At 41.8% G+C, this 144179-nt stretch overlaps 6 protein-coding genes across 10 annotated transcripts; 2 read left to right on the top strand and 4 right to left on the bottom strand.

Annotated features, from left to right (window-relative positions):
* Positions 1–37617: 37617 nt before the first annotated feature.
* Positions 37618–48195, top strand: LOC311270149 (lutropin-choriogonadotropic hormone receptor-like). The gene is made up of 11 exons (XM_084374878.1): positions 37618–37971; positions 38284–38355; positions 41208–41282; positions 41544–41618; positions 43413–43487; positions 43764–43841; positions 44033–44101; positions 44522–44596; positions 45822–46010; positions 46176–46229; positions 46344–48195. Exons 1-11 carry the CDS (start codon positions 37802–37804, stop codon positions 47485–47487), a joined length of 2076 nt encoding a protein of 691 aa, XP_084231004.1. The 5' UTR covers positions 37618–37801; the 3' UTR covers positions 47488–48195.
* Positions 48196–49103: 908 nt separating this feature from the next.
* Positions 49104–65790, bottom strand: ston1 (stonin 1). Its single transcript, XM_084374957.1, has 12 exons — positions 65610–65790; positions 57768–59682; positions 57410–57612; positions 54041–54115; positions 53077–53178; positions 52791–52914; positions 52515–52567; positions 51864–51957; positions 51183–51760; positions 50014–50253; positions 49798–49887; positions 49104–49707 (listed from the first exon to the last, which is right to left on the bottom strand). Exons 2-12 carry the CDS (start codon positions 59602–59604, stop codon positions 49600–49602), a joined length of 3504 nt encoding a protein of 1167 aa, XP_084231083.1. The 5' UTR covers positions 59605–59682; positions 65610–65790; the 3' UTR covers positions 49104–49599.
* A 1577-nt stretch (positions 65791–67367) lies between these two features.
* ppp1r21 (protein phosphatase 1, regulatory subunit 21) lies at positions 67368–80858 on the bottom strand. Of its 2 annotated transcripts, none has more exons than XM_084376257.1 (22): positions 80153–80858; positions 79143–79211; positions 78873–79019; positions 78546–78647; positions 78277–78441; positions 78127–78185; positions 77855–77949; positions 77614–77666; positions 76770–76919; positions 76424–76525; positions 76239–76327; positions 76023–76159; positions 75772–75864; positions 75212–75339; positions 74435–74584; positions 74158–74250; positions 73021–73278; positions 72586–72621; positions 71343–71459; positions 70599–70697; positions 70387–70515; positions 67368–68940 (listed from the first exon to the last, which is right to left on the bottom strand). In XM_084376257.1, exons 1-22 carry the CDS (start codon positions 80210–80212, stop codon positions 68911–68913), a joined length of 2361 nt encoding a protein of 786 aa, XP_084232383.1. In that variant the 5' UTR covers positions 80213–80858; the 3' UTR covers positions 67368–68910. The 2 variants fall into 2 exon arrangements, with proteins under 2 accessions (XP_084232383.1, XP_084232384.1); XM_084376258.1 differs by having other exon boundaries at positions 78903–79019.
* Positions 80859–82656: 1798 nt separating this feature from the next.
* foxn2a (forkhead box N2a) lies at positions 82657–103515 on the bottom strand. 2 transcript variants are annotated; one of them, XM_084374882.1, is made up of 6 exons: positions 103354–103515; positions 92641–93218; positions 89040–89164; positions 88717–88766; positions 88026–88094; positions 82657–86374 (listed from the first exon to the last, which is right to left on the bottom strand). In XM_084374882.1, exons 2-6 carry the CDS (start codon positions 93202–93204, stop codon positions 85950–85952), a joined length of 1233 nt encoding a protein of 410 aa, XP_084231008.1. In that variant the 5' UTR covers positions 93205–93218; positions 103354–103515; the 3' UTR covers positions 82657–85949. The 2 variants fall into 2 exon arrangements, with proteins under 2 accessions (XP_084231008.1, XP_084231009.1); XM_084374883.1 differs by lacking the exon at positions 88026–88094.
* An 11539-nt stretch (positions 103516–115054) lies between these two features.
* On the top strand, positions 115055–127659 carry fbxo11a (F-box protein 11a). Of its 3 annotated transcripts, none has more exons than XR_014624353.1 (22): positions 115055–115393; positions 117426–117550; positions 117652–117733; positions 119275–119419; positions 120742–120871; positions 121556–121639; positions 121728–121860; positions 121943–122049; positions 122170–122281; positions 122562–122668; positions 122925–123062; positions 123424–123641; positions 123761–123941; positions 124092–124214; positions 124402–124487; positions 124681–124757; positions 124962–125105; positions 125382–125492; positions 125619–125726; positions 125809–125859; positions 126016–126114; positions 126861–127000. XR_014624353.1 is itself a non-coding variant. In XM_084376545.1 (22 exons), exons 1-22 carry the CDS (start codon positions 115300–115302, stop codon positions 126988–126990), a joined length of 2640 nt encoding a protein of 879 aa, XP_084232671.1. In that variant the 5' UTR covers positions 115055–115299; the 3' UTR covers positions 126991–127659. The 3 variants fall into 3 exon arrangements, 2 of the variants coding, with proteins under 2 accessions (XP_084232671.1, XP_084232670.1); XM_084376545.1 differs by having other exon boundaries at positions 119278–119419; positions 125809–125917; positions 126861–127659; XM_084376544.1 differs by having other exon boundaries at positions 125809–125917; positions 126861–127659.
* A 935-nt stretch (positions 127660–128594) lies between these two features.
* Positions 128595–136266, bottom strand: msh6 (mutS homolog 6 (E. coli)). Its single transcript, XM_084376543.1, has 10 exons — positions 135869–136266; positions 134744–134946; positions 134456–134631; positions 131733–134307; positions 130837–131120; positions 130323–130440; positions 130142–130231; positions 129855–130009; positions 128897–129096; positions 128595–128809 (listed from the first exon to the last, which is right to left on the bottom strand). Exons 1-10 carry the CDS (start codon positions 136135–136137, stop codon positions 128728–128730), a joined length of 4152 nt encoding a protein of 1383 aa, XP_084232669.1. The 5' UTR covers positions 136138–136266; the 3' UTR covers positions 128595–128727.
* Between the last annotated feature and the right edge of the window lie 7913 nt (positions 136267–144179).

The following is a 144179-nucleotide window of genomic DNA, read 5'->3' as shown; positions in this document are numbered from 1 at the left end:
TAGACTGCAAGTGTCTTTCTATGTGTTTAAGAGGGCTTCAACAATAATCCACCCACATACTGTATGTTTACGCTCTTATATCACACAGTTGAACATATCAGATGTGTTTTCTCTGCATGCAGGTTACACTGTAAAACAACATTGTACATAAGGCAAATATTGTAACTCTAATAGAGAGGCAAAGTCACTTCCAGTGTTTTGGAAGCAAATATCCTACTTTTTACTCATTACATTAGTTTGGTAACTTTAGTTACTAGATACTTTTTCTGCATGCTGCATAAGAGACAAATTAGTTATTTTTTAAATCAACTTATTTCATCGATAATCAATTAAAGAACACTGTTTCAGATAACCCGAAAAGTAATTAATATTCAGCACATGTAATATTTTAACCAAACCTTGTAGAGCTGGTCCCGTATATTAGCTACCGTAACTCACAAAACTGATGAACTCTCCTTCCACATATCTGTGAAAGTGTGTGTGTTGTAGTGTTGTCAACATTACCAGAATTGTTGTGATTTTCGCATTTTTTAATCGAGGTCGAGGTGGTGACATTGGTGTTGCCAGACTATGCAGATCACTGTATGGTATCTCTATGACAAACTGTGACTTTCTTGACTTGCAAAATTATCTTCTAAATCATACATATAAGACAAACATTATATTTCATGGACCATTTTAAACAGGATCAAAAATGTGTTTGTCTCTCCACATTGACTGCTGTATACATTTAACGACGGGGCTTGACTTTGCCTCTCTCTGCTTGACCCTGCTAGTCGACTTTTTCCCTTTTTTTTTTCAATCACACTTGCTGTGATCCTCAAGTGTGACATGAGAAATCAATCACCTTAAGCCCAGATTATATTTTATGCGTAGCTGTGAGTGTCTGCATGATGTGAATCTCCTCGTCTTCCTGTGTCTATGAGGAAAAACGTGTCTGAACTTCTGTCCTGTTGCATTGATTTTGATGTATATCCAGGCCTTTTGCTTCTTAAACAACAGCTAAGTAACCATAAGTATTTCTACCTGCTACCGACAGCTTCTACTTCATTTACAGTGTGTGATGTTTCTAAGGAAGTTGGTGGGGACGTGGTGATAATTTCACAAGCAGATGTTGTCACTTCTCTTCAGTAAGATACATTTAGGTACCAGTGCCTCTATGTACCAAAGCAATTCATCTTAAACATATTGGGAATTTAAAATGTTCAGTTCTGATAAACTTGTTGGTGAGCTATGTTTCCCATTGCCACAGCTCATCTTGGACATTTTAATTTATTAATAACTGTAAGAAATATAATTTCTGAAACTGTATTTTCTGCTTAACAAAGAAGCTTCTGCTCTTCTGACTCACACTAGAACAATGCTTCAACCTCTAAATAATATTCTGCTATCAAAACCGCAATGTGGCCGTAAAAACGTCCTCCTGATGTTATTTATGTGAGCTACATAGGGTTAGGTATCTATGGGAAAATGAAAAATACACCAAACAGCAGAGGCTTCTTTGCGAAACAGTGTTTTACGGTGCATTTGTCTTTTCAACCTCAATCAGAGGATAAATTCTCACCTTTACTTTGAGCTTTCAAACACTAAAATGGCTTTTACTCAAGTGCCGCCTCGTTGTGACATGTAGTTGTGGGATTGGAATTGACCTGTTAACATTGTTTGTAGAGCATCGACACAACCGGGGAGAAAAAGCATCCCTCAGCAAAACAACAAGAGGTAGAAAGCCCTGGATTTCACATAGACTGTGGCATTTACAAGTCATGAATACCTTTTCATAACCTGGAGTCAGACTGACGAGGCAGGCTGTCATGGTTATGTGCCGGAACAAAAGCCTGTCTGGCTTCAACACGATGGATTATTGAAAGCAAATGTACAGCATTGCTTTTTTTTCTGCCTTATAATTATCTTCTGCAATCTTCTGGGACAAGGTCAGGGAATTGTATAAAAGTTCATTACATTTAATAACTGAAAATTGAAAATGGCATCTCAAAATTTCAACATGTAACACTAAAACCTGCTATATAATCACTTATAAAACGCAACACATCACTGAGAATTTGCTCCTATGATTAACCCTGAATTATAATAACTTTAGGTGAGGTTGAGGCACAGAAACACTTTGGTTAAGGTTCAGAAAAGATCCTGTTTTTGGTTCACCTGGCTCTGTCACCACTGAAACGACTGGAAAATGTCCCGATGTCTCGTTAGAAATACGTTAATGTTGCTAACACTAGCTAGTGGTGTTGACATCGCTAAAGCTACCAAATTAATGTCACGGCAGTGCAGTAAGCTAGGGCACATAATGTAGAACTTTTTTACGGTTTTTTTTCCCACAAAATGGCAACTACCAAGAGTCTTGATTGGTGCTGAAACATAGGCACAACGTGATACCAACAGCGCTATAATACTGGCTCACAAACCTCGCTGGTAGCTGGAACCATCTGTCAGAATCCTCATACAGACATACACTAAACAGTCATTTTGGACCAGATGCATTTTTTGAAATATTAATTCAAAATCATAATAATGCTTTTAAGGAAAACAGATACTTTATTCTGCTCCTTACTGCAAGCTCTGTAGATGTATCATTTAAATTTATAATTTTTTTTATCAATATGACCTTTAACTAATGTTGAGTTACCTATAAATGTATTTATTAATGATGGTTATTACAAAGTGTCAGCTTGTATTCTGGAAACTGAGCTGCTTATAATAAAAATAGCTACATACACTTACCTTAACGACCTTTATTAAAAGGCCCTTTATCTTTATGGTCAATAGTAATTGTTGAAGACAGACCACTGGTTCATCTAATCCTGGCATCATTGTTTTTAGTCTGTTACATTTCATGTGGTTCAGTCAGCTACAGGTTTAGATGTGAATAGGAGCAAAAATAGAGGAAAATTAAGCAAAAAGCTCCACTGGTCTGTGTAGTCACTTGACTGTAATGCGGGCAGACACAGATGACACATAAGCAGTTCATCTCTCCAACAATACATTCACGTTGGAGGCTGTAACGGTCCAGAAATAGAAAAAAAATCAGTGTAGTTTTAGCTATCACGGATATAAAAGCCTGTCAGGATCTTTTTATGACAACGTGTAAGTGACCCTTACAGATTTCTTCCCCACAGACATTTCGGTTAGTGATGTAGTGAGCTGCAATAGAAGCCTTTACCCAGTCCAAAAGGGAAGTTTAACCACGCGAGCATTGTTCAACGTGAGTTTTATTTTAAGTTGCAGCTTTGCGTGGTGTTTTTCTTTAGCATCCTATTTAGGATCATCTTTACGCAGGCTGCCAATACTCTCTGAAAAGATACTGTAAATACTGTAGATCAGCTCCTCCAGAATTCTAGTGTACCCTCGCTTTCCTCTGTTATATTTAGTCAAAGAGCATTATGAGTCACGGCCATTGTTTAGCGTTGCTGTGTCTCTTGTGTTGCTAATCTGGCCGGTTGCTAAATCTCTGCGATTGTCCTGCTGCAGTGAGTCAGTCAGTTTCCAGGTATAGATTTACAATGTTTTGTTCTTCTCCTGGTAATCTTATCTTCCCTCCTCTTCTGTTTTTTTTTTTTTATTCTTTTCCCTTGCTTGTCTTCTCCACTTCCTACCAAACCCACAAAGGAAGGGAGTATTAATCAAAAGAACGGTGTCTCCCCATTCCCTCCTAATAAGTAGAGAGTGAATGCATGGCTGCCTCCATCACAAATAGCAATGAGACCTTAGACTCCATTACCACGGGTTTGTTAATTCATGAAGTGGGTTTCTTCTTGGCCCCCGACCCCCGCCTCCTCGGAGGTCTCTGCTTTCACATGCCCTCTTTTCTTATTCTCCTTGATTCCTGATATATTTCGTACCCTCACACTTTCACTCCTCTCGTTTCATTGTCATATTTAAGGCAAAGGAACATCGTTTCACTTGGGAGTGCTTCCAGTCCGCACCGTGTCCCGCTTCATTATTCAGCAGCGAACAAGGTACAAGTTATTTCTGGACACGCAGGAATAACGGAGGGGCTATCATGTCACTTCGAGAGCCTTCTAGCTGCTAATGGACTTAAATGGTATGAGAAGGAAGACTAACAGCATTCAGCAACATTTAGTCTTTTTCGACGCTTTTATCTTAAGAACAAGAAAGTGCTCTTCAGTTGGTACAGTGTTCCTGAAGTTCTTCTAATTGGTTAATGTGTTTCCAAATACGAAAATATATTTCCCAAGATTTTATATGCAATTTTGCAGTTATTGTCAAGCCAATATTTACCAAACTTACATCTTAAAGGCCAGAAAGATAAGTACTGAAGAGTAAACTGAAGCAAATGTTTGTGCAATCATATATGATTTATAATGCGGTTTGTTTTTGTGTTTCAGCGTCATCTCTTTTTCTAATTTTAAACAACTGAGAGAAAAGAGTGCTGCAGGGATGATGTATTTTTGTATGCTAACAAGGAAGCATCGCCCTGGTTTCCCTCAACTAAAAGCCTACAGGATATTTATTGTGTTTTGAAATATTGTACTTTTTTAAGTTTTGTTCAGCAAGGTGTTCTTCACAGACTAAAACCACTTGAAGAAGGGTCAGGGTTAGGAGCTAACGTTAGGCTACGAACAAATGACATTGCGACTGCGTAACTTCAATGTCACCACCGCCAAGTGACTACACGAAACTGTGCACAAATCAATCAGTTAAGAGTTAGAATAGTTTACAAACAGAGTCCGCCTGCAAAGATGGAGCAGTGAGTAGATGAGTCTCCGTGTTCGACGTGAAAACGTTTATATCCCGTCAACCTCTGTAGTCTCAATTAGCAGAATGTTAGCAATCGCCTTTTGTAAGACATGTTAACGCTTTACAATTCAAATGTGGGGTATAAACTGACGTATTTTATGTCATAGGATAAAATGTGAAAATCTCTTCAGCTCTTAGGCTTCTAATGAAAAACCCATTCAGAAAACTCACTAACTTCTGACTTTAGCTTAGCATAAAGACTGGAAACAAGGGGAAACAGCTAGCATGGCTCTGTCCAAAGGTGGTCCGGCTGCACCAATGCTCATTCTGGTTAGTTTGTATTACACCAATCACAATCACCTTGAGCGACGCTAAACAGCAGTGGTGCCCCTGGCAAATAGTTTTGGGGGGAACTTGTTTGCACGTGGCTAATTCCTGCAATAAAAACAGTAACAGCTGCCAGATTTTTTAGGCTCGTACCATCAGGAACCAGGTTAGGGTAGAGTAACGTGCCATTTTCAGCATGAGATGCTAGCTCTGAGGTTTTTGTTATTGTTTCCCGTAGCAGCAGGGATTTTGAAAACAGTAACACACAGATAGGGAAGAGAATACTGCCTGAAATAGTCTCCCACTGGTCGGCTTATATCATCCAGTGAGTCAGACTTCTCCACAGGTAACAAAATCCACCTGCCAGCACAGTTAAAGTTAATTAATTAAGACAGTACATCTTAATTGTTTGAAGAGAAGTAAAAACACAGGCACGTCAGTGTTGTCGGGTGATATGTGTTCTAACGCACAGTTCCCTGCAGAGGTGGTAGTGCTACTAGCTTTTGTTACCTTCAGACAGTCCAGTAGTTTCTCCTTGATTACAGTCTTTGTACTCTGCTGGCTGTGGCTATTCAGTGTACAGACATGAGAGTGGTATCAATCTTCTATGGTCCTTGACAAGAAAGCAAATAAAATTACAAACCATTCCTTTAAAGACAGGATCCAAATTTTTAACCCATCCTTTACCTTGGACTTTGAAGTAACACATATGTGTTGAAGAGCATTAACAGTACATAAACAATAAGAGGAGCTTTTTGCTTCATAATATTCTTTTTATAATTAAACAATAAAAATGATTTTGCGCACCAGTGATCCGCTGACAGAGAGCGCAGCTAAAGGTTACACTTTCTCTTGAATTGTCGAACTGGCTGCTCTTACTACAATAACATCTGCTACCTGCAGCCTGTGGCCATTGCGCCTGAGCCTTCCTGCTGTCACAGACATAGATTGAGGGCCCCAGTAATATTTGCAGAGCTCATTTGCACTCGGTGTGGCACATGAAATTGCCATTGACTGCAATCTTGCAAGCTCTCAATGGCCTCACATCGACAGTGCTTGTTAAAACCACACCATGAATAAGTCCTAGGATGGCGACAAACGCCTCAGGGGAGTCCGAGATGGCTAACAAGCACATTAGGTATGGCAACTATGTTGTGCACATTGTTTACACCCACACTTGGGGCACACATGCACATGGACACACACTAACGTACAGACACACAGGGCTTAAACCGTGTTGAAGGGAAGTAGAGAGGGTGTGTGGACCAAGAGGGTAAAATTAGCTTATTAAGCAAAACACTTAACGCAGCCTGCGGGCCTCCAAGTTGAGGATCACACACAGGACAAGTGCCAACAAAAGATCAGGTACTCAGGATAACGATTGCAAAGTGATTTTTAAGGGAGCAATTAGCTGTCATCCATCGCAATAAGAGCTATTAGTCTTGTCTGATAGTCTGTAACAAAAGAAACTTTTGTTCATAGCGTTTCCTCTCTCCACCTCTATTCCTCTGCGCTCCTCCTCTGCACTCTGGTGCATTGCCAGAAAATCAGATTTCTCACATGGGCAACTTTTCTCCTACTGAGAGATTATTTCAATAAGAAATAAACAGCCTTCCCCCGCAAGGCATGATCCACTCAGAGAATGTGGCTTTAAGAATGAATAATGCATATGTTCACTGTCTTGCTGCCAATCTCCAATGTGTTAAACCATCAAGAAATTTAATAATGCATGTTATTTCTACTGCGCTGGGGGAAAAAAAATAAATAAATACAGAGTTAAAGCATGGGACATGAAAGCAACATGACATAATGGTAAAGGGGGAAAGAAAAGAAGAAGAAGTGTTTTCGAGGCTAAATTCTGCAGGTTACGTGTCTGTGGCCTTGCCTCTGTGAAAAATTTGGTTTAAGAAATCATTGAATATAATAAATGTCTAACCAGAGTAAAAAATGATAATCTTGTTTTGGTTTGCAGTATCAACGACCAGCCCTGTGTCAATAAAGGATAAAAGGTGCATTAAATATGAAACGTAATCTAAACTGTGTATCAAAGTCTTCCCTCTGAGAAGCTTTTAATGGACACACATGAGCTACAAAGCAGCCAAAAATACACGAGATTAGACTTTATCCCTGACTCCTGGATCCTGATGTTTTTAATTAGTGCCTGTGCTCTAAGATATTGTACTTGGAACTGGAGTCCTCCCGGTAGGACTTTTATTCGGCAACATCTGCCCTGACTCCAGCATTAATTAAACAAACTCTTAAATTATCAACAAGCCAATTATAGTATCTTACAATCAAACCCCAGGTGATGGTGTAGTTTTGTACTGAAATTCATTACAGCGTTCGAGGATTCTTTCAAGATGCTGCTTTCTTTTCATCAGCCCAGAGTAACGAGCGCAGGTTGAGCCACATTAACTGTTAAAAATCATGTCCGCCCGCTCTCGCAACATCAGTTTGCGTTTTGAGAATGTCATCACGGGTAATGGAACTGCAAAGATTTTTGGGTACCAGCCCAGTGAGTCTATTTGGCTGGCAAGACGCACTACTTCCATTAATCCCCATTGAAATGTTGGCAGGTGAGGATAATTTGGCACAGTCACAGTCTGAATGGTAACAAGACGGAGAAAGCATGAGAGGAAATTACTGTCACGAGCCATCACAAGGAATCAGGACCGGGATCACTTGAGAGGCACGCCGGATATGTAAGACAGACTTTGTAAACTAGTAACATGGATACATTTGTTCAGTAACAAGTGATATAATGCAGTTTAAAGCTTCAGCTCGTACTCGATTATTGGATTTTTCAAGTAAGAATGCCAAATATTCTTGCTCCAGGGTGAAGATTTTGTCTTGTCTGTTCACTTACCAGGAGTTTAATGAAGAGTTATCATTTTTTAACTTCAGTTTCCTTTAGCCAGGAGGAAATGTGGTTTGCATGCAGGCATTAAAATATCGTCATAGCCTTATACTGCTGACAATGAATAGTAACAATCAATAATCAAGGTCCACATTTAAAATTATTACAATTATATAGCTGTGAAAGTACCTGCTGCCGGGTCGCCAGAGGAGCAGCAGTCCCTCCCAAGAGCCTCTGCTTTCACTGGAGAGACTGGTGAGTTTGGTGAGCTGTGCCCGACTTGTCCATCATTGACTATTAAAGGTGCAATATGTAAAATGTGACTGGAATTTTTTGTTTCGATTAGAAAAAATAGAAAAATGAACTAAAATTATCAACAGAATGTGAAAAACAACACTGCTGACATTATGTCGTCTATGTACTGTGTTGCAGGGATATCTACTGATGTTAGCATGCTAACCAGCTAGCCTCAGCGCGTACTGTCTTGTAATACAACTTTGTAACTGAAGAAGTGATAGTAGTAGAAGATCGTTTTAGACAGGAGAGTCTTGGTTTGTCTTTCCGCCATCACCTTTTTCACTAGGAGGATGCAGAGTCCGGTTTAGCCGAGCCCCATCGCCCACCGTGACTCCCCATGTGATCCAAGGTGGTGATTCAGACAGACACCACTGGCTAACTGAGCTGATTAGCTTAAGGCAACTAGCTACAGCCAAGGATAGCCTCCAAAGGGTATAGTAAGTAGCAATTAGCGGTTGTACACAAACATCACATGTAGTTGTTACTTTGCAAAAAAAAAAAATGTTTTTGTGACAGTAGAATTTTATTATCAGTATCATTTAAAAGAAGTCGAAATACAGAAACAATTATGTTAATTGGTAACTATCATTTTTGCCACGGATGCATTTCAGAGTGAAATAATTTCTGCCTCCAGTGTGAGAGGGCAGGAGGGGACCAGCCAAACTGCCTGCCAAAACAGACCATTAGCAACTCATACACTGATCAAACCCACGTCCCCATTATCTCAACCAGCCTCTTCATTTCTCATGCAGAGCCATGTGAATTGTCCCTCATATCTCCCATCTTTAAGCCACTCATCTTTATTCAGCTGATCTGATTACAGTTTGCATTTTCAATTAATGCCACAACCCAGAGAGAGAGGGGGGGGGATGGGTGGGATGGAAAAGAAGCTGATTTTCAGATTGAGTTTGAAATGTGGACTGATTGTAAATGAAGTGAACAAGGGTTGGACGCATGGAAGATCGCCAGAGATGCGGCGGTCTGCGGCTCTGAAGAAGCACATCTGGAGCCCCTCCAAGTGCCCTGGGGGTGTCGCTGAGAGGAGCTCCACTCCTCGCCTCCGTCAGAAGCTGCGATGGGAGAGAAAGAGAGAAAACAGGAAGGAAAGAGGGGGAGAGAGCGGGAGAGAGTTGGCTGGCAGGGTCTGATTTGTAGTGTTGAGCAGCTGTTCCTTGCAGAGCTTCCTGTTTTATCAGCCCTCAAAGAGATACTTTGTCATACAAAACAATCGCTCGCAGACATTCTGTATCCTTATAAAGTAAACGCCTTTAAGTATAATCCAAAATACTAAATAAATGATGTCAAATTGATAATTCTGCATCTATAGATGGAGGCAGAAATAGGCTTCATCAGGAAGAGGTCATATCTTGTGTGGATCTCTTTGAACAATGCTCAAAGAGAGGGATCGAGCACCTTTGGAGGACGCTGAGCGTGAGGTTAAAGGCAGGATAAAGGCAGAAATAGCTCCAGACTCAGGGCATGCAGAACATCCTCTGTGTGTGTGTGTGTGTGTGTGTGTGTGTGTGTGTGTGTGTGTGTGTGTGTGTGTGTGTGTGTGTGTGTGTGTGTGTGTGTGTGTGTGTGTGTGTGTGCAAAAGGTGATGTGGAAAAGGGCTCTTTTCGGAGGCACAGAAGACGATGCCTTATTTGGATGCAGTTAATTAGAAAGGTTGATTGATTTGATGGCACTAGCGGGGCGGGACTGCGAAGTGCACTGGTCTGTGAAGGAGTCCACGCTCAGGTCGATATTTACGCCTTCCAGGGAAGCTTTAATATCAACATTAAAGGCTCGATGAAGAAGCACCATCTCCTTTTTTCGTGTTTGTTTTCCAGGACACAAGATTCTTTTTCAAATAAATTTCTGTTTGCTCTCACCATGACTCTGCTCCAGATATCTGGTAAAACACTGTGGAGACTTTGTTTTTACAGTATGCACTTTCTTTTTTTTATTCTAGAGACAAAAATAAGCCTTTTTAATGAAATGCTGTCGTTGTTGAAGAGGATATGTAGCTCTCTGCTGATACACTACGTCTATTTATCACTTGTGTATTAAAGGCAGACTCCTGTTGAGCACCTCCACTCTCAGTCTATACATTTTTTTATCCACACTGTTTACACTAACTCCTCTAGTTTTTTTACAACCATCTGTGAATATAACCTTTTTCTTATCATCCACCTTTTTCTTATCTGTGACATCTGGTTGTTACATTTATAGACAGAGAAATAAAGTAAATATTCCCCATATCACTGCTGCTGCTGCTGCTGCTGCGTAAAAAACTTCACATTATTTCTTAAGAGTTCAGCTAAAGTTGAACATTTGATTTGCGCTTATAAACTAGTTGAGAATATCCTGCAGCCCTCGGGCTTATCAACTTTTCCAAAACCAAACATAGCTGCAAGCAAAAATTTGAGCTTAAAAACCCAATTGAAAGGACGTAGATAAAATAATGGACAAAAGGATAGCAGGCCTCAGGTGTAAAGAGTAACTCAATGAACTTCCTGTATGTTAGCAGCTGTTAGAAAGAGAAGTGAAACGTTCATGTTGTGTCTGATACAGGTTTACTGGGAGTCTTTGAGACCCCGAACTGAGTCCTCTTTAACATCTCAGGAAACATACTTATTATACATTTACAAGCTTGATCTGCCATGACTAATTTGACTGATTTTATGAGAATAGCAATAAACGGTAAAGAAAATCTGCTACAGAAAAATGGCACAATTTTTTTTTCCAGTGAATTTTAATAAGCTGTATCTGTGATTAGTGACAGGAGGACCCTCACAAACGTCAGATAAGTGTGTGTGAGTCAAACTAAGCCAAAGCATGAGTGGCATTACTGTGTGGGGTACAATACCATACATTTTTTTGTTTGTTAATGTTTTTGGGGGAAAATAAAAGAAATATATAGAAGGAAATATATATTTGACTGTACAAACCATGGGACTATGGGAGTTGCAAACCATTGCCTTGAGTAAATTTACTGATTCTCTGGGTTTGACTGTTTTTTGTTTCCATTGTTGGAGACATCGCGTAATGTAAATACTTAACTAACAGGTTGGGGGATGTAGTGAGTTGAACCTAATATTGCAATTGTATTAATTAACTTATGATTGCTTTGGATCAGCTGCAAGAATGTTGACTGATCATCATTATCAGGTGGTCAGGTAGTACTGATCATCAAACTACATTTATCTTGACCTTTGTGTTACCATGAACTCTCTTGTCTGTGTGAATGTTTAAGTTTTTTTTTTGTGATGCTGTGTGTTACGACATAAGTTGTAATGGAAGTTCTCATGAGTAAGCTCGGCTCCTTTGATCACAGTGTCATAAGTACAGTAGCACTGTCTTTAGATCACATTGCACTGTGTACTGTGACACACCACACGTCAGCAAACAGGCAGACTGTCATCTCCTCTACTCTGAGAGTGCTGTGGGTCCTCAGCAGACGCTTGAATTAAACTTCCAGAAAGACAACAGTCGACTTTTGTGCCTCATTCGACAGAAATTGAGAGAACATTGTCATGTTGTTATGACGCACTGTCGCAGATAAAGCTTGTTGTGGACCCCAGGAAGAATAGCTGCTGCAATGCGGTAGCTAATGGGGATCCTAATAAACTAAACTAAAGTATTTCAGACTTTGTAAGTACACAGCTCAACAATATATCAAAAAAAAAAGTCTAGTCATTTTCTGACATTGAAGCAGAAATGTTAACACTTTTATACGAGTGAAATTAGGGCTTTGATAAAGAGGACAAAGCAAAAGACAATTTAAAGAAAGAATTTGTTTATTTTGCAATGTATTTTATTTTTTCAAATACAGCAGCTGGGCTCCGAAACCTTGACATATGAGTAAGTAAAACCATTGTCACAAACCACAAGGGTTAATGGGGATCGTCTAAGTGCCCTTCATGCACTCCCACTGCCTTTTAAAAACCAAGAGAAGAAGAAAAGGAAAATGAAGAGGAAGAAAAGGAAGGAACTCAGGTCAACATTATGTACTTGAACTCAAAATGTATTGTGATTGATGTGAAAGCAACTGGTATTCTCGATTCTTGAGTAGTTTAGACATTTTGCAGGTGACTTTTAATCACAAAAGCAAATTAAATATTCATGAGCAGCTGAATATATAGACAGACAGACGAACAGAGACGGGTATAGATATATGTGAGCTCACAGACACACACACACACCCACACACACTCAAACAAACAATAAAAGTCAATCATTTTCTTCTGACATCCAAATTAAAACTAAACGTCCCCCAGAGGATTGTATTACCGGAGTGGTGCGTGCTTATGACAGCTTCATCACAGTGGTATGAAATGCAGACCAGGCCGGAGGGACACTATTGTTTACCCCCAAACCATTACCAACTCTTCTGTCTTATAAATCATTCTTTGCATTCTCTCGGCCTGTGTGTGTTTTTTTTTTTTCACTCTGTTTCTGGTGGTTTATTAATACGTGCACCCTTCACGCCCGGCTGGACGAGATGAGCCCCAGACTTCTGGCATCAGCCGTGCACCTTGTCATGCGGAATCGTTATAGCTTTGTTGCTTTTGGGTATCTTCTGTCTGGCAATGTCCAAAACTGTAATTGGCGGACGTATGTATGTAAAACATAGTGTGTTACTTATGTAACAGAGCCCCGAAGTCCGACTTTGACCATGCTGCGTTCATGCTCAACACAGTCAGTGAAAGACATCTGTGAAAGTTCATCAGTCAGTGTTTTCATGACCAGAGTTTTAACTATTTTATAACATATTTATGAGCAGGGTTTCTTTTATTTTTTAAAGTAGATTCTGTTTTTATTTTTCCAACCTTAAAATGTGCTTTAGTGCCTAATAAATGTAGTTTCATGTCAAAATTCTGTTTGTTTTTTAGCATTTTGGGTTCATATTCCTCATATCACTCATGCTTTTGCCTGATTTTCCTGAATCTCATTAAACCTGCTAAATTGCCACCAAGACAGACATCAGTGCTCACTAAGTCATCGTTTTACAACAGGTAAAAAACTAGGTTGCAGCGATGTTGTTTTTGAAGCAAACCCCGAAAACTTAAGAGTATGTATTTATCACAGTGTGCAACCTTTGTTTACTTCTTGTTTCGGTGGAACAGGCAACAAAGACATCTGAATATCCAGATTTCCAAACAGGGCAGAAGATTAGTTTGCTGCCATATGGGCTCGTAAAAGGATTCTGAATATATTTGCCCTTTGATTAAGAGATGCACCTTGTACAATCATCAATACTTGCAATCCATACTGACTTCAATGTCAAATTCTTGTTTCAACTCAAGGATTTTCATCAGCATAAGTGGAAAAATACTCATTAAAACAGAGTTCACATTTTATTCCTATGATGTGAGAAGAGAGATCTCAGGTCCTGAGCGAGTGCTGCTGCTGCTGCAGCTGCTGAAAACACACACCTCATTCCTCTCATCATTTATTAATTCCTATCTAATGCGTCACAAAAGGCATTTAGAGACTCAGTGTTTTGACGTCTTCTCTATACTGCAGCGTACATGTCCCTTGAGACAAAAATAGTGGGTTGGCATGGCGCTGACTTTTAAAACTTATACTTTATTTATGTGGTTAAAATTAGTTTAGATTGCTCAATACGTGCACCAAAGGCGGCTCTGAAATCTTCTATTTTAGGTGATTGGATACTCGAGCCAGTCTTTGGTTAGGTTCTCTTTCGAAAAAAAGGTTTGTTTTGCTCGGGTTATTCAAGCAAGTGAACGCTAATGTCAGCATGATGACCGTTTAAAAGAGCTGATGAGATATTGGCATTTTGTAAAGGCATGCATGTTGATTGGCTGCTTATTCTTGATGCCGCCTGTGACCTTTCCAGTCAATCAGAGAAGAATATGGGGAGCCCCTACATGATGCTTTGGGATGTATTGACTGGTTTCAGCAGATGGTAAGAGCCATTTCAAATCCCGGTGGAGGCTGCAGAGGCCCTACACGAGCCTTTGTTCCCCCGCACACTCGCTCAAACACACTTCAGGGCTGACGCGATAAAATCAATCTTGCCGTGACAGTGCTTCCCCCAGCAGCCGGGGGCCTAAATTTATTGGTCTAAATTAGGATCTGACCCAACACCTTTCTCTCAGAGGAGACAGGAAGTAGTACAATTTGGAAAAGCAAACATCGGACACTAATGTCAGCAAAATGAAAGTTACCCACATGATGCCAACAATATATAATGCCGTCTGAGGTGGGAACGTGGCTCTTTAACAACATCAGCTTGTGACCTGTGAACTACATATTGAGAGGGTTACAACTAGTAGATAACATTTAGTAAAATCTTAAACCTTCTCATCCAACAAGCTATCAGCATTCAGGGATGCCTCAGGTTCATATATAAGGGGATTAAAGCGGCTCTGTGGAAGCTGGTTGGATGTTCTTTCACTTTACAATCTGCTCACAGACAGATATGCCAATAAAAAAGTGACAATACATGTAAATAGCTACAAATTATTACATAGAGCCCCTTTAAAGACTAAAAAACAGCCAAATACTAATTTAAAGGTAGTGTGAAGCTGATCCTTACGACTGTATTTACACTAATCTACCTATCAGTCGTTTGTAAGTGTAACACCCTCTGATGCAATGTGTGAAAACTAGTTAGCAAGAATCAGAGAAGTAAGCTATACATGTGGTTAGCTAAAGGTATGGTTGAAACAGGCTAGCTCCAGCTAACTAGCACGCTGAATAGTGGTGGATGAACGGTCTCAGAAATTATAATTAGGAGCCCAAGCAATTCACATAAAACAGCCCATTGCTGCAACCACATTACAACTGTATCCACCGATAATGTTGAAATTCAGTGTAGCTAAAAATAATGAGTATGGTTTTATACAGTCGCAAATATTTCACTATATTAACTAAAAAACAGACACATATAATTATAGGTAACTGAGTTAGTAAATTTGCAAAAAAGCTTAATCTGAACAGAAATATGGCTAGTTAAACTAGTGGGTAAACAGCTTAGTTGAAATAGTAGAAGTTGACAATAAACAGTTGAAATAGGCTAGTTAGCTAAAATTAGCTCAGGCCTAATCCATAAAAAGACTAGTTGAAATAGTTAGCTAAAATAACAGTAATCAAAAAAGCTCTTATAGCACTAAACTAAAATTAATTTATAAACAGTTAGTTCACTAAAGTAGCCTAAGGTACAAATGCAACTGACTGCAACTAACTCAGCATTGACAATTGAATTGTATGAAATAAATATTTCTTCTTGTTAAATAATACTTGTTTATAATCCATTCATAAGAACATGATTAAATGGTACTTGGGGTACAGGGTTTATCAGACAACTGTCATAATGTGCCTGATATTTATATGATATTTACCATGTGAGACAGAATAAGTATTTAGTGCAGTTTCTCTCTCAGTTTATCTTCCATTATTACAGTATCAGTTTCCTTGATGCACACAGGCTATACCAGAAAACTATATTGAAAGCGCTTAGCGGGGTGCGATTCTGTGCCCCCTTAAAATCTACCATTTGTTTACTGTTATCAATATGCTTAATGAGCTGGAAAATAACCTGCATTCAAAAGGCAGCAGTCGGTGTCCAGCTAATCCATTGCTGCGGTGAAAAGTGATTCACAATTGCTCGATTCAAAGGGAGTGCTGCAATCAGAGCAAAACTAACCTCCTTATTAAAGACTCCGAGCTATCATCCCCATCAAAGAGCCTTCAAAAACTGTTTGCCGTCTTTCAGAGAGCGTCTAGTTAGGGAGGTGTCCTCGATCAAAGATTCACGGGGGTCAAACGAAAACATTTCATTATTTTACAAGGGCAAGGTAAGGTCAATAATACTGTGTCTGTATTATCCACAGTGCTGTTTTGATCCTTCTGCAAACACACATTAATCTTATCTGGACTATTATGTGAAATTAAAGTATTTATTTGTTGGACTGTACGTTAGAGCGATAGGAAATTACTCATCTTTGGAGATTTGGCCTCGTTGGTCTTGTGCTCAGTGTGCCAACTGTAGTGTTTTAGCTCTTTGAATCATCACACTTTTGTTTTAATCTGTTGCAAGATAGTTTATTACTTTACATATAAAATCATCTGAATAACGATAATGAGTGTCCACTGTTCTTCTGACTTTTAAACACAAGTTAAAAAAAGAAAAAGTGAAGTAAAGGCTTATATAATACATTTAATCTTCTGATAAATAATATTAAATGAGTGAATTCTTGTTACACCAGTGCCACAGTTACACAACATTATAATGATACTGACTGTGTGCCACCGTACATAAAGATGTACCCAGATTTGATCTAAAGTCAAACCTTCATGCTGTCTAACATCATTCGTTTCATCAGTGCCATTCCATCCATTTTATTTTGCCTTTCACCAGCTGACTCCCTCTACCCAAGAGTTAATTTGTCCACTACAGTTAGACATGCCCGCACTGAAAAGCGGCAACATTTCATTTCATTAATAACTGGATACTTAATTGATCTCTGCGGGGAAATATGCCAGTTTGCTTCCCGCCTCGGCGTAAGGTCAGATTTCAGGGTCGACTTCAGAACCGCAGCTCTGAGGCGAGAACAGCTTTAATGTCCTGTTTAAAGAAATGGAGGCACAACAAAAGCACCTGGGTATTTTAGAGAAAAGAGACCCTCCAGATTCACCTTGCTGCTGGAGATGTCCTCATCTGTAGCACCTCTCCTTTTATCATTCCAGTGTCAAATAGCTTCTGATCTAAATGGGATCTGGAATCCATTTTATTTATCAAATGTAGTTGCACAGTTGGAGGCGTACAGTTATTATTTACAGCAGACAAGGCATTACAGGTGTTTGGCCTAACTTACTTTTAATGCAAAGAATGATGTACTAGTCTGTAACCATGAACATGCACATACCTGACAACATGAGTGTAACACAACATTACTCAGGACTTGAGTGAAACCGAACACACCAGAAGGGTGCATGAAAGGTGAAGTTCATCCAACAACATAGATTTAGTCATAATCTACTTCTCCCTCATGCCAATGGAAAGTCAGGTGAGGTCTAGTCTTCAAAACACTTCTGGAGCTTCACATAAAAACAGTTAAAGCACTCTCCGGATCGATATATCAATTCAATGATCAACGATCCAATAGCATTGATGCAAAGTGAAGACGCTGATTCTTATCGCGCAATCATTACGATACGCCTTATTTTGAAATTCCCATGAAACGTCTGTGTCACCGTTTCAGTCCATGTGCAACTTGTTTCTAAACAGTGCTCTTTTTATTAAAAATAATAAATTGTTTTCCTTTTAAATGTCTGGAACCATTAAAATAATATTATAAGAGTTCAGTAATAAAATTGTCAAATCATATTTTAGTTGCTTTTTGTGAGTTGATATAAAAGTAACTGATTGTATTAAATGGGCATATGATATAATCTCATAACGATCGCAGGCCCCTGTATCGAATCAGATCAAATCGTATCGTGGCAGACTCTGTAATATCGGCAAATATTGTATCGTTGTCCCAAGAATCGATATATCGTATTGTGATGAAACTTGTGACATACAGCCCTACTGATTACATGAAATGATATGAATCAGTATTATTAATGATAATGGTAATGATGATTACATTGGGGAAAAGTAGGAAGATCATTTATTTGTTACAACAAATGAATACGTTTAAATTCCCAACATCATCTAATATTGGACATATATTTCTAAGAAAAGAAAAGAAAAGAAAAGAAAAGACTTCTTCTATACTTCTAAGTAGGTTGCTTGTCCATAATGCTGTTAACATCAGTCCAACATGGGTCAGCATTCAAATGCTCCATTTATTTTCCCATTGAGAAGCTGATGCCCCATTAACTTTAATAAAAGAATAACAATACTCTCCTGTGCCCTCATTCCAAGGAAGGCAGGAGCTCTGAACCTGAGCAGCACTCGTCCACATAAAACTGTGGCTTCAGGTGAGTATACTGTATGCTTCACCGGCCTCCTCACACCTGTGCCTGTGTACCATCACTCTGGCAAACCATTCAATCTGAACTCCCCATAGGTCTAATTAGGCCAATAATTCCAATCCCTCTCTGTAGTCTGCAGTCTGGCAGGCTTTCGAGCTCCACCGCAGCTCCGCTTTGTGAGGTAAAGGGAAGAAATGCGTCAGAGGGATGACAAAGCAAGAAACAACCCAGAAGGCCAGGTAATAGACGGCCTCAGACACTCGTTATGATACATGTCTGTGATATCAGACACCCAGCCCCACCTCTGCAGACTGGTGCTTCCACGGCGGCGTCTCGGCAGGGTGCTGAAGGAGGTGAGCCCTGCCTGTCTGGTGGATACTCCTCCTCCTCTGTTCCACCTATGACCAGCACAGCGTGAGGAAAAGCCCACGAGGAGCTCAGACAGTAAGACTGGAGTCAGACACTCCCCTCCGCCTTACGAGCGTGACTGGCACTGCCCTTGACGTCTGAAACATGCACTGGATTAAAATATGTATCAGCACTTATTGGTAAGACAATCTCTCTGCCTCTCCCCGCTTCGATTTCTTTTCCTTTTCAGGAAACATCGACCAAATCTCAGATCACTTCGCATTGACATTTCAAGGGGAGGAGGAGACGTATCGAGGCATTGGTATGAGTGTGATAGTATGAATGGTATCCACTGCCAACAGCATCTCGGGCTCGATCCCAGTCCATCAGGCCATGAAATATTCATCCGTAATTCCAAAATTCCTGTCATGAATACTGTACAACACGGCCCCACTTGAATCCTGGAACACACTACTAACAGCAGCAAAAACAAACGGAGCCACATCGTTGTAGGGTATAAGAACTGTTTTGGGGCTGGATCTGAATTTGTGGATGTGTGTTGCGCTGCTTGGGATGCAGTGCAGTGTAACAACAGTGTAAGGAAGGAGCCCGAAGAAGGTCTCATTGCCTCGGTATCTTCTTTCCTGATAAGGCTGAGCTGTCACAGTCTCGTACCGCGTGCAGCAACATGTTTCTGTTGCACGCAGCTCTGAATTGGAGCCAAATCCCTCGACTACCTGCCATCGGACATGGTACAGTTACCACAGGCCGTAGATATCCGCTTCCTTAGCACCCATTAGCAAGAAGCCAAGGATTTATCACTAATGTCAGGGAGGCATTAGCAGACCTAATGAAATTTCACGTTGTTCTTCAAGCAATATTATCCCTGTGACCCCACTCTTTTCACTCCAGCAAGGTTTAACTGCTGAATGTCAAACAGCTGGCTAAGCCTGTGGCATCAAGCTTAGCTTCTCTCTTTTTTTTTTTCTTTTTTTTTTTATCTGTGCTCATTTGGATTTGTGTTCCTCTCAGAATAATAGAAAATAATGACAACCCCCCAGCCCCTTTCAGTCTGAGGTGGGCTGCGAGTTAATGACATCGGTCCATGTTGTGCTTGGCTGCGTCCCCACACATAATTATGGTCTGATTGTCACAAAAATCGCCTGCACTTGCCACCATAGCTCGCTGTTAAACCCCCACCGCGCCCCCCTCCCCTCAAGATTAACGAAAAGGCAAATTATCTTCAGTGCGCTGGGGCACCAACCATAACTGCCCTGAAATGAGTAATTAAAATTTAGCTTCATAACGATAGGTGCAGCCTGGAAAATTAATTGCCATGCCTAAAATACACATTCTCGGTCTGCAGGAGAGAAGACGTACAGTAGTTACATGTAGGTACGGTGCGCTCACCGTACTGTATGTGCTACATAATACCATATTGTTTTTAAATGTGTGGCTGCATGAATGAGAGAGGAGGGAGCCCTGTTAACATGGCCATTAACTTTATAAACTATAAACTCACCGTATGAATTATATAAATCAAACATGCACGCTGTAATGTCTCGTACTCATGTTAGTCTTCGCTTTTCTTCCAATAAAAACGCAATGATTTATTATTTTCTATTCGTCAATAGTTAATGTTGTCGTCTGGAAGGTTTAAAAGACACATTTTCCGGTCCACAGTCGTGCCTGTGCGCAGAAATGATAAAGTTTGCTTTGTCTGGGAAACAGGCTTCCTCTGTGGCCGTCAACACAAACAGCAAACAAAACCAAATGAAAAGTCTTTGCCGGCTCTGTAAAGCTTCTCAGAGAGGCTGTTCTCCCCGGTGCAACTCTGACTGTGTGAGCTCTCCATTTTTTTAAAAAATCACTAGTTGCAAACCCAATTCCCTGGAAGTGAGAAAATTCTGCTGGATTTGCCGCCACCCACGACATTAGACAGCCCTTCAAATGCAGGCAGTCTGAGGTTGAGAGTGGATACCTGATCACATTCTGGGTTAGGGCAGCTCGAGTTCAGCCATATCAAAGAGAATCCATTACATGTGCGCCACGTGGAGCGGTGAGGCCGGAGAGCACACGAGAAAGGCTTTTTGATAAATAAACATGTTGGTGTGGGAGGAAGACAAGCAATTAAAACTCCGAGCAGGTATGATATTGAATTTTTCAGTTGGTAGCGGTTCCCAGCTCCTCACTTGTCTCTTAAATTGAGCTTCCCAGTGGAGCCGAGCCCGACGCAACAACACCGGGACGACTCGTGTGAAGTGAGGATGGAGGACTTGGCAAACTGTAAAACCAGGACACACACACACACACCCCCTCCCTCCTGTCCCGCCTCCCCCTCCTGCAGACCTCTCCTGGGACTTACCTCCAAGTTCAGGTGGTTGGTCGTCATGGTAACTGCCGGAGAGTGAGGGCTATTTGCATTGTTTCTGCTTTCATCTCTAAAACCATGTCATTATCCATACAGTACAGGTACTCGTGTTTATTTGTGCGCTCCAGCCTGCCTGATTGTCAGCCTGTTTGTCCGTCCGCCTGTTTGTCTGTCAGTCTCTGCCCTCCTCCTCGGCTGCTCTCCCTCTTTTTCCTGCCCAGTCGATCGGTGCACCACTCCTCCATCACTCATTCATTTGCCACATCTGCTTCTTTCTCTCATGCACAGCTGGACTACTACATGCGTCTGCACACACTTTGTTCTGCATCAAAATTACCACCACACACACACACACACACACGCATGAATATACAAACAAAGACACAATGAGGCCGTCCTCATTTAGATTAGTTATTCACACACCTGACAGCGTCCACCAGCCCTTGTGTTGTGCCTGTATCATGTGACTGAACATTCATATTACATGTAAAATGTCCAAGGCAACAAGCTTGATGACAATAACGTGCTGTCGGCGCTTGGAGGAACACTTCTGACATCTGCTGGTCAGGATGTGAACATCACAAACTATATTTTAGGAACGGGTAAAATAAATGGTCCAAAGCAGGATGGTGGCAGGTAGAAGCAGAAACAGCAAATGAAGGAGACAAACGCACTAATTAATACTCTGCAAGCACAATCTATCATCATAAAACATGCAAATATAGAAACTCAGGTAATCTTTTCATATATTCTGGTATTTACTATCGCCATTTCTAGTCCAAAAGTGCAATTATGCATTCAGTCCACTTGCATCTGCATCAAATTGTGCTCCCGCTCAAGAGAAACAACACAAATACATAAATAAAAACCCATGCGCTGCACAATCTGCCACCCATTGACAATTTCTGCTCAAGCAAAGCAAGTGGTGATTATGCTGGAAATCTGAATGCTAAGACTGTTTCCTATGAGATATCCTTCCCTTTAAAAAACAACTACTTGCTCCTCCACAGGCTCGCTTCTGCACTAATTGGGGGGACAGGATTTATAAGCTTTCAAAATGGAAGCGTTCTCTTGCCTCTTTCTGTTTCAGCATGTCACCGCTACTGTATATGTAGAGACGGGTCGGTTTCAACTTTTAAGTGCAGTTATTGGATGTGCAAACAGCTGTCATGAAAACTCTCTGGGGACTTCATGTGTTATCTTCTAGACATGACAGATTAAGGCCTAAGAGACTTGCGTTTTAATCTATCCACATACAGTATATATTTGAACAAGATGAAAGTGAGATCTCACAGAGGAGTGCGGAGAGGCCCCCGGAGTCGACGGTGTTTTATTGTGAGTCTGGATAAATGCCAGTGTTTCACGAGAGGGAGAGCAGCTGTTTGCTGAATTCACATATCCATATCCAACTGCTCAGTGTTTTGTCTACACCAATTCCCACCTCTCCACAGCATGGTTCATTTCAGAATAGTGGTGCTTTATAAAGTCATCAGTGGTGGAAGAAGCCAGTTTAACCTGCAAATGTTTTGTGTCTCTACAAACATCAGGCCCAAACAACAGTCAGCGCGATTGGCTCTAAAATAGAAATAATAAGCCATTTGGTCTAAGTAGACTGTTACAGTGGTAATTAAGAACGGAGTGAATTGTAAAAAGTCATACAGCAGCTAAAGCACATACTTATTTTTAAGTAGCAGTGTTTAAGTGCAATGCAATTTTGAGGTTCGCACTCAGCACAAATTTACAAACTAGCACGACCTAACTGAATATATGAACTCAAGAATATAATATATTCATATAAAAAGATTCTTTGGGGGCAACAGAGCTCCCAACACAACACTGACATGGACTTATGGTTTCTGTGGCTAATATGTTAGCAAAAACTTCAAAGGAGATTTATTGTGCTTTTTTTTGTTGTTTTCCTTTCCTTGTGTTTTATAGGTTCTTGTGCAGGTAAAAGATCTTGAAAGTGAAAAAGTTCCATGTCTGCACCAACAGGAGCTCCTCTCTCCCACAGAAAACACTGCTCCTGAAACGCCTCTTCAGTAGTCCCACCCTTGATTCTGTAACTTCTTACATCATACTATATCACCATGTCACAAATTAGCATAATTTATACGTAGCAGCTAGTTTGGACTTAAGAAGAATTAATTTAGCACAGCTGCTCTGTTGTTGTTAGTGGTGCTGGCTCAGATGTGTGTGAGCTGGCCAATCAGAGCAGACTGGATATTCAGGAGGGGGGGCCTTAAAGAGACAGGAACTAAAACAGAGCCTATCAGACAGAGGGGGAACACAGAGCTGCAGCACTGGACAGTGTGAGAAAACTGATGTGTTTTTGAGCATTAAAGCATGTAAACATATTCTATTAGTAACCCAAAATAAAATGATGAACCTAAAATGTGCAATATTTGTCTCCTTTAAGTCATGTATCTGTTCACTTGGGGAATTCAAGTCCAATATTCACTCTCCTTTTAGCTTTGTTTTGACCTCCACCAGCTCCTCTGCGAAATATCTGACTCTTTTGCTGCTAAATGCGTCATCAAGCTAGCTTTCTTCAAATTCTGCCTGTCTGCTTTTTGTTGCCGGGCATGTAGCGCTTTTCATCTGAAAACAGCTGGCTACTGCAGCAATAAGTCTGCATCAAAACAGCAGCTAACTGTGGGTCGTAAAACCGAAACAATACACTAAAACCAGCCAAAATGCACTGTCGAGCTGAGGGGAACTGCGAGGTCAGGTGATGATCTGTGGATTCATCGCTATGACAATCCTCTTACCATCGTCATCTTTCAAAGCTGCCGTCAGAATCAACAAAAAATGAAGTTTCTCTTAGCAACTTTAAAGTTATTATTATACATAGGCTGAAAGAATAAGCAACAACTAACTTTTCTCTATATGTGTAAATACATTCCGTCCTCCCACTGACACTGTCTCAGATTCCACTCATATACTTCCTGCAGTGAGCAGTTCAAGGCACGGGGGCAGTGGACCCACAAAGCAAACTCCTGGGACTGTGAGTCATAGAGTGGACGCTGCAGACAGGATGTGAGGATATGATAGGCAGTTGAGAAACATGTGCTGGCACTGAGAGCTTAATCCGTCTTATCGATGACAGGTCAGTGTCTCCGTGGAAGCCAACGATCGATGGCACTTGACCCCCTTAAATAGCAGAAGTGCCGACATCCCTCTCGTCTCCACGTCTCGCCCAATCAGGATTGATTGCAGCAGTACCGCACTCCTCCATGGACAAGTGACTGCCGTCAGTTCCTCATCTTTAATAATGATGATGCCGCGCATTGATCTCATAACAGCTGTCTGTTGTGCTGAGGAGTGGCTTGAAAATCACTGTTTATACTGATTATACAGTGATCTCTCATTCAACACCAGTCTCTTACTATAAAGGATGCAATGACAGATCTGTGGCTAACTCTTCTGTTTTTTTTCAGTGTTATCAAGTGCTATAGAAAATCTCCATCAAACGCTCTTCCTTCCAAATACGTGAAGGATGATTTTATATGATTGTTGAAAACAAACGAACATAAATAACAGCTCAATTTCTCTTCAGTTTGGCAGAAAGGTTGCCCAGCTGACACTAGGGAACACTTTTGTTTTGGCCTCGAGAACAAAAACACCTCACATGTTCACTAGAGAAACAAGCACAATCCTCATAAATGTGGACCGCTCTGAAAAGGGGAACTGTTGGGCAATTTGTAATTTACAGCACTCCATTTTGAAGACACACATCTGTGTTGCACAAGACATAATAAAACATCCCAGATCTACTGTCGTGGGACTCAAGGTTATGCTGCAATTGTTTTCACTGATTCCAGATGACCTCTCGGACAATGTTGAACTTGTGTGGTGCTTGCTTTGCTTTGGAGTGGATGATGTAGTGAAATGCAGCATTGATGCAAAAAAAACCAAAGTAAATTGTATCTTATTATGTCACTATACATAAACCTAGGTCACACGTAACTCTACAGCTAACAGGTTCAGTTGCTCAATTATAATAGTTTTGTCAAAATAAAACTAAAGTTACCGACACAATTTCCTTTTAGCTTGTTTAAATATTTAGGCTTACAGGACCAGTGTGTCGGATGTTAGTGCAGAAATGGAATATAATATTTATAATTATGTTTTCATCAGTGGATTATCACCTGAAACATAGAATTGTTGTGTTTTCATTAAATTAGAGTGAACCTTGTACGATACGATACGATACGATACCACACAACAATACGGCTTTAAATGAATTGTTACTTTCAATCTATTAGCATTAAAGTATGTTTCACTCAAACAAATTACTTTCTCTGTTATCAATTACTTAAGGCAATTAGTTGCCTTAAGTGTTTAAGTAAAGCCACTTGTCTGAGTTAACAGCGTAAATGCCGACCATAAATACGTTCTTAAGGACTATAAGTAATGCCTCTCTGCAACTTAGAGTAAATTTAGGTATTTGTGACCTGGTTTATGACCTGAAGGACTTGCTGATTGTTTTCCAACCAGTGGAAAGGAGTGCAGAGGAGCATGTGTGCCTTATAGTTTATATTTGTCAGCTAAAGAGCACCTGTTCAGTGTCCTCACAGGGCCTCCTAACAATGCCATTGACCTTTTCTCTGACACCGACTGTATTTCAGGTCGCAGAATGCTCAAACAGCCGAAGCTGGAGCCCCGGCGATGCGGGCTGTGTGCCATGATTAACGCTCCTCTCTCCCAATCTCTGACAAGCACAAGGGCCACTCCACCCGTGTGATACACTTCTTCCCAAATTGAATCCTCTGCTCTTTTTTCTTGTTTGTGATGTAATCACACTTGGTACCAGCGCTCCTCGCAGGACACCTATCCTCTTTTCATTTCCAGCAATAAAGTATTATGTGCGCGCTGACTTCAGCAGCAGCTCCCAAAATGCGTTTGGCGGTTTTGAGGTCAACACGGGTATTCATCAGCGCCGTTCCCCGCAGAGGACGTAATGATCAAAGTTTGTGTGCCACAGGCATAGCACAATTTACAGCACCCCCAAGTGCCCTTGCCCATCACTCTGCATGGCGCTGAGCTTATCATTGTTCAGACCAATTATATGACCCGGTGAGAAGAATACGATTGCCGTTCTGTACCAGTGGTTTGCCAAATAAATAAGTGCTTAATGACCCTCTCACTCCCCCTTTTCAACTTAATTAGGGGGGGAACAGATTTGCTGGATGGATGACTCTACAGCAAGCGAATGTGAATGTGAAGCAGGGGACTGCCAGCCCTTCATTCGATGTGTGTATTGGTTTGTTCTGCAGCTGCTTGATTGCTGCCCGAGCCACTTAACTATAGCTGACCACCAGCAGGCCCAGCTGTGTGGCTGCAGCCATTTTCAGCAGCCTGCTGCAGCACGTCTGAGAGGAACAGACAAGACGACCATGTAGCCAATTCTGCAGGTTGCTCAACTGTGTCTCCGAGATGATGTATATGTGTTTATGTACGTGTTTCACTGATGGATCACGAGGAAATATATTCGTCAACAACAGTTTTTACAGTGACAACAGACAGAAAATGAGGAGTCACTGCGGGACAGTAAATCTGCATCTGGCTTTGGTTTATAGATGACACATTATTGTGGCACCCTTCAATAAAAGCAGCACGACGGAGGAAAAACACCGTTCATTATTTGTCAGATTTGTTGGCAAATGTGGCTTTTCATAACATGTATCATAGCCTCTATACGTGTCAAGAAAAAAAAGCTGTCTAAAATATGAGAATTAAAGGCAACAAAATGACAATAAGACGAGAGAATGAAGTAATTTGGTGGCTAAAACGTTTCCCCTCTCAGAGAGAAGTGTGCACAATAATCATTAAAGCCATTCACTTTGCCTTTCATCACTTAAGATCAAAATAACCTCCGTTCCTCACTCATCTGCACAACCCATGTGAATTTCACGTTCGACACGGCGAAGGACAAAATCCAACAGCATGAGAGAATAAATAGAACAAGATTAGGGTGCTTAAAGTGAAGGTTGTTTCCTACCGTTCTTTGTGCCAGGCAATTACAAGTTTATTCAGTGACAGCTGGTTTGGATGGACTCCTTTGTGTTTAAGGCTTCTGTGTGAATGTGATGTCGGAGGACGTGCTGTTTTTGTCTTTACATCATAATCTTTTTCATCACTGTCATTTGATGCAAAGTCGGGCTTAGCAGTGGTTGGTTAGCTGTATTGTCTATTCTGTTGCATCACAGGTTCAGGTCCCAAGTCGATGCCAAGAAACAATTGATAATTCATGAATAGTTTATGACAAACCCATATCTTTAAAGTATATCAATATTATATATATATTAAAGAGCTTAGGCGTGTGATTTGGTTGACTAGATTCGGAGGAATCTGCATCCCGACCACACTCTGAATGAGTCCTGGAAGCACCAACATTTGTTTGGTTTTTCTACCAGAACTGAGACGAGATGGTCAATATCACACCGATACTTCATCTCTGTGTGCTTGCAAATAAAGTGGTCCTGGATGTGATTAGCTGGAAGCACTAGAAGCAGGAGGGAGCTGAACATTGTGAGCGTTTTGAGACGTTTGACTAACACAGGTGTTACTAATAAAATTAATGATGTCTCGGTGAGTCATGACAGTGAGTCGGTCTGAGCCATCGGCGTGCATGCCAGGTACTTATTGGCTGTTGATTCCGAGCCACCTCTACCTGCTTCTGATGATAGTTTTAAAGTAAAACCAAAAGCCCGAAAGTCCTGGGACTAATGAGTATGAGTATATGCTCTGAATTTCTGAGGGGAAGTGTCTTTTCATAGCTACATTGCCGCCAATACATCCAAAATCCCCAAATCTGATAAATGAGCTGCTTCATGATCTTTATATTTAGGAACTACATGTTTACTATTTAATTAATAGTTTCTCTCCTTATTCTTGGCGCCTTATGATTTTGTTTTCCCCATCATAAAGTGTTTCCAGATAAATAATGTGATTCAAGTGTTCTTTAAGCCTCCACGCAGCCATAATCCACCCACGCAGGTGTTTCCACTTTCTGTGCCTGATTAGGCTCTTCTCAGGACTCTGTGGTCGCAGATGGACTGTGATTGATTCACAAGCAGGAGAGTGAGAGTGCTCTCCTAGTTTGTTGTAGCTGTTATGGGAGCTGTTATCTTCACTATTCATTTTTCAGAATTTTTTTTTTTACTATATAACAAACTATACAGTAGAGAGACGACAGGAAATGAGCGGTTCATGGTTGATGCCTTAATAACTTCATGGTGTCCCCATCTTCATTATTCTTATTATTAAATGGGCCCAATTCTCAATGTCCCCAAGGCCTTAAGCCCTGAGGCCTCACAGGCTTAGCTTCACCATATTCAGTCAGAGGTTTAAAGGGGAAATGTTTCATATTGTTCAAAAGCATATTACTTTCTGTAACTTTCTGCAGAAAGATAGTTGGTTATTGAGTCTTTTTCCGTCTATCAATCATTTGTAGGGTCGTGGGGGGGAGGGGCTGGAGTCAATCCATGCTAAAAAGATGGTTGAGTGGCAGGGTACGCCAGTCTCTTGTCCCAATCATGAAAAAACTGTCAAAATCAATTACCGAATGGGGTCTTTGGCATTGGACCCCAGACTTAACCAAAAGTGTTGGTATTTGACAATCTGGGAATGAGACTCAACAAACAACTATCTTCCTCCAGAATTACTCTAAAAGTTACATAGTGTTGCTTTGATAAACAGAGGGCTTTAAGTTGAGAATGAGTTCTAGGAGAAGTTAAATAAGTTGTGATTTAGAAAATGTCTGTTTGTGATTGGGCCATAGAGTCTGGTGAGGAGTTTGGTGTAGCTCCACCCAGCTTGAGTCTGAAGGTCTAATCAGTTCCTCTCACTGAAGACACCTGTGTACTGTAGGTGTGCAGGCTCTTTATTGCTATTTGTAAAGGGTCCACCTTTCAGGCTTCTCACTGATGAAAACCATCATAAAAAGGTTCTGAAAAATCATTTTCTTTCAGAATTTGCAATCTAAAATACATGAAATACATAGTTTCACAGAAATAGAAACATGTGACTTTTTTCCCCAGGTTCTCGACTACATTCATCACAATGAATACACAAGTGAGAACTGTGCATAAGTGTGCTGAGATTAGACGGTTTACAGAATGGAGGGCACGGCCTCTTAAGCAAACCCTTTAATCATAGCACCACAGTGTGGCTGATGAGGGTCATAAATCTTGAATAACGAGGCTACAGTTGTCTTATTATTGTGCTGAATGTCAGGTCTCTATCATGGACCATCTCACAGGGATGTGGAAGAGGAGTAATCGGTAGAAAAGACCCAAATAAATTATATAGTAAGTGCCTATCAGGACGTGATTCATTTGCCATCCAAATGTGAGAGTGAAGAATGTCTCAGAAATACAAATGACATTTAATGCAGCGCCACAAAGAAATCCTTTTGATTACGACGAAGGTGCTTCAGCCAAACAAATAGTCATTAACCTTTAGCCCTCACCAACCACACACACTGATCTCTGTACTATCACATTGTGGTTCGGTGGCTTGATGCTTAATGTCGTACAATGATTCACATCTCATTAGAATTGTAGCCTTTCAGACTTTCAATTTTTAATTAGCATGTTTGGGTGCCACCAGGAGTCCCAGCTGCTTCTGGATCTTGATGGGCGACACCAGCTGTCCTCTGAAAGCTGCACATGATGATGTCGTGTACACAGAGGCAGAAGAAGCTAGTAGATTCCAGCTGAATGGGCTCTTCAGGTTTAGACCCAACTTATTTATACGGAGGACAAAGATAGCTCTGTATACGGTCTGAGCGCTGATGAAAGGATGAATGGACCAAAAGCCTCGCTCTCAAATCCTTCCTTATTATATGTGTGAGTCATAAAAACACAGAGCTGACTGCGATGCAAGGATGGTGAGATAAAAGCAGAGCACTCCTTTTCAGTTAATAAATCCACAGTGCTAAACGTCCAGGGCCAGACTCGCCCACAGAGCTCAGATCGTGCCCAGCAGGTACAGAGAGTGCAGTCCTCAAACGACCTGTAGAAAATGAGTATTTTGGAGTTTTTAGAGTTTTAAGATTGAAGTGGATCGGGCGGGAGAGTCGCCTCGCAGCAGGCGTATCTACTCATCAGCGAGGACAGCCCTCAGTGGACTACGACGGCTTCGTCTTCCTCTGGTTAAACGACACGGCATCCAGAGGAAAAGGTGTGTGAAGATGTGTTTATCAACACAAATATGCCAGGGGCTGGGCCTCAGTCCAAATCTCATACACACACACACACACACACACACACACACACACACACACACACACACTCAGCCAACACCGCTGCTGCTGCAGTCCAGCTGGCACTGAAGGGGCCGCTTTGATGTCGGTAGAGGCCAAAAAATCTGCTGGAATTGCATGAAGGGTAGAAGTTGTGAGCGGTTCTGCCTGTTGTAAACATATTTTAGCTTCTGAGCTGGAGATAATGTTGAGACATTGAGAAAAAAAACATTTAAATGGTTGCAAGGTCTCCTAAGATCTTGTTTTTTTCTTTGGCGCGGCCGTTTGGACCACCACTCAGGACAGAGCAGTCTGCACACTCTACTGATGGTGCTCAGATAAAAATGTAATATTGAGGACATTTGCATTCAGGTCTTTGCATATGAACATTAAGATGGAAAAAAAAACAGCTCCTCATTCATACCTTATATCTTTTAACGAGTCTTAAAGGGGCACTATGTAGTTATGGAGAAGAAATTCAAACTCAGTTTTATTATTTATAATATTAATGAGGTAGTAATACAAACTCTATGTTTTCCATAACTGAATAAACAAGCTGTTCTCAGAGGAAAATAAGGTCCCCAGAAGACTGTTTGAAGCTAGAAAGGTGGCAGGGTCCGCCAAATATAAACAAAGTAAAACAGTATGAAACTGTGTTGTCCTTTAAGGTCAGTTTGTTTATGCAGTTTGTTCCGTCAGCGAAGATCTTTCTCTTCTGATTAAAACTTCTTCAACCAAAACTACAAAGTGCCCCTTTAAGAAATCCAGCAGGCATTCAACAACGTTAAACGAGTACTGTGATGATCACTGATTGCTAATTACCGGTAATTATCTCATCAAAAAACATGAAAAACATTTCTGTTTCCATCCCAGAAATGTGTGTTCATCAAGTGGGCAGGCAATTAACATAAAAGAATATTGACTTCTTCCTTCCATTTGCAGAAAAATATGTTTGATAAACATTTGTGTGGGCCACAAAAACCAAATCGTTGCGACTAAAATGTGCTTTTCTCAATTTGCCTTTGCTGGAAAAATCCTCACACACACATCCAGATCTGAGAAACGAGAAGATTTCATTTTCACGTCTGTAACTCTCTGGACACGATGGTTTGAGCTCACTTCCCCTCCGCAGGGGCTGTAACCAGGCCCGTGTCCCATTTTCACAACACTGATTATTCTTTAGCTGTGGATCAGAATGAATCAGTGATCAAAGACCAGCTGGCTTTACACAGTTGGAATCCCGAGCTCAATCCCTGATATGAAAGAGGAGTGCTCTCTGACACCTGTTGATCAAACTGAAGAACTACAGCCACTGTTGACACTATAAGTGCATCAAACACAGCAGAAACTATGACATGATAGTATTTTCGGGGTCGTGCGGTGATGAGGAAACTTGTATTTCCTCAAGAAGCTCTTTGAGATTCACGTCGTGTCTGGTTTGAAAAGGGTTAACTCTCTTAATGCGATAACTCTGTGGTGCATTTCAAATGTCCAAGGACCAGTGAATTCCTCCCCTGATAAGCTGTCGGGAGCATTGCCCTGTCTACAGATCGTGTGCATGTATATGTGTGTGGAGAGAGCGGGCAGCTTCAAGGTTACATGCCATTAAAAACAAGACTGCATAAATATTCCGCCTAATAATTCACAGTAATGACTCCCATGTTTGTTGCCTGCTTGTTTATCCCACGTTCATTAACATGCCATCCTCATGGCGCTCGTTTTGCAAAATGTCTTATGAGTGGGAGTGAGGGAGAATGATTAGAGGGCATATGGAAATGATTATAACCTGCTGAAGTGGAAGCATCCCAGATCCACAACGCTCACATGCAAACCCCTCATGAACATTGCGGATTAAGTAAGTAGATTAGTAAGAAGGAGTCCTCTGTGTAAGAGTGCAGTACGTGTGTGTGTGGGTGTCTGTGCGTGCGTGTGAGTGTGTGACGCTATCTCTGCGTCGTCATGTTGAACCCTCTTGGCTTTCTCTCGGTCTCCTTGGCCGTCACTTCCTTCCTCGGTGATATGAGACTCCTGTGGTGGCCTTGAGTAGAGCCTTGATGTTTAAAGTTTTGAAGCCAGCAAACGACCCTTCTGGGTCCCTCTAGCTCCTCCTCAAACCCGGTTCTGTTCATCCATAGTTTAAATAGAAGAAAATCAAATGGAGGACGTTGAGAGATAAAGTATGAATACATTCTCGACTGAGGCACACACGGGGGCATCAGAAATGACATTATCAGCAGGCGATGTACGGAAATGGGTCAGTCAGAGTAGAAGATAAAATACCAAACCAGGCCAAAATGAAGGCTGGAGTCTAACAAAAATCTGTTTTCTGGTTCAACACAGGGGGAAGAGAGGGAAGGGAAAACAAAATCCTCCAGGTTTGATCCATGGGACACTGCGGCTACATGTTTAGTGTTTAAATGCCCAATTAGTGCCACCACAGAAATAAAATTGAGAACACAAACATTCACAAAACCCTTCTGGAGTGGAGGAACATCAGCACATACTGCACACTGAACTGCAATGGATTATTCAAATTAGACTCAATTAAATTTAAAAGTCTAGTGTTCTAGGATTTAGTGGCTGCTGAAAATGTGAAAAGGCGCTCTCTAGAGTCAGTGTTTGGTTTGTCCGTTCTGGGCTACTGTAGAAACGTGGAGGACAGAGGATCCGCTCCCTAAAAGGCTCATTCTAAGGTCGCGAAACACGATTCTTAGTTTCAGATGATTAAACATGAATGAAAACATAATGATGAATATTTGATTGCATTTACGCCCCTAAATCCTCTAAATTTTTATTTCGAGTTCAGTCTTTTTGACTTTGAGTCGCACTTTCAGTCACCTCACTCAGAGGCACATCAGGGAATTGACCATTTACAGCAAAAATGTTAAAATCCGAGAGCCGAGGACGACGCTGAGAGAGCTAATCCTTCACTCATAAACACGAATGAGCGTAATTCTTACAAAAGTTAACAAATTAACACAAAGCTTAGCACATAAGAAGGAGGTTGATAAATCTTGGATTATGGCCGCTCTGTGCACCTGCATGAATATGATTGGATGTTACGAGCCACACAAGTGTGAATGAGCCAGTGCGAGGTCGGTGCCCAGCCTGAGCTAATTGTGTTCTTCATTTTTGTTTAATTTAAATTGTCAGATTTCACATGAATAATTGAAAGAGTTAACTTAAGGCCTCAAAATGAGATGTTATGTGATATTGGTTTAATTTGTCCGAGAGTGGACTGGGGGCTGTTTGGAAAACCCCTATTGAGTTTTAAAGAGGTAACCGCTCAGTGTGACAGTGATGGAGGGAAGTCGTTCTCCGCCGCTGAGCTGCAGCTACAGTGAAGAATAAAACAAAGGGACTCTCAGAACACACTCAGTGCCCCTGTTTCCAATTACCTCAAATGCCACACTGATGTGTGTTCGCTCTTTAACTTGCTCGCCGAAAATGTCACTTTGTGTGGAAAGCAAGTAAACAGCATTTGACACCGATGCTGCTTCCACCACTCTCAGTAATGACTTCAGGCCTGACGTGTTTTACTGATTCTTGTGTGCTTCCATGTTATGATGTGTGTTTCATGTGATGACGTGTGCTTCACGTTGGTCTGTGTTCCATTGTTTCCTGCTAGCTTGTGTTGAACTGTGTTGCATTGCGTGTCATACAGTGTCATGTCATTTTGCGTTTTGTTGATGTGCCTTCCTCACTCTCTCCTTGTGTGCTCTGATAACCAGCAGGATGCTGACAGGTCAACAGCCTACCGCCCAGAGGTAAGAAGCACCGTGTGCCGTACAAGGAGCCTCTAACAACATACTGTACAGTGACAAAGTAGGTGGAGGCGACAGTGTGAAGTGTGATCACACCTACAGTCCACACAGGTCTGAATGACACTGTTATCATTTGTCCCTGTGATACTCCAAAAAAAGGAAGAATCAGCCCATCTGACATCTTCTATTGCCTGTTCACATGTCAAAGATTTACATCCTCACCAGAACTTTCCGGTGTTTTCTCTGTATGCTCGCCATAAAGCACAAAAACAGCAGCAAGGCCAAACATAAGGAAGAAAATGTGTTTGAGAATGAATCTGCAGTGCAGACAGGGTGAGACTCTCCGATCGTGCTCAGTGTAAACATGACCTCAGTCCTCTTCAGGTGAACTGTAGGGCAGCGTGTTAAGACTGAGAATATAATATGAGTCAACTAAAGGAAACTGCACCAAAATGAGAAGCAGCTCCCAAAGAAAAACTTGTACTTTGGACTTATATCTGATGAGAGGGGCGAGGCCAGAGGGGTGGCATGTATTTCCAAAATGACCACCCAGAGAGGCAAAAGGACCTTCAAGAGAAACAAAACAGCCATCAACTGAAGATAAACAACCACAAAAGAGAAGAAGAGCCGTCAAGAGAAGCAAATTGACAAGAAAAAGTCACAAAACGACAACCAAGCGAGGCAAAACTAGCACAAAGAGAAGCAAAATAACCACCAAGAGACACAAAACAACCACCAAGAGAAGCAAAACAATCACCAAGCAAAGCTAAATGACCAATAAGAGATGAAAATGACCCCCAAGACACACAAAGCGGCCACCAAGGAAAGAAAAGCAACAACAGAGAAGCAAAATGACCACAAAAAGATGCAAAATGCTTACAGAGAGAGCCAAAAACACCAAGAGAGGCAAAGCAACCACAAAGAGACACAATACAACTACAGAGAGACACAAAATAAACACAAAGAGACACAAAATAACCACAAAGAGACACAAAACAACCACAGAGAGACACAAAACAACCACAGAGAGACGCAAAATAACTACAGAGAGACACAAAACAACCACAGAGAGACACAAAACAACCACAGAGAGACGCAAAATAACTACAGAGAGACACAAAACAACCACAAAGAGACACAAAACAACTACAGAGAGACACAAAACAACTACAGAGAGACACAAAACAACCACAAAGAGACACAAAACAACCACAAAGAGACACAAAATAACTACAGAGAGACACAAAACAACCACAGAGAGACACAAAACAACCACAGAGAGACACAAAATAACTACAGAAAGACACAAAACAACCACAACAGCAACTACAAAACAAAACAACCACCAGGGTCGACAAAATGACCCCCAGAGAGAGAAAATAACTGCAGCTTTGCAGCCTCTTTCAATCTGAATGTTTCACTCCTGCTGTCTGTCGGAGGTGACAGGGACCTTCTACATGTCTGTTGTCTCTTGGTGCTTCCGTGGCTTTAGGTTATTTGAGTTTTATTAAGCAGTTATTTATTAATACACTTTCATATTTGAAGTTGTTTATTAGACACGTGTTTATTACACTGGATAATGTATAAAGAGTGTAACTATTAACGATGTGCGTATTATTGCTGAGAAGCCGGTCTTTAAACATGAGTCTTACATATTATTACTGACCCACCTCCTTTAGGCAGCAACCCCTGTCTGCCCCCCTACATCATTTGAATGAACTGCAGTTTAACAGAGTATTATCCAAAGAGTAGTTTCAGCATTAGCTGTTCCAGCCATGCCAATAAATCCAATAAAGCAGGCAAAGGGCTGGCTACTAAAGCACAGCTAATGCGAGAAAAGCAGCATTAATCTAACTCTTGGCTCACCGCAGCTATTAGAATAGGTGTAACCACTTATTTTTCACATTGTGACAAGCAATTATGAAATCTTAATGTGATGTAACTCTAATTTTGAAAATGTCCGTATGCTTTTTCTTGAAAGTGTCTCCCTGCTGCGAGTGACCTTCTAGGTGTGATTTGATGCACAGCGTGGTGGTTTGCATGAAGACGTGGGCTTATTCATGGAGGTCCACTTGCATGAATTAGCCTCTCGCTCCCTGTCAGAGTGATGTTTTTCTTCTACAGGGTTAAACACGGTGGAATTTGACACTGTGCTCGGCTGAGAGGTTCGCAGGGAATGTGAAAGTCTTGGTAAACAGTACTGGGCAGCAGCCTCTCCAGGGATCTGAGCGTGCGTGTGTGTGTGTGTGTGTGAGAGTGTGTGTGATTATAACAAAGCAGCAGTGGGAAGAAGGTGTTGCTGCTCTGTTGACATGGGTCACAGTGGCAGGGTGAGGAGCAGGATGTGAAAGACATAAATGGGGTCAGGGTCGGTGACAGCAGAGGAGATTCGGCCGACACGAAGCTTTTCGCTTGACAAACCGGTGTAAATGAGACCTCGGCTCGGTTGTGTTGTCTCTTGACATGAAAGGTGTTGTAAAAGCAAATGTCGTTTTACAGCATCCACCCTGAGCTTCATCTTCATCCCAGACACAGTTAAAAGGATTTGTGGCACCTGTTACTCACTGCAGAAAGAGGCACTGCTGCACTGACAGCAAGCCTACAGTTAGCCCTGAGAAATAAAACTAACGAGGTGGACTTTTTGTTCCTGTGGTTTTCAGTCCGCAGACACAGGATACAATGAACAACCACTCTGTTACTGCTACCTTTGCAGGTCGGGTTGCAATTCATTACACGTTTTTTAAAGTCCCAGTTGTCACTGCTCCTCCCTCTGTGAATTAATATTTAGATTTCTATGAGTCAACATAAAAACACATTGTGCTGCAGAGTGGGCCAGGTCATAAGTAAAAAGAGGCAGCTGCAACTTCAGCAGGAGCCTACTTTGATGAAAGTGTCTTTGTACTTTTCTCTGATATGATCTTTGATTTCTTTCATTTTAAGGGAATACAATTAAAGGGGAATTCTGCTGTTTTTAAACCTGGGCCCTATGTTTACATATTTTGGTGTGTTAATGATTCATACTTTCCAAAGGTTTTGGAATCGGTCCAGTAGATCGCTTCGGCTGGCAGCCGCAACACGACTGCAATGGTGCAGTGTAATCCTTTGGGGCAACTGCAGCTGTAAAGGTTAAGTCCATGAAAAGTGATTGTTTTTGCCACTGACAGGCTGAAGTTTGTGTCTGGTGTTTGAAGGCTAGTGTACAGTCGAGTAATCTGGCTGTTTGGTGTGGATGAACCTTAAACGTGGGGATTTCTCTGGGTTTGGACATTGTCATTGTCATTTATAGCAGAATTCCTACATTTTATGTCTTTAAATCTAAAATATGGCTCTTAGTGTTATGGCTCTTAAACATTCAAAACTGTTATTTTAGTATGAATTGCTATGTTGATGTGGGAGCAAAATATTAATGCTAATGATGGAGCTACATTTACTTTGGCTAATGTAGTGTTTGTCAGTATATTTGAATGCGTCACCTTATAGCCTGTCATATTTATTCATAGTAATATATAATATTTATATTAAATGATATTATTTGTAATTATTGTAAATACAAACAGATACTCTCCACCCTAGAATGTATTTACTGTGTAATACACAAATAATGACAGCATGACTTCACCACCTCACCAGTATCTGACGGAGCTCTTTGGTCTCCGCCCACTAAACGTCACAACTCTGCAGCTCAGCTGTCAAAGAAAATTCTGCTTTTCACTTTGTTGGCTCTTCCACTCGAGCAGCGTTCTCCCAAATTACGACAGCACTTGAAGGCAGCAGCGCACCCTGAACCGCATTGAGGGAGCAAGTGGAAACACACAGACAGGGACGTGATTTAGTCTTGGCCTGGCACGTTAGACTGTCAGAGTGGTGCTATAATCTTAAACTCTGAGGAGGTTCAGCAGAGTGTGTGAATCCCGTAGAGAGTGGCCCGGTGTCACACATGGCTCCCCGGGCGGTCTGGCTCCTGGTCGCGCTGTCCGGTGTCCTGCATGTGCGCTCCTGCTGCGCTTTTACCTGTCCGACCATCTGCCGCTGCGGCGCCGACACCTTCCACTGCAGCCGGGCCACTCAGCTGGCCTCCCGGGCAGGACCAGCATCCGTGACGCGACTGTAAGTAAAGTAACTTTGACGCTGCAGTGTTGGTGGATGTCCGGTGTAAAATCTCAAGTGCTTCACACTGAGCCTCTCACAGCTCTTGTGGTAGTAGTTGTGAACTTTTTGTGACTTATTGTGTGTGACTTCTCACTAACTTAACTTTGAGTCACTTTTATTCCCCTTCCTGTAACTCTAATATTCCCATAAGGAACTAACTTATGATTTATAGATGTAATTTTGAATAACAATCTGAGGAGACATTTTTTGTCTTTCTTTTATTCATAAGTGTGAATGTGCAGTTAACAGCTTTACTTATGAATGTTACAGAAGGCTCACTCATCTGCCATTGAGAGAGGTCCCCACTCATGCCTTCAAGGAGCTCATCAACATTACCATAATGTAAGTTCATTGATTTCTTTCTTTTATTGTTTTTGTTGGCTGAAGAAATAAACCGTAGGTGAGTTAATGCCACATTAAAGCAGGGTTGAGCCCTGCTGATGTTCAGTTGATGGTGTCGGATGAGAATGCTAAATATTCAGACTTGAGATAAGTAATGCGTTAAACCAGTGAACTTGAGTAAATGTAAATATATGGTGTTAAAGTATTACTTTTGTGAAAGTGAAGGTCACTCATGAATAGTACTGGAGTAAAAGTTTCCATTGCAGATAAAATAAAGTAATTGAAAAAGCATTAATCTGGCTCTGATGCAGCATGTAATCTGCAAAGTACCTAGTAACTAATGTAGTGGAGTAAAAAGTACAATATTTGTCTGGAGTGGAGGATTAAAGTAGCATAAAATGGAAATACCCAAGTTAAATACAAATACCTCAAAAGTGTACTGAAGTAAAGTACTTGAGTAAATGTAGTTAGATAAATTCCATCTCGGTATTTAACTTAACAAGGCAGTATGTCTTGAAATATGACTTAACCTGAACTGAACCTACATTTGATAAACACTTCACAGTCATATTATCAATAATTTATCATGAGCGCTGAAAACAAACTGTAGCACCACCTGTTTTTCTGTCGTGTATAAAGTGTTAGATCTAACAATTATATCCACATATGTTGGAGCGTATTGCAGCAGAGAGAGTATAAACAACACACTGCAGCAGTGTACAGTACGCTGTATGTATCGATTGTAATACAGAATGCCGTTTTCACTAGTTTTCAGAGCCTTTGTGATGTCATGTCCTTTATAATAGTGTAGTTTTAGAAGAATATGTAATAATATTTAGTCAGTTTGATCATTAGAAACACAATCTTATAAATCTTATTACATATATTCCTGTTGTGACCCATTTAACTGTGACTAATACAGACTCAGCTATTACATCAGGTATTTACCAGATGCTTGAATCCGATACAATAAGTGAACATTTGTTTATGACTATTCATTATTTCCACTGATGTCTTGTTCTGGAGTTTTTTTATTTCTAGTTTTCTAAAAGTTTCACATGCATAAATGATCATGTGCCTAACCAACCCGATCACTGGAATAAATGTTAGCAATGTTGGCCCGTGTTTCTGCAAGCCATGGATATGTCAACACTTCCTTTAAAACGTTTCGTTGGGTTCAGTTTTCAGCCTTATGTTGTGTCAGCGCTGGGCCTATGGTCTGGTTAGGTTAAGGCGTACAAACCATGTGGTTAGGGTGAGGAAAAGATTGTGTTTTTGATTAAGATACCAGCTTTTATCTCTACATACACAGCTGAAGATGTCCCAAGGTCTCCTTTAAAATATCCAGTGGTTTCACTCTTACAAATGTTGGAACACAGTCTCGCTCCTTCACCATCTCGTCCACTTCCTGATACGAAACTAAGGTCGTAATCATGTAATGTGAACGTGATGTGACACATATTTAAGCATTCAGTAATCAGAAAAAAGTTGGTCAATGTAGATGTGATTGTTATATTATGCTACTTGTGAAAGGTGACTGTATCCATGAATCAGGAGGAAGATATCCTTTGGTAACCGTGATCTTTTGAAAAGAAGAAAGCCTTAAAAACAGTTCAATCTTTACACATTTCAACGAGACCAGTAATATAATCACCTGAATGTAATCTGGACAACACATTTCAGCAAATTCCAATTAGAGCTGAGTGATATGTCGCTCTGAAAACAGACAGATGAGAGAACACACGACATCTTTTCACCCTAATTGCTGATTAATTACATCTCATCTTTATCGTGTTTATAGCCGCTAAACGCTCAGTCCTAAAGCTACAACATTAGCCCGAATTGTCTCGCTGAATGGGCCTCACCGTTTAATTAATATATCACTAACAGTTTGATGAGCGGATAACGTTTGTTAGCCCGTGGTGAAATCACTCTCCCACTGAAAGTGTCGAGTGTGTTTGACTTTGCTCCGTCTGCTCCTCAGGGACGAGTCTTATCAGCCTCAGATACTTACAGTACTTCCGTGCGATAGGTTCATTATGTCCCAAATTTTGCCTCTATCGCAGAATGGTTTGAAAAGATAAAATACAGTCAAGTTTAAAAGAGGTTACAGTCCTAAAGCCGCGATCCCTCAGTTAATAAAGGCCAGGTCAAGGTAGAATGACACGAGGAGCCCCGTGTGACGCAAAACCAGACACGCGAGCGCTAATTATGACACTATACATAATGCAATCAAAGCACTACAGATGGAGTCGTTTAATTTGTTTGTTTGCATGTTTGAGATGGAAGCAGAGCGACGTTAACCCGGCAGAAGTGTCGCCTGATTACAGCAGAGTCTTCAAAACGATAATTGCAAGAAGTAAGAAGCCGACGAGCGTCTCTGAGAAGACAATAGTGTTCAAGGACGAATCAAGAAGTCTTGTTGACTTTAGTTTGTCTCTGCAGGTCTTTGTTGAGTCTTCCCTTTTTAAACGTCTTCACTTAGTCTTTGTGGCCCAGATGCATCCTTGATGTATGTCTGGAGCCTTTCCAAACATGAGATGAAGCATGTGTGTGTGTGTGTGTGTGTGTGTGTGTGTGTGTGTGTGTGTGGTGCCCTAGAAGTATGAATCGTTGTTGTTGGTATTTTAATATTTCCCTCGTGCATTGCATCCCAATATCAATCAACTTTGTCCTATTTCTAAAGCAAGTGTGTCAAGAAGGAAGGAAGGGAAGAAATCCACCACTTGTGTCACTCTTAATATTTTTCTCCTCATTCACTTCCTTGATGTGCGAGACGTTTCCAGAGTAATTTGTTTACCCGCTCTTGTTAATCTGCTGACTGATGCCGAGCCGTTTTCTTTGTGCCACAGTGAGATTTCCCAGAGCGACCGCGTCACGCAGATACACAGACATGCCTTCCTCTCCCTCCACAGCCTGGCTCAAATGTAAGTGACACCTTACCTTCCACCGCACGTCAAACTCAAACTGACAATGAAAGCAATTATTCATTTCAACAGCTGGTATGCGTTTTTGCATTTCATTTAAGTTGCACAGGATTAGCCTCTCAATTACAAAGCGGCTTGTTTAATCCTTGACTTTCCGAGCGGCTGATGTGTGAATGGGCCTCGCCGTGTTTGTCTGTTGACAGCTTGCTGACAGCAATATTGTAATTACTGAGACTTTCTCCTCATTTTTTATTCCTGCAGCTCGGTGCAGAACATCAACAGTCTGAGGGTTATTGAGAAAGGGGCCTTCACTGACCTGCCAAAGCTGGAATATCTGTAAGTCATTGTGTTTTACTCTGTCATTATCCACCTGTTTAAACCCCGTCGACCAGCAGGTGGGTCAGCAATTATGATCTCATTCCTCTGAAGCCGAGCATTGTTCAGACTGACATGACTTTATTTGGAATTTAGTGGACATCCTGGAGTTGCCTCTGGTCTGCGGTTCTGTTCGAGACGTCATTACATAAATGGGTAAAATTCCATTAGATGAGTGGATGCTGGAGCTCTGCAGTGTGTCCGCTGTTTATTTGTTATTCCATTCTAACGTTTCCAACAAATAAGTCAGTATTTACTGAAATGTAACCCTAATGACTTTGACCCCAGCTGTGAGTTGACATTTTTAATACAGTACGTACATCTTTTTACCCTCAGAACAAATTTTTAAAAACTTTTGCGATTCTTTAAAGGGGCTCTGTTGTGCTGCAAGCCGGTCGTTAGTTAGTCTGTTAGCGGACTCCATTTCTAAACTAACGTTAGCTACTGTTGCTCTTGAGGCACACGAGAACCTGCATAAAGTGACATCCTTGCTGAATATCCGACCCGAGTCCTTTACAAAGAAATCCACAGTCCAGCAGCTTTAAACAACTCCAACAAATCCTCCACCGGTCCGTAAAGGCACCCGAGAGGGACGGGGGAGGTCTCATTTCCCACTTCATACTTTTAAAAACTTTCATTCTTTACATATCACTCAGACTGGCGATGAAATACTTGAAAGATAATTGGATTCCTATCAGCCTCAGCTTTACTATGTATTTGCTTCAATTAGCAAATGCCAGCATGGAAACACGCTAAACTAAATAAATATTATAGCTGCTAAACATCAGCGCGTTAGCTCGGAGCACTGCTGTGTCTAGTACAGCCTTACAGCAGTATATGTCTCTACTTCTAGTCTTGCTACTGTATCATATAGTGACGTGGAATTGCAGAAGTGTGTATATTTTGCATTGGTTCATGCGGTGTACTTGTCCCTATGAAGAGAAACATCACAAGTAGAAATAAAGATCTGGGAAAAGCCAATATGGAGTATTCAACCCCGTAACAGTGTTGAATAACTAACTGTATCAACAAGGGAAATAAATGGTGATAAGTGGATGTTATTAAAGGAGCACTCCAGCCACTGAGTTATCTGAGGGGGTTTTGTCAAATATTGGACAAAAAGTATTTGCTCTTATCTGCTCTTTGTCAAACATTTTACCAGAAAAACGGCAGAAACATGACAGAAATGAGAGCATTTAACAGGCAGGGAGAGTCTAGTGAAAAAGTTGCATTATAGGAATTGTAGGATCCAGTGTTTTGAAGTCAAGGTAACTCAACCGCCACTGCTTTAATTTTTTACATTTCTTTTCTTTATTGTTATTTTTCTTCTATTTATCAGCTAATAAAAGCACAGCTGCGGCTGTTCTGATCACTCGCCTGTGTGGCCTATTCGTACATCTTCACTACTTTGCAGTAATTTTATTGTGGCAATTTTCTGCTGTTCAACCCACAACGGTTAGAGGCTGCAGATGTTCCCTCACAACCTCTATTTTCTATGCAAAATATGCCAATCTGAAGCTGTTTTTACTCTTTTAGTATTCATTGCTTCGAGTTAAATGTGAAGAAACACGTCAGAGGTCACAAGCAGGCGGTGACCTGATGTGATAAATTTAACCTGGAATGTTTTCCCAGAAATAGTTCCTAAAATTTTCTCTGACAAACCGAGACGAACTGCAACTCTGACATTTTGTGGGCACTTTGAAGATTTGTTCTTATCTGCGTATAATCATCTGTCTTTGATGCTCGTCTTCACAGGAGCATCTCTAACACTGGGCTGATACACTTCCCAGACTTCACAACTATCGCTTCCCTGGTGCCAAATATTATCCTGTGAGTAATCGCATTTAGAAACAGTGTATTTCTGAACTGGCTTAGCTTCTTTCTGCACTTTGGAAAACTGCATTTTCTTCAAGGTCTAACTCAAGTTGTTTATTCTGAGCCCAATTTGACTTTTTATCGTCCCAATGCCACCGACCCTGCCGCACATCCTCGAATTGGGTCACAGTTCATCAAACTGCTCCTTTTATTGCATGTACATACATAATTTTGTCTGACTGATAATTTTAGCCAAACAGCCCCATTGAGTGTTATCGCCTGTGTGTGCAGAGAAATGACAGATAACATGAGGGTCGACATCATCCCGGCCAACTGCTTCCAAGGTATCACAGAGGAGTATGTTGACATGTGAGTACAGGAGCAAAACTCTTTTTGTTGCCGTATTATCAGAGCTGGGAGCAACACCTTGTCACCATTTGTTAAGAATGTATGTGGATGTGTCTCAGTGTGCTTATATAATTGGATGTTCAGTTCTCTGACCTTGGCAATCAGTTGTTTTGAATAACAAACTGAGGTATCTAACATCGTGTCCTTGACAGGAACCTGGTTCGAAACAGCTTTACAGAAATCAAAGCGCACGCATTCAATGGAACCAAGCTCAACACGCTGTAAGCATTTTAATAATCAAGACTTTTTTCTCCCAAACTAAGCTATCACTAATATAACAAAATGATACATTATGTTGTTCAGGTTTAGGGCTTTTGTTTTTCTAATCACAGAATCCCAGTGTACCAGTAAACAAACGTTATGTAAGACTAAACAAAGATTGGATGCCCCGTTGTTTTCTTGCTCTGCCCCGTACTGCTGAATGTTGATGGGGACGAGATGTGTGCAGACACCCTGCAGTCTAAAAATAACACTCATCTTCCTCAGTGTCAAGTGAAGAAAACAAAAAGTAGATGAAAAATGGTTTGGGGCACGGTTCGGCCATTAATGTGTCGACTTAAATTTACTTTCATATTGGATACTAACTGTAAAACCACAGTTTGAGACCAGAGGTCACACGCTTTTTTTTGTGTCTTTTGCAGGATTTTGAGAGACAACACGTATCTCAGGGACATCCAAGAAGACGCTTTTGAAGGAGCAACAGGTCCCAGTTTTCTGTGAGTCGCATAATTGGTAGTGATTTAATAAAGCCAATACAACCAAAGAAAATAGCCATTTTGCAGAAGTCAGCTGAACCATAAAATGTGACATACAACCAATCAGACCATCAAACTATGTGCGATACCAATAAAACAAAAGGTCTCACAAAAGATACAAAAATGGGGCAGTGGAAACTAGTTAATAGCAGACGTCTAAAAATGTAAATGCAAGTCAAGTAACTGTATCTGAAAACTGCACTTGAGTCAGTTTACTTAGAAACTGTCCAGCATTGCTAAACATGAATCAATCTAATCTAAAAAGCAGCAAATATATGATTGTGGCAAAGCTGACTTGTACGAGTGGACGACCATAAATTCTCTATCTTCTGTTGTTTAAATCAACAGCATTACGGCGGCCATGTTTGAACTGGGCCAATGAGGCGAGATTAATATTCATAACAATGTTTATCATTTTATTGTATAAACATTAGGGCAGTGACAGCCTGTCTGTGTAAACAACCAACAAAGCAGGCAGGACTGCTGAATACTGATTAGCGAGCAAATAGGCCGGTCTGCGGAGCACGGAGCTCACAAGGTCTCTGATTGCGAGTCGTCCTGTGTTGCAGATATGAAATTTCCTCTTAGTCTTAGTCTGACACACAGAGAATGCCAAAGGTCTTCCTTTTTGCCTTTGCAGGGCCCAGTGTGGCATTTCTGTGTGTTTATGTATTTGATTAATGTCAGGTTCAAAGGAAGGAGTCAGACGAGGACGCAAACTACATCCTGAATGTTATTTTGTCCGAGATAAAATATATTCAGTCGTAAAGAAAATGTCAGCAATTACAAGCTGCGCTCTGTGACGCAGCATTTTAGTTGTGAATGAGCTTCTTATAGGAAAAAGTGTGACTGACTCATTGGCTCTATGAATATGAAAACACTGTAAATTAGTGCCTGGCTGCTGCAGTCACCAGAACTGAATGGACACCCATGGGAGACTCAGCAGATTTGCCTGAAACAGCATTTCTTGCCACCATCGACAAAACACCAAAATAATGGCTCTTCTTGTGAGAAAGACTGACTCTATTACCCTCCAATTAAATTTAAATACATGTGAAATCCCAGCCAGTTCTGTTCTAGTGGCTTGTGGAAGTCTAACACCTGATTAAAATACTGTGTTTCATCAGTACTTATTTCACTAATCCTCCCTGAAATGTGTCTGCGTTCTCCTCCGTGTGTGATTCAGGGATGTTTCCTCCACAGCTCTGAGATCCCTCCCCCATAAAGGTTTGAGGCAGGTGAGGTTCCTGAAAGCCAGCGCAGCCTTCGCTCTGAAGACCCTCCCTCCGCTGGAGAGCCTGGCTGAGCTGATGGAGGCCGAGCTCACGTACCCGAGCCACTGCTGCGCCTTCCACACGTGGCGCCGGAAACAAAGGTAACCGAGGACGGATGCCAGGGATGTCACAAATCCATTCGCATCTGCATAAAGAACAAAAGCCCTGTCCAATGAATACAGATCATCAGTGGTTTGGTAATTAGCAGCAGAGTTTATTGACATTTTGTGCGGTCTAACCTTTTAACTTCTTTTGTTGGTTTAAAGGGAAAGTGCCTTAAAGAATTCCACAAAGTTTTGTGACCTCAGCAGAACTGAAATGTAAGTTGCTCCACTGCCCTCTCAGGGATGTCAACTAGGAAATGACCGACAGATTATTCAATAATGAAGAGTCGTCAGTTTCAGCCCTGATGTTAACATCTGTGTATGTTTCAGAGATCCCACCGCAGATGGCATGAATATAATCGATGACATCAACTTTCAGTATCCAGACCTGGAGCTGGATTGTCTTAACAACCCCTTTGTCAAGTGCTTGCCAAAGCCGGACGCCTTTAACCCTTGTGAGGACCTGCTGGGCTTTCCCTTCCTGCGCTGTCTCACCTGGATCATCACGGTTTTCGCTGTGACCGGTAACCTAGCTGTTCTGATCATCCTGCTGATCAGCCACAATAAGCTTACCATCTCCAGATTCCTCATGTGTAACCTGGCTGTAGCCGACCTCTGCATGGGGCTCTACCTGATGCTCATCGCCTTCATGGACTACCACTCCCATCACGAGTACTACAACCACGCCACAGACTGGCAGACGGGGCCCGGATGTGGGATTGCAGGGTTTTTGACGGTGTTTGCCAGCGAGCTGTCAGTATACACGCTGACTGTGATCAGCCTCGAACGTTGGCACACCATCAGCAACGCCATGCATGTGAACAAGAGGCTGCGGATGCACCATGTGGCAGCCATTATGGGGGCAGGCTGGGGCTTCTCTCTATTGGTTGCTCTGCTCCCTCTTGTGGGGGTCAGCAGTTACAGCAGAGTGAGCATCTGTCTGCCCATGGACATCGACACTCTGGGCTCTCAGGTGTACGTGGTGGCTATGCTCATCCTCAATGTCGTCGCCTTCCTGGTGGTCTGCTACTGTTACATATGCATATATCTGAGCGTTCACAACCCGGAGCACTCCACCCGTCACGGAGACACCAAGATTGCAAAGCGCATGGCTGTGCTCATTTTCACCGACTTTGTGTGCATGGCGCCGATCTCCTTCTTTGCCATCTCTGCAGCCCTGCGTATGCCCCTCATAACCGTGTCTCACTCAAAGATCCTGCTCATCCTTTTTTATCCCATCAACTCCCTCTGCAACCCTTTCCTGTACACGCTCTTCACACGGGCTTTCAGGAGGGACGTGTGCCTGCTGCTGAGTCGCTGCGGCTGCTGCCACGCCAGCGCCGACTTCTACAGGTCACAGACTCTGGCTTCACACCTCAACTCGACCCAGAAAACCTCCACCAAAACACCTCACTCCCTCGGCTTCTACGCCTATCACATTAAGATGAAGGGATGCTTGAAGGGAGCCACATGACCATCAACATGGAGAATTTCATTATGAACTCACAGGCAGAGTCTGCTGTCGTGCTAAAGATGCAGCATTTCTTCAAAAATTGAGGTCAGGGCTTTTAGATCAGAGCTGATCTAGGTTAGTTTACAAAGTGAGAATCACATCAGAGACCTCAAATTGAAGACAACAGGTGCTCCAGCCACCATTTTCTGCTCAGGTAATGTGGTAGAAAGCAGCAGACGGATGGCACAGCGACCACATTAAACAGGCCAGTTTATCTGCAAAGCTATTTTAAACCATTGGTTGTGATTTGTTTTTAAAATCAAGATATGCTGTGAAAAACTAAACCTGTGTACGGTGCTGTTACAAGAGACATTTACTTATTTAGTCAATAAGTAGAAATTATTTATTATTCTGTCCTTATAAAGCTTTATATTTTGAGTTTCAATACAGTGAAGTAAATGTGATGAAATGAAGTCTTTGTTTTAGCTCATCAAAGATGTGTTTTAGTGCCATCTATTGGTTAGTTGTGCTCAGGAGACGCTGGAGGTGGGAGACTTGAAAACTGCAGACCTCCAGGAGCCTCTCTATGAGAAACATTACTGCTGTTCAAAGTGTCCTGGATTTTTACAATAAAACATAAAAGAAATATGGTCAATAAGTATCATTTTCCATTGTTTCCATGTTTAGTAACAGCTTTCAACTGTGGCTGTGGAAAATAAGATTCCTATGTTAAACCTCCATTTCTATACTTTATTTTAAAGAACATGCTTTTATCTTTTCAGAAATATCCAGAAAACAAATAACAATATGGCAAAGTGCAATGTCCAAATCACAGAAAGTCCCTTTTTTTTAATAGAGGTATAATATAAACAAAACAGCTTTATAATGAAGTACTGTATAGCTGCAGAGATGCACTGGCCTGCAAATCTTTTTCTCAAGATGTAAGAAAACCTGTTTGTTTGGTACAGACCACAACAAATGTCACATCTCTCTTCTTTTGTTGTGAAAATTTAAATTCTGAAGTGTGTGATCATTCACACTAATCACAAATCATATCAATCACAATATCTGTAAAAAAATAATCACAATAGGATTGATTTTTTACTGTATCATGCAGCCCAATTTCATATCCTGGTTAGTTTCTGACCCCTCAGATTCAATTTGCAGGGACACCGACCCACAAATCTGGAACCACAGTTATAAGTACAGTACGTGCCGACACTATTTTGGTTGCAGTATAAGAAAATAATTAACTTAACAAAAAAACTAATAGGTCTGCACTCAAGAATGTCAGTAAAATAACCACAACAGTGCCAATCAAACTGAAAACTTGACATCAGCAGTAAAAACATTTTCCAAGGATTTGTCACTGACTTTTGTTTTGTGAGTTGTTACTGCAGCTGTCACACCAGCCTTTCTATATTTTCTTTCCAGCTGTGAGTAGCTACTTCAGTGCCTATCAAAGCCCCAAACAAAAAATAATTCATTTTAGTGTTCATCCTGGCATTTATACATTTATTTTGTCATGTTCCAGTGATTTTTCATATAATAGGCCAGTGGGACCCGTTTGGTTTCAAGGAAAAACCTTAGTTCATTATAAAAATATGACAACAAGGTAACACCGGCTTTGTACAGGGTTGAATGGAAATAAAAGGGTTTATTGACTGCAGCACAACAGTGCAGTTCAGTGTATCTGAAGCATGATTAAAGCAAGACATTACAACGTCTGGAAATCAAACAGCACATTAGCTCCCTTCAAAGCAACATAATCATGACGGAAGAAAACACATTTCAGGTCAAATGGTGTTTTGCTCCACTAATAAATTTAACTTTCTACAGCAAAATATGATACAACATAAATTCATGCTGTTTGTCTCAGTAGGTTGGATTCAGAAGCAGCGCTGTAAGTAATTGGCTGCAACACTGTAAATGGCTTTCAGTATCGTTCTGATAATTACGTTCTGAAAAAAACAACAAAAGTATCAGTGATTTTGCACAGTGGTGTTTTAACTGCCTGCTCTGTTAGCCAAATTACACCACCAAGCGGTCTAAATTCACTGATTGTTTCTCCGTTTTAAATCAGTTTCCTCTTTCAACATGATTATCTGATGTGAGCAACAGAACTAGAGCTCATTACCACTCGGCTTCCCCTACAGCTTTAGAGAACACGTAGTCTCTGCCTCCGTAACACATCACTCCATCTTTCAAATGAAACTTCCAGCGGTTCTTACTGCGGTGAATCTGCAACGGAAAGAAAACTGTTTTAATTTTAACAGTCAGTATTCAGAGCTGGGCTTGTTTAAAGGCAAATAATGGACAGTATGTTCTTACCTTGTCATACTGGCAAACGATTACATTGTCAGTGTCGAAGAGATCTGGGATGTCCTGCTCGATCACATCATCACCTGAATTCAGAGGATCCTATTGGACAGTTCGAACAGTTCAAACACACAATAAAAGACGTGCTGTGAAAAAAAAAACATGACTGATACATTTCTTGCAGATGTTTTAGCTGCAAATAATAAAACGTGTATCAAACTCTTTCACCTCGTCCTCTACATTAGCGAGCTCGTCTACCCCCTCGCCATCGCTGCTGGAGGAGATGCTGTTGCCGTTGCTGCTTCCGTCTCCTTCCTGCAGCGCCTTTATGGCCTCTGCGTTGATTATACCCAGAAAGTCATTCTCGTCCAGGGGAGCTCCCTCTTCCTCCTCGAGGTCAGAGTTGCCTGCAGGTCCGTCTAGCTGAACAATGTCTGACAGTTCACTGTAGCTGTAGTCAAGGTCCAGCTTGGCACGGATTGCAAGAAGAAAAGTAACAGTTATAAATTTGGAAAGAGTTGGAGAGGGCCTGAGTGCTGCGGTTTGAATAATTTAAGACTGAACACTTGAATTGGCTTAAGATAGCACAGCTGTCTGTTTTGCTGCTCTTCTTCTTTTAATGTGACGCATGCTGAAGATACACGTTGCAAAGGTATGAGATTACTAACTCTATCAAAATGGATGGGTTTCTTTTAAATTGGACAGTTTATAATTTAAAAATATTATTCCTTACTTTAATTATTACATTTAGTTTTAGTTTGGTCAAAATCAGAGCAGCAGATGTCACACTATCTTCACATTTAGTCCCTCCTATGGGTCAAGCTTCAAGCTGGATCCTAAACTCCAGCTCAATGTCATTTCATTAGATCCTCGAAACACCTTTTCTAAAGTCCACACCTACATTTGTGACACCAGTTAAGTGGAATATTGGAATATTTGAAGGAACAGTCTGACATTTTGGGGAAATTCACTGTCCTGCCTATGATTATTTCATGTTGGTCTAGTAAATACAAAGCTAAAGCCAGCAGCTGGTTAGCTCAGCATAAAGCTTGGATAAAACAAACCAAGTCATTACTGTAAATTAGCGAGCTTTAGAGGGTTATGGTAGGTGGATTATGTTGCTTTTGGACTGAGCCAGCTAGCTGTTTCCCTCTGTTTCCAGTCTTCATGCTAATCTAAAGCTAACTGGCTGCTGGCTCGGGCAGCACATACTTTAGAGCTGAATTGATTTTCTCATCCAACTCTCGGCAGGAAAGCGAATGAGTGCATTTTTCCAAAATTTAGAACTATTAATTACACGATACATACCTGCACCTGCAAAAAAAAAAGAGGCCAATTTCTTTTTCTATTTCTGTGAACTGGAGTTTCTTAAAAAGGGAAAATTCTTTTCAAATTACCCCGAGAACAGCCTCAGACTGATCGTCAGTCTTTGCAGACGTTAGACTCCTCGCCCTTTCTGCCTTCTCTCGCTCCTCCTCAATCACTTGTTTCAGGATGTCGTCAACGTCGCTGCTCTTTAGTTGTGCCGTCTGTGTCAAAGTCTCCTCAGTGCCTGTCTGGAAGTCTAATGACTGACCGCAGGGTGAGGCGGTCATACTGAGGTTCATGGGTTCTGGTTGTGGACTCGGCTCGTTTTCTTCCAGCCTGAGCTCTGGCTCTGGCTCTGGCTCTGGAGAGTCGGCCCCCTGGAGCAGCGAGGTATCAGCAGCAGGAGCTTGTGGCTGCTGGGGGAGGCTGCTCTCCTTACTAGGGGGTACATAATTGGCCTTTGGATGTGGAGGCTGTGTGACGGATGGAGCTGGAGCAGAGGATGGCTCCACCTCCTGAGGATGAGTGGTGTTTGGTGGGACTGCAGCTGGCCGAGGGGCAGCAGGCTCTCTCCACTCAGTGACTTTCTGCGTGGGTCGGGACACATGCTGCTGACCTGCCGCAGCCTGAGTGACCACCACAGGAACATTGACCTTGTAAAGTTGACCTTAGTGAGACAGAAGAGAAGAGTCAAATGTTATTCCAACCTATAAGTAAATGCTTAAAACAAAGGCAGATATAAGCCCTCAACAGGGTAAATCATTGTGTACCAGATGCTGTCTGTAGTGTGACTCCAGCTGGTATCTGCACAGGGTAAGCTAACCCAGCAGGGAGAGAAAAAGTAGCTAGTGTCTCGGAGTTGTTCTGCGATCAAACGAGAAGACACAAGTCAGCACATCAAACACTAATGATTTAGAGTGATCTCATGCTAAACGTTAGGGTCAATCAATCATTGAAACATTGATTCTTGTCTAATAGTGTTGGACTGCTTTATAATGCCAATGTGATACTTATAGCCATGAGGTGAACAGGTCCGTCACACAGCTTTCATGTCAGAGGACAGCAGAGGAAATGAATGTGACTATGGAGGCAAATAATAATAACTTTGAATCTTTCAGGTGGTGCAAGTTCAGTGGTTGCAGAGCTTTCAAGTGTTTTCACAAATGTATATATATCCAAGGTGATTTGATGTAAACATTTAAGTTGAAAAATGTAAAATGTTTTTTAAATCTAGCTATCAGAAAGCAACTTGATATTTTGGTTTGATTTCTAGTCCACAATTTAACAATTTCTGAGCCCTAAAGCAAAAACTTAAAATCAAGAAATTCCACCACTCGAAATAAAAAAATGTCAGTGCTGCGCACTCTTGACTTTTTTTATGAGGTCAGAGGTGATGCATTATAAATATTAATGACACTTGCCTTGAGTCGGGGGAAACTGTGGATGTTCTGACTTGCTGGGATCATAACTGAGGCTGAGAGCAAAAATCAGAGCAGAGAACATGATAGAAAAAACAAAAGAACGAGCTGTCGTCTCTTTGAATCACTTGAGTTTAATTACTTTGTGCCCTTTGTGGACACTTTTCGTCAGAGCTAATATGCTAAAAATAATTCTATTTAAGAGAACTACTTACAAAGTATTATCTGTTTGACAAGCTGTAATTAGATATGTTTGTTTTGCAGGCATTAATGTGTTACCTGTGACCTCCTGATCCGTCTGACTGTAGTTTGCGGGGAGCTGCAGCACGAAGTTGGATGAGTTGATATTGTTTTTCCTGAAGTCTTCCATTGCTTTTGACTGCATCATCTTCGATTCCCAGAGCTGCACAGCAGAAGACACAACAGACTGTCTTCCTTCTAAGGTGTGCACTTCCTCACTAGATGATCTTACTTTGCTGTAACTGACAACTTAGGTCGAGATGTGTATAATATATGTATCATTTTAAAAGAGAAATGGAGCAAAGATATGGAGAATATAACTCACATGTCTTAAATCGTCCAGGACTCGGTCTTCAAGGCCTTCATCCGAGAAGAGCTCCCTCATATTCTCGATCACATCATCAATTATGGACAGGTAGAGTTTGGCCTGCAGTTGTTTACAAACACTAAGTCAGAGGCTGTGCAGCTGCTTGTGAGGAGAAAGTGATTCATCCCAACCTGTTCGTGTATGTTTTGATAAGCTACGCACCAAATTCCATTTAAAAATCTACCTTTTTTATGTTGCGGTCTGCTGGATACTGTAGACTCATACAGCTTTATGTGACTGTGAATATATCATAGGCACTCCACATTTCGGGAGGCAATATAATATAATAATACATTTAATAGGCACATAGCGTGTATTTTTCTAGATAAAATTAACATTTTCAGATTAAATTCAAGATTATAAATTAGTCTTTACTTTGAATTTGATTCAATTCAAAAGGAAGCGAAAACAATCCAAGATAAATGTTAGCAAAATAAAATGCTTATGCACAGACTTAAAAATGGGACCAAACGTCATTGGTGTTACTTTTATAGTAATTGACCTAGTTAATTGATATATTTTGAGAAGTTTGGACTTGACAACAAGATGAATTAAACTGTATTTAACTATTCTAAAGAAATAGCTCTATGTACAGGATAAATGTCCACATTTGAAGTGAATTGGTGCCTTCAGGAGCGCATTTATCACGTTTATACAAGTCAACACAACCCAACAGTTATGCTAACAGTTAGCTAACGCAGGTTGTAGCAAAGCCAGGCTATTGTTATTAGTTAGCTGTTAGCCTGTAGCAAGACTAGCTTAAAGGCAGCTTTTCTTACCACTGGGCCTGTGTTGGTCAGCATATTTTAAAGCAAAAAAAATAACTATAATACATGTAACTAGTTAGCTGTGATGAAGTCAGATGATGGTTTAGCCGGTCCACCGTGATGGGAGGTGCACACACACAGGTGATAGTAATTGCCTCCACAGAGGGATGTGATTGGAGCTGACACCGCCATCTTTGTTTGGATGTAGTGTCCACAAAGTAGGGGTGATACTGATGGAGTCACTGTTATCTGACTGTTTGTCTTTATAATATGGACTGTAATGTATTTGGATACATATATAATCTACTTACGGCCTAGCTGAAGCAAAACATGGGAGTTGAGGCCTTCTCAATCATTTTCCAGATCTCTGGTAACCAAACATTTGGTGGCATTCAGTCAGTCACATTTCAACAAGGTTACAATGTGAAAATATGAGTCCTAGCAGAAGTAAACATCCTCATGTTGAACATGGCTCGAGCACTTATTTGTCAGCAGCTTGACTGGTTGTCCGATCCTTCAAGTATTTCTGTCCAACACAACCTCTCCAGCCCTAGTTTCTGGATACTTTCAAAAGAAAAGGGTACTCTGTTGCACATTTTCCACATTGCTGGGAGCTGGGCACAGTCGAGCTGTGCTGTTATCCCTGGAGTGCACAATGCCAGGAGTTAAAAATATTTCGCCCTTTACAAAACACTTCATTTTGAACTTGCCGTTCAATAGATTCTTAGCAGCGGCAGCAGGAGATTGTGACCCAAGCTTTCCTCCAAGCATCTGTTTGCCGATGCTGGCACTCTTTCAACACTGTAGGATGACTTGTGATGAGGATGAGAGTGCTGCAGCAACATGAGACGCCCCTGTGGACACTCAGCTGCCACTGCACTACAAAGATACTCTGGACTCTGAAGCTCTCCTTGAATTATAAGATGATGCCCTCTTTATTCCCATGTATAACTGATATTACATTATGTATGTTATGGTAATTGTATTAGCCCCTACTTAAAGTAGCACTATGTTACTTTTTTGCAGAAAGATAGTTGTTGTTCTCTCCATCCATCCATCAGTACACCCATTTAACACCTGCAGGGTCACAGGAGGCTGGAGTCGACCAGGTACGCCAGTCTCATGCCTAAATCGTCACCAAACCAAGTCTTTGGCATCAGACCCAAACCTTAACCCAAAGAGACTCAACAATCAACCATCTTCCTCCAGAATAACTTGTATAGTCACACAGTGTTGCTTTAAGCTATAGAAAATATTCTAATATAAAATCTGAACCCTTTTGTCGATACCAATTCATTTTGAGATCAGAAATACTTTAAAAAACAGTGGATTAGGTGTGTTTAAAGGCCTTCTGCCTTCTAACTAATACAACTTCGGTGGAAAGTATAAACACCCAAAGTTCCTAAAACACATCAACTGCATAAATGAAATAACGAGAAAAAAGCCAGCAGTCAATTTAGATTCAAGAATGAAACAGTCCAAAGTGTTTGGACATTATTTCTTTAGTAGAGGCTCAGCGTGGTCCTTGGCTGACTCACAGTGACTCACCACCACAGCGGACTGTGGTAAAATTACTTCATTAAACAGCAGCACTCATGAGAGTGGGTTCTGAACGCATGTTAATAACCATGATTGTCAGCAGTGTGTTCCTGAAGAGCCCCATTCATTTCAGGGTAAGAAGATACTTCACTCCTGTCTACCTGCACACTCAGTTCAAATAGTGATCACACAGCATGCGGCACTTTAAAAATATCACTTCCTACAAATCATGTCATTTATTGAGCAGCAGCCTGTCATTATTCACGGCAGGATGTCTCAGTCTCTCGACAAAATTGCGATAATGAGGATGATGATGATGATGACACTGACTGTTCTGACACTCAGTGAGGTGTTTGTTTAAAACTTTTGTGTTACTGTGGGAAGACTTAAAACACAAATATCACTTCATGTTTATCAGACAGCTACACTTTACAGCATATACATGAAATGTCATTAAATGCCTTTGGTATGTCGGATGTCTGCGGGATAGGAACAGGAAGCAGCCACAGTTCACGTCCCGTCTCATAGAAAACTTATATCCAGAGTACATTTGTGAGTTTAGGTTCAGAGTTTAGTCTTGTGAACATCTGGGAAGAAATACCATGAGTCATTCAGCTTTAATTAAATTTTTACTCTTGATGTACATAATATCCAGCTTAAGCCAGGTACCTCATACATAAAAAGTCATCATTGAAGGCCTTGTTGGTCACTATGAAGCTTCACCATTATTTTTTTTATTTTTTTATTCATTTTTTTTTATCCAACCTATTCACAACCCAGAGGCAGAAAGATCACATAATAAAGGATTTGATTTGTTTAAATAAAATTACAGTCCTCCAGAATACAACCTTGGTATAAAGTCAAAAGTCCGCTTGAGGTAAGCAACGCAAGTAATGAGTTGTAGTACATTTGGAAATAAGTACAAATAATAGTAGCATCCTATGTTGCATAGTAAATTTTAGACCTCGTATGCACAACAAGACAGTTCCCACAACTATGAATCAATTAAGTACCTTTTCAGGCACATGCACATGCGTAACTGGGCCAGAAATGATTTGTCTGTTTGTCTCATGTTGATCAGAGTGTTTCATTGCTGAGAATGGCTGCTAATTGGCAGGCCTGAGTCAGTTCAACCGAATTACTGTAATAACTGTGATTACGACACTTCAGACAAAATGCTGCTCTGCGGGACTCAGCATGATGTGACCCACCTTTAAACCAATGTTTTTGTTCAACAAGGTAGTCCTTTATCCCCAGGTTTTTATAGATTATTGACACATAGGATTTAGTACAAATGTGCAGGATTCCTACCTAAGCTAATCGGTCTGGAAGTATGTTAACTTTAATCATCGCTAGGCAACAAAAGTGCCTGACCTTAAACATCTGCAAAGAAAATATTGCTCATTACTTAAGCTGTTTATCTCACACAGCCCCTTCGGCGCACACTTCTTAAGGCATTTCTTATTAAGGATGCCAATCATTCTGGAGGGCAGTGCAGCTGATGCAAATGCAAGCTTATATACAGAACTCATATGAACTGTAGTCAAACAGTTAATAAATCTATTAAATGTAAAGTGCTAGGCAAAAGGACCATGTTAAATTGTTTATTAGGTCTAGACTAATTCAGTCTCAGTTAAAGGATACAAAATCGGTTAACCTCCGTAAGAAATACTACCAGGCTATGTGTAATTAGATGAATTTGACACCGGATATAAGCAGAAAGTCCCTCATCACCCTCGTTCTTGTTCATTTTTCGTTATCCTTTCTTGTCTTTTGTAAGATTTTGGCAAATATCTTGAACCAAAGGGATAACGTCCTCTTCAGAGTGTCTTTAAATATCACTGTGTCATACAGCCAGACTGCTTCTGTGATTCTGTTTCAATCCATTTCTTCTCAACTTCCACCTAAGAAAGAGAAAAATTTGGTTAGAAGCACCGATAAATAAGGATTGTTGTTGTTATTATTCCCCTGGTGAAACATCTTACCTGACAATGATAGCGTGTCCAGCTGGTCACATGTTTCTGCGGCTGGATGTCGTTCGTGGTGCCCAGTGACTTCACCCTGGTCTGTGACACGACTGCGCCCATAATTTCACATTCCATCGTGACAAAAGGGTACCAGTCACTCGGGATCTCCTGATCAGATCCCAGCTCGAGCTTGCAGGAAAAAGAATGGGGATGATCCACTGCTGCAGAGGAGAAAACAAAGGTCACTTGTAGTTAGAGTGTTACACCACAGAGTGGCAAACATACTGTACATGCATAAGAGGCCAAAGAGGAGGAAGCTAATGAGAAAATTATATGTGAGGATGTGCAGGATTTCAATCTCTCAGAAATGTGTTACCCGTATTCTTTGCAGGCAGTCTGTCAATCCTCCACACGACAGCTGAGTATACATTCTCGTATTTGACAGTGCCGATTGTCACCTGCATGACAGGCTGAGAGTCTGCAGCGCCGACAGCACCCAAGCAGGTGTTTCTGTTCATACGGGCCTTCAGCGACCTCTGTCGCAGTAAGGCCACTGTCTGCGTCACTTTGACCCATTCCCCCGGCACCGGCACACGGATCACTACATTCTCACACAGTGGGTACGTGTCAGACCCACCCATGGAGGCGAGGAAGGTGGCTGACATGTTAAGAAAGGCCTGGAGCTCCACGTAGGCACCTTGAACTGTGACCACAGCTCTGATTGAGAAGGGAATTTCTGTGCAACCCAAAATTATCGTCTTGTACCGCATCAGCTCAGCCCTGCAGGCGTCAGGAGGTGAGAACTTAATCAGCCGGGACCTCTGGAACTCCGTCTCATTCACACATTTGTGAAAATGGCAGTCGGCGATCTCCATCCAGAGTTCCTCCTCAGACCCGTAGCTGGAGTCAAAGCGCAGCAGCCCAAGATCGTTAAGGGCAAGAAAACAATCCCCTACTCCGTTCAGAAAAGCCAGACAGTGAATCTGGGTGAAGGCCGTCCTCTCCGTGACTCCTCCACTCTTATCCAGTTGTACCCAGATGTGATCAGTGATCTGCAACGACAGCTCCTGCTCCTCGTAGTGCCGCCTCTGCTGATGGGGCACAGAGAGCTTGAAGATTTCCTCTTCCATGGAGACTACCAGGTCCTCCATCTCGTCATGTACTGTGGAGCCAAACTTGAGCAGCTGTTCTACCTCCGCCTCATGACTAACCTCTAACTTAGGGTGGAAGCGCTTCTTTTCTGTGTACGAGAAATGTTCAATCTTGAGTGTGAGGACTTTGCGGGGCTCGCCGTAGGTTTCCAGTTTAAGATCAGAAATCCTACACTGAGGGAGGAGCTGGAACTCCTTGTATGGCTTCTCCAGGCCTTTCTCATAGTACATCTGCAGCACACCTCCCGGCAACAAGCGGAGATAGATTGGCCCCCACTGTCGAGAAGACATGCGGTTCTTTTTTTCTGGAATCCTGATCATGACAGACCAGCCGTCTCTCTTCTGGCTGCGAAACAGACCCCGAGGTACAAACTGAGACGAACCCTCACCTAACACCTCATTATTGCAACTCAGCCGTCTCTCCACATCTTTTTCTGTCTCTGTTTCGTGGTCCGTCTCTGCTCGTAGGCCCTCCAGTTTGTGGCAAACGTAGTTGAAGGAGCTCTGGAGTTGCGGAGGCTCGCTGCCATCTTTGGTCCGAATAAAGAAACGGGGTAGGCTGTTGTCAGTTTCTGAGTCTGAGGAGGAGCTGTCCACTTCTGCGCTGTGTCTAGATCCATCCCAGAAGGGGTTATAGTGTCCTGAGTTCCCCCGGTATGAAGGGAAAGGGCTTGGTCCATCTGAGGTTTGACTGACTGGTGCAGGCGAGGGAGCAGAGGTGGTAGATGCACTGGAGAGACTCCGAAAGAAGTCGTTCTTTTCCCACGTGTTGGAGTGAAATGGGGACGCACTGCTAGGAACCCCACTCATAGGAGTGCAAAAGGGCGTGTTACATGGTACACAGGAACTTCCACTAAGACTTGAGTTGCTTTGAGGGGATTCCAGGGAACTATTGAAGCTCCAGGAAGTGTCTCTGATCGGAGGAAGCACTAATTTCAGACCATTGGGACGCGGTACTGATGCCTTGATAACGCCTGGTGACTGTAGGGGCTTCTGAGGTGATGAGAGTGGTGTGTTGTCATCTTCAAAAGTGACCCAGTTTGAGTGATTTGTGGAACACATGGCTGAAGGGGACTGAAGATCAGTTCAAAAACAAGAATTCCTTTTTTGTCGAGTCCCCGACTTCAGAGGCCTTCTCCTCTGCAAGAAAATAAACAAGAAGAATAAGAAAACTTTATGTATTAAACGTCATTTAATAATTAAAAAAGGAACATTTCAAGATACTCTAGAGGTTACACATATGCTCCTTATTAACAGATTAGTTTGAAAAGCCTAAACAAGTCCCATTTATCCTTGCAGTAGAAAGAAAAGAGAGCTCCTGGGGCCATAATAAACATATTTGCCTGAAGTTCTCCATTCAAGTTTAATGAGACTGAGCGACATGTTTATATATGATAACATCACAATTAACTAAGGCAGAGAAGCAGCAGGAGGTTTTTCTGTGACACCACAGAATTGAGCTAATATAGATTTCTAAGCTTTAACAAGCAAACATTTATTAACCGAACTGTCTTGCAAATAAACACACAATCAGAATATTATCACATATGTGAGTAGATTCAGCCAGCTGACATATTTTCCCCTTTTCTTTATTTGTGCAATTTTGCAAGCAACACATTAGAAAGATACAGCGAGTAGCCAATAACTTTATTTCAGTAATTTGTCCTGTAGTGTTGACATGAGGAGTATCACTCTTGACACATTGTTACATGGACCAATGACAATAATAGTGACAAATTAAATTTCGCAAATGATTGTTATACATTGTGATATTAAGGGAATTTTCGTCACGATAGTCACATTCATGGACCTGCAGTATCCGGTCACATTTTGTCCAGTACTTTGATGTGTCTGACCACACAAATCTGACAATCCCATACACCTCAGCTATACTGTTTCAAGCTTTAATTTTCAAATATTATATTAAATTACTATTAAACATCAGCATGTGAACAGTCATTGTGAACAGATTAGCATGCAGATGTTAGAGTTTTGTAAGTAAGTACAGACTCACACATGCTGGCATGGCTGAAGACTCCTTGGTTTCTTTTTCTGGACGTAATTTATTAAACAAGTGCAGAATATGATGATAAGCTTTGACCTTCATTCTGAGTACTGTAGGACTGAAGCAAAGCGTGCGCTCTTGGTATCTTGACACATGGACGAGGACAATAAAGCAGTGCTGTAATTCTTATTGTAATTCAATATATTGAGAAATACACTACAAAATCTCTTCGCCCACTCAAACTCTTGAAAACAAAGATTAGTCTCCAGAGAAACACTCTGGAAAACTGTAAATCTAAACCAAATCTACACAACAGGAGAAAAGTCATCTGGAGGACTACATAAAGCTTATAAACGTGATATGTTTTTTGAAGAGTTTCCTGAAGCGGTGAAAGATGAAGAAGAAGCTTTAGAGAAAATGAAATGTTTCTGTTTTCAAAAGGAGTGGAGGTATGAAAATTCAGGAAGTTCAAAAGGTTTTGTAAGCAAACTGATAAGGTAAATAGTTGGATTTTACACGTACGATGCTTTGATATGAGCATAGTTTTAAATATTTAATCACAAGTCTTCTCTGAAATGTGTGTGAGAAACGTTAGCCACAGCGGCAAAGATCCTGCCTCATTAACCAGCATGAAGTCAACTGTGAGAACCTGGTAATGTAGCGTAGCAGCTTCGATAGAGGCAAAGCCGGTTAAATGTATATGGCCGCCTCTGAAAGATTTATGTTTGGTCTTCTTTAATATTAGACCTTTAAAACTATTTCTATATAGGTATTAAATGTTTACAGAGTGTGGGAATATTGCTTCACGACAATGGTATTCAGGATAATAAGCTGATGGGCGGAGAGAAACCATGTTGTAATCTATAATCATGCATTAATTTTCCTGCTAGTCAATCAATCTAGTGTTTGATGTGCTGGCAGCTCTGCTCTCATCTCATCCAGCTCGGAGGCCACAGAGAAGCCACAGTCAAAATGCTGAGAGCTCATCTCCCCATAAAATTTGAAAAACAATAATTGAAAGCAGAAAGCCTCAATTACAGCCTTCCTCCTCCCTTCAAGATCACAGCCATGGGTTGCGTGAAGGAGACATCCAGTGGCAAGTTCCTCTGGCTATAAATAAACAGGGAACTGGGGGCTGCGATTCAGAGCCGTGGATTGACATGTCTTTAGTCAAACACTGGAGAACATCCCTCTAATGAGAGGATGTTTGCAACAGCATGGGGACTTTTTTAAGAGTTCATCCCTCCTCTCCGACTTATAGAATCCCCCAGCTTTGAGAAGGATGACTTCTCCACGGGGGTTACCGAAGGTCTCCCAGACTCATTTCCAGTCTGCCATCTCTTCCTGGGCTCTCCAGCCAGCAGTACAGAAACGAGACTCTGCTAAATCTACAGAGGACAAAAGAATACATTCCACACATTCCTCTGGGACAAGCAGCTTTGCACACAGGAAATACCAGCCTGCTCGATTCGTGTGAACTGACAACAAATATTATCATTATATCATCGTCATTATCTCAAGTATCAAAAATGCACCAAATATACAGGTCATAAAACTCTGGTTATTTATCTGTGTCAACCTTAACAAAACTGTCACAAATACGCAGCCAGAGGGTTAAAATTTCCTTTTTATAGTAATTAGGTACTTTATAGACATATTCAAAAGGTATGAGGAGTTACTTTTATAAGTTTAACCTTATTTTTCATTGTTATCATCAGTCCAACACTCATGGGAGGACATCCCACAAGGTCACACAACTATTAAGCAATGCAAAGTCGAGAAGTGGAATGCTCAAGAGCATCTCTGTTCAAGTCTCTCTTACAAATAGAGCTGCAACTAACCATCATTTTCTGGATCAAATCGATTAGTTGTTTGGTCTATAAAATGTAAGAAAATGGGGAAAAGTGTTTCCCAAGACAATGTCCTCAAATGTCTTATTTTGTCCACAATCCAAAGATATTCAAGTTACTGTCATAGAGGAGCAAAGAATCCAGAAAATATTTGCATTTAAAAAGCTGGAAACAGAGAATTAAAACTTTTTTTTAATTTAAAAAAATTACTCAAACCAATCAATCGATTATCAAATCAGATGGCGTTAAATGTAATAGTTGGAAACTATCGTTGCAGCTCTTCTAAATAATACTGTAAATGTTTGGTCCCAGTTAAAGGAGACACATTATGCTCATTTTCAGGTTCATAATTTTATTTACTTTTTTAGAGTTACTCATAGAATAGGTTTACATGTGTTAATGCGCAAAAAACACATCAGTTTTCTCATACTGTCCAGTGCTGCAGCGCTGTATCCCCCTCTGTCTGAAACACTCTGATTTAGTTCCTGTCTCTTTAAAGCCCCCTCTCCTGAATACCCAGTCTGCTCTGATTGGTCAGCTCACACAGGTCAGATCCCCTGCACTATCTGAGGTTCATCGTCACTGATTACTACTCTACTTACATGAATCACTGCACTTGTGAAACCTCGAGCAAGCAAAATAACATACCCACCTTATTGACAATCAATTAACATCTGAGTCACTTAATTATAATAAACAGGGTCAAACTGAGTCATTTGTTGCAACACATGGGTGCATTTATGCAGCTTTAAAAGAGGCCAGTCAGCACCATCAAAATTACAAAGTTATTGAGAACAGCGTGACAGCTTATTGCAAATGCAGACACATCAATCCACAAAGAGGAACAGCAATCACAAGCAAATACCACTGAACAGGAATTTTAGAAACCTAATGCTCAGCCTACTTCTTGACATCTGACATAATATGACCTATCTTTACTGCAGTGAGTGTAATGATTAGAGCCCAACCCAAGATATGTAATGGAGGCAGGACATTTTGCAGTTTAACAGTAAACTTGATAAAATGACACTGCAGTCCACTGAAACAAAACTGGGAATTTAATAGTTATAAAAGACCCCAAGCATCTTTTTCTGCATTAGAATCTCTGAAAAGACAACATATAGACCAATACCAATACCTCTGTGTTCGACCAATATCGGCCTAATTACTGTATTGACTTGTCTGACAGAAGGGACAATCCCCTTGATGACAGGAAGCCATTTTTCCAAAGTTGCCTGACACATGATGGCTGACAGGAAACTTGTGGTCTGAAAATAAAACTGCTGAATTTATAAAAAGCATGTTTGAACTTGAACTTTGTGGACAGATGCTTCCTGATAGAAAAGAGTCAACTTCCTGTTGGATTCTCCGGGTAATTCCTTGACATATACACTGTAGAGTGTATCGTTTGCTTTGGAAGAGTGTATAAATAAACACTTTTAAAACTAAAACACTACCCGTTTACTTTGACGAGAGTACTACTGTTGTGACCACAGGGACTGTAATCTGGTGCAGAGCTGAAAATGTGATGACCCATTTCCAGTGACAACACTGTCTGTAACGTGAGCTCTGCGCCCTGTCAAACTAAGCAAAAGAGAAAGCTGCTTCTTTTGTCTCGTCGTACCTTAAACACTCTGAATAAATCTATGTTATGGTAGCTGTGTACTTAAACACCAGGGCTGCTGTTCCAGCTCAGAAAAGCATGACTGGAAAAAAAAAACACTAGGAATGATTGGGAGAAGTTAGTGTCAGCTTCAAAAAAGTTTTCCACCATTTCTCCGGGTGTGTTTACTCACGCAGTAGTGATTCATTTTGATCTCAGTCATTTTAGTATTAAAATGTATATTTAGCATAAACTTGTGTAAAACATGATTGTTAGTCATATTTTGGAGTATCTTTGAAGAAAGACTAACTTTTCAAAGAGGTGTTCACTTTCTTTCCCATACAAAAGGAAGATTTTAATTCATTGAGCGATAAAACACACAGGCGCTTAAAGGATAAGTTCCCCCAAAAATCTAATTTCAGTCATTATCCACTCAACCTCATGTGGATGGAAAGTGGGGTGAAGTTTTGCAGTCCACAAGTAATTTCTGGAGCTTCACAGCAAAAGTGTTGCAGCATTTTCCTGAACAACTGAAGTAGATGGGGACTTGTTTAAAACTAAAAAAACAACTGCAAAAAGAAAAAAACGGCAAATAAAATGGCTTCACACAGTTCATCCAGCGTTATTAAAGTCTCCAGAAGCCCAGAGATACAAAATGTATATCAAACAGTGTGTAACTGGGCGACAGTGTAATCCAACTCTCTGCGAGCCCTGAGATCCCAAATTGATTTGAAAAGAAGTTATTTACACCGCTATAACGCAAGCTCGACTGCACATTGAGGATGTAAACAACATATTTTCAACTCAATTTGGGATCTTGGGGCTTCTGGAGACTTTAATGACACTGGGCGAGCTGTATGGAGCCATTTTATTACTTTTTTCTGTTGTTTTTTTGAAACCACTTGGATGAATTCACCCTTTAATTCAGCACATTCAGGGTTAGCCTGGGGTTTGTCATGTTTGCTTATGTTACACACCTGAGCTACATATTGCTCCATGACATGACATTACTCGACTAGTTTGCGAACTTTATCACTTCTGCTAGCAAAGAGTTCAGGAAGTGTCACTTGTTACAAGTTACCTGGATGAATTAGCATTTTGTTGAGTAAGTAAATAGCACGAAAAAAACAAACTTTTCAATAAATGTCATCCAACTGTGCAAATTAACCTTAAACTCCTTGTTTAAACACATCTTGAACTATTTCTTACAACGCATTTTTGCAGCGTGGGCTCAGTAAATGCCTGACAAACACACGAGTCACCGGTAAACAACTTGGGTCTACTTTTTTTTTTTTTCTCTCGCCCATAGCAACTGAGAGTGGAGGAAGAAAACAGTACCAGCATGCTGTCAACCACAACAGAGCCAGGCCCATGTCCCGGGACAGTGAGGCCCACTTCAGGGTCCACTTCTCCGCCTTTGTTTTGATGCGAAGCCTGAGTAAAGTTGTCGCTCTCCACTTTGCGTACGTTTCATTGAGCACAACATGCGCCATTCACTCATAACCGACACTGACAACAGAGCGAGTCAGCGCCACACAACACTGGCTTTTAACTCGTTTAACTCTCTTAAAAACACACCTGAGTGCAACCGCAGGAGAGAAATACTCACAAAATGACAGAGGTAGTTCACTAATCCGGGGCATGACTCGTGTTTAGTGGACGCGCCTGCAACGCTGATGTCGGCCGGTTTTCCTCAAAATGGCAGAGTGTAAATCCTGGAGTTTTAGCGGCAGCGCTGCTCTTCCCCTCCCGAGTTCACACAGACTGTCCGACAGCGGGACACTGCTGGAATGAGCCGAGCGGCGCGCTGCGTTCACGGCTGTAGGAAATGTCAACGTCAGGAGGCGGGCGCGCACATCGAGCGTACACCTTCAGGCTGAATAATTAGGATAATACGCCTCATTGCTATAACCTCATGGTTATAAATAAACAACGCGCGCACGCCCTTAATTTAATAAGTTATACTGGATTTAATCACTTTCAGAGTGGAGGTTTTACAGCTGTGTGTCAACTTTAACTGTTAACATTACATGGTACTCAAAGTAGACGCTGCAGGCGTACGTAGTATCTTTGGAGTGCAATTCTGCAGGATGGACACATTTCAGTATTTCAGAGTATTTCCATTTTATGCAGCTACTACAAATATTGTACCTTCTACTCCATGTATCTCAAACTGTGGTGATTTAGAAATGTTTTGATAAACTTAGGGGTTAAAGAGGCACTATGTAGTTTTGTAGAAGAAATTCAAACTGAATTTTAATATTTACAACATGGATGAGGTAATAATAAAAACAACTCTTAAGTATTAATTTTTTCCATGACTGAATAAACAAGCTGTTCTCAGAGGAAAATAAGGTCCCCAGAACACTGTTTGAAGCTACAAAGGTGGCAGGGTCCGCCAAATATAAACAAAGTAAAACAGTATGGAATTGTGTTGTCAGTCATGAAAACAAAGAGTTTGTTTATTAAGTCTGTTTAAGCATAATTGGTCAATGAAGATCTTTCTCTTCTGATTAAAATTATTTCCCCAAAACTACATAATGCACCTTTAAGTGTTCCTCCATGAGTTGAGCAAAGTCTCCTGCCTCTTAAGCTAAATGAACCAGTTTAAACCCTCTTGGATTAGCTGGAAAATGTATTGCAGCAAGCTTGAAAAAAAAAAAATAAAGCTGTTTTTCAATTGAAAAGTGGATTTTAGATTATGATACAGTACTGTAGATTAACATTCATGCTCAAGAAGAACAAAATGACTTGTACAAAAACAACCCTGTCTGTCCCTTTATTATGTTTACTGACACCTTTGGAAGAAACTACTTCAAACTCTGTTCTGTAAAAAAAATTCCCCTACACAAGAAGTATAAAAACAATACATCACTTCAAGCAAGATATTTCGGTCGACCACTTTTCCATCTCTGCACACGTCTCTTGTGTTTGTTCCTACATTAATACTGCAGCCACTGTTCCCTTTAGGGAAGGAAAACCATCAAGAATGTGTTTAGTTACAAGGTCTACTTTTCATCATAACTGATGCAAATCTCTTTAATGCACAAACAAGTGGTGGTTATTACTACTTCGACCCCTGAAGTAGTGTACCAAGAGTACCATGAAAGCATCATGCATTCAACTAAAATGACACAACATGTTTTTCCTTCCAAAACAAAGTGACGGCATCAAATAGTAATCTTCCAGCTCTCAAATGTCCAGTTAAATGGTGCTGGCCTCATTTCCCAGTGGTTAGGGTGTGTTACAGGCTTTTCTTTTTTTTCTAAATCATAGGCAATTTAAAATCCCAGCCTCCAACAACTCCCAGGAACGCAGCACAAAGTCAGACGAGGATCATTACTAATGAATCTTAACACATCAAGCATTTAAATGTCCAACAAGCTTTTTATTTTGTTTCACATATTTATATATGCTTTTGAACAGGTTACATTGTGAGAATACAAGTATTATTTTTTTTTAAATCAGTTTCGTGGGCGTTGGCAAATCTTTGTAGTCAAAGGTTTGCTGGCAGGTGTAGACTGGCAAACAGGGGGTTTCAATGAACTGCTGATACCGACTGCTGGGCTTTTTCTTTCATTTACCTCGTGTCACTACAAGCCAAAGAGCTTCTATTTAACTGTAAACTTTAACTGCACTCTGCCATGACTCATGATTCAGGGTGTCTAAGAGCCAGTTATAATATGGGCCAACCCCTCTACGACACTTCCCAGTAATCCAGCCTCATTATTGGAGACACACACACACACAAAAAAACTGCAGACTCAGTTTCCCACATTTTGTGGAAAATAAAGATTTGTAACCTCTGAATAAATGCCTTTGTGTATATAGTTTGTTTAGAAATTATACAGTACAATTATATCATGATTTCAAACAAGTGTGTATTCACATTAACCCTTTTTTGTCCATACATGTTACAACATGAATTAAGAGACCGTTGTGCCACATCAGGCTTCTGAGTGCACATCCACACTAACTTTGGTGATAAAAACAACTATTCTGAGAGTAACTTCACAGAGACAGACTGACACCATATCACGAGCTCCGACTTGTCCGCCCTACATGTTTCGTCTAGGTAAACACAGTGCTTCAAGGCAGACATTTTCTTTTCTTTTCCCCACTCCCCAAGGACTTAAAATTTTCTGAACTGAGGAATGAATTCAAGTGTGTTGTTCATTCAGGTTTTAAAGCCCTTCTTTACAGAAGCTTGTGATATATACACACACGTGTTATCGGGGGTATTTATGCTGTATGTAGGCATACAGGCAATGCAACCACTTGCACGAATAATCTCAAATTTGATCTAAAAAAATCTAAGTGTAAAACAACGCTCACATGTTGTAAAGCCCGGTGCCACGGTCACAAAATGAGACAACACTCTGCACACATACAGCCACACCAACGTTTGCTCTGCTGGCCTGCACCCACAGATAAGCAGTGAGTTTCATTTGCTCTCACACGTACGTTAAGCAGGAAAAATACACACACTGATCAACAGGGTTTGGTCTTCAAGTCTTAACTTCAGTGAGCATTATCATCTGTTTGAACTTCCTCTGTCCCGTTTGAGGAAAATCTGCTTCACTCCATATCCTGCATCAGCCGAAAGGTCAAGCAGCCGCTTCCGTCTGTTTCAGAAAGCGTTTAGAGCAAGTCATGTAATGTTCTAACTGGTGCTGTGACAAGGGAGAGGGGAAAAAAGGATTCAGTCAAACATGTCAAAGCCTTCGTATGGTTCATTTGTATTGCCACTGGCTGACAGTGGAGGATTCTGGGGCTCATGTAGCCAGTCCTGTGGTTTGGTGACAGTGGTGGTGTTGGTACCAGGACGCTGCTGGGAGGCTCCACAGACCAGATCTTCTCTCAAAGTGCTCTTTGTGATGCCAAACGGAGCCGGAGAGTTGGAAGCAGCTCTAGCGTCCTTTGTTCTTTTTGGCATTTCCCTAAAAGTAATAGAAAATGCACAAAATCAAGTTTAAGCCATCAAAGTAACAGGTGAATACAGAATTAAATAAGACTGGATATCACATTTTCATCAGGAGAGAAAGATCTTCATGACTGATTTTTTTTTATGCCTAAACAAACAAAATAATCAAAACCTCAACAGTCAAACAGTTTTCATGACTGAATAAACTCAATAAACAAACTGAGCTTAAAGGACAACACAATTTAATGCAGTTTTACTTTGTTTAGATTTGGCGGACCCTGACAACTTTCTAGCTTCAAACAGTGTTCTGGGGACCTTATTCTCCTCTGAGAACAGCTTGTTTACTCAGTTATGGAAAATGTGTCCGAGTTTGTATTATTACCTCATTAATACTGTAAATATTAAAATTCAGAGTTTGAATTTCTTCTCCAAAACTACATAGTGCTCCTTCAAAGCAGAGATTCACTGTGGTGAAGTTAGTTTTGACTTGGATGTCTGGCAGATGTTCACTCTGGATCCAGTGACATCTTCAGTTTCACCCAGTGTTGGCAGTGTTAGCTCACCCTCGAACCCTAGCTCTTAAGCACAGGGGTTTCACTGAGGGACTAACAATAAGTTACTGTCTGAACAACACAAACCAACTTTATTTTTAATAAATAATCTTCATGCTGACTTGCCCAAATTAATGAAAATTCTGATGAAAAAGAATCTTAAATTGAGTTTTAGTGCTTCTTTTACTTAATGTTATTATTTTTGATCCAATAGCTTGTGACCCACACTGGCAGCACTGAAGAGCTCTCTTCCTTCGTCATTCTCTCACCCTGCATGAATGTTCACCATCTTTTGCCACTTTTGTCTCAAAAAAATCCCAGGAAAACCTGAAACAACTATGTTGCTTTGCAGTGCGCCAAGCTGCGATAGTTCGGATTACTTTTGAACTCTGTTTGGAAATCTAAGAACAAGCTGAGGCTGGTCTCTAACCTTCCAGAGAAAATCACCACCTTCGGCTCACGAACATGTTCCGTCCTGCAACTACCCAACATGCAGCCGTCTGTGTGCATACACGCAGAAACATGCACGTTTGGAGCAGGCCTCTCCATTTCTGCAGCTTCAACTTAACGACTTCTTCAGATGGTTCGAGCAGGTGCTTTTCCCATCAGGCACGGCAGCAAACACAACACCACCGACGACCTCCCAGCTCACCTCGTAACTGACAGAAACTTCACAACGTCTCATTTCACCGCAACACCTGAAAAGATACTTCACACTCCCTGAAGCCACTTGATATTTAACCACTTCTCTGTAGTGACAGAGCTTTTAGATTTATTCAAATAGAGTGAAAGGATGTGACAGCTGAAAACAAACCTGAGAGGAAGGCAAACATTTCAAAAGCCAACATTTTTGACAAGAGCTTGAATAAAAAAGGATTAAAGCAGACGGAACAGAAATCTAAGTGTTGTACCTTGCTGCCTAGTTTGAGCGTGTCGATTTCCTCTCTCTGCTTACTCAGAGTCTCATTCATGCTACACAGGTGGTCGCTCATCATGCTCAGCTGGTCTTCGTAGCTCCTCTTCGTCGTAGTCAGCTCATCCTGCGTGACAGCCACCAGAGTTACAATCTTCAGATTTGAAAGAAGACTGATGTCTATACTTAGAAAGCTCTTTGGTTATTTACCTGCAAGCGTGTGATGTTCTGATTAGCATGTTTGACCTCCTCACTCAGAGTCTCCCGTGATTTTTCTGCAATGGCTAATCTCTTGGCCAAAGCTCGACACTAGAAAGGAAAAAAGGAAAGTGAACAACTGCAGTCCCTTGGTGGGTTTGACACACGTCCTCACTCCTTACAGATCTTTTTCAAAAGCTGCATAAAGGGAGATATTTCTTGGAGTAATGGGTATATTCGAGGACAGCACCTCAGGTAAATGCACAGTTTGAAAAAGTGACAGTTTAATACCCGAGACACCGACTCAACATCAGGTGCGTCCCTGTTGCTTTGACACAAACCGAGGATGACTGACACACCAGTTAGTCACAACGCGACAGGATGTCACTTAGACAAATATCTCCATTCAGATGAAGCAGCACCATAACGCTAAAAATATAAGATGTCACTTTCTCAGTAAGAAAAAGGCCACGCTTGGTAATAATGGGACTCAAGAGCCGTTCCCAAAGTACAAAGAGGAAACAACAGAGAAACAAGGTTAAGTTCTGGTTCAGTCTCTACACTCTCTGTTCTCAAGCAAATTAAAGAAGCAGACAAAAATAGTTGAGGAATGATTATAGGAAGGAACACGAGAGGGAACAGGTCAAGTGACTGTTCTGCATTAAGAGTTTCCATATCTCTTCCCAGATGACATGCGATGTTCGAAAGTACTCTGAGAAGCAGTTACTGAGATAAACAGCGATGTGGGAGCTTCACCTCAGAGTGGAAGTGGACAGCCTTGCTGTCAGAAATCTGCAGCTGGGTGGTGAGCTCTCCTACTCGCGCCATGTAGTGAGTCTTTATCAGCTGCTCCCTGGATTCCTCGTCTCCCACCTGCACACACAGACACAACATCCAGCTAGATGAGACTTTTTTCCTTTTGGGAAGTATCACTTTTTTAACACGTAGGAACTCTTCATTTCAAGGGTAACTCCACCAATTTTAACATTTAAGTGTGTTTACAGGTTATGGGGATTATGACAGCATGTGTGAAAAAAGAGTGTAGAGGAAGCTGCAGGTTATCTGACAAATTACCTCTAGTGATGACACTTAGTAGCTAAGTTGCATTGTGGGTAAAGTAGGCACCAGGAATTGAAAAGGAAGAAGAATGGCGATATCTCAGGTTCTGCTGTATTGATTTTGATAATTTGTTTTTAAACTGTCCACAATGAGTCCAACAGTGTTATGGACCAGTGGACTGCTTTTCAAAATCTGGAGCCTACATTACCCACTAGAGCCCGACCGATATATCGGCTGGCCGATATTATCGGCCGATATTAGGCATTTTCCAAACTATCGGTATCGGCATTTATAATGGCCGATAAATGAATATTTAAAAAATAAAATAAAAATGGACAAAACACCCTTCAACCATGTTATGAGTGTTGGCGTTGCATATTTAGTCCACCAGAGGACACTCTACAACGTCCCTGTTGGCAACACTCGCGTTTAGAATGCCACAAACCTGACAACCAGCTGATCCAGCCAGAGTCGGGCAGAGCGAACCAGTTATCCACGACTAAGATCATTGTTCAAGTGTGTTCATTGTAAGTTGGCAATTGTCACGAGAAATACATTGCTTAATTAACAATTAAAAGAACATCCCCATCAGTTCTCTTAACTCAAATAAGCATGACAAAATTCGTGACTACCATGTCCAGTTATCGGCCGATATATCGGAATATCGGATTTTTAAATCACTAAATATTTGTATCGGTATCGGCCTTAAAAATCCTTTATCGGTCGGGCTCTATTACCCACAATGCAACCTAGCCACTGAGTGACATCATTGGAGGATATTTCTCAGATTACATGTAGCTTCCTATGGAGCCACAAAAGGCTTTATACTATGTTTTTCACATGTAGTAGTACTCCCCAAGACCTGTAAACACATTTTAATGTGTAAATTGCTGGAGTTGCCCTTTAAATATGTTCACTGGCGAAGGGAAGAAATACTCACATGCTCAACTGTAGGTGTTGTGCACAACATGCCAACCTGGTGACAAAGAGAAAAGAGAAAAAAACATGTTTGGAAACTTCCATCACAGATCAGATAAATAAAATCCACTTCAAGCCCAGACAGGCAGCTCACTGCCAGAACAAATAGCCATGCAAGAGATAAAAGTTGATACAGAAGCAAACAGCTCTGGATTGTGACTGCACTGTGAACTCTGCACCAACTTGCATAAACAACAGTATTCAACTTTTCTGCTGAATCAGCACATTGGAAGTCTGAGTTTTATTAAGCAAAAACTTGCTCAGCGTGAGAGCTGTGAGAAAAGAACAATAATGCGCCCTTTGTTGAAGCAAATCAGACACCAGTGAGTGCCACGGGCAGAAAACTTCCTCTGCAAGCGAAAACTAACGAGCACAGCAGCCAGCGGAGGGACCGTACCAGGCTGGTGCACAGCGTCGTCTCTTTCCCCACAGCTTTCTGCAGCTCTCTCTCTGCCTCCTCATGGCTCTGTGCGAGCGTGCTGGCTGCAGCTGCCTGCGAGTTTGGACTTCCCCCTAGAGCCGCCGCGAGCTGCGCTTCCAGGTCTGCAATGCGCTGGTTCTCCTTTTCCAACCGCACCTTCCCCAGCTGGGCCTCCAGGAGCCAGTGCTCCTTCTCCTGCTCCAGCCGAGCGATCTTCTCCTGGCTCTGCTGCACCTGCAGGAGGCCAACGGGGAAAGGAGAGGAGCGGACAGTGAGCTTGTGGGAAGAGGGCTGAGTGAAGGTTGAGGGGAGTGAAAGGGCAGCAGCATTTAGGATGACACTGTACAACAAAGCAGTTTGTAATCCTGCAGGCTTTGGGTTTCTTAAAACACAGTTTTAATCTCATCAAAGGAATTTAAATTACACACAGAAACAAATATTTTTTCAAGAAGAAATTATTAATGGGACAGGTCTTTGTTCCTTCAAAATCTGGAGGCTAAAAATGATAAAAGCCCAACGAGCTTCATGTTTACACTTTCATTTTACGACTTTAATAGTAAACTTGGTGCTGAACCGACACATTTAAGCAGGCTGTTATGGACCAAAGGACACATTTACAAAAGAAAAGAGAAAGAAAACACTTTCTCAGAACAGAATATGCACAGGCACACTGCCCAATCTCCTCAACTCTTCACACCCGGTCCCTAAAGAGTAACTTGTTAAACGATTCCGGTACTTTTGTGACCAACGTTTCCATATCCTCGTATTTTCTCACAAACCATTGCTGCTGTTGTTCTTTTTTCCATGTTTCCCAGATTTTCAGTTTGTTCCTTAATCTTTATGTAACCCGAACAACACAAAGCCACAATAAACATGTGGAAACATTTTTGACTTTATCTCTGTGTTATTATTCTTCAGTGTTTAGGGCAGCCAGAGCTGGCTGACACACTGACTCATGCATGATTACATTGTCCGCAGTTGATTGGGAGCCAGGGTGCCGCTCTTGGCCAGATGTGACCTCTTTAAAGAACGATTACTGAAATCTTTAAATTAATCAATTTATAAACAAACTGAAATGGTTTACAGAGAGAGTTTTTGGGTTGAGCGTCATACCTGCTGAGTGAGACCTTCTCTGCTCTCAGTGGAGCTGGTGAGTATACGACGGTTTGACAGGGCTTCTCTGTACGGAACGGACTTTGGCCTGGGCTGAACAAAGAAACAGAACAAGGAGTATTGTCAGCACACGCTCTTTAATCAGTGAAAAATCATGCATGTAATGTTCAGAATGAAGTTGATTTGTACAGCACTATGATTAAAGTACTTTCTATTAAAAAGAAAAAACAAATATACATATGGATTCGGATATACCTTCAAATTTAAGCACACTAACCTTTTTGATAGCGTGCATATAGGCAGCTGCTTTCTTTTTGTTGGCCAGCATGCTCTCTGCTTGCAAGGGGTTGAGAGAGACTGTGCAACCTCTTGGACTGTAGCCCGGTGATGTGAAGAAGTCCAAGTTGTTGCTGAAGAAAGTGGCAATCTGCAACGAAACATGTGACGTGACGTCTCGTATCATTCACTCAAAAAAAGACTTTTTTGCAGCCTCCTTAGCTCAAGAAACACTAATTATCATCTGCATCTCTCGATACTCAGCGTTCTGTTTAGCCTCAAATTAACTGGTGTGTGTACAGCAGAGAGATGATTGCACCGTCAAGTGTCCGGGATGATAAACGTCTGAGCAACCGAGCCTTTTGCCTGCAGAGATGATCACACTCACAATGCAACTCACTCCACACATTGTATGCCAGCGTGTTATTCAATGCTGCAACCCACCGGACTGTGCCTCCCATCGGCAGGCACATCTCAGCCAACGGTTCGCTTGATTCACATAGAGAAATCATTTATCTCTCTGCTCTGACTGGGGAGCAGCTGTACAAACTGTGATTTGGACAGTATCTTTGAACATTTAACCGCTGCACACCTGAGTCCTGCCATTCAGGGGTATCACATTAGTGGCAAATTACCAGCGCCATCCAGTTGCAGTGAGAACTCGTTGCTACTCACGATTAAGCTTTTATGCATTACAGATAACAAATACCACATGCTGTTTGGACATAGGATATAGGAGATATAAACCCGACTGCTGTCTGCCCCCTGTTGGCTGTACCTTGCCAGTGCTGCTGGTCAGAGAGCCCAACGATCCCAGAAGGCACTCTGAGGTGGTACAGAGCTTCTGGGTGATGGTGGGGAGCTCCTGCTCTAAGCCGGCCTTCTGGTTGTAGTGCTTTGACATCTCTGGACAGGTAGAAAGGGAAAACTGTGTCACTGATTTTCACGATATTTTCACTTTTAGTGTTTATTTGACAAAATTCACTGTCTCCACAAGAACCAAGACAAACAGTCAATACAATAGACAAGACAATAAAACATAAACACAACCCCTCTCTTCTGCTAAATGTGCCAGTTACATAAAAGTGGCTCTTCTCTGCCAGAGAGCACAAACTTATACTTCCCTCTGACGCTGCGGTGTGACAGACGCTACACTGAGGCCTCTGGAGATTTACTCTTCAAAAACTGAGCTGGTGGGTATTGTGACGAAAACAAAAAAGTTTGACTTTTATGAATGGCAACGGCAGCTGAGGGAACCGTTGCACTGATTGACGCAGGTTGTGAATGGCTCCAGGTAAAACAAACAAACGAAAAAGAAAGGCCCACGGTGGTGCTCACCTTTAATGGCATCGTGAAGACTGTGTAGGCAGGCAGCCAGCTGGGTGAAGACAGCTGAGGTGCTGCTCTGTGGCATGGCGTCCTGACGAACACCTGAGACACGTTGTTCATGAAACGAGCAGACTGTTTCACTTTCCAGAAAAACAAGCGACTTCAAAATACACAACAGAGATTTTAGGCTCGTCTAATAAACAATTCAGCCGTATGAAAATTGCAACATCTGGCGTGTATTTCTGTCTGTGTTTACTTACTAGGTAAGGCCAAAATGTTAATGTAGCTCTGCAGTTTCTCAAAAACAGAAGTTACTCTCTTCATGTCTCCCTGCAGCTCCTGGTTTTTCGCGGTAAGTGCAGCAGTACAAAGAGGCGCCTCGCACTCTTCTTCCAAGCTGAAAGGAGAAGAGAAGATAGTCATCAATAGTCTGCTCCACTCCATTTTTCCATCATGCACACACAAGCAGCACTGACCTTTTCAGCTGGTAAGGAAGAATCTTCTGCAGGAAGTGGGTGTACGAGGAGAAATTATCGGCGAAGGTCTTCAGCTTGACCACAGTCTCCTTCGATATTAGGATGGAAAAAAACACAATTAGTGGTTGATTATAATCAGGAGTAATGAACAAGCCCACATCATGTCCCTGTCCAGAAACACTCACCAGTACTGTGACTGTGTCCTCTGTGATGCTTTGGTGTAACTGCAGAAAGCTGTCCTCCAGGGGGCGCACATAGGCTGCGTTCTCATGTAGATACTGAGAAAACTGTACAGAGGGAAGAAGCATGCTTCTAAGTTTGCACAATTAATACCACACACTTTACTTGTAAAGCTGCCGCAAATATTAAAAGATATTTGATTTACATGAGTGATTGTGTAGATGGAGCACCAGATTATGTGGAAAATCAAGTGGAGTCTCTTAAAATTCAAGCACATCCCTAATTAATCCTAAAAAATTAATGCACTTTCTAAACTTTCGAGACTTTGCATGAACCCTGTGGATGCCTCACCTTCTGGTTCAGAGGGGAGATGGGCTCTATGGAGGAGTCCCGAGGATAGATGTGCACTCTCTGCTCAGTGTAGGAGTGGAAGTTCAACAGAGCAGCCACAAGGTCCTGAATGAAGCTCAAGGCCTGACCGGCTACGTCTCGGGCTTTCAGCTACAACCAGAGAAGGGAGACACAAGCTATGAGCTCAGTGTTGGAGTCTGTTTACTAAAAACAATTCAGCTGTTTAAACTCAAAGTAGATCTGTGTAAAGATCTGTAAAAATGTAAAAAGACACTTTTCACAATTTCCTGACACTTTACTGACCACTTGATTAATCGCTTTTGAAAAATAATCCGTAGTTGCATTTGCCAAATTGTTTTCTTTGATCCTATTTGCATGGGACTACTATTACCAGGGTCCCTCATGTTGCCATCCCACCTTTGTATTTAGTTTGGCGCATTCACAGGAGTGCAAAGTCTTTATTTAACTAGTTTACTGACATTCTGCTGGATATGATGTCAAAGTTCCCTGTAACGTCAGCTTTCAATATCAAAGCGTCTGTTCATCAGCAGCCACATTATTTCTATAGTTTACAGTTGATTTGCACATAAAATAACACTTTGCTCATCCCGTGCGAATGCGCTACAAAACCTGTAATCTCTAAATCACACCAGATCCCCTGGTAATTGTAGTCCTTTGCAAACAGGGCTTTAGTTATTGGTTCATAAACAAGAAAATGTTAATGTTTCACAAAATGTTAAAATGTGGGTTTGAGAAACTACAACTCTGTTTTGTAAAAACAAAGAGTGAAGTTTATAATTGCTGGTGAAGTATAATCATAACTTAGGTTTGTTTTCTCACTCACCTGGTGCCTTCGATTGTGTGGCGGCACATTTAGGCTGTTGTAGTCGCTGAATTCTGTAGCGAAGAGAAAAAACAGACATAACTGAAGTGTTCAAGCCTCCTGCAGCATGGTGCAGCATTACACTATTTACTCCTGGGCAGAGGGTTGTTATGGTGTCACTGACACACACAAATGTTCTGGTATAGATGTCTGCTCTGTGGCAGATCGTCTCTGTCCACGTGGCTCGGTGCCAGATACTCACTGGTGTCGTTGAAGGGCACTTTCTCCTGGATAACACTGCTGCTTTGTTTCACCTGTCTGTTCAGCTCCGACTGGCAGCGCCTCAACTGCTGCTGACTGCACGGAGAGAGAAAGACACCAGGTTAATAGATTAAATTATGCATTTTAATTGGTCGATTAATTTTAACGCAGTACACAAAAATGCAGAGCTGAAACAATTCATTGGTTAGTTGTCGACCCTTAAATCATTATCGTAAATCATTACTCAATCTGTGAATAAAGAGGAGGATGTACCACTCTTCTGTTCGCACTCTGCACTCTTTTGCTTCCCTCTCCAGTGTCTGTGCTTTCACCTATCAAAAGGGAAAACACACATATTTTAATAAACCTTATTAATGCTGACGATTACATCGTGTACCCCACTTTAATCCTGCTCATCCTCACCTCTAAACGTGCTTTGTCACTCTGCAGCCGCTCTATTGTGTCTATGTACTTGACGGTGAGCCCGTCCACGACAGTCTGGTGCTGCTCCGAGTCTTTCTCCAGCTCCTGCAGCCGTGCCTTCAGCTCGGCCTCCTGCCTCCTGTGCTGCTCGTCCGCTTCGTAGAACTAATGAGCGTCAAAGCGGAAAACAGAGGCGTCACGTGCGCTGCCTCCCCGGTGCTTTGACTAGAACAATGACAGCGCATTACAAACACAACGCAGCTGCTTACTTGGATGTGAAGTCGCTCGTTTTCTTCGATCTTTTTCTGGAGGTCCTCATCGAAAACACTCTGGGTCTCCAGGCCGTGCTGTGAGGGAGAGTCTACTTTACTCTGCAGGAGGTGGAGATAAAACAGGGGCTGTTAATCATGGTCTTTTGATTCTATAGAAATAAGTGTTTAATCATCGTTTTTTTGAAGTTGCAAATTTCAGAACAACTCGTAAAATTGATGTTTCTGTGTCTGATTCATTTTTCGGCCATTACAAAAATGACACAATACATCCTGCTCCCTCTGACTGACTGCGCTGCCCCTCCCTTGATCATCCCTCATGATCACCTTCCCCTTTTTGCTCTTGGCTTCACTGACAGCGAGCTCCTCCTGCAGCAGCTCCACTCTCTTGGCCAGCTGTTGGTTCCTGAAGCTGAGGCTGTCCATCTCCTGCTCCTGCTTCCTCAGGCTCTGGTCCCTCTGCTTCAGTTGCTCCTGATGAAGACAACGACAAACATGTATCGGGCGTAAAAATACTGTACATGTTGTCTGTATAGCTGTATATTACAGCTGTGGCTTTATTCACAATTGTTGCTCCTGTTTTATACGTCACTCTACCTTGAGGGAGACGGTGCTGGCCTGTTCATCCACAACTGCCTTCTTCAGCACCTGGTTCTGGGCACGGAGCTGTGAAAACACACAGAGGAAAACATAGAGACTCTGATCTCTGGGATATGCTTGTGTGTGGTTGCATTTTTTCCCTGTTATCCTGAATACAACTTAACGCTCTTTACTGTACAGCCAGTGACCTTTACACACATAGCAGATAACTGAGCACAACCGCCATATTTTTGACAGTTACACAGTCAGCGCTTCCTCAGCAGGATATGGTGCTTGGCTAAGGGGGAGATCAGAGTCGAACAGGAAACAGCTCACACTCCCCGTGCTGTCAGCTGACACACACACAAAGGGCGCACACAGCTCACATGAGAAAGCACGAACACAGACGCTACTGTCACTTGTTGACAAATCATTAACCTTTAAAAATGGTGATTTTTTTATCAATGATCCTCAGCTATGATCATCTATTAAGATCCCCTTAATATAAGACCTTAAGATAATGCACTGAAGTGACTTAAATAAACCATTATCACCACAATCCTATATTATAAATATGTTTTAATAGAAGCACTTTTCCCATATTATCTACCTTGAATTATAAATACTTAGTAGACACACACACACGCCAGTATATCACAATATAACTCAACTGCAAAACTTTCCACATCTTCTAAAATGGCCACACAGTTCATGAAGTTGAATCAACAACACAATATAACTTTATTGAATATGGGATTAACAGCAGGATAACTTACAGTTTTAACTAAAGTGCCAGAAGTTTAAAACTAAAGTCTAAGTCTCTCACAGTGACAAGCTGTCTGTGTTGTCAGCTCCATTCACTCCACTTAGTCCAGGTATCTCCTCTATTAGCTAAATACGTTTTAGCAGCATTTGTCAGTGATGACAGATCAGGTAGCTAATGCTAATAGCACACCTGGGAGCTCCTGTGCTTCATTTACACGGACAACATGCTTAACGTCAACAACATTATGAGGCGGTGTATTTACCTTGGAGTACTCCTGTGCCAGTTTGCTGTATTTTGTCTGCAGGTCTGTAACGTTAGCCATTGTTGCCTTGAAACGTTATCTCGTTGAAGCCAGAAAACGGTTTCTTAGCGAGCCCCGGCTAGCTGACGCCTGCCCCGGTTAGCTTAACCCCAGACCGTTTTTCACACCGCCAGCTGCTGTAAATATCCCCGACAGACACGGTGAGCTGTAACCTGGCTAACTCAGGCTAGCTAGCTCACTGTTATTACTAACTGACTACTTCAAGGCGGCTTGTCTTGTCACTTAGTAAAGCTGACCACGGATACATCATGACAGAGGACTGGTAATGAGCCACAGAGAAACGACTGGTGGCGGATCATCTGATTTACGCTGATTTGCAACGTTAAAGCCGGATGTTATCCCCACTTGACAGCAACGTTTTTTTTTTTCCAAGTTAGCGCTATTAGCCTGCTAGCTAGCCGACTAGCCAGCTAGCTATGTAGCATAACAAATCCCGACAGCGAGCAACACATGTAGGTCATGTTATGTGACAGCAGCCGGGTGACCCGCCCAGTCCGGCAAATCGTATTAAAGACTGGGTGCAGCTTATGCTAAGCTAGCGAAACAGACATGTCAGTCCATTCACGTGAAGGAATACTTTCATTTTCTAACCCCGCAAAATCCTCCTCGAATGAGATCCGAGCACAGACACAAGCGCACAGGTCAGAGTTCAGACGGCAGGGAAGTGCTGAGCCGCTGGAAACATGGCGCCGTCTAGTGTCTGGAGACCTGGAGAGTCATGAATGAATATTCAAAATAATAGCATCAAAACTTTTAAAATCAATTACACTTAATGGATATATAAATGAAGACAGTAGACAGCAGTAGTAGTGATCATAAAATTAAACTTCTATAATTATTTATTCCTGTTACATGTGTTTGTTTTAGACGTGACCCTCCTTTTGAACACTGCAATGTGACTTAAGCTACAAAATGTGTGGAAATCATTTACAGTACTTGGCATCATGTGCTGTTATTGTTTTCTCAACTATATATAATGATATCATGCATTTTAAGGGTGACATTTTAATTCATATTACACCAGTGATACCCTAAAATGTACTGAGAGTTTGTAGTTATTTGCACATTTGTTTGTACAAGAAGATCTGATTATGATCTCAGTATTGCAGCAAAGGAGGATGCTATCACCATTACATCCCCTCCTTTCAGCTCCACCTAATGCCATTTACAATGAAGTGCCGTGATGTCACTGATAAATTATTTACGGCATGTGTTGCGTTAATAATAAAAAAAACAAGGTCAGAAATCACAAGCGAGTTGTGGCACTGTGGACGATGGCCTCTGTGATTTCCTCTTTAAAACGCACATGACCCCGTTTAGGAAGTGAAATGACATGCTGCTAATGCAGCCATCAGTGCTCAAATCCTACATGATTAATTTCACCTAATCCATAATAATCTCTTCATGTTTTCACCACACAGTATTTATTACTTTCCCTCCTTCCCTCTTTCTTTCAGTCTCTCTGTTTATCTTTCTTTCTTTCTTGTACCCTTTAAGGAGACCTGAACGGTGGAGTCTTTATTCTATCAACTGTTAAATGTGTCGTTTGTAAAGTAATCCTCGAATTGGGTTTTGCTCAAAAGCATTTCCTCTGCTGCTGTTTCACTACTACTGATCTTAAATGCATAGAGGCAAAACACAAACTCTCTAGCACACATACACACACACCACAGCCAGTGGCTCCAGCATTGTCTGGTTGCCTGGCAACTGTCGGCGTGGCGTGGTTGCTAGGGCTGTGTGTGTGTGTGTGGAGAGGGGGGGGGTGATGCTGCTCTGATTTCCAGCTGAATTGAGGCAGTCAGTAGGGAGAAGCCCCCACTCTTCCAGTCGACACACAGGACTCTATTGAACAATAGAGCTGTGCCAATGGGCCTGAGGCTAGTCAGACAAGCCCTTGTTCAGGGTCACACTGTGTTCATCCCACAGTCCTCCATGACTAATTAACTTACAGCGAAGAGTGTCGTTAGGACATCTGATGATGCATCCATCACTGGCACAGCCCTGGAATTTACATTAATGTGAGGTGCGTTTCTGGCAGCCCGCCACGTCGGTGCATTGAGAAGACACGCAGAAGAAAAAGGCAAAGTGTGGCGGAGCCGCCGCACGTAGTGCCGAGCACAGCTTGTGCAGTCAAAACAGCTCTGAACTGCTGGACTTGGTGGGAAATATTTGCCAGCTGTAACGTGGTTATGTGAAAGCTGAGAAAGCAGCCGCACGGAGAGGCGGCTACGTTTTCTAAAGAATGGATTATTATTAGGGAGAGTTTTGATCCTGTGGCCTTCACAGCAGGTGGCAATGTTGATCACAAATACAGCCACTAATGTAAAGTGATGGCATTCATGTGTTGTGGAGGAGAGTAAGCAGGGCAAGAAACGTGTCAAGACTCATTTGGAGCGAGAGGCAGAGCTGCAGCTCAGACCGGAATAAAGAGATGCTCACAGCCGTAACAAGAACAGGTTTTTATTAATATTTTGTAATACCATATATAATGCAATTGCATATCTTTGGCGAAAATAAATCTTATAAACATTTTATCAACAGAGGTTAGCATACAAAAACCAAAAGGTGTGTCGGTCCAAGAGACATGGCAGACAACTGACACAAACTGATACTGGGTTGGCAGCTTTGTCAAATGCAACATAATGTTCATCATACCCATGGGAACTGCAACAGAATTTTTGAGAATCACATAATCATTATTCAGTGTCGAGCGATGAAGCGACCGGGGGTTTGGAGTTTTTGTTAAGTCGGACCCCAAAACGTTTAGGTAGCTCGTCCGCAGATCGTCTCACCGACTCAGTGATGCTTTGAGACCAAACGTGACATTTCTTTTGCAAGTGCTACAGAAAGAATGAGCGAGATTTTCCTCTACAAGTCTCTCCATAATTTATCTGCATTTGTCCGTGTACTTAAGTGTAGTTCTGAAACTACACAGCAGCAGCCTGGAGGGGGGGGGACTGAGTTAGTTAGTTCAACATCCCATAACAATACCTGGAAGCATGAGTTATGAGTGGCAGTATTCTTCTTTTTTTGTTTTAGACTCTAAACTGTGAAGAGATTGATGCTAATCTTCAATGTGTGACTACTTTAGTCATAACATCTAAAACATAAACATGAGGCAAATGTAAAAAAAATGATTCAATCATCTTCAAAGTACTTCTACAGTACACGGGGAACGTGTCCATGTTACATTTTTACTCCCCAGCTGTACATCAATTTTGGCAACAAAAGGTTTCAGGATCAATGTTAATTAACTGTTGTCTATCCAGTTCTAACACAAAGCAAAACAAAACATCAAGAAAACCTGGCAGTCGTGGTTAAATTGGAAAAATAAAAATAAAAACACCCGCTCTAAAGACAATAGACATTGGCAAAATACTTAATCACTATAACATAGTGAAAGAAAAAAAGGTGTATTGCTGTAAAATAAGACGAGGAGAAAAATAAAATACTTATTAAGAGAAGTTCACAGAGGGAGAAAAATAAATGTGCTTAGTCATTCGTTTCAAACGACCTGTCTCTGATAGCATTCAATAATCCCATAAATTAATGTCATAAATAAGGTGATGATTAATGAACAACAATTTGTTCTTTTTTTCACAGCTAAACAAGACCAGTGTATGCAAGTATTACTTCAGAGTACTGCAGCTTACTCTGCTGTTTCCCACTCTAAAGCGACAAAAATAAACCAAGAGATTGGTTAAGTCACTGTTACGACTAGAGTCCTCTCCCATTTCCTGTTCGGAGGATTCAGAAAAGTAGGGCATTGTTGCTCTAAATCACAACTACGCTGTGGCAGCAGGGGGATATAGTGACCATGGCCCTTTGCAGTTTTACATCAGTGGCACAAGAAAATGTTTGGCACTGACCATGCATGCTATACTAACAGTCACTGTGACACAATGTGATCCAGTACTGTGGGTAATAATAAAAAAAAATGTGTTGCCCTTGTGCGCGTCCATGCTACCTTGTATTGTACGCTGCGGGCACGCAGCCTTTTTAAAAGCTCGAATGAGAATTGTGGCATTTTACACAACTTCCCCTCCGTGAACTTCATGCAATCAACTGACAATAAACACTCCGTTTCACATTGCGAGAAGAGAGCGCGCACTTCCTTATTTTGTTCTCAGAGGAAGAGCAAGGACGCAACACGGGTGGCAGGCGAGAACTGAGGGCACAACATGAGAGCGGCACAAGTCTTCAACATCTCGCCTGCGAGTCCAGTTCTGTCCGGCCACAGCTGCTTTGTCCCCTCCTCATTCTTTAATTGAACATGATCTGCACTTTTCATTTGAGAACCGAAACACACTCCCGAGCTGTGAATTAACTTGGCCAAAGGGTCAGCTGACAGAGAATTAGCTGGATCAGTTTCTAAAGTACATGGTTCAAAACACAAGGAGAACACATGGAGGTATAATCAAACTGCAAACTCAAACAATGGAGCAAGAAGTTCCCACCACTCCTGTTTCTCTGACTATAAACCAGCTCTGCGTTCAAAATGGACCAGAAGCAAGCAGCCCTACAACACAGCTCGAGCAAGGAGATCTGTCATTACACCGATCACATTCAATGGAGCAGTATGACTACTTTGTCAGTAGAAGCAAAGCGTTTGACCGTCTCAAACTCTTCTCAGGTTCAGGCTGAAGTCGACATGCACTATGATACACACACACGCACACACGGAAATAAAATAAAACCTACGGAGGATAACCTATGAACACACAGTGAACATCTGGCAATACGTAGCAGATGTTGACTTTGCATAGGCTGTCACCAAACATGTGAATATATGCTCTGTGTCTGCACAGGAAATGTCAAAAACACACTGATGAATGGGAGGGTTCGACAGGACGAGCAGTTTGCAAATAAAATGAAAACAGGTTTCACTTGTGTCGCACGGTAATGGTCGCACAAAACTGAGCGAAGTAGTATAGCTAACTTTGCAACTAAATTTTGGCAGTGGCAGAGTAATACCATTTCCACATCTTGCTAATCCTGAAACACAGCCAGAGCTCGTGTGTAATAAAGTTTATCGCGTAACAAGATCTGAGTACTACTCCTTTCGTTCTCTTAATTGTAAAGTTCAACTAGCATACTCGACTCGGGTGAATGCCACCGCGAAATAACGTGAAAAAAGTTAAGGTTGTGGATTAATTATTGCATCTCTCTTACAAGAGAATTCGTAGAGCAAGGGTTCCTTTCAAAACAGTGGCGATTTTTTTTCTTTAGCACAAAAAGGAGAAACTGATATAACACCAGGAGGTTAGATTTTGTCTGTTACAAACATGCACTCATTCGCTTCATAAATAGATTCACTTGGAAGAGGATACAGGTTTGAGGAGGAAGCATGCAACGCTTTGAGTTATAAAACCTTCAGCTTTTTTCCCATTTTGTCTCTCAGAGGAAAAAATTCTTGAATCACAATCTTCTAATCCAACAGAAGCAGGCGGGTCGTTTTGGATAGGTTTCTTGATGGATCTCCATAGCCCAAACACCCATCCCCAGAAGATACCCCCGAAGTTACAAAAGTCTCTATATGGCTTTGTTCTCCTGTGTGAACGATACTATTGCCATTTGTTTTGTTGGACATGGATACTCCCAAACAAAAAGAAAAGGCTCGAAATGGCCAATGAACGATCAGATAAGGAGAAGGAGGCACACTGGGACACACGATCAGGGGTCAGAGGTTAGGGTTCACAGGGTCCGGAGTCTGATGGGGGCAAAAAAAAAAAAATCTTCATTTCCTGTTCAGTTTTGTGCTCTTTACAGTGCGTTTGGAGCCCTCCATGCAGCTGCGTATACCGGCGAGGTGAAGCAAAGAGCCGGCGGCTTCCTTCAGCTCCTCATCCAGCTCTGGCTTGACCTCGCGTCGCGGCCTCTTGCCGACGGGCCACTTGATGGCCGGCGGGCGGCGTGAAGTCTGGTGGACGCCCCTCTCGTCCCAGAGGTCGGAGTCCTCGTCGCTGTGGAAGCCCTCACTGCCGGCGCGGCGGGACTGCCTGCCGTCGCAGCCCCCTTCATCCAAGGAGGAGAGAGACGAGGAGGAGGAGCGGGAGGAGCAGCGCTGCAGGGCGACGCTGCTGTAGTTGTGGTCCTGCTTTGGATCGCTGCTGACCAGGACAGAATCGGGCCGGGAGAGGTCCAGTGGGCCGTCAGAATTGCCTGAGGAGAATGCAAAAGGAGATTTTACTAGCGTGTTACGGCACCACAAACACTGTTAACCTTCTACGTTAAAGTTATGGTTGGTTTTAGAAGAGGTTAAGACAGATGTCAAGTAAATTCTGATGGTACTTTACAGAAACTAGATTTTGTTTGGGGGGGTTTTATTTAAAAGAAGAAAAAGCAGAAATCAGACACGGTCAACCACAGACTGTAACTGTAGCTTGCTTTGTTTACAAGCATAAAGCAGAACTAAAAGTTGCCACGGCCCAAGAGGGAAAACCTGTTTTAAAAATATCTTGTTGCATGCATGTTAAAGCAGAATTACCATCAATTGGGAAAGTACAAATATTAGTATTAACAGCAAAGTGATCCTTGGAGGGCTGTGGCAGTCACTGAATCAAATGAATTAAGTGCAAGCAAATAAATTATGATCTAATAAAAAATGTAAAACACCGAGCCAGTTTTTTCTTAAAACCTCGTAAGAAGATCCTGCACTAAAATAACTGACTGAAGCTAATAATCTCAACAAAAACATTTTATAATAGATCTTATGTAAAAGGTTTAGTTGTTTTGTTTGAACATCTTAAACAAATAATGTACTCAGGTGCTGGTAGCTGGATTTTGTCACCTTTGGACAGAGCCAAGCTGGCTGTTTCCTGTGTTTGTGCCAAGCTAAGCTAAGCTAACCGGTTTACAGCTTTAGTCAAACTGTTCCTTCAATATGTCTTCAAAATAATTATTCAAAGACATTTTTAGAATGGATCACATGTTAAAGGGATAGTTCAACATTTCTACTAGGCATGGTTTATCCTGTCAAACACAATTGCGATAATCATCTACATATTCTTAAAACTTTTAAATAAAACCTGAAATTGCACTTAAACTATAATCCCTTTAACATTACATTTTGTCAGGAAACAAATATTTTTTATTGCATCACATAGATGCACATCTTTTTTTTAGTGATAAACAAACATTCAAAGAATCTTAAATTAGCAATCATAAATCATAAGGTCTTCCTGCACAATTAACGTGGGATTTTTATTGTAATCTGCAATAAAATCTTTTATCATCCCATCCCTAATTTCTAGATTGAACAGATTAAACAATAACCTGTTAGTTTGTTAGCGTTAGAGGTGCTTGTGCATGGATTTTGTCGGCATTTGATCGAGCCAGGTAAGCCGTTTTCCCCCTATTTCCAGTCTTTGTGCTAGGCTAGGCTGACCAGCTAATGGCTCCAGGCTCACAATTAGTGCATCACAACTTTCACTTTCACTAAAAAACTATTAAAATCATGATGATTTAACAGTTAATGAAAATGTTTTCTTACATCTGGAGAACAAGATTTGTAGGCCACAGCATTTCTGCAGCACTACAGTACTTTTCTTCGATAATGCTGTTTTATCACACATTTTACCCACATCTAAAAGTTGCCGCTTTGCAGAAAAATTGTACACAATCACCAAAGAGTAATGTTCTTCAAACCTTTCCTGTGCGAGAACCAACATTTTGCTTACAACAACAAGTGACACACATATCACAACTTAAAGCACACAAAATAAAAGAAGATTTAAGCAATGACAGGGTGGTAATGTTGGGGGTAGGACACAAAAAAGTTGGTGAAAGTATGGCTGCTTCTGGATTCTCTTACATGGGTCAACGTGGTGCCCGGGGGCAGAGTTTAAGAGCATCATGGCAGTGGCAGCATCAATGTCAGACTCTGGAAGAGGAGAGAACATGCATGATGGTCAGTCCTAAAGAGTGAAAGCATGGTAGCATGGCATCTCTACCAGGACTGGGAGGACTGGGTTGTTTTCATCATTTTAAACTAGAGACAGAGTGACCCAATCAGTGCTTAGTGAATGGATTGGCCGAAACAAACCAGAGGATAAACTCCAGCCACTGATATTGAGAGTGCATCCGATCTTTTTCAGAGCTGACAAAGTGTCTAAAAGCCTCGTAGCTCACTTCTGGGGCTCTAAATTATTAATGATTACAGTGAGACTGAGTGCTCGACACTCTGCACCAGCAGAACCTCTGCCTGTCGTCAAGGTTACAGATCCAAGAGGCAGAGGCGGGGGGGAAGAGGAGGCTGAGACATCGACAGGGAGCTCTCAACATTATGGTCTACATGAGGCATCAATGACTTGAAAGCAAGAAATCAAACCAAGAGTTGAGAATAAAAGCACAGTGATGCTGAATGTTCTGGGACTGAAATGTGCAACATAATCAAAATACTGCACAAACACAAACTCAAACTTTACATCTACACATTCTTGCTCGGCAGGCGGCTTTTATTGTGCATATCCAAACTTAAACAGTGAAGTTTGCTTCCGTCTCACCTTTAAATGAGCAGCCTTGTAGAAAGAGATGGCGAGGGGGTGAGGAGGCACTGTAGAAGGTAAAAAAAAAAAAAGGCATGATGGGTCAGATTTGCAAAATAAAAAGTTAAACGTGACCCTTCAAAACTTTTAGTTATTTAAAAGGACTGAATGTCAACACTCAAAATCAAACAAGTCCAGTAAATAAATGGTTTATGGTAACACTGATTTGACAGAGACAGACGTGATGTGCCAAGTCTGGCTTGCAAAGCAATTTCCTGCAACATCAAAGCCAACACAAACGCGTTACTCAAAGCATGCCATGAGTGGCTGATGCAGTTTACCTGGGTGGGGAGGCGGGTGGTGTGCAGAAGGCATGTGCGGCAGGGAAGTGCTGCTTCTTAAGAGCTTGGATCAGGTTGGGGCGGTACTCGGGGTCAACACACCAGAGAGAACCTTTTCCATTGGCCTGTAGGGAAAAGCAGGGACGGTCAAACTTCTACATTTACTATCTACTACAGCAAGGCTGCAAAGTAAGAAACTTGTGGGGGGGAATTTTAATTCAAAGAGATGTACTTATAAATAGTCCTGATGCCTGACCGCGACATAAATATGTTACAGAACTGCCACAGGTTCGTCTGAACTTCATTCTGAGACAACACGCAAAAGTTACATTTAAATTCAGTGTTTCTCACCAAAACCTGTATTCTTGAAGCCTAACATAAAGGTTGAATCCTTGCTAAAATACATTTGCAAAGCCGCATTTTCTATTGCTTAAAAACATGCATTGTTTATATTCACGTTGGTCAGCTTCTAGTCTTTTTCACTGCCTTTATGAGTGCATTCATACACTTCTTTGCACGTTACCACTGCCAACTGTTGTTCACCATAGTAGTGCAAAACCAGCAACAGGATGTGCATGCATGGTTAGTATTAGTACGAGAAAACATTTCTCCACTGTGGCACCAATGGTCACATACTTCACACTGCACCTTTAAAGATTCACTGAGACAGTTAGTTAATCAATTTTGGTGATCTGTGTAATTGCAGAGCACTACAAATGATTGTGATTTATCAGGAGAGCGGATAAGACAAATTATGTACATGATTCCACGGTTTTCACGCCTTCACCTTCCTGCTGTGAGCTACAGAGACACCTGAACTTGAATATTAACATAAGTATGGAAGATTATAAAAATAGGATTAAGGACTATTTGTCGATTGAATACACATGTCCTTTACTGAACACTGGTAAATTCATTGTCTTGATGTAATGTGCTGCTTGTTTCATGTCTGCTTCTTGTTTCTTTTGTTAGAATTTGATGTTGTTTGTTTTCATTAGTTGTTTGTGGTAAAATATAGGTTAAATGACACGTGGAAGTGGAAGTGTAACCCTGACCTTTAAGAGACTACTCTCTTCAAGGTTAAAGGTCAATAATAAGCAATAATAGCACCTTTTATAGTTTCTTAAAACTTAAATAAAATAAAAATAGTGACATACCAAAACTATTTGTGGCTATATCCTATTCTTAATTTATCCAAATAATACACAGAATTATTTATCAAATGGCTTACACTACATTCAGAGCATTCTCAGCAGACAAACTGAATACTACATACAGGAGACTGCAGTGAAGGCAGCATAGTGATGTGTCAGATGCCATGAGAGCAAGTCTCATTTTGCACAAATGGCAAAACACTGAAGCAATAGTTCTTTAAGAAGCATTTCATCATAAACCACACAGTGGAAACAGAAAATGCATAACTAAGAATTCCTTCACAGCCTGAACAAAAGGAGGAAATAGCTGCTCTGCAGCTCTGTGCGAGGAGGGAATTTGTCTGTTGGTGATGTGTGCGGGAGTGTGTTAACTGTCACTTTATCTGATGGCGGCGTACTGCCCAGTCTGGGAGGAGAACAGAGTGAGGGAAGGAGGGAGGGAGGGAGGAGAATAACCTTGACTCAGATTACCAACCAGCCCTGATGCAGGAAGAAGGAAATGTCTCCATGGCAACGGAAACCACCAGCCAGCGTCATGTGACACTGGTGCCGGTCTCTCAACAGACGAAGGGCTCACGCTGTGCACCTGCACGCTGAGCGGCCTGCGCCTCACCATGTTGCTACTCGCTGAGTGCTAACCACCATTCCCTCCCCACGGTGGGAAAATACAAGGTCTTAGCCAGGCGCAGCCTTGGCACCACGGGCTCTACCGGTCACAAGTCAGAACTCATACTGCAGCTCAATATGGCTACCGTTGTGTCACTTCCTGGATCAGTATAACATACAAACAACACAAGTGTGACGCATGTCTCACTGTACTCTTAAAAACCTCCCTGCCTTTCTCTAAAACTTGAGCAACATTTGAAAAATAAGCTGAAGAGAAAAAGCTAATCACTACTGACATGTTCAGCACTACAGCTTCTGATTACGAGCACTGGGGTCCCATATGAACATTTTCTGTCAAGCTTGAAACTGTTTTTTGTTTTCTGAGCACAGCTTTAGTGTTCTTTGCTTTTGTAACCAAGCCACTATCAATCAAAACAAATCAAACCACACCTTTACAGTCACGATGACGCAGACAAGCTGTCTTTAACAGTGACTTCTGAGAAAACACCAAAAACCATCTTGAGCTTATTCCTGTACCTTTTCTAGAGCCAATATTGGTCATAAATATATCTTATTGGTGTATATGTTGTCCAATATGCATCTATATGAAAAAAATATTTTCTTAAGATCATAATGCAGAAAAAGCTGCTTGGGGTGATTTGTAACTTAAATTCCCAGTTAATTTTGGCTCTGATGTCATTTTAGACAATAAAGTTTACTATTCTACTGTTAAATATTCTCCTGAAATATATATCTTTGTCAAAAATGTTTGCTAAATAAATTTGAGGGATTATTGCAAAAATCAGCATCAACCCCAAAAGTCAGGCTCAAACCTTTCCTGTTTCTCGTCGTATTTCTCAACAAAAATACTGGAAACTTAAACGGAAATAGCAACCATTAGGAAGTAAATTCACCACTTCACAACCAATCTTTTACTAATTTCCCATTCGGTTCACAAGAATGTTTGTGCAGGATTTGCAGGAGTGCATTTGTCCTTTTTCCACAAGTATATGTGGAGGTCAACATCTTACGGGAACGCAAACACAAGTAAACACGACTGACTAGGACACGTTCACTCCATTCTCACAGAGATATGTCGAGGTTGCCAACTGTGGGATGCTTCTCTCCCTGGTTAAAACAGTTGCACTACCTTGTAGTGCTACGGGAGATAAGGTCCTGTCTTAGCGTGCTGTGTTTGTATTTCCTGTGAAGGAGTATCTGTGACCTTGACTGGATTCCACCCTTATCGCAGCAGAGTCAGAGGTCCCTACGGCTGAGTTACAGACCCGGACACACGAGCCACAGTGCAGCTTCACACTGCAACACACTGTTAATAGAGCTGCAACTAACGATTATTTTCATTTATTATTAGTTAAGTTCATAAAATCTCATAAAATTGTGAAAAAAAATGCTCATCACAATTTCCCAGAGCCCAAACAGACATCTTCACGTAGGTTGTATTGTCCAACCAACAGTCCAAAACTCAATGACTCTTCATTTACTACCATAAATGACAAAGAAAAGAAGTATAGCGGTCGTTTAGGAGGCTGGAACCAGCAAATGTTTGACATTTTTGCTTGAAAAATTACTGACACAATTAATCCATTAGCAAAATGGTTGACTATTAAATTTCTTTCGACTCGAGTCAATTAATAGACTAATCGTTACAGCTCTGTAAACCAATTGTGTTTTGCTAAACAAAGCAGACCAGCAGCCCATGGGTATTTCTACGATCACATCCTCAAACAACAACGCAAAGACAACTGTTTCAAGAAGCATAATTTAAACAGTGCATACAAGTTTAAATCTGTGTGTGAAAGTTAGACAGTTTGCTAACCTACCTTTCCCAAACTCCTTTCGACCTTGAGGAAGCATTTGTTCAAGGACAAGTTGTGACGAACAGAGTTCTTCCAGCCAGTAGGAGCGTTGGAGAAATAAGGGAAGTGCTCGAGAATCCAGCCGTAGATTTCTTTAACAGGCAAAGACTTGCTGGGAGACTGCTCGATGGCCATGTAGATGAGGAGGGAAAACGAGAAAGGAGGCTTCGACTTCAACGAGTCCCGCTCCCTGCCTCTGCCGTGTGATGAAGATGAGGAGGAGGACGACGGGCCCTGGTTGGAGCCGTAGTCTCCCTCTATGTCAAAGAGGGGGCTGCCGCTGGGCTGAGCTTCCGGACCTCCCAGAGTGAAGTTCTGCAGCAGGTTCTCGTGTAGCCAGTTGAGGTTGGTGAGCTCCTCATCCTCGTTGCCTCCGGTACGATCCACGCTGGTCGCCAGCGGACTGGACGCACACTCCGCCTCAGGCAGTGTTCCCACACCACAAACGCCTCTGAGCCCTGTCCGCTCTTCTTGCATACCCGGAATTTCCGTTTTCTTATCTGGTGACATCCCAATGATTGGACCCATTAAACCAAAGAGGTCTGGAAGGGGAGGAGAGAAGAGATGGTTAATACTTAACAGCTTATAGACAGTTTTTATCAGATGACTTCAAAACAAAGTATGAAATGACTGGATGCGACATAATGGAATGATGTGCTCTTCCAAGCGGCAGCATTGTTTTCTTAAGTTTTCCCACGGGATACACCCCCTGTGGCTGCGCCTGTCTACCGCCATCCCATTCCCTGGCCCTCTCACTGCCCCTCTCCTCCATGCCTGCCAAGGACGGAGAGGCTCTCAGCACCGACCCCTCCCTCCCCCTTGACTCCAGCTGAGGACCATCGAGGACGTCCTCTCAAGAAACTGAACCGACTTAAGGCTCCACTCCTTGACGCCCACCTCGTCTCAGACAAGAACCAGCTGCTCGTTATGTGTAAATGAGCATGAGACCATCCGACGATCTTACAGAGTGGATGGCTCTTACAGATTGATCTGCATTCAGCCAGGATCAAGTCTCAATTTGTCACACGCCAGATTAAGTAGTGTAAAGAGGCTATGGATCCACAAGTTGTTTGTCATTTGACAAACAGCACTAGGAAATTCAATATTGCCAGAGCCCTGTATTATTAAACAAATCCAAACAAGTACCTACATTCATAAGACAATGATTATTTTTTCAAACAGGCTCAGATGAAGAACTGTTGCAGTGTTTCCAAATCACAGAATTTCCCTGGGCGGGCCGCCTAGGTGTATTTGGCGATCCATTTTAGCATTTTATACTTTTTACAAAATTTGTCCAAGAGAATGATGCCATCCGTGATCGATTAACTAGTGAACAATCTGCCCTCGCTCTTCCCCTCCCGTCTGTATCATGCATCCCTAAATTGAACCTAACGTACCGAGTTATGATTTGGATTCAGCCACAGAAAAACTGTGTCAAAGTCTTGGCAGACTACAATAAGTAAATAGGTAAATAAGTGCTTATTTAAACCTGAATAACTCTGTTTGAACCAGAAAATACAAGCTATGGTCTTTCATACTGGTTAGTGAGGCCAAGAGCACAAAGAGATCCCTCTCTGGCTCAGCTCACAACAAGCTTTATGTCCTGGGTGTCACCATGCCAACCGTGCCGTCCCTTCAATTTAGAGCACAAATCCCACAAACAAGATAAATAGATGAAATAAGAAAATAAGTAATCCATGTTGGCTGGCTCTGCCGCAGAATGTGCTGAAAATGGTCCCACTGGACCCGTTGGTGGACACCAGATGCCCCGGTCCGGGGTGGTCTGGGATGTTCTGGATCCGGATCGATATAGGAGAAGGGGTTGGGAGCTTGGAGAGGTAAAGGCGCACGAAAACTAGTGGATAGGGATATCTTCTAATTTTTGTGATAAGAGGAGAATTGGGTCAAACTCGAGAGTGTTAGCACAGCGGGTGAGACAGGAGAGGGAGTGTACACACACATACACACACACACACACTCACACAAATCAGTTTGTCAAAGCCAGTCAGTGAGGACAGGAGAAGGAGTGCATTTACAAAATTACCACTCAACTCTTAATGAGGGGATAAACATACGGCAAACAGATCCTATTTTGGTTTGGAGTGACTTCTAAATCAAAGCGGCTGATTTATTTAGCTAAAAGGATACATGCTTCTTTCAAAGTAGTACTTCCTGTCTACTCCATAGATGGCGTCATGTAGGCTACATTGTGTCCTGCATTCTGTCTGTCAGTCCTCTTTTGTCTGCGCTTTAATTTGTCAGCACCATTGACATTTCCTTGTGTACCACATACACTTCTGCGATTTTTATCACCAAAAAAAGGGAAGTAAGTCAAAGAGCTTTCCAGGCCAAAGGCAAAGAGGAAACATAGGAAGAGACACAACAATAGAAAAACCCTTTCATGGAAGAACAGAGCAAACAGACAGAAGGAGAGAGACCAAGAGACAGAGAAAGACAGACAGACAGACAGACAGAGAGAGAGAGAGCCAGCTGAGACTCTGTGGTGGTAGTGAGGTAGGCTATGTAAGTTATATCCTCAGTCTAGGATGAATCACAGCTCTCAGCAAAGTAGAGCAATCAGATATGTCAGGCAGCGCGAGAACTGCCCATTTGTGTTAAAAGAAAATCTCTGCTCAAGAGACCGAAAACACGAGAAGATATCCCTCGACATGACAGGTTCCTACTAGAACTGGGACTGCACAGACAGACAGGCCTGCAGTTTTGGAGGACAATATAATTTACCCTTCCAAGGAATCACTTCAGAATGAAGCTTCAGATACTAAATGTGTTTTGAAAATCAGGTGAAAAGCATGTACATACTTTCAGTTCCTAGACCGCTACCCCTACTTTAGACTAGGGGTAGCGGTCTACCGCTTAAAAGAGTTCATGTGAGTTTAAGTCAAGTCTATTTCCATGACTGTGCTACCCAATACCTGTGTATGACAAACATTAAGTTCACAATAAACCATAAGCCAACACAGGTGTGGCAAAAAAGTTCATGACTGCATTGCTCTTTGTTTGATTAGAAGGTGTGGTTTCTTGATACTGGGTCAACAGTAAACACTCCACATGCTTGTGCTTTTTCTTCAGCAGGCCATAACTGTCTGTAAACTTGATTCAGTTTTGTGGCAGGCAGAGGAGAAGAAGTCACAGTCCGGGTAAAGTGTCACATGACTGATTAACCTTAAAGCACAAGAGAGCTTCACCTCAGTCCATTTTCACAGCCCTGACCTCTCAGCTGGGCTCTTGGGTGGCTGGGAGTGCTTATCCTCTTTTGAGTCGCTTCTCCAGAAGACCGCCATTTAAATATCAACAGATGTAGCGTGGTGGACGACACAGAAAGCTGTCCTGCATCCAGCCAAACACAGGAAGTGTTTTACTGTGACTGCAGCTGGTCAATTACGCACTGCTGTAGCGATGATCGCAGCTATCATTGCTCTTATGAAAAAGGCATCAAAGAGAGGCGGCTGGGAATGCGATGAATAATGGGACACTAGTGTGTACAGAGTGGAGAGGGGGAGAGGGAGCTAATAAGCTGCACTGGCCTGTTGACTGCAGCTCATCCTTGAAAATACACCAAAGCTGCAATGGTGCTGACCTGATGGCTCATCTGCAAGTTAAAATAGCCCCGCGCACCGCCAGCCTCATCATATTCATGTGCAAACAGGCAAGCACTAACAGCAGGTGCCAAGGCACATTTTTCCCCCCTTTTCAAACTGCTCTTTTATCCTGTTAAGCACTTAGCCTATTCAAAAATACACAAAGACATATGGAGATAGCTTTAAGTGGCAAATCAAGCCGTTGACGTGTCAAATATGTACAGGGGAATGTAAAGAAGACGGCGGCAGCGGCGGCAAAATGAAGAGGTGCCGGTTTGAGATGGTTTCTGGGAGTGAATCTCATGATCAGGACTCAGTTGCCACGGCAGCCAATGTTGTAAGGGAAGCAATTGTGCTCATGTCTGTGCATGAAGAGAGAGCTAATGTGGGGAGATCAATACAGGCGGAAAATGCTGAGGCCAGCAGTCTGCTGCTGTTCTCCACAAACCTGTCTGACAAAGAGCAGCGGGAAAGGCCACAGCCAACCTGGTTGTCATGGCACGACTGACTTAGTGCCATTAAGGCATACCGAACGCACTAGACAGCTATTTTTGTTCAGTAAAAAAATGACATAAAATTATTTTTTCGTAAATTTGGGAACAAAAACTCCAGAGATTACATTCAGTATGTTACTGCCTTAAGTTCACACACAGATGTACTCTTGCCACACCCTCCTCACAAGATGTAAACCAGTTGACACAAACCAGTTACACCTCTGTAATAGATACACAGAGGTGTGTCGCAAAGCCCCACGGCGAGGGCTGTTATTTGAAACCCTAACTGATATTTAGGTGACTACCCAGTCTGGTTGGAGCTCTGAAAAATGTGAATGAGACAAAGGGGGGCTGAGTTAGAGTGGGAGAGAGAGAGAGGGGCTGTTCCAGAGCGAGGTAGCCAAGAGTGGCAGTCTTTTTTATTTTATGAGAGGGTCAAATTATGTCATAACAAGTAAAGCATCCATTAATGTGAAGGCTAATCAGGCTACTGTTAAAGCACGTCTAAATGATACATTCTCTAATAAAAGTACTCAATGGATTAAAACGATCTACTCGGAGCCCGAGGTGAAAGCGAATGAAAAAGCTTGCACAAAGCATTACAATTGGCCCCGCACTCGGCTTATACAAAGGAGCAGTTGTTTTTGCTCCAGTCATGTTTCAGAAGCGCTCAGTATTCACCTCACAGTTTCAAACAGTGGACCAGGAGGGAAGGAAACACCTCCTGCCTGTTGAGGAAGTTCATTTTCAGAAAACAAACGCAGACTTCACACAGAGACAGCAAGGTTCTGCTCTACACCAAAACAGTGGACTGGAGCGGTGAGGGGCCGAGAGGCAGCGTTTATTAGACCAGCGGTATTTACTTTGGCAATCTATGAATTCCAGCAGCATGTAGCTTATAGACCGCTGACAAACACCCGAGCCGAACATAATGAAATGACTGATGCAATCACTTAACAGCTGGGGGAAAAAAGAAGAAAACAAAACATTGTGATTTTCATCGGAGACATTAACTTCACACAGTGATTTCAAACTCAAACACACAGGACTGCACTTCGACCGTCAACAGAGGTGAGGCCTGTAAAAGTGCAGGCCAGCCCCCAGCCAACACTGAAACCTTATCTCTTGGGTCATGTGGCTCTAAGTTAAGTGTACAAACACTCATACCAATCAGCCTACGCAACAGTCTCGTATACTTTTTAACACCAAAAACAGCACTAACTGCCTGAGCATCTCCTCTGCAGCAGTGTCAAAATCCATGTAATAAACACTTGTAAGGAGATTTTTAATAAAGTTTCCATATATTTGGAGGCACAATGAATGTTTCTTTAACTGTTCAGTTAAAGTTTCAACATAAGCCCTTCTATGAATGTGCTCTGTATGAGATTCCATGTAAATACTGCAAGTGTCTGCAAAAGAAAAATTTTGTGTGCAAGAACAGTAAGGCCCTGCAGGAAAATCAAGTGACAAAAATGTTCCTGAATTATAGCAAATTATAATGAAATCCTTCCTGAGCTTCCTGAAGTACAGTGAGAACCAACAGAAACCAGCCTGAAGACAGCTACAAGTAACTTGCTTTCCAAGATTAAAAAATATTTACTGAAGCTTCTGAAGTGAGTAAATCAACTAAAGTGCATACACAGCAATTATGAACATACAGTAAGGAGCAGTAACATAACAAAGATGAGCACAGTGCATGTCTTCTTGGCTATCTGTTTGTTACATTACTGCTTCTTGTATTTGTATTTTATTCCATTGTGTTGACTCAACATCTTAGATAATAAATCCCCGCCCAAGAAAAAGAAATACAGTTGTGTATAGTTTAAACCTTTCTTAATTAGTACTTTAGTTTAGTTTAGTTTAGTTTAGTTTAGTTTGGAGTATATACAAAATAAGCTTAACTTCTCTTAAGAGTCAGTGTTAGGGTTAGGGGTTATTAAAAAAATGGACCAACAAGAGCATTTCCTGCAGGCCTTTATTTACCATCTCTCAATACGATAAATGTTTATGCAGCGCTACAACAATTGGCTTGATAGCATCCTGCCCTAACTTACACTGTGCAACATTAAAAAGTGGCGAGAGCAAATTTCTCACAGGGAAACTTAAAGCATTACAATATCATATATTATAAAGAAGAATCCATTCACATTTTTGGTGGCTTTGTGTCGTTGTTACATAACCTGCTCAAATGAAGTTTACTTTATATTTCCAACAAACTTTATTTTGGCAATAAATCACCATGGTGATCTGATGACAATGCCAGACGTTTAAAAATAGCAAAAGCTCTCGTAAACCGAGCTTCATATTTATTCATGGATTCAGCTGTTTCAAGCACAGAGCTCAGTATAAGACTCTCATTCAAGGAACAGTGACGGATGCATCAGTTTCATGTTTACATTCTCAGCCCTTCACCAGTGCTGTTCTAATGACGACACTGTTTACAACTTAAGTCCTGTTGCTCCTTGGCTGGCACTGGGTCCGAACTTTGGTAAGGTGACGATACAATCCCAAATGGCCTCACACATCCTCCAAAATCCTGATCATATGCAGACAAGCTGATCAAGCCTCCGTCATTGTTGTCAGACTGCCATCAATTAAATAAATCCCGTTAATTCAACCCGGGGTGATGAGACAAAGGCCCATTGTGACGCAGGACACAGCCGTGCTTCCCTCTTCCTTTCTCTCAATCAAAGAAACGGTCATATCAGTGTTGTTTTCAAGGAGGCGGGCCTTAATGGGCTGCGTCTCGAGTCCACCCCGTCAGGAATGGGACAGGGACAGTTGGGGGGTAAAAGAAGGGCAGGGAAGGGGGGCGGGGGGGGGGGGGGGGGGTTGGTCATGATAGAGTCAGTGCGTGACCACTGTGACCAATCAAGAGATGTAAAACAATAAGTGGAGTAGACGGAGGGGCGCCACAACAGGAATACACACATTGCCCATATGCAACTTCTGTAAATACACACAAGCAGAAAAAGACGTATGAAGGAAAAACTGAGGTGGAAACTCAAAACATTCACATTCAAACTGTATTTTTAGATTTGCAGAACTGAACTTGACATGTTCTGTCTTTTTGTTGATGTTATGACATTACCTACAATAAGTCGACCCCAGTTTGTAAAATAGTGACAGCTGTTAAGTGGAAAGCTTAGTGGATAAAAATAGGTGCCATTTAGCTGTACCCATGTCCCCTGGGAGATGCTAAATGATGTGAAACATCACAAAAAAGGGCAGACAATTTGATCATCTGAAGAGGACATGGAAAGCAAAATCATGACCAGAGCCACTAAATAAAGCCCATGGGTGTAAACATCGCTCTACAGGCGTTTAACATCTCAGATTCAGGGCTAAGACCTATGTTTGATTAGCAGAATGTCACAGGCCTGAGACAACAGAAGACGACCTACTCCTGGGGCTGTCCCTCCTTCAGAAACACACACACACACACACACACACAGGAGTTTGAGCAGGTGATGAAATGTGCAGCTTTAACCATTCAAGCCAACCACCACATAACTGCACGAAGCTGTCGACTCCGCAAACCAGATAGGTCAACGCCAGCAGTTAGAGCTGGAGCTCACTGATTAGTGACTGAACTAACTGAATGTGCATATGCTCATTTTAACAACCCTCATAATGGTAAGGCTTTTTTTTTTTATAAAAAACTATAAAGACTTTGGCTGATCTTTTAAAAAAATACACTACTTTCCACTTTGAATGTGTAAAAACACTGCAATGTGCACGCAACAACATAATTATGGGAATACAGTCATTTCAAGTGAACAGCGACCATCAACTTTCTTATTCTGCCAATCATCGAATTATTCAACCTCCTCCATTACAACGATAATGGCTACCTCAGTCCAACTAACAGGCAGTAAAATCAAAGTCTCAAATGACTTGGTAATTAGGGCTTTCAGAGAACAGTAGGTTATAAAGCTTTGAGCTTTTCTGTTCAGGAGAAGCCAGGTTCAGACTATGTTAAGCAATCCCAAAAGTTTCTGCCACATGGGTCAGCTTTCATAATGAATTTAAACACAGTCACTCATATGCCTACAAAGAACATGGTGTATTTTAGAGGACGCAACCTTTCATTTACTTTGGGTCAGAGTACACAATTCTGTGATAAGGCTGATTACATGGCAATACCACCATCTCGAAGTGCAGATTCTGTACCACTGGTGCTACAGCAACAAGCTACAATCTAGTACCATGTAATTTCCTTATTAAGATGTTTTATACATTATATCCAGCACATTGTGATAACTGAACAGGAAAAAACAGCTCAATTGGGTTGAAAATGTACTGTGTACGATCAAAATTCACTCCATAAAAATGTTGTGCTGTGCTCTGGTGGTCTCTCTTGTCACATTGCTTCATTGTTGTCATACATCCTCTGAGGAACATCTTCCTGTTCTGTCATCAGTACAGTACAATGGAGCAACTATTCAGAACGAGTGACACCAAAGTGTCTACCAAGTGTTCAAAATTAAGTGTGGCGTTCTTGGGAGTTCTGGAGGGAGCTTGAGATATATTTGTTACCACTGATTCTATTACTGTATCGGTACAGTCAAAACACAGACAGGGAGCAGCACATTGTCGTTTCTGACTATTAAGCTTTTAAATAAGAAAAAAAAGTCGAGACTTTGATCTTATCTGCGTCAATGAAGTTAACAAGAATGTTGACACACCAGGATTTACCGTCAGGAATACACGACAAAAATACCAAGTGGTTCTGTGACTCATGTCATCAATTGATGCATGAACTCGCTCTTAATTTCAGTTTCGAGTTATGAGTAAAAGCCTTTGACTCTCAAGTGTGCCAGTTACATATTCAAGCTGTGTACACTGCGAGCAGACCCATAAGGAAAGACTATAATAATCATAAAGATTGGGCACTCTGCCTCCTACTTCACCTGTATTTCACCTTTTACTAGGGTAGAAAATACCCTCAAACAATGGAGTAATTCTACCTATTGTTACTACAATGTCTTAGAGGCCTATTCCAGATAATTCAATTCTACTGATAATATTTCACATCCATGAAGTTATTAAAGCCATTTCACGTCAGCAATAAACGCATCACTGGGTTACGACAAGACTTATTTATAGTAATGAATGTCAGTAAAGTTGGCAGACCCTCGTCTATTCTGGGAGGCAAAAGTACTCACCCTTCAGAGGGTACTGTACATACAAACATGTACAGGAGTGGATACATGCTACAACTACAAAGACAACAGATGGTTTGACCCACGACATGACCATGGAGATTTCTGGCAATAAAATAATGGCAGATTGACAACATCTGTTTCTTTTTTGTCTGTTTCTGTCCCTTAAGCCCCTGTTGCCTTTGTCTTTCTATTTATCACTCGGGCTTTAACAACTGTCAGGCAAGGAGAAAGAAACGTCAGTCTACATCAATGTCATAACCTCACAAGGAAAAAACATTTCCCAATGCTTTTTTTTCTCCTTCTTACAAACACACATATAAAGCTCAGAGCACACAGTGAATTTCAGATGAACAACACTGACAGGTAGCAGGTAGAGAGACAACAGGGGCAGACACGTGGAATAACAAAGTATATGAAGACATAGTCAGTGAGAACATATTAAGTATATCCTACTGGGCTAAACAGATATTTTTCCTACACTCTGACATTGTTTGTAGAGCACTCTATATCTGGGACAATCTTGTGATAATCCATTACATCATGTGCTTAGCTAGCCAGTGTAGCCTCCCAACCTCTGCTACCGTCGATATATAGCATGAAATATTCAAATACGTGTAGACATGAGGGAAAGACAAATAAACACCGACAAAAAAAAATCATGTATCGCTGCCTACTACAACGTGAGGAACTACGCCACAAACAAAGACATTTAACGAAACAGCGAGTCTAAGCCAAGTGGGGAAGATACACTCAAAGTGCTGTTAGCAAAGAAAACCAATATGCTTTGTAGCTAATGCTAGATATACTGAGGCATTTAATCACCGCGGACTCAAGACTACACTCACAGGCAGCCACAGCCAGCCTCACAATGAGCAACACAAAGTTACACGTAATGACGTGGACCATTGCACAACACTTCCCTACTCACGGGGACGCGATACGAACTAACTTAGTGAATTACATTCAGGTCACTTTTAATGAGAGTTAAGTTCCCGAGCTGTAAGGTTACCAACGGTATCTCAACCAGCACAACCGAGAGGCAAAGTAGCGTTAGCAGCCGCTCGGTGGGTCAGTGAAGGTAAATCTGCTGCTAGCGTTAGCATAACATTTTAACTATCCAGAATATTATAGTTATTCTAGTTTCACGTATCAAACCACAGCCATTCGTAGGGGCTATAAATACCCCTCCTCTACTCCTCAAGCTACGAGCCGAGAGAACAGGGAGAAGTATATAACGTTAACATTAGCTAGCTGGCCACATGCTGTCGCTTGATCTGCCATGCTGGCTGCTCTAAGCAAAGTCACTTGACCACATTTACTTTGAGCTTGTTCGGAACACAAACCGAAATCGGGCCGAACACGATTAACAAAAACGGCGAGTTTTTTTCTTTTTTTAAAAAACGAGCAAATACTCACAATCATGCACGGCGTGCCTCGGTGCGGTGTGTTTAAAGACACGTCTGTGCGCAGTTTATTCAGTTGTCTGTCTCACACAATGTCAGAGATCAGATCAGCAGCTGCTTCCTCCATACACGCAGCGCGCGGATCACACAGCGCACGGCAACGCTACCAAACCCCTCGCCGTCGTCATGGCAACAGGCCCACTTCAGCCAATCAAAACCCCTCCCCTCCTATCTCCCCTGGCAACTGCCGCAGCGCAGGAGCTCCGCGAGCGCGCACGCCATCCTATTTTGCATGGTGAAATGTGCTTTCACTTTTATCGCCAGCTGCTTGTAACGTAACACAGCGGAGGGAAATAGTGTTTTTGAACAGATTTATTGACTGGTGACGTGGTGTTTGGTGGCGAGGCAGCGGCGGGGGGTGAATTATAAATTAATAAAGTGTGTGTGAGCGATCAAACCGGACGGGTCCCACACAAAACACTCCCGCGTTATTTAGGCTACACAAACACCTCGGGGCGGAGAGAAAGGATGTGTCACCACACCCAGCCTCGTGACGATAGTGGACCCTCAAACAGGGCCCCTCCTAGAGTAAACGATGATACAAGGAGCTAACGTGACCTGTATACACTACACACAATAGACACATGCTGGGTGATGCCTGAGCACTTAGACAAAGCAAAGGACAGAAATTGGAAGAATAAATAAAAGGCACAAGTGTGCACCTTCTTTGCTGTTGCAGATAAAACTCATCCTGATGTGTAATTGAATTACACGTAGGCCCTACCTGTTATTCACAGGACCGCATGGATGTGCTTGAGGAAAAGCAGCAGGTCGGTTTTGTGTGTTTTCCCGGCTATCTGATGAGCTTTACCAGGCGACTGACTTCACACCAAACTGTAACTTTCACATAACGGTGATACCTTACTCATCTCAGCCACTCCATTTCATAAGCGTACATGAGTAGCTCTCTGTGGACTGATCCAATAGTCTCCATATTTGCTTTTTACTGTGTTGAAGCCCAAATACCTGCCATCCAGCAGCGCTGTAAATACTTTTGCACTGGTGTTGATGCACACCCTTGTTTTCTACCTACTTTCAACTGGACAAACAGGCTTTGCACCGGCGTAACCTAATGGCAGTTTTATGTCATGGGGAAAGCCTGACTGGTACTCAGGAATGTATTTTTTGTTGATCTGACGCTTGGTACCTGTCATTAACAGGCTCCTTTAAAGAGTTTCTTGTTTATCTGGTGTCCGATTGTTCAGGTACACTGTGAATAGAAACACTTATGTATAATTTATGCCGACACAGAAGGCGAAGATGATGTGGTAATATTCATCTATCCAACAAAGAATGTCTGTGAGGTGATTTATCAGAGGTGGAAGCTTTCTGTACCACAGTAATTCTTAATTCATTCATTCATGTTTTTGAGCCTTTGCTCAGGTTGCTGTGGCATAATTTTCTGGCACACTGAGCTATTCTTAGGGCCAGTGAGCAGCATAGACTCTGCCCCATTTTTCCTTCCAGTATCACTCCTAGGGATGATGAAGTTGCAATAGCAAACGAGAGAGAGGAGAAGAAGATGCATTAATCACCAGGAAACAGTTGATTGAGGATGCCTTGGAAAGACAGACCCATTAGTCGGTGTGCCTGCAGTGGTGCTAATCTGATTGTAAAACTGTTAGGCTAAAACAACATGCCCCACTGACCAGCATCAGATATGTTCATAATGTACTGGAGCATTTCCTGGACCATATAACATGATGTCTGCCCAGGCTGCTGATGGAAGGGACTCTAGGAATGATCTTTACGTGACAAGAATAGTCTTTGTGAGGACTGTTTTTACTTAACAATGGGTGACAATGATTACAGTAAACAGCTCACTTTGCATCAAAGGGAGTGCGGTGAAGAATAGCAGGATTACAGACTATGAGAGGAGTTCATGTAAGGCAGTAAAAGTGGTCCTGATGAAGGGATGAACAATGAGGGAAGCTAGCCCGTGATGGAGAGTAGTGACCGAGCATGAATGAGGGTGCAGTGTGTCTTCGCAGCCAGCCTATGGTGGCATAGCGGTCAGGAGGCCTGCTGCTTTAATGGTCCATAAATCTGTGTGGACTGGCCGGTCTGATGCCGCCCCAGTGAGACCCTCTCATGCGGAAAATGAATCAGACCATTTTTACGGAGCGCAAGTGTGGAAGCTCTCACCCTCCCCTGCTGCCAGCGAGCCGATAAGAGCTGCTGCACACGCACGGCCACTCCATTTCAGCAGGTCTGGAGCTCATAAAACTCTCTATTAGTGACAACCCTTGTTTGTATGCTGCTCTTCATTCGATCTGTCCTCTTGCCTTTGTTGTTCCCTCTCCGTTTTTCCTTTTTCTCTCATTACACCTAGCTGTGGATTTTTGGAGTGGGAACACAGATGCTGACACTTTGGTACACAGCCAGTAAAAGAGGTGAAAACTGTAAAAGATACATTCCAGAGGAAAATCTGCCAAAGGGGCAGTCTGTAGTTTTTGAGAAGAAATTCCAACACAATTTTTAATATCGACAATATGAATGAGGTAATGATACAAACTCAGCAATATTTATCTTTTCAATAACTGAATAAACAAGCCGCTCTCAGAGGAAAATAAGATCCCCAGAACACTGTTTGAAGCTAGAAAGGTGGCAGGGTCCGCCACATATAAACAAAGTAATACAGTATGATATTGTGTTGACCTTTAAGGTTAGTTTGTTTATTCAGTCATGAAAACAAAGAGAGTGTGTTTGTTTAATTTGCATAATAGAATCAGCCAATGAAGATCTTTCTCTTCTGATCCCCAAAACTACATCGAGCACCTTTAAAGTTACATTCTGCAACAATAACTTGCCAGGTAGAGTATCTTTTTCTTGGTCCTGCTTGCTTTCACACACACATTTACAACAATAGATGGGCTAATGACAAGAAAACTGCAATCCAGTGATGCTAACGTGATCATGTTTCCCAAAATATTACAAGTATGCACAAAAGTTCACTGGTTAGGTCAATTTTATGTGTCTCGGACAAGTGAGGACATTACAGAGTGTAGTATATAAAGCCACTGTCCTCATCCTTTTAGAGGATTTATATGCTGGAACAATCACCTGCAGTTGTTATGGGAGCGAGACCAGCAGACAACCGGCACCCCGAGCTAATTAGTTTGAACCTCCTTTGAAATGCGAAGTGGAGGAGTCATCGAGAGAATTGTGACGTAGATAAAAGAGCACGAACACACACACACACACACGCACAGTTATGCGTGCAGAAACACACGTGCACACAGACATGGCTCTTCATTTTCCTAGATAATATACAGTCAGAGGCGTTACTGGTTAAACAGGTAGTATTTGCATTCTCCCCAGGATGAGAAGGCAATTTCAACTGCCTGTAAAGCTGCCAGAGGCCACCTGCTGTGTGCAGAAATGCGCTAAAAGTCCAGACTTAATCGCTCTAGAAGGAGCAAGAACTGTTGTTTAAGGAGAGAGCAAAAAAGACGCACTGCTGATAGCTTATTTTTTATCTTTACGGATTAAATCTCAAATGCTAAATCTATGTCTCTGCAGGTAAATCAGTGTAAATGTTTCTCGTATGCGTCCTCTAACTGTCAGCAGAGCAACCAGGCGTGGTCAACTTGTTTCAAATGCAACACTTTCTTTGTTCTCCAGGTTTTGTTTTCCCTGGAGGTTCTCCCAGCTTTTGCCTGCAGTTATCCTCGACTGAAGAGTGTGTTTGCCTACAGAAGCCTTTGTTTGACAATCCTTTCTGCTAACCGGGTCTTATGAATTGTGTCAGCAGTGTGCTGATAGTCTGTTATCTGTCAGCTGATAAGTGCCTGCTTTAATGCACAGGCAATAAAATGCTCAACATGTAGGGCGGAGGAATGATCTCTTCAACAGTCAAACAAATATCCTGTAATTCTCTATTGATCCAGTCTGTTTGTCCAGGTTAGATTGGACAAACGCTGTATAAACAGGCCCAAGTGTCATTCTGCTCCATGAGGATTATGCCAGTGTGGTGTGTGACTAGCTGCTTAATGACTTTTACCCGTTATTACTCATCAATTTTAGTAATCACTGCTAAGTAAACAATTATGAACCTGTAGCCTAATGAAGACAAGACTGTCATTGACCGGTTTTAATCAGTTCAAAGGGCCAGAGCAGGGGCGTAGCTACAAGTGATTGCCTCCCTAGCAAGATGTGACACTGGGCCCCCCTCCCAATTTATGTGCATAATTAGAACAAAACCCCCTCTGCTTGTCTGAGAGGGTTACTCTTGCTTAAAGCCTCCACCACACCCACAAAACTTGATCAACATACATTAGAAATGGGCAGGGGGGTAATGGATTACCTGCAATGGAGCTGCCGTAATCTGGCCACAAAAAGGCCTCACGGTGGTCAGATGGAAAAAAACAAAGAACACAGCAAATCTATAAAGGAGTAATTATGACCCTGATTTGACCACAATGACTTATTTTTTTAAGATTCTACGGAAAAATAGGGCATGTCACCAAAGACAGTCAGCACACATTACCTTATAGTGGGCTGGAGTTGAGCCTGTTGAGCCATCATGGTTATATTAAGAGTTTATTTCAGCATGATCCTAGTTTGCTGCTTCCTCTCTGTGGTTTAGATCAGGGTGCCCCAACTTTGCTTCCCCTTGGAGGGAAAAAACTGAAACCTAATAGTAAAACTGTCAGTCAAGTCTATAATTTAGATTATATTATACTGTTGAAGATTGGAAAAGATTTCCATCACGTTGCATTACTGATTACAGTAGCAGACAATGTGTCATTTGTTAGTCATTACACTGGAAACAATGACAGCACTCCCCCATACCTGACTGCAACAAGTGAGTAAAGACTGCCCTGTCAACCATCTGTATTTACCTGACTGTTTGGTTGTCACCAAACACACAACACTGAACTTTGGTCTTTTTTATTTCATTGCCTTGAGTGCTATTCAATTCTCTCTTTATTGACCAACACCATTGCTATCTCTTTGCACTTTTAAGTACACTAAAACTGCGTGACTCCCATATAAAGGCCCTCAAACGGCCCTGCTATACAATACACCACATACAGAGGCAATTGAATTAACCCATTGATCCTTGGCTGTTCCATTGCCAGGCTAAATTTTGTTATTCAACCTTAATGACTGCTCCTTGCAGGCAAATGAACACTTGTAGTCAATTAACTGTGAAGCAGGAGGAGGATAAAGGAAAGTCAACCCACTCTGACATGTACCTGGAGCTGAAAATGCTCCATCAGCGCAGCAAAGTCGTGACACATTGGACTTGACTGTAAACAACAACACAACACCGAAGGCTTTGTTCTTTGACACTCCCTTATCTTTTCACAGCATCGGGTCCGCCTCGCCTGGCCGTGGTCACAAGCGAACTTTATGTTGTGGGACAATAGTGGTCTTGTGCCCAGCAGTGTTGTCTGGCACTACCAGCTCCGTAGTGGGCTATGACACGTATGAGAGATTGTTTATGTTCTGCCAGCAGTGTGAATAAGTGTGTGTTGGGTTTTTTCATACACTACAATAACCTGCCCGGTAGCAATACAATCATGAATTATGATTATGAATCTTCACTTTCAGTTTAGAAATATCATACCCAGATAAGTGTGCACTCATTAATTCACAATCTGACAGGTACAGCTGTATCACTGGTTCCCAATCAGTGGTACATGAACCCAGGGGGCCACTGCAGCAGTTGCCAGGGGGCAAATAAAAAGATTGGGGAGTTGCTCAAACCGATTTGATCAAATAAAATTTACAATTTGATTGAAATAAAAAGGAAATGTGTTTGAAGTGGGAAGCTAAAAGTAGACTAATGGATAAAAGATTGAGATAGCCTGGCTGAAAGTAAAACACTGAATTTGCTAAGAGTAATGGATAACTTAATAAGCTGAATAGATAACTACAGTAATAGATAAATTGCTTAATGTAGGCTAATGGATAATTGTGGAAAAACAGTTATATAATAGCCTTGTTAGCTGAAAGCAGTGGATAAAAGATTGAAATATAAGGCTAAAGGATACAATAAAGAATAAATGTTGGCACCATACGTTTCTGTAAACAACGGATATGTTGAAACTTTTCCATTTCTTTTTCCATTGTGACAATGCTGTGCTTATGGTATGGTTAGTTTTAGGCCCAAAAACCACTTGGTAATGTTAAGGAAAAGATTATGTTGAGCCTTAATAGAGCCCACTTGCTTTGGTCGCCACAAACACAGCTGGGGATGTCCCAAATTTGCGGTCACTGGCTTGGCAGCTACAATCATTCCCTCCACCTCCCAGTATGAAAGTTAGGTCATAAACATATGACGTGAACGTGAAATGACACGTGAGTAGAAACGTATGGTATGCTGCCTATGACAAGTACAAATGTGAACGTAGCACTGCCAACATTTTATTCTGGCGACTGTTCTGGAAACAGATAAACAGCTGAAAACTGCCAGTACAAATGGAAACGTAACCAAACTGACCATGTTGACAGTTCAATTGTATGAAAAAATAACACACCGTCCACTATTACATCCACTTTTATATAATTAGTAGTTATATAAGACCTGGTTTCAATTCAAGTAAACACATTTGGCTCCTTCAGTGCCTCTAACAGGAGCCTGGGTAGTACAAAAAGGGCCAAAAAAGGTTGGGAGCCACTGCTTCATAAGATACCAGTGCAGACCTCCCAGTGTTGTCCCTGCACTATGCATGTAAAGTGAGTGTGACCCGATGCCTGAGGGGCAGTGTATACCCTGCCTGGGTCTGAGGGGAGCTCGGCTGTGAGGCTGTGAGCGGGCACACGGCTGTAGTTTGGAGAAAGTGGTGCAGTGCCTCTCTGTGCCTGGCTGAGCACTGGGTAATGAAGCGTGGCAGAGGAGAGAGGAAAGGAGTGTGTCTGCAGGGTAGGCATGGCCCTCGTGTTCCTATGCAACCAGGGCGGATGGCTAGGTGATGCAGGACCGCCTCTATTCTGCTTACTTGTCATGCTGCTGCCACGCTTTCTTTCCCTCGTTCTGGTTAGTTGTCCTTCCCTCCCCTCCTTCCCCATTCTTCTCCTCTGCTGACGCTTAGATGTTGTGCTGTCAAACATCTCGCCCCAATCCCCCGAGGACAAAACGCAAAATGTCACAGACCAGATCAACGCACGTTAATTATTACGGCAAATTATGAGGAATAAAACACATTTTGGTGTGCAGTCTCAAATCAAACACCCATTCAGAATTTATCAGACTGATGTATTTATATCTAACATTTTAATTCATTTAAATGAAACCCTCTTCTCAATTGATTTCTGCTCCTTCCTGTCTGTGAGACAGTTGGCTGCTCTTGCCCTTTCAACCAGAGGTCTGGTGAGAGCAGATGTGCTATTGTTTCAGACATGGTGTCTTGACTGATGTACTTTACAAGTGCCTCACCTCACCCCACACGCCCCTATTCTGCTACACCTGTTATATTTGCATAGGTGCCGGAATAAACATGACCGTCGTTAAAAACAGGGGCAAGGACTCAACGGGTTATGCTCAGATTAGGAAAAGGGAGAGAGATTAAAAATAACAGAGGTGTGGTGGAAAAAAACCCCCACTCTGTTTACGTCAGAGTCATGTTGGGACTGTCTGTGTGTGTATGTGTTTGTCTTTGTGTGGGTAGGTGTATCATCTCTGAACTTCCCTATATAATGACTGACCAAGCCATTGCCATTAATTGTTTAGCAGCAATGGAGAAGAAAGAGAAAGCCTGTGATTATCCTCAGCGAATGATTTTCATCCTAGAGAGAGCATTACACTACTACAAAGACTAACTCTTAACATATTATCATCTACTGTGCAGCCACACGTTTCCTGTGGGCAACAAGTGTGGATCTATTCTTAGCTGATGGCCTGGGCTTCAGCACTTTCTGCTCCCGCTCCTCATAGGCTGGACAGGATAAGGTGTGATTCAGTCCTGCCAGGTCTGACTGTGTCAGCGTAGCCTGTGTCCAGCTGTAGAGACGGTGGGGCCCATCGACCATCTGTCCCCCGACCAGCAGATTCAAGGCTCGGTCCCCAGAGCGGGGAACGAGTGGGCGGGAGCGAGATGAGGTCGGATGGGGGAATCAGCTTTGTTTTGCCATAAAGCTGTCTTTCCTCTCTCCTAGCAACGGCCTCCCATTTCCTTGGTTTTGGGCGGCATGGTCCTGTTGGTCGGTGTGCACGGCCCCCTCACTCACTCTCTCTCTGTCCTATTTATGGTAATGAGCCATCTGCCCTCTCTGTAACAGCCGCCCAAATAGAGGAGAGGCTGGGAGGGGGGGGGGGGGTCTCTGACAGACAGGAGTCTGAGACAAAGACGCTTATCCTGTTGTGTCTGCCTCTGCTCCAGTGGATGCCTTCAGATGTGGATGGGACTCGAAGATGACCAAGAACGGAGACAATCCTGAAACAGTTTTGTCAGGAGAGAATATAATGTAGAGGAGGGAGGCTAGTTGAGGTGAGGACTTAATTGTAGAGAGACAGAGAAAGTGACACAGACAGAGAGCGCTACCACCTGCAGGTCAGTACATTAAGTTGTTCAACACAAAGAGCATTTGTAATATCAGTGCCTGGGTGACCCATCCCCAATCCCACACACGCACACACATGAACACACACACACAGGATTTTGACTCCTGAGCTGAGTATTACACAACCCTCGCATCATTCAGAGCTGCTGTGTGGATGTGCCTCTGTGTGACTTGGTGACACAGGAGAGTGGTGGGCACACCAGCCAATACAGAGCCACCCAGCATTCAATAGACCTCTGTTGCCACTGGATACTAGATTGGTTACCAAGCCAACACATGTGCCTCACTGTCATATCTTCGACGGATTAGTGTCGAAAACAACAGATATCTTAAGCTCTTCATCTACCAGGCATAGTTAAAGTAGTACGTAGCAGTACTTTTAATAAGAGGACAGTGTGAAAAATAGAAATAAAAACACATACCTGAATTCTGATTATGTAAGAAAAATGTTCCTTCTGGCCATGGCAACGCTGAGTCCGACCGTTTTATCATCAGAGGACAACAGCTAGTGCAACATGAGCACAAAGGCAATTTACAGCCTCTCTGGTAAAACAAGTCCAGACAGAAAAAGTGATCAACTTGATTAAATCAGACTGCAGATTTCACAATAAAAGACACCAGAGATAAACAACAACAAGAACGCTCTCGGTCACTAATGACCGTTAAGTGTTTTGAACAATACAATGCCTGACACAAGACTCTCAGTTGACTCTTCTTTCATGTGGTCAATCACCATCAACCTCATCAGGCAGACCACCTCACAGATGGGTCAATGACCACAGAGCCACAAATCACAGATGGTCCTGCTGATAGGCGCAGGGTTGATTGCAGGCATAAAGCAAAACATTATGAAAGCAAACTGATGCATAAACAGAAAACATAAATACTACAAACGTGTATGAAAACTAAGACTTTTAGCATCAGTTATGAGGACGCTGCCATCTAAAGGCAGCTTTCGGGGTAGTTTTGCAGCTCAGTGTGACTCATTCGCTGTAGGTAGTTAATTAGTCAGCGGAACAGTGTTCATTTAGACCAGCCAAAAAATATGCTAATTAATTACCATGTTGCCACCACAGACACATATTGATATCCTACATGAAAATATTTACATAAGCACAATGTGGAGCAGTGTAAAAGCACTGAGATTTCAGTCAATCAGAGGGGTGATCACTCTTCAGTACATTTGGCAATTTGACACTAATAGTATGACAAACAACATCATTGTCACAGCAGCGTCCTGGGGCGAGGGGTCTGGAGAGGAATGATAGTTTGCAGTGACTGATCGGGATGCATGTTGGAAATAACTCATATTTCAGCATCAGTGAGGAGAAGCCAAGGTGAAAACCAAAGCAAGGTGAAGCATCGTTTAGACAATAGAGACAAAAAGACACAGAGGTGAAGCATCATGTGACGCTCATCTCGCACACAGCATGCATGGAGTGAACACTCAGAGGTAGACGTGTGGAGACATCTAGTGGACAACCAGGCCAAGTATGTGTTTCTGACAATAAACCCAAACTTATTAACACAAATTTAAGAAAATAAGAAAGAAATGTAACATCATATTGTGGAATATGATGTTGAATAAGTATTTTTAATCTCTTTTTTTCCTGTTAATCTTAAATATCTTAAACACAGAAGGATTTTTGACATGTCACAGTAGAAAAAGCACATGTGTAAATAACAAAAATAACATTGAGCAAAGTATATGGTGGTATATGGTGTTTTGGCTGGATCCACATATACAGTATGTGAAACCCCTTTTTAATGGGCCAATTTTATCATGCTAAATAGCACCACCATCAGACAAAATACAAGATCTTTCAGTTGTAACACTTTTGTCAATTCGTTCAGCTGTACAAACGTTTCTAAGAGATCTAAAAAAAATTGATGCATAGGTTTGGTTCTTGAGGCTGTATAACTCTTTTACATGATTTACTGTCATTATTTTTCACTGAAACGCATTCAAAATGGCCCACAAGCTGAAGTTAATGACATTATAAGTGTGGTGAAGTAAGCTGATTTTCAGTCACTTCCATGTATATAAATGGATCCCACCTTGTGATATTCACAACAGGAAGAGATGACAACAATATTGTTTTGTGTAGTGGGCACTGCAAGGTTTGAATGTCTGTATAAACACATGTGAAGCAGGGCAGAAAACATTTAAACAGTATATTTTGACTAATCTGCTTGACATAAAATGATCAATCATCCATTTTCTACTTCCTTTTTTCAGGTCAAAGTGCAACTGAAGTGTTTGGCTGGTCTGCCAGGGGGTCTCCCCCCAGTCAGTTGGACCAGGAGGTTCTTCTTAGCACTCCTCAGCAAGTGCCAAAGCTGCCGCAACAAGCTCCTCTATATGTGTGAACAAAAAGGTCCTCACCTGTTGAAGGATCTCGCCTTGGCCCTTCAATGGCACAATCTCTCTCTCCGAGTCCCTACAGCATGCAGGATTATATGAGTGAGAGCTCTGCGTTGTCACTAAGCACACTCTGCATCACTTCATAAAATGTCTACATTATAATGATCATGAGACACTTGACTGATCTCTGTGCAGAAAGCATCCTCTTACTTGTCTCTTCTTAGGGGTCAAGCATTTTTTTAGTAGCATAGAATGGTTTCCAAGGATATACTTTCTAACCACTAATGAACAAGTCTTTCTTCAAAGATCAATCCTTAATTAGTTTATTTTTTAGCATATTATGCAAAATAAGTTAGGAATCAAATTTAACCTGAGCTGCACATGTATTGTTTACTAATATCTACATTTTGTTACATAAAATAAGACTTCAAAAATAATGTATTTATGATATATATAGCAAACTCTATCAAGCATGACAAAATATGTTGTTGTGTGTTATTATTGGGCATTTTGGGGTCACAGATTATAATAATAAATTGATGACAGTCTGTTTAATTGAAGGATAAACTGGTGGAATAAGGTGCATGTTCTGCTTCCTCTACAAGTAAGAGGCTGCCAATGTGCCCTTGAGCAAGACACCTGACCTCACCTCCCAGTGTCAACATGGCAGATAGACAAACAGCAGATTATCCCATGATGGATGCTTGACTCGTTGATCTCTAAAAGTAAAAGCAATCAGTGTTGAGTAGACCGCCGTGCAGGCAGAGGTCCTCCCATGTGATGTGACCGAGGCCTGACGGACTGTGCCTGTCTGTTATGGCTCCTCCTGCTTCAGTAGAACGGGGCAAGACGTAACACCAGTGCGGGGGAACGGGAATAACACACCGCGATACAATTTCCAGGAGCCACGGCGGAAGATGGCAGATCGTGCAGTGCTGAAGAAAAAGACATAGATGATGTGCTTCGAGTCGCCTCTTCTGCTGTGAAGGCTTCGACATTTCTTCAAGATTAACAACACCCCAAATGAACTCCGTCAGAGCAAGCAACGTTAGCAGAAGACCTAGGCGAGTCTCGAGGCCGCGCCCGGTGCAGCCGGAGAGGAACCACCAGGAAAGAGGTGATGTGAGCTAAGCTAGCGTTAGCATTGCTGAACGGCTTGTCAAACAGCTAGTTTTGGGGTTAAACTGTGTTAACCGTATGATTAGACTGGGCTATGTGTTACTCGTGCTAAAATGTAGCGCGTGCATTATTGCAATGGCGGCTATTGTCGTGAAACGGTGGGCAGTTAACAGCAGTTTCAGAGCGCAGCTGTGCAGCCAGGAAACTCCGAGGCTTTTGTGTTTGTAGCTAGCATCCAGGCCGCGCTTTGTTTTGCTTGGTTTTTGCCCCGAGTCGGCCTGTCTTGTGCTTGTCTGACCTCATACTGCTGCTGAATTTTGTGTTTTGACAGCTAACCTTACAATACTGGTGGAAATGACAAGAGATAAGCAGTGTTTTGCTTCATCCGTGGGTGACGAACGCCGGGAAGGATACACAAAGTGGTTTTGCCAGTTGTCGTAGCATGCTAACTGAACATAGCCTCTGCTAGCTGTTATTATTAGCATGTTTGGCTATCTATCTGCGTTCTTTAGAAAAAAAGCACCAGCCTTCATTGCCGCTGTTGAAATGTTAATGTGTGCACATACTGCGTGTAGTTAATGTTATAACGTCACTGTTACAACCAGTCTCATTATGTTTTTGTTTTTTTTCTAGCTACAGTAACGCTGTGTGACAACAGACGGTGTAGCGTAAGAGGATACTGGCTGCAATTATTCAAAGTAAACATTAGCCAGAGATGCTCTGAAATCATAGTTGCCATGAGTTAAAGCCAGTGCCAGCCCCCCAGTCAATCCAGTACACACTGATCAGTAACAATAATGGCTGGTTTCTGTATCTGATTCAACGTTATTGTGTGGATCGGTTACATGTTGTGATGTTGGATCTCACTGCATCAGTTGAAAGGCAATCATCAGTAGCACAGGGTTAATTATTACGTCTGTTTCTCACAGAAGTGAGTGTAAACAATGAAAACTGTAACAATAACTTGATAATGTCGACAACACAATCTATTGGAGAATGAACTGTCCATAGCATCCTAATGAATTATGAGTTTTCTTGAGTGCTTTCCCTTGTATCAATTAATTTATTCAGTCATGACCTGCCTTGGTACCTATTTCTCTCTGTCCGGATGTCCAGTGTGTAGATCAGTTGTCATTTTCAGGTGTCATTAAATGATTAATGATAGTGTGGTTGGTAACAGATCAACAATAGCTCGTTTGATCATGTAGTGTAAATTTGTTGTGGAGTTACACCCCTGGTCTTAAATGTGTTTGTTTAAGCAAAACAAGAGAGAAGTTGATTTAACTGGTTACATGGACGATGTTTGTAGTGGTTACTGGCCTAGAGAGAGTCATCCTTGCAACCAGAGCAACGAGCAGGGAGTTTACATCTCCCATCTGGGGTAGCTATCAACTCATGCCATGGTGAATAGCCTCATAATTAGGTGTCTGGTTTAGTTCAGGGTTGTTTTGTTTTTCTCTTGATTGAATCCCCTCTTGATGGGATCTGTAATCAATTCGTAGCATACAAAGCAGGTAATTACAAAATCTGTTTTTGTAATTTCTGGGGTTTGCCACGGACCTGTGAGTTTTAAAAACTGTTCAGATAATAGGTAATGAAAGCATTTTCCTCTGGTGATTTGTTTTACAATGTATTTCTTTTTATGCGTGAAAGCTCAACATCTAATAATGTATGGTAGCAATGATTTGATGGTTTAAATTCTTGTCTGTTGTTCAACCAAAGATCTGAAACATAAAAGTTAACGTCCAATATTGCAGATTATGCCACCCATGTTTTAGCGCTCTACAGAAAAGAGCATACAGGAAAAAAACAGAATACACACTGTATTATTTAGTCATGGTGCTAGCTGCTGAGCTGTCACTCATTTCCTTGATAAGTATATTTGAAATGCTACACCATGAGTATGTTGTTGACCACACATCTAAAACATATTTCCCTAGTCATTCCTTCTTTTTCATATCACAGTATATTGCATTGTTTTAATTGATAGTTTTGCAATTAATAATTTTTTTCTACTACACTATTTGCAGATGAGGACGTTCCTGCAGATATGGTCGCAGAAGAATCCGGTCCAGGAGCTCAGAACAGTCCCTACCAACTTAGAAGAAAGTCTCTACCCAAGAGAACAGTGTGTCCGACAAAGACAAACATGGAGGTACGGATCCTTAGAAGATCTCCTTTGTTATTAAGATGTGGTATTAATGAAACACAATATCGAATGTTGAAGTGTCCCTACTGACTTTTTATTATCCACAGGGTGCTTCCACTTCAACCACAGAAAACTTTGGACACCGACCTAAGCGCCCCAGAGTGTCAGGGAAATGTCAGGATTTACCAGGTAATTAGGAAGATATTAATTGTGGTGTGACACGATGTGTCTCCCCCACAGAGTTGCATCCTGTTTTGTATTTCCCACTGGTGGTGGCAGGTAATTGTCGGGCTAATTTGAGTAAGGTTATGGATTAATTACATGCAACAGTTAGTCACTCATGTGAGCTGATAGTTACATTATACAAAGTGTCATGATGCTGTTTACAATGTCTGTTATTAATAGCTGCATTTCTTTGAAAATTGTAAATGATAAAGTTTCACTTTCATTTTCATCAGAAGAGGCCTGTGTCCCCAAAACAACTCTAATACAAGATTTAAAGAAACAAGGCTATTTGTCAGTCTTTTTTAGTGAATTCAACATGACACTTTTATTCTGTGTTTAACCTTTACCTCAGACTTACCGTTGGCTTAATGTCAAGTTCTGGCAATCTAGGACAAGTAGATGTGTAATGATATCAACCTTTTGTCAAGAGTTCAGATCATCTCTTTAAAAAACCTCTTTGGTAAAGACATGAAGCAGCACCAAGAGTTTCACAAAGTGGAAATTTTAGAGTCTGTTATTTGTGGCATTTGGAGTCTTTCTCATACAGTGCAGCTCGAGCCAAAGCGTCTGAAATAGATGTTTGCCCCATTAGATGGCATTTGATTCTGGCCTTGTGGTGTCCCAAGTAAACCATCACATTGCCTTGTGTTGTGTTCACAGTAGCTCCATGTGATCTGTTTTAAAACCAAAATTGATTCCAAATAGCAAGCATGGTATTTTTCTTTCTAATTTGTCTCCTTGTATTTTAAAGTTGGATGCAAAATTCCATGATAGGTATATCTTTATATTTAGGCAGCTGACTGACCTAATTATACTGCATCCATTGCAGTGTAACCATTGCAAATGTGTACATGTGAATACTGGGGAAACTATGTACCATTCAGCTCTGACATCTTGCAACTGGAATGCGATTGGATCTGCTGGTTCTAGCTCCAGAGAACCAGTCCGTATGGGTCTGTGTTTCAATCTCAATAAGAGCCACACTGGTATAGGCCTCCATCCAATATATGATATATAGTTATAATGTAAATAAGAAAAGCTTCTTAATCGAATAGATGTTAAATGAATAGCACATTTGAAATCCTAACTAATGAAAATGTATCTCATCATGGATTATAATTATCATAATTTCCACTAGGATTCAGGAGTGCAAACACTGATAGAGTATCAATCTCTTTTAGGTAGCTGGGCTGTTAAAGCAATGCTCAGTCAGATGGGAGGAAATGTAAGAACTTGTTTGTGCTTCAGCTGTCACTGGAAGGGTTCACATACATCAATATTGATTTTAAATAGACAATGTTAAGGCAATTCAAATTGCTGGGTGTTTTTCAACGGAGCCTTCGTGATTTCTACTGAAATTAGTTGCTTTTGCAGTGACAGTAGACTCAATCATTTAGGTTCCTCAAATTTTCCCTTTTTAAATGTGCTTGTATGACTGAATTGTGTGACCCTGCTTGTCCTTTCAAAAATATTTTATTCTCACTCCATGTTGATCTTCCCCCCAGCAGCTCCAGCAGAGCAGTATTTGCAGGAGAAGCTTCCAGACGAGGTGGTGCTAAAGATCTTCTCGTACCTGCTGGAGCAGGACTTGTGTCGTGCAGCGTGTGTGTGTAAGCGCTTCAGTGAGCTGGCCAATGACCCCATCCTCTGGTAAGACCCTGTGTCATTTGCTGTTGAACAGCAGCTGGACCTTTCGTATCTTAATCAATACTTCGTCCAAATGTTCTGAGGGAAGTTACAACTACACTTTCAGAGCTATTTGATATTAGGTTGACAACGGTATGAGATTTTCACGGTACAATTATCATCTCATATATACAGTGTTACAAAGTTAATATTATTGTTATTAGACAACGACCCTTAACAGAAAGAAAACAGAGTGAAACACTTTATTTTAATTTCACAAAATATTATGTCCTAACAGATATGAAACTTTATATAAACTTGAAATATACTTCTTTGAGCAAACACACACAATCATCAATTTTCATACTACATTATACCTTGAAAACGATTTGCTGCTGCAACCCTATTTGATTGGGTTGTCCATCTGATTTGAAATGGTTGCATAGATTTTAAAATTGAATTCAGTGTGAAGAAGTATGCCGTTTGTATGCCTCTGTCACAAACAAAAAGCTCTTTTCAAATTGTCTGTAGTATAATTTCTTACCCCTTCAGAAATCCCTCCTCAGGGAATGTTACTTGCAAAAGTACAAAATCTTTGGGAGTCAGACTTACACACTGAACATTTTGATTGGTCAAGCATTTGCAGGATTTAATTTCAGCCAATATTTTTTAGATATACAGCCCTAAACAAGTTTGTTTTTTATTCATTTTCCTTGGACACATCAACATGGAGTTACAGAAGAAAGCATACAACAGATGGGCTGACGATGAAGTTGTTGTATGCAAAATAATGACGTGTTGAAACAGCAGTTAACCTGTCAGGACAACAACGAGCTGAAGGAAACTTTTTAGTGACTTGACAAGTGGCAACACAAAAGTTCCAGGTACTTGGGTGGAAACATAAGACTTGTTTCTGTAGTCCTCGGCCCCAATGCAGACTATTGTGTGAAATTACCAAACAGCATTTTATGCATTTAATTTTCAAACATCAATATTAGTAAGGCAGAAGAGAATTTGACAACTGTAAGCAGAACGTCTTTATGACTTTAAGAAGTCTACATTAAAAAAATAGGCAGTAATCTGAGTAAACACTTCAAAATAATAATGGACAATCAAAACAAAGTAGCCATTTCACTGTGGACATGTTTAAACTGAAAACTATCTGTGTAAGTAAGTGTATAAGTGTATTGCAACAAATATTTCAAGTTTAATCATCAAGTTTGTCGCATTCAGTGCTGTTTTGCTTTACTGAAGTCTGTTGCACCAGAGCTTCTGTATTGTAGATTACATTCGGACACAAATGAGATTACTGTGGTATTGATCCTTGTTGTGCTTTCATATATCAGGAAGAGGCTGTACATGGAAGTGTTTGAATACACGCGACCCATGATGCACCCCGAGGCAGGGAAGTTCTACCAGATAAACCCAGAGGAGTACGAGCAGCCAAACCCGTGGAAGGAAAGTTTTCAACAGCTGGTAAGGAATCCTCCTGTGGGCTTAATTACTGACTCATTCTAGTTCACATTTTATTATTAAGCGAATAAAACACTGGCACGCAGCTGGTAGAACACCGCGCTACTCTTATCATAGCCTTTATGTTTGATATGTGTCATTGCAATGACTTTACTCTAGAGGAGGCAAATGCTGTTTCCAAAAATACATTAAATTAGAGGGCATTTTTTACAAAAACCTTCCAAAAGGGTTTTGAGGTATGTGTTGCAGGACCATTAAACAGTTGATTCTACATACTGCATATTGTGATACAGTATTTAATCCACTTCAGAAGGTAGTGTTGTAGAGGCATAAATCAGAACCTCTCTGCTGTCTTTTAATCCTTACATCAATAATTTTGCTGCTGAAAGTTGCTTCTGTGCGACTTTGAATCCTCCTGTGTACAGACAGCTAATGTCATGTGAAAGGGCAACACCACAGGCCATAATGGTGACATTCAGTATGCACGGCGTAGAAAAGAACTGTGTGTTTATATTATATTCCTTTGTGATGTTTTGACCTTTAAGATTTTGTTTCATGACTTTCTTTCCCTCCATGTTGTTGAAAATGCCATGTCAGTGCAAAGTCTTCAGTGAGTCAAATTTTTCATTATGAATTATTCGGGTGTTTCGAGTGTGTGATTTTCTTTCCTTTTTTCTTTTTTTACAGTATAAAGGAGCACATGTTAAGCCGGGCTTTGCAGAACACTTCTACAGTAATCCTGCCAGATACAAAGGGAGAGATAACATGTTTGTAAGTGAACTCTTTCCAACATTTTCTTGTCTATTTCCCCTCACTTTGAAACTCCAGTCATTAACCTGCCTTGTGATGTTTTCCCCAGTACTACGACACCATTGAGGATGCTCTCGGAGGGGGTCAGGAGCCTCACTTTGACGGCCTGATATTCGTCCACTCTGGTATTTACACAGATGAATGGATCTACATCGAGTCGCCTATCACAATGATCGGAGCTGGTATGTATGTCTGCAGTCATGGTTACAGTTTCTTTGTGCGTTTGTTTCGTCTCATCTCTAATTGATTCTGATTCTTTTGTAGCTCCTGGAAAAGTAGCAGAAAAAGTCATCATTGAGAACACCAGAGACTCAACATTTGTATTCATGGAAGGCTCAGAAGACGCTTATGTTGGATACATGACCATTAGGGTGAGATGACCTTTTCTCTCTTTTTTTTTTGTGAGTTTTTATACAGGCCACATGTACAATGCATCCATTGTTTTTTTTAAACCACCTAAATAGCAGTTGTTTTTGTCTCTGCTGCTGCAGTTCAATCCTGATGATAAATCCGCCCAGCACCACAACGCACACCACTGCTTGGAGATTACAGTCAACTGCAGCCCCATCATCGACCACTGCATCATACGCAGCACGTGCACAGGTAATTCTGCTGCGCCTTTGTTCTTCTTCCCAACCTTCAAAGGGGTCACAAGGTAAATCTGAGGGGTTTTAAAATGTAAAAACAGGACAGAAAGGAGGAAAAAACAACTGCTCTATTTCATGTTGGTACAGCTGGAATCTATTTTCTATCACTTGACATGTTTGAGCTGAAAGGAGGGTTTTCCATGATAGAAACCCCATGTAACCACATGTCTCTGTTGCATATTTTAACTTGTTTTGGATAAAAGTGTACAAATAAATCTCTATCCTGTTTGTTTCAGTGGGATCTGCTGTTTGTGTCAGCGGCCAGGGCGCTTGTCCCACGATCAAGCACTGCAACATTAGTGACTGTGAAAACGTTGGTCTTTACATCACTGACCATGCACAGGTAATACACACCTTTCACCCATGTCAGTATCTGTATTACTGCTCTGCTGGTCTCTTGATGTCATTGTAGCTAATTGAATAGCAGCGTGAGCCCATCATTCTCAATTCTAATTCAGTCCTGGTTCCATCAACAGTGAAGAAGTATAGTCGCAGTTTAGAAAACCAGCTAGATAAAACAAACGGCTAAAAAAATAACTTGAAGTTTAAAGTGGCCATGGAAATGTTGAAAGCCTCACTCAACATTGTTTATCGTTCAGGGAATATACGAAGACAACGAGATCTCAAACAACGCTCTGGCTGGAATCTGGGTGAAAAACCATGGCAACCCAATCATCAGACGTAATCACATCCATCATGGCAGAGACGTGGGTGTTTTTACGTTTGACCACGGGATGGTAAGATCCAACTTTCTGTCCTTTGGTCTGTGTTCAAAACACTGTTCCTGAGTGTTTACTGAGAGCCGCAGTCATTTTTCTTAGATGTGATGACAAAAAGTGAGGATTTTTAAACACTTCTTTGTGCTCATTCCAATCAGGAGTGCAGTGGTGTCACTAAAATGACAGTTGTTTGATGATATATGTATGACCATGTGTATAAGTGAGCGTAAGAACTGTCATTTTAGTATAATTATACAGCGTTTAATGTTGTGAAGAAAGAGAGTAATTGTCTACGTGTAAAGTTTTGGTTACACAAGCTTCTTATTCTTCCAAAAGTATTTTGATCAGACTCTGGAGTAATTGTGTTTTCCCTTCCCAGGGTTACTTTGAGAGCTGTAACATCCATAGAAACCGCATTGCCGGCTTTGAGGTGAAGGCGTACGCCAATCCCACAGTGGTTCGTTGTGAGATCCATCATGGACAGACGGGGGGCATCTACGTGCACGAAAAGGGCCGTGGCCAGTTCATCGAAAACAAGATCTATGCAAATAACTTTGCTGGGGTGTGGATCACCTCCAACAGCGACCCCACAATAAGGTCAGTGTGGCCTGGCTGTCAAAGGTCAAACGCTCAATTGAGAGAACCATGTAAAATAGGACAGTGTCCCATACACAGTTGTGGCATGTCCTAAAATGTGCTGTTGTGTCCGAACACAGGGGCAATGCCATTTTTAATGGCAACCAAGGTGGCGTTTATATATTTGGTGATGGCCGAGGCCTCATTGAAGGAAACGACATCTACGGTAACGCCCTGGCAGGAATCCAGATCAGGACGAACAGCTGCCCTATCGTCAGACACAACAAGATCCACGATGGACAGCATGGCGGCATCTATGTGGTAAATATTTTCAAAACATATGCACGCATTAAAACCATCAACTCACACCATTAATAGTCTTAATTCATCATCATGTTTTCGCTTCCTCAACTTTCTTATGCTGTAATACGGGGACGTAGCAGTGATGTGTGGTGGTTTTGTGTCACACAGCATGAAAAAGGACAAGGCGTCATAGAGGAGAACGAGGTGTACAGCAACACGCTGGCAGGAGTGTGGGTGACAACGGGCAGTACGCCAGTGCTGAGGAGGAACAGGATACACAGCGGGAAGCAGGTACAATTACAGACTGGTTACAAGTTTAATGATGAGAAATAAATGTAGAGTCACCAACCAGTGGCAAAGATGATACTGTTGTGTGATGTGTTTCTTCTGTAGTAAGCTCTGTCATATAGAAACTAATTAAGAAATTATTTGTTAATCCCAGGAATAAATAAATGAGTTATGTTTCACTGTTAAACAGGTTGGGGTCTACTTCTATGACAATGGCCATGGCGTGTTGGAAGACAATGACATCTACAATCACATGTACTCTGGAGTTCAAATAAGGTTAGTGAAAAACGATAACAATATGGAAATATTCATCTAAACACCTTCGTGACAGTTACATACTGTCATAGAAAAATGTCCCAGTAAAGTCAGACTTGAGTCAGTAGTTAATGTGTTTAGGTGGGGAAGGAAATGCATTTTTGCGTGATTAAAACAGTGGATCAACTGTCTCTTCTGTGTCCTTTCTTGACAGGACTGGCAGCAATCCCAAGATCAGGCGAAACAAGATCTGGGGAGGCCAGAATGGAGGCATTTTGGTTTACAACTCAGGTGAGGAGCAGAGACATCTTTAGTGTTTTATTTCTCTGTAGTGTGTCCAGTTTTCCATTTTTTCAAGAGGGAAACCTGCTGACACCTGACAGGGTGTTTGGCCTCCCTGCTTATTGCTAATGTGCTGTTTGACCAAAGTGACAACAGTTCAACAGTTCTCCCCACTGCCGCCTTTATAAATAAACATGAATATGTGTTTTTCAGGCTTAGGCTTCATCGAGGACAATGAGATCTTTGACAATGCTATGGCAGGAGTGTGGATCAAGACAGACAGCAACCCCACTCTGCGGAGGAACAAGATCCATGACGGGAGAGACGGTGGCATCTGTATATTCAACGGAGGAAGAGGTAACATATCGTATGAAAACGGGGATACTTATCACAGTTAGAAAAGTTTTCCTGCCATCAAACAAAAGTTTTGTTTACTTTTAGTGTTACTCACCAGAACACATTGTGTGTGTTGTCCATTTTAAATCCAGCATTGTTTACATTCATGTTTACTAGCTTGCAGTCTTCTTTGTCCGTCCTTTTTGGCGCATTTTGGTGTGTGTTGCACTTTGTACAGATACATTTTCATGTGTGGTCTGTGGTCTGAGGGTATGACTGTCTGTTTTTTGTCTTCAGGGTTGTTAGAAGAAAATGACATCTTCAGAAATGCTCAAGCAGGAGTTCTCATTAGCACCAACAGCCACCCTGTCCTGCGGAAAAACCGAATATTTGACGGCTTCGCTGCAGGTGGGTCACACCTGTACACAGGCTCTAATCCTGTTTTTAAATGTAATTACAGAAATGTAAACAAACTGTTTCTTAATGAGGTACATTATGCCTTGCTAATGGGAACTATGTGTTTTTTCCTACTAGGTATTGAGATCACCAATCATGCCACAGCGACCCTTGAGGGCAATCAGATCTTCAACAATCGCTTCGGAGGATTGTTTCTTGCATCTGGTGTCAATGTTACAATGAAAGGTACTCTCCTGCTCCAAGCTTTTCACATTTTCTTGACAACCATGAATTTTCCATTAATACATTTCTCCTGTCTCTCCTCCAGATAATAAAATCATGAACAATCAAGATGCCATTGAAAAGGCTGTGAGCAGAGGTCAGTGCCTGTACAAGATTTCAAGTTACACCAGCTACCCAATGCACGATTTTTACAGGTAATTCATGTTTGTACTCGCAATGACGGTGACCGGAGTATCCTCAGCTGTAAGCTTGTTCCGTGATGTGTTTACAAAAACAATTTGGGTTCCCGCAGGTGTCACACCTGTAACACAACAGACCGCAACGCCATCTGTGTGAACTGCATCAAGAAGTGTCACCAAGGACATGACGTGGAGTTCATCAGGCACGATAGGTCAGTCTTATTGACCCGTTTTACTACAAACTAATGATGTGAAGAACTGGTGTCTGCTTGCTCTGATACGACCACCCTATTTAAACCTGGTATTTAAATGGAATCTGTCCATTCCAGATACATTATCCAGATATTAAAACAGCATTGTGTAATGGTATTGCAGTACTACTCTATGACTAGATAAATTCTATGCCATGTTGACAGCTGATGCACCTCCACAGATGAGTGCAACGCACAGTCAGTCTTCTGGCACTTCATCATTGCACTGACACACAATCCATATTAAAAGGCTTGTGTCTTTCAGCCTACTGGCTTTCTTGCTCTCTAAATTTGAACAGCAGCCTACTGTATATTTTAAGTTGGCTAAAAACAAATATCTCGATGTGTTATGTTTGTATGGAAGCCAGCATGTTGTGTGAGTTGTGTTCATACCTACCAAAGATCTAAACATAAATCAGCCAGACCTCCACCAGATGTGGTCGAGCAGATCCGATCACATTCTGAACATGACGTATATACACCTTTCATCAGCTGCTGTTTTCTCAACAGGATAACATGTCTGGATGTAGATGACATTTTAATACCAGGTGTAAATTAAGACTGCGCAGGTCTTTTGAACGGTCACTGCTGTGGCAGCTATAATTCGGCTCATGAGTACACAGTATTCAAAATATCTCGTGTTTTCTTCTTTGCATTGTAACAAAGTTCAACTAAAAATAATTTCTCCTCTTTTCTCTCCACTGCAGATTCTTCTGTGACTGTGGTGCAGGGACGCTGTCAAATCCTTGCACGTTAGCCGGAGAGCCGACTCACGACACAGACACACTGTATGACTCAGCTCCTCCTATAGAGTCCAATACACTGCAGCACAACTGAGCTCCGAGCCCAGAGGTCACTTTGTGCTTCAGCAGTAATGGACATAAGACACTTTACGTTGTGCAGTGGAGGAGGAGGAAGTCCAAACTAAAAATACAGATTCACTTTGACAGAGCATATACAGAGACTTTTAAAAAATTAAAAGACTTGGACACGAATATGCGAAAAGGAGACATTTAGAAAAAAAAAAAAAAAAAGTCTGATTATGGATGCCGCGCTTTTTCTTTTTCTTCAATTATTTGACAAAAAAGATTACATCAGTGGGACAGAGTGGAAGAGCAGCTGACTCAGGGTTTGTGGGTGTGTTGGTTTGGTCGAGAAGGTGAAGCCGGCGAGAGATGGACAAAAAGCCACAGAGGCTGCTTTTAAGAAGACACCGCAGTCATGTACAGACCCATCGTGGACAGACACTCAAGTCAGAAGAGGCACAACTGTTCTCATGAGGAGGCAGAAGGCTCCAAATTCAACAATGCTTCCATCACTGGGCAACCGACGTGCTCGTATGATAATGTACGGGAAAAATGACCTAGCACTTCAGCTTTTTTTTTTCCTCAAGACTGTTGAGATTTGATTTTAATGCTTTTTGTGTAGTTTTGTATTTTCATGCAAAAATCTTACTGTACTTGAATGTCTTTATTTTATTAAATGTGTTTCAATTTTTTTTGGTTATTATACCCTAGATTTGCTGTAATTATACATGTCGCAGTATGTAACTTCTTTCTGTGAAAGAGATCAGAGAAAAGAGAGGAAAACACTAAATATTTTCTCCAGCAACGTTGGCTCATTTCACATTTGCAATACAGAAAAATAGATGCTGAAATGTGCTTTCACAAGACTTGCCTAGCTTTTTTTTTTGTTTGGAATAGCATCTTTAATGTTTGTCTTCATAAGGGAGCCGAACAGTTGTGATATTTCTGTCTGTTGTACATAATCTATGCATATTTTCTGTTTGTTTGTATTGGCCTGTCACAAAAACTAGTTTACAGGAAGGACTTACAAGACAGTTTTACTCAAGGCTTCAGTTGTAGCTTGTTTATCCAGATGAACCCAGGATATTCTAATTAAGAATCATTTACCAAATAAATAAAACACATTAAGGGTATTATAATGCATCTTTTAGTACGTTATCCAAGAACATTTGGATGGTTTAACTTTGTTGGTACATTGCTGTATCTGTCAAGTAGATTACATAATCTGTACACATCTTGACCTGCATAAGAAACAATGAGCCTGCCTTCTCTTCAATAATGGGCACAAATGCTGCATCTTGGACTGTTAGAATACACAGACTCCACTTTTTTTTTTTTTACTTTGATTAAAGGTCCAAGGGAAAAAAAGAGACAAGTCTTGTGAAAGCACAGCTAATTTTGATGTTTTCCCCTCGTTTGCCAATGTTGCTGGATAATTTCAAAGGCTTTTACTCTGAAGCTGAGACAAGTATCTATATACAGCCCTATATGGTTTCATTGCCCCCCTCCCCTCCCTCCCCATTCATGTGTACTGGTGATTGTGGGTTCTCATACAGACTGAAATGTATGCATGTATCATAACATCTAGACTTAATATATTGTGAAGTATTCAATAACCGTTATGTAGGCGCTAGCGTGAATTAAAAGGGTTTAATTTCCTAGATGAAACATTGTCATTTTTTAAAAATAAACTTTATTAGATCATAACAGTAGTGTTTTTTCAAGTGCTGAGAACAAAACGTCAGCAGGAACAATGCATGTTTACAAACTACAGGCTGTTGAGCATTTGAACAAGTGAAGCGAAGTGTTTGTTGTCCAGTGTGGTATCTTCAGCAAACTGACAGAGCTTCCTGCAAGAGGAGAGAAGAGGGAGAAAATCAGAACTGCGCTCACAGCAGTAACATGAGGTTCAGTAGCTAAAGAGCACCAATACATACTTGAAGAGTCTGAGGCTGATGGTGCTCTTCTCAAACTCTCGGGCCTTCCTGTGTCCTGCCTGGATGACCTCCTCTGGCAGGGAGGCGAGTCGAGCAGCGTTGAAGCCGTAACTCTTTGGACAAGCACCACCGATGAACTTGTAAAGGAATGTGATGGTTTCTTGACTCGGATCCTCGCATTCATTCTCCACCATGCACGCCTGAAAGGGACAGCGACATTATACTTGATACCAGGGCACAACACATGATTCAGAGGACAAACACGCAAATGGTAGTTTAGTGCACGACAACTTGTATGAAACTACAGAACCTGCAAAGCAGGAGGCTGAAATTATTAATTTATCCACTTAATAATCTACATACAATTAGCAAGATGTTATGTGGAAACTGTGTTTACTAAATTGCTTAATTCCCTCAAATCATTTGCAACATGTGTAATATAAACTTCAGCTGCAGGTTGTGGTTAGAGGAGCACCCAGAATGATGGAATTAGGGAAGCAGCTGTAGCGCAGATGTGCCCCAAAAACAACTGAATTCATTCTCTCAGTCAGTGTTAATGCCTTCATTGCATTTGTTTGTGTCCTCTTGAGAAGCTCTTGTACAGTTTTAAGGGAATGATTTCAGTTTGTTTACTAATTATTCTCATTTTGAGGGAACAATTAATTTTTTTTGTGTGAAAACAATATACCCAGTACGTCCCAGGCTCTGTACAAAACCAGGAAATACGATTTCAGAGTTATTCCCTGCACCAAAGTTTTCCAAAAGACTATAGACTGTTTATAACTGAATAGCAATGAGGGGGTCAACAGATGAGAAATCAATATGGTGAGAAAGACATGATGCAATAATCAAATACAACATTTAAGTCGCAGCTCTTTACATTTTAACAGTCTGAAACTGCTTTCTCCCGTTTGCCCTTTTTTGCAGTACTTAGCATCTTCTGCATTGCTGTACTCACCATGTGGCCCAACCGCACAGCATGGTTGTTGGCGTAGTCCTCCACCAGGGAGTGGTAATGTGTTGAGAAGAGTGTGCGGCAGCAGATCTTCTCAGCAAGCTCCTTCACGACCGCACTGGCGATCGCTGTGCCATCATATGTGGCTGTGCCCCTTCCTGCAAACAGTTCACAGCTGAATGCTTACACTCCAAAAACAAACCAACACGAGAACAAAACACTTGCTGAGCAAACTGCCTCTCATGTCCCTGTTACAATGAACAAGCCTTGGTAAGCAACAACAAACTTACCTAATTCATCCAGGAGCACAAGGGAGTGTTTAGTGGCATGGTGCAGGATGCTGGCAGTCTCACTCAGCTCCACAAAGAAGGTACTCTCTCCTAAAGAAGACATGTTGGATAATACAAGCTTAGTCTGTGAAGTGGATGCTGAACACATTACCATATATGTTACAGGAGCTCATGATATTACCAGCCATAATGCGATCTGAGGCTCCCAGCCGAGTGAAGACTCTGTCAACTGGTGTGAAGCGCAGGCTTTCAGCAGGAACGTAGCAACCCAGCTGAGCGAGGATGATCACAAGTCCACACTGTAAGAAAAGAGCACAGTATCTCAACATCAGACTTGACACAGAGCACTAATCAGATGTTGTAAGTGGTACTTTGTATCAAATTAGACATAAACTAGAAATGCATTATTTGCGGTAAACACACGTGGTTATACCACAAGTAACAATATGATGTGATATGCCATTTATAATCTAATAAAGAAGATAATATTTCTAGTTTATGTCCGATGCGAAACAAAGCTTGACGTGTTATGCCTTATTAGTTTTCTCTTAAATAAAGTGCAACCCAATATTGAAAAGAAGATATATGGTCTCATACTACTACAACGATTTAATACCCACATACTGACCAGCCTTACACACAAAGAAAACTATAAACATTTTTGTTGCATCAATATGTATCAATAAATCGCCTACCTGTCTCATGAGAGTAGACTTTCCGCCCATGTTGGGCCCTGTGACGAGGACACAAGAGGCATCACCTTTCCCCTCGTCCTCTTCACCGCTACCAGAACAGCCGATGTAGATGTCATTGGGGATGAAGTCATCGCCAAAAAAGGTCTTGGTGACACAAGGGTGGCGGGACCCAGTGAGGTCGAGGAAGGGTGCTACTTGGTCATCACCTTCAGGGAGCACCAGCTCTGGCCTGGCCATCGTACCGTCTCCGCCCTGACTGTAGCGTGACAAGGCCAGCAGCACATCTGAAAACCATTAACAATTTATGAGTGATAAAATTAAGGAAAAAGGTAATTTCCTACCTGCTTTTCTTCATATGCTAGGGGATGATTTTGCAGCTCAGCTTTGTTAAAACTAAATAAATAAACCTGAGGCTAAGGAATGGCCCAGTGGGTGAAAAACACATTATAAGCACATTATGTTACTGCACCAGAGACCAGTAATAAACTATGCAATTGTCTCTCCCTCTGTCAAGAGGTGCACAATTTCCATAACAGTGAAAAACACTCTAATTACTGTCAGCTTAGCCAGGTTTTAAATGGAATAGTTACTCAATGACAGCAAGATTTTAAACAAGCACTCAGACTGGTGCAACATCATCATCAAATGCACATTATGGAGGCATATCTGTAACATCTGCAGGAAATGTATTCGGAGCAGACACCTGCAATGCAAACTCATTCTCACAAGCCTCATTTTATTCCTCAGAAGCAAAAAAGGAAATTACACAGTGATGCCAGACCCTGAACAACACTGTGTTTTATGCTGCAGTAATTAAATTGTATCACTTAACAGATTTGATTGATGCATGCTGTGAAAGTGATGCTAATTGACAAGAATAAAAAGCATGTAATCACCCAGCACTGCCATGCACTCCACACCAGTCTTCCAGTCTTTGTAGTTCTTGTCAAAGTTGTAGAAGAGCCTCCTCATGCAGTCTTTCAGGGCAGCATCTCTCTTCTCCTCAAACCCTTGCAGCTCCGAGAACAGCCGTTCACTCTCTTTTGTCACGTAACGCTTCCAGCCTTTCTTTGTGGACTTCACATCGTACTCCTCAGGAATGTTCCTCTCTGAGACACTCTCAGGCACCTCCATCTGGAAACGGTTTTTCCCAGTTCCCCAGTAGGACATGTTTTTACAGCCCAGTCTTTTCTTCTGTCTGTCCAGGTAATCCTGCAGCTCTCTTTCACAGTTCTTGATTTCAGTCAGAGCCTGGTCGTACTCTGGATCGAAGCCAGCTTTAGGGCTTATGACACCGGTAGTGCGGGCTTTCTGGTGGTCGAAGGCCGTCTCCCAGCGCTTGAGTTCAGCAGAGAGGTCGGGGAAGACACCGTCCTTATCACCCTTCAGACTGACAACTTGATGGAGCAATGTGGATTTACAGTCACTCGAAACTGGAGTGAGGACATCAATTATTTCCTGCATAGTTTTGAAACCTTCCAGTGCTGAGAGGAAGTCTGCTATCTTACGCTTGCTGTATGTGACCTCCTCATAGAGAACTGCTCTGCTGTCAGGGTGATCCTGGCCCTTCAGAGGAGTGCCAATGCTGTGGATTTTACTCAGAAGACGCTCCAAATCTGGGAGCTTCTTCAACAGGTCTGAAACCTCAGTAGCCTGGGCCTGAGCTCCCATCAGGTCTTCCACTGCATCCAGTCGGTCCTTGATGGATGTGGGGTTACAGAGAGGAGCGCAGAGCCACTGCTTCAGCAGCCTCTTTCCAAATGGGGAAGAGCAGGTGTCCAAGCGCTCCAACAGTGTCCCTTCTGTTCCTCCTAATCCATTCTGAAAGATTTCCAGGTTTGCCAGAGTCACTCCATCAAGGACCATCCGCTGACGAGTCTTTGCAAAGAAGCTGGCAGGTCCAGTAGCTTTCTCCATCTCGACATCAACAGGGACATATTCTTCAAAGTTGGCCATGGAGAGCAGCTCCTGGTCTACCAGACATTTCTTCAGGTAGAAAATGCATCCACCCAGCGCTGACAGTGCCAGCTCATAGCCCTCTTTAGGAGTAAGGCCCAGTGAATCACTCTCAGAGGTCATCTTTTTTAGAGGAGCAGGAAGTAAATTGTTCCCTGTCCCCTGATCCTTGCCAGCGGTCTCGCTAAAGTAATCTGCTTCTGAAAGTGTTTTAAGAGTCTTCTGAGCATCCCAGAACTGGCTGTTTGCATTAAGTCCTTCCTGCAGAGCAGAGGACAGAGAGGCCTTGAGTATTTTGCGTGTTTCGACAGATGGGTTCCCCTTTTCAAAGAGCACTTCAGCTGGGGAGAAATGTGCTATCAGGGTGCGCAGACGTGAGCAGTGGCGATCGTCTGGGAACTGACCTACATGGAAAAAACCCACAGAGGTATCTACAAAGCAGACTCCATACGTGCGGCACTGACCGGAGCTTTCCTCTTCGGCCTTTTCCTTTAAACTCAGCAGGAACTTGCTCTGACTCTCAGAGGGAGCACCGTCCAACACACTGTAAGTCTGGGTACCACGTGTGATAATCCGGCACACTTCTCTTCTCACCACACGGTCGAACTTAGTGGGCTTGGCCATGGTCTTGCAGCGCACTTCCATCATGTCTGGGGTCTCCGTCTGCTCCACACGAGCCACCTTGTAGCCTTTCTGCACCAGTACATCTGAGAAGCGGCCGAAGCCGATCTCTGGAAAGCCCGAGTGAGCCCAGGCCCCCTTCATGAAAGTTAGCCCCATCTCATTGACTCCGATCACAGCGTCCATGTGGTAGAGCTCATAAAACTTCCCCACTTTGTAGAAAATTACTGTATCAAACATTTTAGACTTGAGCTGCCACCACCGACGCATACCAGGAGTGTTTCTGTTGAGAAAGTCTTCTGGCACATACAGGGTGGTCGGATCGTAGTCATCCTCTGATTGACGTCGCCTCCCGCCGTCTTTTCTCCTGCCATCCTGCAACCACTCCAGCTTCTCGTGGTCCCAAACTGTGGCGCTTCCACCAGTGCCCGATCCATTTGCCTGGCTGTCAAAGTTGTCAGGAGCGGAGAAGGCTGACAAACGAGACTTTGTATTGGATGACACAGCTGCTGGAGCTCGTTTTGGTGCAGCCGACGGGGTGGTAGGTATCTTGGGTTTTGTAGGAGCAGATTTTTCTTCAGGCCGTTTGCGCTTTATGGGCTTGACGGGGCTGTCTGCCTCTGACTCCTGTGTGCTCTCCTCTTCCTCCTCTTCACTTGTCACCGTCCCTTCTTCCTCCTCATCCTCACTGCTAGACGCAGCTTGTTCTGGTTTGAATTCATCACCTGATCCATCACTGTCTGAGGCTACGATTATGCGACGGCGCTTGGCCTTATTTCCCTTTTCTGTTGAAGCACGGGATGAGCGTCGACTGACCTTGGCTGACTTCATTTCCTCATTTTTCTGTTCATCCTCATCACTGACCTCTTCATCACTTACTGTTGACTTGTCAAGCTGAAGGAAAAACCCCCACAAAGGACAGTTAATAATTGCATTAGATATAACAAACAAACTCTATGTGACTTTCACTACTGACAAAATAAAAGGCATTAGGATAGCACTGTTTTTTATAGTACAAGAAAGACTAATCTAATATGATCACCTCCATTTCTTCATCATCATCCTCTTCATCATCAGATGGATCCATACAAAGAGAGATCTTCAATCTTTTTTCAGGACTGTCAAACATCACTGCATCAGCGAGCTCCATTGCACGGCGGATTACAGGCTTGCCGCTGAAGAACACACCTCCTGTTTTAGCATCACTGCTGTCAGAACCTGCAAAACCGTACAAGCGAGATTACTCATAATTGTTGGGAGAACAAAGTGCATTATAGCCACAGTTTTAAGATAAATAGTATCATTAATTGTGGGACATATTGTAGCCAACCTTGATATTCTCGTATATATTTGGTGCTGACCCATCCTCTAGTCGGGGGCTCATCAAAGAAATGGACATGTATGCGTTGGGCCCGGCCTTTCCCCCTCATCTGCTGTCCACTCAGAGGCTGGGGTACCACCATGCATGGCCACCAGGGGTGTCCCTCCAGTTTGGCCCACACGAGGGCACCAGCACTGAATGTGCATGTTGAGCTGCAGAAGGAAGGAAGAAAACAAAGCTGTATTCAAGTCATACAGTACATTGCCCCAGACCGTTATGGGCATGTACAACACAGTTAGAGTGTCGTCTCATATGTAGACTATTACTCTAAATGCTGCTCAAACTAGTGCTGCTGCAATCTGTGACATCTGAGGTCAGTTTGTGTCAAACATATATACTAATGAAGTTCTGGAAAGCTGATCTAGTCCAACACTTTGAGTATTTCTCACACATGGACACGTTAACTTAACTAAGAATGAACCAGAATAGTGTTTATTTAACATTTTGACTACATTTGGTTGGATGTTTGACTTTTGTATTTTATGTACAATAATACAGGTAATGATTGTACAGATGTGTTGAAAATATGGAGTCCCCTTGCCACTTAAGACTCCTGCATCATTGCTATGTTTACATACAGAACCACAATGAACTTTTATCCTGGACTATCTGTCATCCTGCAAACCACACATCTTACTGTGAGCATGGGAGGGGGAGTACCATACCGCCATGAGTTCACCATGCCACTACAACAACCTGCACAGCTCATGTGGCTCTAAGCCCACGTTGTCTGAACTATGCCAAGTGACAGTCATTACTGCATTTCATCTGTGTCCCACGTTATTATAGTTAAAGGCGTTAGCATTGACTTGACCCAGGGTAAACTACATAAAGCACTGACTGCAGGATTTTTCCTAAGAATTATTAAAAAAGCTCAGAAACGAAAGACATTTCCGCAAATGAACCTGCTGGTTTTATTGCATCGCCTAGCTCAAAAAGCTGCATCTTATTGACCACCCTGATGTATCTTTATGGGGCCTTGCATCCAGACAAACTTCAGCAGAAGAAGAAAAAAACTGTGCAAAACGTGCTCCAGCAATTACACCACCCCCGACATTATCACTGCTAACTCACCTCTGTTTGACTGGTTGGGCCTTGTCGCCAAATAGTTTGCTGAATCCTCCTTTCGCAGGCTTGGAGTTACTCTTCGGCTTAGCTTTGCTGGTCTTGGCTGGTTGTTGTTGCGGTGCCTGTTTAGCTTGCTCTTTCGGAGAGGAGCTGGACTTCTCCACGGAAGAAGGCAGGTCTGCCTCGGTCGGAGAGGGACTCGGCTTCGGCTTGGGCTTGGAGACCGGCGGAGGAGACTTGGTGAAAAAATTGAAAAGGGAGCTTTGCTTCGCCATGTTTACGAGCTTGGCGACTGTTTTTAACTACTTTACATAAAACGCTAGCGACAGTTACCCGGGCCTCCCTGAGTCACCTAGCAGCCAGCTACACGGCTCGAGCGCTGCCTGCGCAGTCAGTTCGCGGGAAAGACGGGCATGGGGTGTAGTGGGCGGAGACACGAGTTTCCTCCAATGACAAGCGAGAACACTGTAACCCGGAAGTCACGTGTATCAACATGACTTCCTTTCCCTTCGCGCTCAGTGAACTCTTCTTCCTCCTCTTTTTCCTCTCAACTGTATTTCCAATTCAAGGAGCAGGCCTACGTACATAAAACATACACTTACACCTTGAACATGTTTGCCCATGTAGCTCGTATTAAGACTGTCACTCTTTGCTAAGAGGTAAAAGTACACACTGAAGCTACTTTCAGCAGTACAGAAGTAATTTTTGCTTTTGCTATTCAAGCCATAACACAAGGAGTCTGTGGAGATACAAACATTTACTGTGGCCACTGTGTGAAGGCCTTTACATTTACACATGTTAGACTTGGTGCCCCCTAGTGATAGCATCAACTACACACTGTAGATGTTCTGATTGTACCTAATTACAACAAAAGCATCTCAATCAATCAATCAATCAATCAATCAATAAGTATCTGTAGTCCATAAAAAAAGTCAGTTTCTGGTGATTCAACACACAATGAATTCAATAATAAATGTACTTAAGTAGAAGTAAGTTATAGGCTACATACTGTATATTTACATGTAGGCTATTTATATACTGTACACTATTGGTCGAGATTTAGTCTTTTAATGTTCACTGTAATCAATGTTTTTTTAATCTGATTGCCAACTAATTATTTACAATCAAACATGCAATTCTTTGGTAACTCGTAACTAAACTTAAATAAATGTGAGTAAAAAGTACAATATTTGCCTTTAAAGTATAAAGTAGTAGAGAATGGAAATACTCAATACTCAAATAAAGTAAAAGTCAAAATTGTACTTAACTAAAGTACTTGAGTAAATGTAGGCTACTTACTTACAACTGGATTTCTCAACCTTTTCTGAGCAGTGGGCACATTTTCTGGCCACATGTAAACGCCAGACTTCTGAATGAGGCATCAAAAATGCTGCAACATTGAAATGGAAACAAAACAAATTCCTCTTCATCCGTTTTATGAGCTCCTGTGTCTTTCTCATGTCTGTCAGAGTCATGTATGGAATCAACATGTGCAAAATACAGTAGTCCTACATGTTCATACAGTTAACAGCACACGAAATGAAAGAAGACATGAAAGAAGGACATGACAGGATCTACCATACATACAAATTGCATTTTAATTGATGTTTATACACATATACAGTTGCAATCAAAATTATTCAACCCCCACTGCAAATTAGGTTTATTGGCAAAATGTACAAACTAGCAGCTGTTTGCAATGAACAAATCAAACAAGAACAATTTAAATAGCTCAACACAGCTAATATTACAAGTGGTTTCTCCAAATTCAACACAAAATGCCACTTTTAATGACTACTGCAGTCTCAAAATTATTCAACCCCTTCATGACAAGCATCTTTAATACTTCGTAGAGCACCCTTTTGCTGTTATGACCTGCTGCAAACGTGATGTATAGCCAGACACCAGCTTCTGGCAGCGTTCCTGGGGAATCTTGGCCCATTCCTCATGGGCAAAGGCCTTCAATTCACTAATATTCTTGGGTTTGCGTGCTGCAACTGCCTTTTTCAAATCCCACCAGAGATTTTCAATGGGGTTCAAGTCAGGCGACAGTGATGGCCACTCTAGTATCTTCCAGGACTTCTTCTGAAACCAAGCCTTGGTGGACTTTTAGGTATGGTTGGGATCATTGTCCTGTTGGAAGGTCCAATGACGCCCAAGCTTCAGCTTCCTCACAGACGGCATGACATTTTCTCCGAGGACTTCCTGATACTTGATTGAATCCATCTTGCCCTCCACACGCTGCAGGTTTCCAGTGCCAGAGGAAGCGAAGCCGCCCCAGAGCATCACTGAGCCACCGCCATGCTTCACTGTAGGCAGGGTATTCTTTTCAGAGTATGCTTCATACTTCCTCTTCCAGACATACCGCTGATCCATAGGCCCGAAAAGCTTCAGTTTTGTTTCATCGCTCCACAGAACAGAATCCAAAAACCTCTTTGGCTTATTTATATGGTTTTAAGCAAATTGGAGCCGGCTTTTCTTGTGCTTTTGGGTCAGTAGTGGTGTACGTCTTGGAGTTCGGGCATGGAGCCCTTCAGCGTTTAGTATGCGCCTTACTGTGGAAACTGAAACCTCAGTGCCTTCTGCCACCAAGTCTTGCTGCAGGTCTTTTGCAGTCAGTCGAGGGTTTTTGACCACCTGCCTCCTCAGGACTCTGGTGGCAGCCGTTGATAGCTTCCTCTTTCTGCCACGTCCAGGTAGTGTAGCCACTGTACCTTTAACTTTAAACTTGCAAACTATGCTTCCAACTGTATCTCTAGGAACATTCAGTGCCTTTGCTATCTTTTTGTATCCTTTTCCTTGTTTGTGCAAGGCAATGATCTCTTCTCTGAATGTTTTGGACAATTCTCTTGACTTAGCCATATTTCTAACATGCAAACGTCACCGTCAACAGTCCAGGTATTTGAGGTGTTCTATCTCACGCACACCTGATGCAACTAATGAAGCCCTTGATTGGTTGCATCAGGCGTGCTTGAGACCACACCTGATTTGCAAATGTGTGCTCTTATGAGGAATTCTATTCAGGGGGTTGAATATTTTTGAGACTGCAGTAGTCATTGAAAGTAGGATTTAGTGTTGAATTTGGATAAAATCCTAGTATTAGTTTTATTTAACTATTTGAACTGTTATTGTGTAATTTGTTTATTGCAAACACCTGAAAAAATTTAAATTTTGACAATAAACCTAATATGCAATGGGGGCATTGAATAATAATAATTTTGATTGCAACTGTATATTACAGTTGCAAAATTCAATCAGTGTGTGTGTGTGGTGCATCATGTGGTGCAATCTGTAATAGCCACATATGATCATCAGAGGGCAGTAGAGTACTGGAGGCTTCATGAGCAATAGCCTCTATCTGATGATCCACTTGTTACAGGCAGCCCGGGGAAGGCAGTACAGATATTACAGCTCCTTTGCAACATGGGCTAATTTAGTACACTGAGCTTTCATCAGCCTGTCATCTAAGCGTTAATACATTAAAATCAGAATGGCACATAAATGTTGATTTTGTGGTCTTATTGCTTAAGATGTCGCACCGTTACACATTTAGATGAACAGGAACAAAAAGAGCGGTATGCAAACATTAAGGCATGAGTCAGCATCGCACCCAGTGACCTCGTTTCAGCAGAAATCTTCAGCTGAAATACTACACCCTGCTGAAAATGTTCTTCCCAGTTGTGATGAACAAAAACTTGCTCAAAAAATGGCTAGCTGCATATATTTATGTTGTTGTGGAAGTAGAGAGTAAATAAATATTCCTGTAAACAACAAAAAAAGGTGGCCTTACATTCAAAACAGCCAGACATCCGCCCACTTATGACTTTTTGGCATATGGTGTGTGGGTGATGGAAAACGCTAATTAAGACAGCATTATGAAACCTTACAAAGCAGTTGTTACAGGAGGCTGTTTTAATTCAGACTAAATCTGCCAAGTTATTGTGCCATTGTTCAGATCTAATTGTCTGTTTTGAGACAAATATCCATATTTTATATAAAACTACTGATAATAGAGCATATTTGAGCAGAATGAATGCAGTTACTTGTGTTTAAAGCATAGACAGTTAAATATCTTACATCAGGGGTCGTCAACGCTTTTCAGGTCAAGGGCCCCCTCGTTGAAAAAGAGACTGCAGCGACCGCCGACTACGTATATTTGATAAAAATCTGTTTCATAATAAACTGGACAAACAATAACCTTTAGTGCCACGCATAAATAAGTTGGCAGCAGTTGTAGCTAGGCTAATGCCAGGAACATCTCTCTGGTGGTTATGAGGTAAAGGTTATGTCAGAGTCTCTTGCTCATTGTGTTCATGTGGTGACGCAGAGAGGAGGGAGGAGATTTCTACCTGTGAAATGGACAGGATGTTTGCTCAAACAGTTACAATATTTACAGCAGCTCACAGACCTCCTGGTGAAGCACCAGGTCTTGCATGGTTATTAAGCATTGCTGTGTATTTGTGGAGCTTTCTGGGTTGATGCTGTTGTGATTTAACAGCTAAAAGTCAATGCTGGAACAGTTAAGTGAAAGGTACTCACAGCTAATTGTTTTAAAAACAAATGCCCAGGTGCGCCGTGAGAGAATAAAGTTGTTTGGTCCGGCTGAGAGAAGCCAGGGCAGACATTTATTTCAACCTTGAGTTTGTGTGCGCCGCAACCGATGAATACTAAGCATTAGGGAGGAGTATTTGGCATGAGAAAACTTGATCGAATACATCAAGTATTGCAGTGTTTTTATGAATTATACAGATCGCTGCTGGTTGTAAAAAGTCCTTCTCAGCAGGAGATTTAAATGGAAATCAATTTTTAACTAAATCATCTCTTCTAAATCTCGCTTTTGTATTTCTCACTGAGACTAAAAGGAAATGCTTTGACGTGTTAAACGGAGCAAAAAGTGCCAAAGAGACAATTTTCTGACTAATTAAATTCTTTCTTTAATCATCATAATTGCCTCTTTGTCTTTTGCATACTGCACTTTCCTTTTCTTGCTTTGCATGTTAATCCTCCTTCCTGTATTGTGTACCACAGTGTGGTGGTTTGCCCAGCAGGCACACTATTAAGGCTGATGCAACAGTGCAGAGCAGGCAGGGTCGATGCGCCGAACATCTGTTGTCAATGTTAAACTGTGTTTTATAATGTCAAGGGCTCCCTCACCTCTCACCCTTTTCAGTGCACTATCCCGAGAGCAGCGTGGCTTCGAGCCAGAGAGCAATATACACCAGACTGTGTAAGACTCATAAAGAATTTATATTCAGAGCACAGAAATCCTCTTGAAGTACATTTTCACAAGCATGTGCTTGTTTGAGCCCTGTCAAGTGCTTTGTGAAATAAAGTGGGCAAGAAAGAAATCGAGGTGCAGCCCCGGATAACATTATTAAATGATACATCTTGCTGATGTGGACATCTTGAAGCTGCTCCACGCAGGATTTATGTGTAAAAATACACTCACCTCATCTGCCTATTTGGGGCTGTGAAGGCGGCGATCCTTCCATCCCACATCATGTCATGAGGGGATTTCTTTTTGTATGCAGAAAGTGACAAATTGAACCATGTCAGCAGCAAAACATTTCCTCCCAAACAGCAGAAAGCAAGCTGAACTGTGCAGTGGCACAGATCACTTTATAAAACATTTTTTTTTTGTCCTTGAAAACTGTAATCTTCTGCTGACTGGTGCTGCCAAATTCCAAAGTTGTTTGGTGCAGCTTTGAAACATGAAAATATCTTTAACTGCAGATTACCTCAGTCATCCCTTGGGTGTTTTCAAAGACAGAGAAATAAGCTTATTAGCCTCCTCCACGAGACGATTGACACCACTTTCAGGTGCGCACAGTAAATATGAAGCGACAGTAAGCAGCCAGTTAGCTTAGTACAATGACAGGAAACAGGGAAATAGCCAGCTAGGCTCAAACTCTGTCTTTGAACACACTGTATCTTGTAATATGTAAAAAAAATCAAAAACCTCAGTGTAAAAATGACAAAGTTAAAGTTTTACAGGGTTATGTACCCCTACAACCTGTTATTTTTACATTATTGTTTTAGTATGGATTAATCAAAGGAATTATAACTTGCTAATTAGTAAATTTTAGAGGTGTATTTTGTTGCCTTCAGACAGTGGAAGGCTAGCAGTTTTTGCTAAGCTACGCTAAGCTAACCTGCTCCTCAATGTACGTGTACATGTATATGTACTGTACATGATGGTTTTTAGTTCTTTTAGCTTAATAACATGTTAATTCTGCAGACTTATTAACATTAATGTGGCCAACAAAGGCAATAAAATGTATATCAATTGAATGATAATAATAATAATAGCACATTTCAAGGAATCTACACTTTACAAGTATCCTTGAGGCTTTTAATGATTCTATATTAACTCTAGAGCCAATAAATATGTTTCTCAAAATGTTGGACTACTCCTTTAACTTCGTGTTAAATGTTATGATCAGCTGTTAATACTATTATTAACACTACCACTGGGAATGTGAAACGCTTCCTTTATATTCTTATTAAAAATACCTCAGTGGGCGCCAGGTTAATTTGGCTTATGAGAGTATCTGTCACAACGACCACTGACAGTGGGATCCTGTGAGAATTGAATTACCATCAGTGCGGTGAAGGTTTGTAAGACTGGATCAGAAACAAGCAAATATCTAAAAAAGAGAAATACTCATATTTAAATTTAGCAGCCATCTCTGTGGAAATCTCAGGGTTAGAGCAACACAGCTGACAAGAGAAGTGAAACCCTCTCTGCACCACCATCATCTTACCTGCTTTTTATTAAAAAAAAAAAACAACCCCTCTCATTCCTCCTGGGGGTCTTTCTTCCTCTCCGACTGCTCCTGAAGCAGTGCTATTCGAAAGCAGGCTCTGCGGGACTCCTCTTAGCATAATGAGGATGCACATCAGGCTCGTGTAGAGAGTGATTCCCATGCACTGCTGGGACTGTACGGAGAGAAACAACATGAAATAACAACTCAGCCCTTCCTCTCTTCCTGCCTTCCTTCCTCTCATCTCTCCTCTTCCTCTGCTCTGCTGCATAATAGGCTGACCGGCTTTCTCTCTTTGTTGCTGCTCTCACTTTTTACACTACATGAGACAGATTTTATGATCACAGGCTTTTTCTTTCTTTTTTTTTTTTTTTTTACTTTTACTTCACGGAGACCAATTAAAAGTCCTAATCCAAATGACTAATGCCTGCTGCCAGTTTGCCCCCTCGCTGCCATCCGTTCAGTGATTTCGCCCGTCCCTCCGCTGCTCTATTCTGCCACCGAACCTATTGAAACACCATGAATGTGTGAGGTTCAGGCGCATTAATTCAGCCGCCTCAGGGGGAAGTGAAGTGGGAACTGTGGCTGATAGTGGAGTGATAGTGCAGTCAGCAGATTTAACTCCAACTGCAGTATCTATTTCTCTAGACAGAGGGGAAGAGGGGAGATTAGCATAGATGAGAATGGGGAAGAAGAGAGATTGAGAAAGATATCTGAATGTACACTGCATTGTCCTCCCAACGGTGCAGTATGAACAATTTTGTCTATTTTTAGTTGCGTTTAGTCGCTGAGTCTTCACAAACGAGGTTATTTGGAGCACCCACACGGATAAAAACGTGCGCAACGTGACAATAAAAAGATCAGCGAGAAAATACCTGCTGTTATGTAGTTTTCCATCACGGCTATGATTTCTGCTTTCCTTGAGATGCACCAAAAATTGTGCACACTGCAGACTGATTTGCAATTTAAATTCTCCCACGTTCAGAACACAATTTGTTTGCTTTGTCTTTATTCACTCGGGAGATTTAGAAGCACTTCAGTGTCCATCTCAAAGCTGTGGAATTGTTTCCGTCTCTCAAAGAATTTGATGTTTGTCTTCTTGTCAGTGTTGAACTATAGTCTGTTCCATCAATGCACACTTCATAGTTTTGTTCTCGTTTAGTTTTGTTTTGTCACAGCTGTCATTTTAGATGCAGATGTCATCTAAACTAATTAAAAAGATTTAACGCACCTCTTGCTTGACAGTTCCTCAGGAAAAGAACAAGATCTCCTGAAGCTAAACGTCAAATTATCTTTTACATGATGTCAAAAAAACACAATTTAGATTTTGAAGCTGCTATTTTAAGGTATAAAAGTTACATAGTGTTGCTTTAAACAAATTGGAACCACCGCTGTAGAGACTCAACATCTTTTTGTCAAAGCACCAAACTTCAAACTAAAGTGAAGTAAAGTTTATTTTTGCTTTTGCATTTTCCAAAATGAAATGCACCTGCTGCTCAGTGCGCTGACATATCAGAGGCAGTCTGCCAATAAAGTGATATGAAATAAGAAAA

The sequence above is a fragment of the Pagrus pagrus genome (assembly GCF_965226575.1).
Source record: "Pagrus pagrus genome assembly, chromosome: 15".
In the NCBI taxonomy this organism is placed as follows: Eukaryota; Metazoa; Chordata; class Actinopteri; order Spariformes; family Sparidae; genus Pagrus; species Pagrus pagrus.
The sequence above is the reverse complement of the archived record's forward strand: the minus strand, read 5'-3'. Positions and strand labels throughout refer to the sequence as shown.

Excerpts from the sequence above, each read along its gene's own strand:
- LOC311270149 (XM_084374878.1), top strand. The coding sequence starts at position 37,802 with ATGGCTCCCCGGGCGGTCTGGCTCCTGGTCGCGCTGTCCGGTGTCCTG. Across the intron at positions 37,972-38,283 it reads CCAGCATCCGTGACGCGACT|AAGGCTCACTCATCTGCCAT; the intron begins GTAAGTAAAGTA and ends TGAATGTTACAG. Across the intron at positions 38,356-41,207 it reads CTCATCAACATTACCATAAT|TGAGATTTCCCAGAGCGACC; the intron begins GTAAGTTCATTG and ends TTTGTGCCACAG.
- ston1 (XM_084374957.1), bottom strand. The coding sequence starts at position 59,604 with ATGTGTTCCACAAATCACTCAAACTGGGTCACTTTTGAAGATGACAAC. Across the intron at positions 57,613-57,767 it reads ACTGCCTGCAAAGAATACGG|CAGTGGATCATCCCCATTCT; the intron begins GTAACACATTTC and ends TCTCCTCTGCAG. Across the intron at positions 54,116-57,409 it reads GGACACGCTATCATTGTCAG|TATCACCCCTACTTTGTGGA; the intron begins GTAAGATGTTTC and ends TGACTCCATCAG.
- ppp1r21 (XM_084376257.1), bottom strand. The coding sequence starts at position 80,212 with ATGGCTAACGTTACAGACCTGCAGACAAAATACAGCAAACTGGCACAG. Across the intron at positions 73,279-74,157 it reads GAGAAGGTCTCACTCAGCAG|GTGCAGCAGAGCCAGGAGAA; the intron begins GTATGACGCTCA and ends GGCCTCCTGCAG. Across the intron at positions 71,460-72,585 it reads CAACACCTACAGTTGAGCAT|GTGGGAGACGAGGAATCCAG; the intron begins GTGAGTATTTCT and ends CTGTGTGTGCAG.
- foxn2a (XM_084374882.1), bottom strand. The coding sequence starts at position 93,204 with ATGGGTCCAATCATTGGGATGTCACCAGATAAGAAAACGGAAATTCCG. Across the intron at positions 89,165-92,640 it reads TCGAAAGGAGTTTGGGAAAG|GCCAATGGAAAAGGTTCTCT; the intron begins GTAGGTTAGCAA and ends TTTTCCCTACAG. Across the intron at positions 88,767-89,039 it reads CCACCCGCCTCCCCACCCAG|TGCCTCCTCACCCCCTCGCC; the intron begins GTAAACTGCATC and ends TACCTTCTACAG.
- fbxo11a (XM_084376544.1), top strand. The coding sequence starts at position 115,300 with ATGAACTCCGTCAGAGCAAGCAACGTTAGCAGAAGACCTAGGCGAGTC. Across the intron at positions 117,734-119,274 it reads GAAATGTCAGGATTTACCAG|CAGCTCCAGCAGAGCAGTAT; the intron begins GTAATTAGGAAG and ends TCTTCCCCCCAG. Across the intron at positions 123,942-124,091 it reads AGCATGGCGGCATCTATGTG|CATGAAAAAGGACAAGGCGT; the intron begins GTAAATATTTTC and ends TGTGTCACACAG.
- msh6 (XM_084376543.1), bottom strand. The coding sequence starts at position 136,137 with ATGGCGAAGCAAAGCTCCCTTTTCAATTTTTTCACCAAGTCTCCTCCG. Across the intron at positions 134,308-134,455 it reads ATGATGATGAAGAAATGGAG|CTTGACAAGTCAACAGTAAG; the intron begins GTGATCATATTA and ends TTTTTCCTTCAG. Across the intron at positions 128,810-128,896 it reads ATCAGCCTCAGACTCTTCAA|GAAGCTCTGTCAGTTTGCTG; the intron begins GTATGTATTGGT and ends CTCCTCTTGCAG.